Here is a 119618-nt window from a genome sequence, read left to right on the forward strand (position 1 = left end):
TTTCGAAAGCAATCGATTTGGAGAGACCAAGATCGAAAGTTTCACCGTAAACTTTTAAACCCCAATCAACAATATAGGGAAAAGGAACAAACCGTAAGGTTTCTTCTCCATCGGTAATTAGGTTTGTGAGATCCCACCATAATCGATTTCTTATCGTCATATATTCCTTACAATAGCGTTCCCCTGGATCCCAAATCCGGGATTGAAATCCCTTCTTCAATTTGGGGAAAAATAATTCACTTTGGTGAAGAAATCGAAACGTTTCATAACTGAAACGACGGAAGGCGATTAGAGAAAAAACCATCGGAATGAAGCCAACACAATTACTCCTGCGCCATTGCCGGATTCTGGTCGGATTAAAACTCTCACGGAAGGAGAGAAGAAGAGCGAGACTTTAAAATTGGAACTTCGAAATCATCTGCTCTGGTTTTATTCAATAATAAAAAACTTAATTACAAACAAACAGAAGGAAAGCAAGAGTACGGCCGACGCCGGAACCGACGCCGGCCGGTGGATATGTCAAGGGAAAGGAAACGGTTACTTCTAGTTTCGTCTTTTGAGTCGCCTTTGGCGAGAAAAAAAACTATATTAGAGAACTCTCTAAGGGCATGTGAATTGAGGCAACAAAAGCAAACAGAGTTAGGGGGTGTTATTCAACAAAGGTTTTTAATGGATTTAAAATATTAATAGATTTCAGAGTCCAATGGTTTTAGAAATGCATTGAACGTGGATTTGAAAAACATTACTGATAGTTTTGAAAGTCATTTACTAGTAGAATTTTTTATTTTAAGTTTTGAAGGTAAATAAAAAAAATATAACTTATCCATAAAACCCTTGATTTCTTCTTCTTCTCTGTCCCTGACTCTCGCTTCTCCTCAACTAACGCCGTCGCCGCCAAACCTCGACGGCTCCTAAACCCTCCTCCTCCTCCTGCTGATTTCCCGGTAAAGGATGATAAATTTAAGTAAAACTGTTTAGAAACGGGACTAAACACATGTGTCCTCGTGAAATCAAGCTTTGATGGAGATGGGTTGATTGAATAGCAAAACGGAGTTGAACCCATCTCGAACTTAAACTGCATAAATCATTATTCCTGAAAAAAATAACGAAAATTTCAGAGTCAAAATAATAACGACGACGATGATGGTGATGACGACGATGATGATCATGATGACGAATCACCAGATGTTATCGATCGGGAGAGATTACCTATTAGAAGTGTGAGAGAGATGAAATACTTAAAAATTGTTAGGATTGTGTTTGTTCATGTTTTGGATGTAAAATACTTTAAAATCCAAAGTGAAACAAAATCCATTGGAAATAGAATTGATTTAAAATCATCCAACAAATGTTAAATCCAATAACAGCAGATTTTATTGTATTTTTTTAAATACCTAATTGAATAACACTAGATTTATTCTTTTTTCTATCACAAACAGTTTCAATATTTACATAAGAAATTTAGAGAGGCTTAGAACATATTTCAAGAAAATAGATGCATACCAAAAGTCAAAAGGGCATTAGTAGTAAATCAAAGCACCACTTCTTCCTCTTGGCGTAAACCATGAATGTATGAGCATATGGTTTAGGTATTATAATTTTGTCAATAGTTTGAAGAGTTGTAGCAGTGATAGATATATTGGTTAATATCATAGAGAAATTCATCTAAGTTTGTGCTTAAAGAAATAAATATTTACTAGGAGTTACCCCGTGCTTTAAGCACGGATCAATATTTTTTAAAAAGTTTATAATATAATAATAAAAGTTATTGTTATATATTTCTTAAAAAGTTATTTTGTTTGAGATAATATTTATTTTTAATTGTTCTGTAAATCTATTAGTCTATTTGAATACTAAATATTTAGGAATATAATAGTATTTTATTTTTGACGTATATTACAGTTTTATATTGTTTATTTGTTATATTTGCATCATTATTTTGTGAAATATAAAGTAATAATTTTAATATTATAATTGTGAGCAAAAAAAAAAATTATTAATTTATCATCTATATAAATTTAGTTTTACCAACCCGCCAATGTGGAAATTAAAACATACATTTTTTTATAGATTGATTAATATATCTTCGTTTTTATAAATTCAAATCACAACATATGCAAAAAAAAATCTGTACTTTATTAATCATAAGTATTATATGAAAATTCCAAAAATTTGTAAATAAAATAAAATAAAGATGATAGGAGAATCATAATTTGAAATCTTAACAAAATTTTCGAAATTTAGTTATTAAAAATAATTATATTGTATATTTGGATATAAAATCTTAGTTTTTAAAATTCTGATTGGTTTATATATATATATATTTTTTAAAATATTTAGTAATTTCGTCCATAATTTATTAGAGAGAGAAAATATATTTTTCTAGATTTTTTATATTTGATCTGTGAGTGTTTTTTTATTTTTAATTAATTATATTTATTTAAATTACTTAATTAAGCTTAATCAAAATTTTCTAATGCCAATTGAATGTAATTTTTTAAGATAGTTGAATAAAACTGTATAATGTTGGTTTAGAAAAATACAGAGACAAAGAGGAAGATAGTTGAATAAATTCATGACTGTTGGTTTTATATTCTAATATTTAGAAGTTGTTAAAAAGAAAACTGAATGAAATTTTTATTAAAATCCAAATTAGAGTTATATTCAAAAAATTGAAGAGCTAACATAAAAGGAAGATGTTTATCTTAATTATATCTATTAAAGAGTTAGCCAAGTTACAATTCTTGATAAAATAAATTCTTAGTGTTTCATAGTATTTAATTGAGAAGCTTAAGTATGAATATATCTAAATAGATAAGCTTTTTTAAAATGAATGTAAAATTTATTCAACTAAAAAACTCTTTGTTACAAAATATGCATCTTTAGATCAAGCTATATTTTCTTTTGAAGTTTTAGACAAGAATTGTAGGATGAATAAATTTCTTAAAACAAAATTATTCATGCATGTATCCAATAATTCAATTACAAAATGGAAAATATATGTGAAGTATTAAAACAATCAACATCAAATAATATTTTTCAAAATTTCATAATTATAAAAAAAATATAAACTCTACATAAAAAATAAATTAGTAGCACCGGTCCCACCGGAATTCGACTCTACTAAGTTGCGTTACCCCGTATTGTAGAGATTGGCTATGAATCAGGCCTTGTCGATTCAATGATAAAAAAAAAAAAAAAAAAAAATTAGTAGCAAAATTGTTTAAAAATATGATAAGCCATAAACCTACGTATAGCACGGATATTCATCTAGTTATAGAGCAATATTAAGAAGTTAAATACATGTAAGATCCAATCAGTTTTAAGTTTTTTATACGTGAGTACGTGACTGGATGTTTTGTTTGTAGTGTGAGTCCTTCGTATTTTTGTTATATAGTTTATAGTTTTGACATGAGCAGATTTTAAATTATTTTGTACCTGACAAAGTGTAAAATTATTTAACCGGCGCTGATAAAACAAAAGAAAAAACAAATTTGACTTATATCAAATGTAAACGTGGTGTCCATTAGAACTTTGTTTCTTAAAAGTCCTACTTTGCATAAGAAAATCTCTCATATAGACAAGATTACACATATTAGAATATTAATATAATAATATACAACACATGTTAGTAAATAAAATATCATATTCTGAAGAGTTCAGCGATTCTTTTTTGGTGGAAATAAATACAATATGTAAACCAAGTTTATATGAGATGACCATATTCGAATTCTCAATCCTTACATTGAATACACGAGAAACAATTTTACCAGAATCCTATAATTTCAACGAGAGAACTGACATAGAGATTACTCTTTACAAAAGCTCCCACAATTATACCAAACATCACCTCATTTCGTTACTGCGTGACCAACTACCATTAGCGACCGAGTAACAAAAAAGGTAGACTAGAATATTTGATTCCGTTTCCTCTGATGTCGCTCGACACCTACTTCCAAAATCTCTTTTTGGTTCACGGTTTACGGGCGTTATAATAATTTGTTTAAATGACAAGAATATATACTATGTAGTGACTACTAGTGTGATATAGTTTTTTGAACTAATTTAAGAAGTGTTTGACCCATGTTATAAAGTTATATACAATATTTTAGAGAGAAACAACTCTATCGACCTACTTTTGCTAACAAAATTTTATCTACATATTTTCTCTTTTCCAATTTACTTAATACTTTTTTATTCATATTGGCCAGACCAAGTACCTTAACCCTGCTTTCATGTACTGACAATGGCAGACCCATATAGAAGTTAGGAGGATCAACTCACCGGGTTTAAATGTTGAAATAAGGCTTTTTGCATATAAAATGCTGAAGTTCCAGCTGGGAAGTTGGTATTTCCTTAATATTTTAAAACCCCAAACTCAAGGTTAATCTTTCCACACTACACCAATAGTCTTTTTTTTATATCTATTATATTTAACTAGCTTTAAAAATAATAATTGACCCGGGTAATGGGTCCACCATTGATACTGATCGTATCAACAACAACGGTGAATGGTTGGTTGGTACGCTCCAGACCGGACTATTTGGACCAGTATGTTATTTTTCTACTATTCACACTCTTGTTTGATATACTGCATACCAACTGCAGACCAAATCAAGACCAATAAAACACATGTTAGTATGGAGTGAACAGTAACTCTATAATAAAATAGAACTATCTATCTTCATTTTTTGGTCTGCTTAAAAAGTTCTCCATACTTCATAATGTAGTTTAGTATACCAAATTATTAGTATTCATTGTTTAGTATGGAGTGTATGGACTAACTTTTCAAAGTCAACAATGAAAAAGCGACATAAAATTTTAAAAGAATTGCACTGTCCATCTGTCCTATAGAGAATCACACAAACTATTCTAATGACCATGGAAACCTATGGCAACCAAATTATATGAAAACTTTTTTTTAAGATTGCCATCTTATTATATAAAGTTGGGTTTTGAAAAGGTGTTTATAAGTTTTGGACGCCACTTTCTCCTTTTTGGTGGATTGTCGATTTGGTGTGAAGGAGAAGGAGAAAGAGATCAACAAAGCTTTGTGATAGAGATAAGGAGAAGGAGTAGAATTGTTACGGTTTGGAAGGAAACGGTTTCGATGTATCAAAACGTACTCAAAGGTAACGAAATTTGGTAGAGTTATTTCCAAGCCTTTCATCGTCATTATTTTACAGAAATGGATTTGGATTTAAATTCGATGAGTTATTGGCAGTTTCGTGAGACACGTTTTTTCAGACGCGAGTTAGGACTATCGGGTATTGTAACTGAGATCGTGGTCTCGTCTGATTTCCGATCGGCACGAGATTTTGTGGAAAGCTTTGTGACATCTAGGGGTAGTTTTTCACCGGAGGGATTTGATAGTTAACGGTTGGTTTTTATTTTACGGTTTCGTCTTTAAGATTTTCTGATATTTCTGTCCAGTTTTGCTATAAAGTCGTTTTTGGTTGTGTGGCTTGTTGTAGAGCGTTGCTGGGCTGTTGCAGATGTTAGGAGAGTCTCAACTAGTTGTATTTGTTGTTATAATCAGTTTGATAAGGTGAGTGTGTGACCATGAGCTTATCTGAGCGATTGGATTGTATGACTTATTTTGTGTGATGAATGTGTTATTGGATATTCTGTTCAACGGCTGGTTGGTTATGTTTTGTTTTTGGTTGTACTCTTGATTTGATTGTCTGTATAGCTCGTAGAAGGGAGGATCTCCTCATGAGGAGGAGGATGATCTAGGGTCTCAATTGTTGTGTTGTGGTTATGCTAGTTAGGTTTATATGTTTCCGCTGTGCATGTTGATGGTTGGTTTATATTAATTGGAATTGTAGATGTTGGTTTATTGTTTGGGTTGTAATTAAATATTATGAGATATTTAATTATATTATTATTATTAAAAAAATAGGTCAGATTGTTTCAGTTTCAGGTCAAACCGATCAAAATTTTTGGGTAATTGCTTTTTAAAGAACTAAATATTATTATTATTAAAAAAAGGGGCATTCTCAAAAATACCCCTTTTTCCATACCCCTTTTTAAAAATACCCCTTCATGTTGACCATTTTAAAAACTACCCCTCTTTATATACAAAATGACCAAATTACCTTTTTTGAGTGACAGCAAGAATGTACAGTCATCAAAATCGAAAATATTTTCCCGTCAAAAAAGTTTCCCGCCAAAATTTTTTTTTTCCCGCCAAAAATCGAAAATTTTTCCCGAAAAAAAATAATTTTTCCCGCCAAAAAAAAAATTTCCCGCCCAAATCGAAAATTTTTCCCGCCAAAAATATAAAATTTATACCTTTTAAAAACATTGTAAACGTTTTTAAAAGTTTAAAAACGTTTACAAGGTTTTTAAACACATTGTAAACGCTTTTAAAAACCTTGTAAATGCTTTTAAAAAGCTTGTAAATGCTTTTAAAAAGCTTGTAAATGCTTTTAAAAGGTTTTTAAACACATTGTAAACGCTTTTAAAAACCTTGTAAATGCTTTTAAAAAGCTTGTAAATGCTTTTAAAAAGCTTGTAAATGCTTTTAAAAAGCTTGTAAATGCTTTTAAAAAGCTTGTAAATGCTTTTAAAAATCTTATAAAAACTTTTACAAGGTTTTTAAAAACATTGTAAAAGCGTTTACAAGATGTTTAAAAACCTTTTAAAAATCTTTTTAAAAACTATTTGAGAACCTTTTAAAAACCTTTTAAAACCTTTTAAAAATCTTGTAAAAGCGTTTACAAGTTGTTTAAAAAACCTTTTAAAACTCTTTAAAATATCTTGTAAAAGCCTTTACAAGGTGTTTATAAGGCCTTTATAAGGTAGAAATCTTATAAAGCCTTTTAAAAACCTTGTAAATTTTTTTTTGCGGGAAAATTTTTTGTCGAAATTTTTTATCAAAATTTTTTTGACAAAAAAATTTTTGGCGGGAAATTTTTTTCGAAAATTTTTTGGCGGGAAAATATGTCGGAAATTTTTTGGCGGAAAAATTTTGTTTTTCTTTTTATTGAATAAAATAATTTTCATCTAAGGGTAAAATGGTCATTAAAAATTAAAAGAGGGCAAAAATAAAAATGGCCAGAAAAGAGGGTATTTTTGAAAAGGGGTATATCAAAAGGGGTAGTATTAGTATACATTATTTAATGTTTATTATATTTTATAAATTTATAAAATTCAACAAAAGTATGAAATTGAATTTAAATATTCAAATTTTGACCCGTTACTCAGTAAAATTTTTAATTCAATAGATATTATTTTTAAAGAATAATATTACTAAAACTTAAATATTTTATAGATTGAATCATTTATATTTGTTTTTTAAAATTCAACTTATGGTATATCCAGAAATAAAACTTTTTTTTAATTATAAAAATAATCTGATAATTTATTTGTTTCACAAAATAGACTCATATATAAAAAGGAGAGGTGAAGCATAATGATAATTAACAAATTAATATGTTAAGTTAGATATCAAATAATTTTATTTGATGAATAATTTAATAAAGAAAATTAATATGATAAGTTATAAGATATCAAAGAATTATTTTCTTTAAGATTTTTGGAAATAACGTACTGTAGTAATAAAATCTTCGGAAATGAAATTAAGGTTGCACCCACTATTTAACTTGTAACCAATTAATATATCAATTAATCTATAACTTATTTGTAATCAACTTATTAAAATTATATAGTCTACAAAAAAATGTTGTGTACTTCCGTTTTATTATAAGGGGATTATACAAAAAAAAAAAAGTTTTTCATCAAAGATAAATCGGTTTTCACCAATACCATGAATATAATTGAGAATTCGAAATTTAAACAAAATGACTGATTTAATCAGAACTAAAAGAAATTTGGTTAATTTTGGTTTTGACAGTAATAACTAATTAACCAAAAATCCAATCAATTCGAACTAAATTTATTTTCGGTATATTTGGCATCTTTCTAATTTTGTTTCGGTTAACTAATAATCGAACTAACCGATTCAAACTAACCCGTAAAATCAAAGTAGCAGTCTCCTAGTTATGAAAACCATTATCTAAAGAAAATGTTAAACTACTAAGACCATGTCCAGTGTATATCTCTATTTTTTTCTCTAAAATAGAGTAACTCAAAAATAGAACATTGTTTTCCTTCAATCCTATTATTTTCTTTATTTTAGAGTAAAATATAGAGTAGTGTTGGAGTAAATGTTAATCTATAATAGAGATTTAACTCTAAAACTAGGATTTCACCCGCGGTACACCGCGAAACTAAGTTATAAATTATTGTATTTTAAATAATATTTTTAATTTATTTAGTTTTCAAATTTTCAATTAATTAACTTTTTTTCTAATTAATTTAGAATTTTTTTAAGAATTTTTTTCATCTTACATTTTATAAAGTTTATAACCTAATTACATTAAATTTGTTATTAGATAGAATATAAAATTCTAGATTTGTTTTGTTCTCTATAATTAAACAGAGGTATATGCCTATATAATATGTTAGTGTATATTTTTATGTGTATTTTTTTTTTGGAATATTAAAAATGTGTTATAGTATGTGTAATATTTTGTAGTTTATATACTAAATAATTTATAAGTTAATTTTTAAAACTATGATTACAAATCTATAGTATATATGAGATAAACTAATAGTTTTAGTGTTGGGTCTATATTCCAAACCCGCCATGCTAGGCGGGTCAGATAACATATTCAAAGATTTTTAATCCACAAAAACTCATCATATGAAACCCGTGAAAGTAAAAATTATTTTTAAATATGTAATACAAAATAAAAATAAATCTGTTAGCAAACAATATCTTTTATATTTTATTATTATTTTTTAAATAAGATATCAAATTAAATGGTAAATATGTTTGTTACTTTTAAAAATCATATTGTTAGTTTTTTTGAATGATATATTTTATATTTGATTTTGAACATTTATTTTAGGGGGAAATCAATGCGTTGAGATCAGAAATCTCGGCCACGGATCTTCCTCTAAGATCGAAAATCAATTCGTTTTTTGGTTAGACCGATTGTTTAGGAAATTTGTGTATGGAAAAAATATTGTTTTGTAAAATTGGAAACTTAATATTAATTAATACTAATGTTAAAGAGAGTGGTTCCAATTATTTTGGAAATTTATTTAGGATGAGAAATCTTGTTTTCAAAAATAGAAACTTAATATTAATTAACTAAATGAAAAACAAATTAATAATTAATGCCAATGGCAATCTTGTAAATAGGTGGTAATTTTAAGATTTATTTGCTAAATGTACTTGAAAAATGTATATATAGATAGAGTAGGGTTGGAGATGTTCTAAATGCATCGATAAACGCAAGATAATAGTTTGAAAAAAAAAAAACGTAAGATAATAATAATAATAATAAAAAAAAAAAGGAACCAAAAGTGTTCAGTCTAAAGAAAGTGATGGTGGAGAGTTCTAAGAAAACGCTGTGGAAATTGATAACACTGTTGGCCGAGATTGTGGATCTGCTTGTAAGCACGATAAAGCCACTTCCACCATCTTCACGAGCTTCTCTCTAACCTCTGCCTCTGGTTCCGGTAATCGTTCATCGAAAATGCTTCTTAGCGACAGAGTTTTTCTCGGAAGCGAAGACAAAGTCGAGACCAAATCTCCCGGATGTTTCCCCTTTACCACTTCCAGCGTCAGAACTCCGAAGCTATACAGATCGCATTTCTCCGTCGCTTTCATCGTGTAAGCCAATTCTGTTGAGAAGTTTTCCAGAAACAATTATGTCAATTTCAAATTCGAAATTAGGGATTTTAATTTCATTGATTTTAGATTTACCTGGAGCGACGTAGCCGTAGGTTCCGGCAACGGCGGACCAATTGGAGGAATCCATTTTGAGAAGCTTCGCTGTGCCGAAATCGGAGATCTTAGCTTCGTAATCATTATCGAGAAGGATGTTGCCGCTGCTAATATCACGGTGGACGATCGGAATTGAGCTGTCGTGGTGCATATACGATAACGCGTACGCCACACCTTTCATGATGTTGATCCTTTTGGTCCAGTTGAGCTGCTTCGCCTCTTCGTCGTCAGCTAAAATTTTGTTTAAACTTCCCTTTTCCATGTACTCGTAGATCAGAAAAGTGTGGCGGCGGTGGGAGCAGAAGCCGAAGAGCTTCACCACGTTGCGGTGACGGATCTCTGTTAATGCTCTTACCTCGTTTAGGAACTCTTGTTTCACCACCGGCTTTGACATCTCTTCGTCCATCGTCTGGTGTAGCTTTTTAACGGCTACGATTGCACCTGGGAGGTTTGCTTTGTAGACTTTGCCGTATCCTCCGATTCCGATCAGGTATCTTGGATCAAATTCGTGTGTGGATTGGATGATATCTTGGTATTTGATTTTGCCATCATAGCAAAAGATGGACAAAGTCTCTCCAGTTTCATCATCTGAGTTGTTGTTTCCATTTTTCTGTTTTCGTTTCCGAAGGTAGTAGGTAAATATCCCTGCGCATATAGAGAGAATGACGAGTGCTCCTAGGATCCAAAACACAAGGAAGCCATTCTTCCCTCGGGAAGTAATAGGGCATGATTTCAACCTTTGTGTAGGAATATTACTGCATAAGCCTCTGTTTCCCTCCAATGAATCTGCTGTTGCGTTTCGAAATGATGGATTGTCTGGAAGTGGACCCTCGAGTTGATTGTTTGATATATCGATGTATGTCAGCGCTTTCATGACCTTGAAACTTGTTGGAATGATACCTGAAAGATTGTTGTGTGAGAGGTCGAGCTTGTCGAGGCTCTGCAAGTAGCTGAGTTATGATGGGATTTCTCCGTCGAGCTGGTTAAAGCTGAGATCAAGATAAGTTAACTGAACAAGCTTTGTTAATCTGGGAATGTGTCCATCAAATTTGTTTCTGCTCAGGTTCATGTGATGGAGGTTAGTAAAGGAGTCAAAGGTTTGTGAGATCTGAGAGTTGAATCTATTCGAAGATAAGTCCAGAGACTCGAGCTTGGTTAAGAAACTTAAACCTGCAGGAACTCTCCCAGATAACTGATTCCCATTAAGTAGCAGCTTCGACAAACCTGTGAGATTTCCAATTCCTTCTTGAAGCTCACCAGCGAGGTTGTTGGTAGACAGATCCAGCTCAACTAGTTGTGTCATGTTCCAAATCTCTGGTGGGATAACACCTGTGATGTTGTTGTTTGACATGATCAAGGCACTTAGCTTTCGACTCTTCCCCCAGTTGCCTGAAATCTCTCCATGGAATTTGTTATGGCTGAGATCAATGAAATCAAGATGTGGGTAAACCCCAAAAGCTTCAGAAATATCTCCAATGAATTTGTTCCCTATGAATCTTGCTCTGATCAAGCTCTTGCAATCTCTCAAGTTTTTCGGGATAGGACCTTCGAAGTGATTATCATCTAATGAGAGTTTCTGAAGCTTCCCACCTTTGCAAATGTTTTCAGGCAAGAAACCAGTGAAGTTGTTTTTGGCGAGTTGCAAGTTAGTTATAAATTCCATGTTGCCTAGTTCCGGGGGTATGACACCAGTTAGATAATTTTGATGAAGAGAAAGACCCGTCAAGTTCTTGAGATTTCCTAATGAAGAAGGAATTGAACCAGTAAAGGTTATTTGTAGAAAGGTCAAGGTTATTTAGGCTGGTCATGTCACCGATCTCAGGGGGGATTTTGCCGGAAAGTTGATTGTCAAACATGTTAAGAAGGATTAATTTCTTCAACTCTCTGAAACTGGAAGGGATTTGGCCAGAGAAGCTGTTTTCAGTAAGGTCTAACTCAACAAGATTGGGTAAGTTTCCAATCTCAGAAGGAAGTGGACCCGAGAAAGAGTTGATATAAAGGTACAGCTTTACCAAGTAGGTTAGGTTTCCAATGGAAGAGGGTATTCGTCCAGACAGGTTGTTTGTATTAAGCTCTAACTCAACAAGGTTGGGTAAGTTTCCAATCTCAGAAGGAAGTGGACCCGAGAAAGAATTGGTATAGAGGTACAAGTTTACCAAGTTGGTGAGATTTCCAATGGAAGAGGGTATTGGTCCAGACAGGTTGTTTGTATTAAGCTCTAACTCAACAAGGTTGGGTAAGTTTCCAATCTCGGAAGGAAGTGGACTCGAAAAAGAATTGCTATCGAGGTACAAGTTTATCAAGTTGGTGAGATTTCCAATGGAAGAGGGTATTGGTCCAGATAGGGAATTGATAGACAAGGCGATATCTTGAACTGAGGTTAAGAGACCGATCTCAAATGGAATCGATCCGTTTAACTTGTTTTTATCAAGATAGAGGGTTTTGAGGTTTCGCAAATTGCCAAGCTCAAGTGGGATTTTTCCGGTTAAGTAGTATGTGGAGAGGTCAAAGTAGATGAGTTTAGAGATGTTTCCGAATTGAGGAGGAATGGTTCCAGAGAAACGGTTAATGCTAAGATCAATGTAAGCAAGGTTTGGGAGTAATTTGCAAGTCATTGTGTTTTGGAAGATACTAATGAATTTGGTCCAGAAGAGACTCGTGACTGATGATAAAACTTGAGTGATGCTCATTAACTCGTCACTGGCATATGTTTCCCAGAAGAAAAGAAAGGTCTAAGGTAGTCGTGTTCGAAAGTTTTTTTCTTTCTGAAGTAAACGGTTTCATATAGTCTTCCTTTTTTGGAACAATCTGCAGTTTTTATAACGGATTTTATTAGCTCAAACTGTGTAGTTTTTTTTAATTATTATGGATGGAATGATAATGGTGTGTAGATATATTATCCAATAAAGTAATAAAATTTAAATTTATGAACAATCCGAATTATTAAATTTTTAATATAAATTATGCATTAAAATAGTGTTATTAAATAAGATATGTGTACATCCTGCTTTAATTTCTTTATCTTTGCGACTTTGTAACTTTCTTTCTTTGGCTATTTTACCAGATGACAAAAAAAAAAGATATGTGTACATCCTGCTTTAATTTCTTTTAGTTTTGGTGTTATTCGTTTAATTTGAAAATATTTCATATTAAACTCTAGTGATATTCAAAATTGATTTTTATTTTTTGAAAAATTTACTTCTAACTTCTGTGCCTCACATATTCCTAACGGAAAAAAAATTATTATAAATTTTATTGGGGTAAAAGATGTTTATTGGAAAGACATTTGAAAATTAGAATTTTTGTCCATTTGACCAAAATATAAATTTGTTCAATGTAGTGACGCTTTTTGTAGGAACACAGATCCATACAGATTTTAGGCTTTAGCTATCCAAAAGTTACGTATATTTAGAAATCCAACAAAAATAAAATAAAACGTATAGTAATTGTTTGATACGGGTTACTTCAAATTTATGTGTTATTTACACATAGAAATTATCTCTTACTATAACATGTCTTGTTTTTCAAGTATTTTTACTGTGAAACAAACACAACACTATACTCCACATTACTTAATTTAGATGGAAAGAATTAAGTACTCATCGAACCAATTATACTGATTCATTTTTTTTTGCTAAAATCCAATATTCATTTTTTTATTAAACTACTAGCAATTGACCCGCACTACGTGCGAAAGTTAGATGAAGGTGTATTTTGGATTTTTTGTATATATTATTTTTTAGTTATGTAAATTCATCTTTATGTCTGTTTTTGTATTTGATTCGGGTGCTTATGTTGTTTGTAACCTTTTTTTTTTTTTGACAGTAAGTACAATTTAGTGTGTTTTTTACTTTTCAAAATTTGAGATCATCTTCTGTGCTTTTTAAATGTTTTTTTAAATAATAATTATGAGAAGTTAACATTGTGTACTTAAAGTTGTTGTTTTGTTGTAGTTATTAGTTGTGAATTGTGATTAATGTATTATTATTTGTCATTTTATCATTATCTAATATTTGGCCCGTGCTTAGCGCAGGAATTTGATTAGGGTGTGATATGTGTTTTTTTGGTGGATATTTATAAAGTGTTTTGTTATTCTCTCTTTATATTTTGGTTGCTATATTTTTTTTGTGGTTTTGTTTTTCTTTTAAATGGTCATTTTGGCTTTCTTGCTTGTTTTTCTTGCATTAAGTACAATTTACTGTGTAGTTTTACATTTTTATTTTATATTAGTTATGTTTATTTTAAAATTTGGTTTTGTTTTTCAGTTATTTAAATTGCATATTTGTAGATTATGATGTATAAGTTAATTTCTGAATGTAATTGTTTTTTTGCATTGTTTTTTTTTTCCTGTTATCCGTTTGTCTTTTTTGTGATTGTGTTACAAAGTTGGTAAGTTAGTAATATTTTTTAAGGTTTTTAGGTTTTTAATTAACTTACATTCGAGTGTTTATATATATATATATATATTCTTATATATATATATATATATATATATATATATATTCTTATATTGATTGGGCCCAAATATCCGTTTAAGCCTTTAAATGTAGTGGTGTTTTGGGTCTAGATTGAATTTTATTGATTTGAGGATGTATTTATCCTTTTGTGAAATAGCCCATGTCTTGTAGTTGTGTTTATTCATCTTTGCCGTATACCGGTTGTTGGATGGAATGGTGTGTATCAATATTTCAATCTAAAAGATAGTAGTAGGCTTGTAGATCTTATTTTGATGAGCGTTCTTCTTTTTAAAGCATTCATTGTATCAATATAGAAAACTTTAATTTTTTTGGCGCCTTTGGGAAGGTTTTGTTTTGGCTTTGCATCAGTGGTGGATAATTGGTGCTCCTTGGTTAGTTCATTGACCGTCTGTATTAATTGGTTAGTTGTATTTAAGATTGTTTTGTTTATTGCTTATTTTTTATGTAAATTTGGTTTTTCTTTTTATTTTGGGGCTCGTTGGTTTGGTTTGTTTGTTATTTATCAGTGTTTTCAGTTTTAAATGCTTTTTTTTGGATTAAGTATAATCTATTGAATAGTTTGGTTTTAAATTTCTCTGAGATTGGGTTTGTTTACAAAAATCGGTTGTGTCTATGTTTAGTCTTATTTGAACATTTTTGTTTGTATAGTATAAGTTGATGTGTGGCTGTAGACGTTAATGCTGCATATTTTAATATTTTTCATATGTTTTTCGGATTGTTTATTGCATTATCCGATGCGTTGTTGTAATCTGTCGTAAGTTTATTTTGGTTTGACATTTAATTAATTGTTGGAGGATTGTTTGTGAATGGTTTAGTGATTGTGTTATTTGGATATGGTTTTAAATGCAATTTCTAACGGTTGGGATAAGGGTTGGATTTATATATATATATCTTAATTGTTTATTTTATTTTAGAAATTTTCTAATTGATTTGTTAAATATATATCATTTCAGTACATAATATAGTTGTTACTATAACAATCAATGAAAACATGGGCACTACACAATGTTATAGAGACCATGATATTCTAATGATTTCGTTGGAGCAATGTTTGTTATAATTATACATAGTAAGTGAGTGAGGGAGTGAGAGTTGGTGTATTTATAATTTATAGGTGGGTGTCCGCGCGGATTGCTGTTCTCGTTTGTGTCGTTTCTGGTTTTTTTGTTTCATATTTTTTTTTTTAACTTTTGTTTATGGAATGCTTTGTGTAGATCTTTAAATTATGTTTGTTTAGCAAGAAGCGCCTCAACAAATGTTTCATAAACTGCAATTGATGTTTGAGGAGTAGTAGAATACCAATTCCTTCTTCTCGACAACTGCAAGAACAACAATAACAAACACCTTCTTTTCAGCCGCAACAGTTCCACCTGGAGCTGTTGGAACAACAACAACTACTACTAAATCAACAACTTGTACAATAACTGAATTTGATTTAAATGGAACATAAGTTATAAAATAGTAATTAGTCAAATCAATTAATTTTATTGTGAATTTGGTTCATAATAATCTGTATAAAACTTTAGAAGTAACTAATAAGAGAATTGTGAAAATACTGTTTTACATTTCTAAAATCATTTATTTATTTCTTTTTCCATAAGTTTTACAATTTGGTAAAGTGAAACTGTAATTATATTAACTTAATCTAACCAGAAGTTTATTTTAAGAATTCTAGTTTGGCTGCTAAAAAACCCATAATTTTTTTCCCAAGTGAAAAGTATTTAAATGGAAGTTAATAAAACACTATGCTGTATAATTTTGTTGAATTATCTAATCTACATTTACAAAGTACATTTTGTTTTCTAACCATTGAATTATACTTATTTACAAAATTAATTCCTTAAAAATTGCACAAAAGACAAAAAACAATTTCCTAATATATCTCTACCAATTTTTGGTTAAAATTTCCTAAAACAATTTATATATTTAGAAATTTATCACACTTAATAACATATTTTAAATTTATATATATATACATATAGATACAATATATTTATAATTTCCTTTAAAACTCTAATATTTGATAATAACTATACTGTTTGGTATGTAGAATTTTTATTTATTTGGGGCTATTAATTCAATTTAAAAATGTAATTATTTTCTTATTGCAGGCTAAATCTAATTAAATAAATTATTTATAATACAATTTAAGCTGTGGTATACCATCTTGTAACTTTTACGGATCTAATTATTTTACGGGTTATATATAAAAATCTTCTAAATTACGGGATAAATTTAACCTCACTTTATTGTTATAGATTGAATATAAGTATTTATTTTGAATTAGGTTTATTTTGAATTAGGTACTGTTGTGCGTGTCATACACCGTTAATTATCTTATTAATTTATTTTAAAAGTTATTTGGACTCAAAAATTTGTTTGGACAACACATTTGAAGGAGTTTGATCCATTTTCTAGCTTACGACCTTGTTATTTTTATACTTATTTTAAAAAGTAAGTTCGTAATAAACTGTTAATAGAACAAACATTGATATTGGAATTCATATAACTGGAGGTTATACATGATTTTGAGAAATAAAACAACTGAAAATAAAATAGATTTGATAACAATGAGATGGTTATATATTATCTGTTTTCTTTCTTAGATCATGTAAACGAACTTGACCATAAGCTTGTAGTGGTAGCACTTCTCGCATGTGTTGTCAATATCATTTAAGTTACACATGTATGGGGCATCATGGCCCAGACTCTTAAGTATTCTTCTTTCCTCATGTTCCCGATCCCATGGAGTCCAGTGTTGATGTTTTTCCAGCAAGCATCAGTATCAATTTAAGTTATTATTCAACGCTTTAAGGGCGTGATCAATTTGCTCCAAAACAAACCAAGAAAGGTCTCACCTTTTTCACCAATACACAAAAAATCCATTAATACATTCCAAAAGCAAACATGTAAACAATAAATTAGTGCTTCGAAAGAAGAAGGAGATGGCATTATCGTTTTAAAAAAAACAAAGAAAAGAAGAAGCAGAACTCAATATTTTAAAACAACACCATGTATCAGATCGGAACTTAACATTTCCGGTTAAAACTAAAGAATCGAATCAAAACTAAACAATGCATGACCCATCTCTAAGCTTATCTCTGTAACTACCACAAATCCAGCTGATAACATAAACCCACAAAAGGAGCCGCTAAAAAACAACGACTCGAGCAGTTGTCAAGCAACGGAGCTGACAAAGTTCAATGGATGAACATGATGATAACTTCAAAACAAATAACACAAAAACCCTTTCAAAGATCCAAAGCCAAACCAATGAAATCGAAATATATGGTTTTAGAGAATTAGAGAACATACCCAGATAAACTGATGAGTAGAGGAAGGAATTGCAGATGGGAAGTGGCGAAGAAGAGATCAACCATCAACAAAAAGAATAAAACTTTATCAGTAACCTAACAGAAATAGTCTTTCTCTTGTCTATTCACTAATCTATAATAGCTTATCATGAGAGCAGTTACTACATATCTATACAAATAAAGCTTTTGTATAAAGACCAGGAAGCTCTGTTGTAAATAATCAGCTTTGACAATTACCTCTTTCATGGTAGATAACTCAGACTGCAAATGCAGAATATAACTCAACGCTTCAGGTGACAAGTCTCGAAACACCTGAGGACTCAGTCTCTCTAATTCTTCAACAAATTCCCTAAATCCTCACCCACTCCCTTCTTAGAACCAAATCTAACATCGTCTTCGAAAGACTGATCCTCCTCCTTTCTAGGATCAACCGGTAAATAAAAATTCTGCCTCAGTGATACACGATACTCCGCATTCCACAACGTATACCTAATAAAACCACAAAGAAACCAAAATCCCTAAATCCACAGTGTTCCAGAAATTAACAAAATTGTCATCAGACAGAGAGAGAGATAGATTCAAAATATATACTCGGTGATGATGGGAGAGATAAGGAGATGATAGAGAGGCTGCTCGGAGATGGTAACGAAAATGGAAAATTGATCGGAAGGAAGGAGTCCAAGCATAGAAGAAAAATCGTCTGTTTCATGGAATCCTTAGCTGAATCGGATAAGCCTTAACAGACATATCAAGCAGCTGGATCCGATTCACCAAATTCGCAATCACAGTGAAACCACAATCCAACTTAGACCGGCGAGTAGATACAAACGATTCATTGGAGGAAACTCCACCACCGCTGAGACAGCTAATCACAACGGAGGAGGAAGACAACACCACACGATTCGGAGCATAAGGTAACAACCGGCAAGGAAGACGACGGTGGTGGTTGGTGAAGGATTAGCTTCATCTCTATATAAGACTTCGACTTACCTCAATTGAAGTAATGAGTAGTGGGCTAAGCATTAGATGAGAGAGCTTTGAACAACACAAATTTCCGTTTAACACAGACCCGTTACAATGGAAATTGAAGAGAGGGCAGGCTAAGGGTGTCGAGGAGTGCGAAATAATATTTATTTCATTTCTAACCATTGCAACTCGAGAATGTGAAACGCGAGGAAGATAGAATGAAGCAGGAAACGAATGTCTGAGAGTCGCATATACGAAGACGGCGAGTAGGAGATACGGTTGTTGTTAGGGCATCTAACAAATTTGGGTTTGATCTGGGCTTTCAAGTGTTCTAACAAATTTGGATTTGATCTGGGCTTTTAAGTGTTAATGGGTAAGTGTTATTAACTGTTTAATGGGTAAGTTTTTAAGAATAAGCCCTAAAAATTAAATCAGAGGTTGCTGACGTGGCAGCACCAGAAGTGAGTAAAATGTAACTTTATATATATATAGATTTTATAGAGACCAAAAATCTTAACGGAGAATGTCATAAAAATCGTAACGGATAAATATGATAGGAGGCAGTTGATGGTTAAGAATTAGGATATGAAATAAGAAAACAACTATATAAGTTTTAATCAAGCTTAGTAACTAGTTACTGACTGATCTGTGAGTTTGAGAATCAAAGCAACCAATCAAGATGTCGTGTGAACGTTAGCATTGTCAGTATCAACATGATCATACCCAATCAAAAAGTTGAATACTGACTGATCTGAACAAAAAAATATCAAATCATTGCAAAAACAAAAGATTGGTCTAGATCCAACAAAGAAACGAGATCACTGGGGACTGATCCGATCCATGAAAGAACAAGCTCGATCTACAACATCAGCACCATAATGAAAACAGATGATCATATAATAAAACACTAACGACACAACATCAATAATAAAACACAAGGAAACCATTCTTCCCTAGGAAACCATTCTTCCCTTGGGAAGTGATAGGGCACGATTTATAAGCCTCTGTTTCCCTCCAATGAATTTGCGGTTGCGTTTCGAAACGCTAGATTGTTTGGAAGCAGACCCTCGAGTTGATTGTTTGATATATCGATGTATGTCAGCGGTTTCATGACCTGAAAACTTGGAATGATACTTGAGAGATTGTTGTGTGAGAGGTCGAGCTTGTTGAGGCTCTGCAAGTAGCTGAGTTGTGATGGGATTTCCCCATCGAGCTGGTTGTAGCTGAGATCAAGATAAGTTAACTGAGTCAACTTTTTTAGTATGCGGATGCGTCCATCAAATTTGTTTATGCTTAGGGTCAACTGATGGAGGTTAGTAAAAGAGTCAAAGGTTTGTGGGATCTGAGAATTGAACATCTTTGAAGATAAGTCTAGAGACTTGAGCTTGGTCAAGAAATTTAAAAATGTAGGAACTCTTCGAGATAACTGATTCCCATTAAGTAGTAGCTTTGACAAACTTGTGAGATTTTGAATTGCTTCTGGAAGCTCACCAGTGAGGTTGTTGGTAGACAGATCCAACTCAACTAGTTGTGTCATGTTCCAAGTCTCTGGTGGGATAACACCTATGATGTTGTTGTTTGACATGATCAAGGCACCTAGCTTTCGACTCTTCTCCTAGCTTATATCAATGAAATTAAGATCTGGATAAACCCCAAAAGCTCTTGCAATCTCTCAAGTTTTTCGGGATAGGACCTTCGAAGTGATTATCATCTAATGAGAGTTTCTGAAGCTTCCCACCTTTGCAAATGTTTTCAGGCAAGAAACCAGTGAAGTTGTTTTTGGCGAGTTGCAAGTTAGTTAGCTCTGAAGAGTTTGCTACTCCCAATGGAATCTGACCAGAGAGCTGACTATGGTTTAGTGTTGGTGGTTTAGTATCGGTTTAAGTCATAAACCAATAAATCTAACGTTTGTGTGTTCTGAAGTTTTGAACTTTTATATTAGGGGATACTGTACTAGAACTTCTGATTTGTGTGGACAAAGATCGAGGTTTGAATTCTGTGGAGTTGTGGTGCTATATGAAATTTCCTATGGGATACAAATCGTTTTTCCTTGGATTTAACAAAAAAAATAAACTTATAGTAATTGTTTGATACGTCTTACAATTCTCCCTACTTCGAAATTATGTTTTTTTTACACATAGTATATAAGAAACTATCTCTTATAACATTTCTTGTTTCTCAAGTATTTTTTTTTCTGTGAAACAAACACAAAAATATAAAACATTACTTAATTTAGACGGAAAGAATTAAGTACTCATCGAACCGATTATACTGATTCAATGTTTTGCTATGATCCAGTATTCATTTTTCGATTCAACTATTTTGTAGAGAACAAAAATCTAAACAGAGAATGTCACAAAAATCGAAACGGATAAATATGATAGGAATCAGTTGATGGTTAATAATTAAGATATGAAATAATAAAACAACTATTTAAGTTTTAATCAAGCTTCGAGTTTGTTTGCATGAGTATTCTTGTTTCGATTCAAATATTTTATATTCACTTTGAGGAGAACTAAAAATCTAAACGAAGAATATGACTTTTATTTATGATATATGAGAAGTACACAATAACATATTAAAGGAAAACAGTTTTGATGGCTAATAAATAGGAGATATATGACGAAAACAACTATATATATATAAGTTCTTATTTATAAGCATGTTGTTCAGTCCATTTTCGGGCTGTCTGATCAAATTTGAATCTATCATTCTTAAACTGCTTCCCAATCTCAGGTACAAGAGGATCATCTGGGTTTGGGGCCGCCAATAGTGAAGTTATGGATAGGAGCACCTGTTGTATATATATTAACAAAATTAATACTTAATGATGAAAGACAATGAAACATAATGAGAAAGCACAAAGTGAACAATATAAAAACAAAATATTTGAGTAGAGTTTTTGAACCTTTTCAACGGTGACAGAAGGAGTCCACTTGTCTTTAAGAATGTCAAGACAAATCGATCCATTGGAATTGATATTTGGATGGTAAATCCGTGTTTCGAAAGTAAACTATATAAGAAAAAAAAAAAAAAAATATTTACTTTTGTAGTTAAAAAACGAAAGTTAATCTCTATCAAAATACAATATATTTATAAATATATAACCTACCTTGGGTGGTTTAAAAGGATAGTCATTAGGAAACTCAATGCGGATCTGAAAAATGCCACCAACTGTAATATCCGCGGACCGGATTTTGTGATTTTGAAAGGAGTGTCGATCGACACCCTAGTGGCATCGATCGACACCACTAATTTCTGGGTTCGGCCGGTTTGATTAATTGCCGAATTGGTTCGGTTTGGTTCAATTAAATCCCTAAATCGTGTTATAAGCGTCTAAGGACGAGTTTAAGGGTTTTTGGGGAGTTATTTGGTCGCCGCTTAGTGAAAGAAAGAGAGAAAAGAGAGAGAAACGTTTTTGTGACTTTCTGGGCTTGTTCTTGGAGTTTTTGGAGAGATCTGAGGCTGTAGGAGGGTTAGTTGTTGCTGGAAACGAAGGGGGAGCATCTGGAGGTGTTGTTTTCCACGTTTCTCAATCCAATATTCCTGTTCTTGAGGTGAGTGCTTGACCATGGTTGATCTAAGCATGAGATCTCTCTTGTTTGTGTGTTTTCTTGCTGTTTGTGTTGTTTTGTTGCTTGGGTTCGTTGCTTTTGTGATTCCCAGTGATTTCTGAGGTAATTGGGTGAGTTTGGAACAGATTCGGGATGGTTTGGAATCGGGATTCGTCGTTTGTGTTCGCGCAGTTCGCGTCTGCAGATATGGCATCGATCGACATCATTCGAGCATCGGTCGACACTGTTGGTGACAGCATCGGTCGACACCCTTGTGGCATTGGTCGACACCTTTTGGTTCAGCATCGGTCGACACTTTCTGGTGGCATCGGTCGACACTAGTCTCAACCGAGACTTGTTTTCCTGGTTTGATGTATTGCTTGTGTTTTGTTTGCTTGCATAACTTGAGGGTCTCATATGCTTGTGTGTATAACCTAGTAGATGGGAGGACGGCCTCACTAAGTATTTATGATAATACTTACGCATCTCAATTGTTGTTTGTGATGTGCAGGTAAAGGAAAAGTGTGATCGTGGAATCAAAGGCGACGAAGAGGAGGATGTTCTAGAGGCTTGATTGATTGTGGTCTAGCTGTTGTTAGGTTGCTAGATTAAGTCATTGGAACATTGTAGGATGTTAGCTTTTGGTTATTTCCTTGTTTTGGATTTTGGTGTTATTGGTTATTGGATTATTTATGTTGGAATTTTAATGGATTAATAGAATTGTTTTATTTGGTTATCCGCGGTTATTGATTGTTGTTAGGATGTTAGTGGGTATGGGACCACTAGTAAATTAAGGTGTAAAAAAAAAAAAAATGGGAAGGGTTGTTTCATTTTGGTATCAGAGCCCTTACGGTTCTAGGTCTAGGGTTCATTGCGCTTTTGCTGTTGATGTTTAGGATTCCATGCTATGATTGATTGTGTGAGTCGGTCAATTGAGTGTGGCATGAAGTCCTAGAACATCCTCTTCGAGCCTGTTTTGTGATTCCACGGTAAGTTGTGTTTTTGTGTATTGGATCTATTGTTTGCTTAGCCTTCTGTTCTTGGATGATACAGATGGTTAGGGGTGAGGGTGCTGTTGGTCGCGGTCGTGGTCGTGGGCGTGGTCGTGGTCGGGGTCGGGGTTCCAGCGGGTGTGGGGGTTGCAGCGGGAGGTGCTCCAGGCAGGGAGGATGTCTTGATGGACTTGCTAGCTCAGGTTTTGCAGCGACTTCCAGCAGTTGTGCCGCCAATGGTTGGTGGGCAGGATCCAGTAGTGCCGCCAGTGGTTGGTGGGCAGGATCCGGTAGTGCCGCCAGTGGGTGGTGGGCAGGTTCCAGCGGTGCAGCCTGTGGCGGGTTTGCAGGCAGGTGTACAGCCGGGGGCCGAGGTAGTGGATGCTCAGTATGTGCGGATGATGGAGCAGCTGCGGCATGTGGGAGCAGGGTATTTCTCAGGAAGTACCGATCCGAGTGTAGCGGATGAGTGGAGAGAGTGGATGGAGGATATTTTCCTTTCGCTTAGGTGTCCCGACCGGTACAGGGTGGATCTGGCAGTGTTTTACTTGTCAGGAGATGCTCGTGTGTGGTGGAGGTCGGTGACAGCACGGAGAGTGCAGCGGGGTATGTCTTGGGGAGATTTTGTGGGGGAGTTTAACTCCAAGTATTTTCCTCAGGAGGCTCTTGATCGTATGGAGGCACGGTTCTTGGGTTTGACTCAGGGGGACCGTACAGTGCGGGAGCTGGATGCAGAGTTCAGTCGGCTTGTGGGGTATGCAGGCAGGGCATGGGAGCCAGAGGCGGCTCAGGTGCGGAGGTTTTTGTTGGCTCTGCGGGATGATTTGAGGACTCGGTGCAGAGTGAGGAGCTATGCTACGAGAGCAGAGTTGGTTGAGGTTGCAGCTGGGATAGAGGATGACTTGAGGTCACAGGTGGTTGTGGTCAGTTCTTCGGTGCAGCCACAGCTGTCTCAGCCGCTTTCTGTTCCTAGCTAGGGCGGCAAGCCTGCGCAGGGGCAGAAGAGGAAGTTTGATGTTATGCAGAGATCGAGGCACGGGGGTGCGAAATGCTTTGGGTGTGGTAGCAGGGACCACAAGGTGACTAGCTGTCCACAGAGAGTTGAGCAGCAGGCAGTGACAGAGCAGCGGGCGGTGACGGAGCCGCGGACAGATACTTAGGTGTGTTACTACTGCAGAGAGACGGGGCATATCAAGCCTCGTTGTCCCAAGTTGCAGCAGAGGGCAGTAGCAGTGTTGCAGGCTAGAGCTCAGCCAGGGGTGCAGCAGGGTGTGCAGAACGGTGTGCAGCCGGTGGGTTGGATTGAGCCGACGACTCAGGTGTACTCGACTCAGTAGCCCGGTGGCACTAGTGCAGGAGCGATCACAGGTATAACTTTTGAGATTCGAACTTAGTCAATTCAATAGTTCAGATTATATTTGTTTTTGTTTGTGGTCAAGTGTTAGGTTCTCAACACATGAGGTTTGTGTAGGGACCTTGTTGGTGGGCGGGTTTAAGTCCCATGTTATGTTTGATTCTGGAGCTTCTCTTAGCTTCATTACTCCGGAGTGTGCCGGGAGTGCGGGGATCAGAGGGGATTTTGGAGAGCATTCAGGAGTTGTCAGAGTTACTGGAGGCAAGTTCCTGAGGGTTATTGGACGAGCTGGAGGAGTTGATATTCAGATCGCAGGAGAGTCGTGGCCAGCGGATTTGCTTATCAGTCCAGTGGAGTTGTATGACGTTATTCTTGGTATGGATTGGTTGCATCGGCATAAGGTGCATTTGGATTGCTATCGGGGTAGAGTGGAGTTTGAGCGTCCAGGAGGGAAGTTGGTTTTTCAGGGTATTAGACCGACTTTGGGGAGTCTCGTGATCTCAGCCGTTCAGGCAGGGAAGATGATCGAGAAGGGCCGTGAGGCCTATCTGGTTACTATATCTATGCCATAGTCAGTGGGGAAGTCTATGGTTAGCGGTATTCCGGTTGTGGAGGACTTTGAGGATGTGTTCCAGTCATTGCAGGGATTACCACCATCTCGGTCGGATCCTTTTACTATTGAGCTGGAACCGGGGACGATGCCGTTATCCAAGGCTCCTTACAGGATGGCTCCAGCAGAGATGGCAGAGCTGAAGAAGCAGCTGGAGGATTTGTTGGGCAAGGGTTTTATCCGTCCTAGTTGTTTACCGTGGGGAGCTCCGGTGTTGTTTGTTAAGAAGAAGGATGGGAGTTTTCGGTTGTGTATTAACTATCGGGGTTTGAACCGAGTTACTGTGAAGAACAAGTACCCTCTCCCGAGGATTGATGAGTTGTTGGATCAGTTGAGGGGTGCTACTTGGTTCTCCAAGATCGACTTGGCTTCAGGTTATCATCAGATTCCTATACATGAGGCAGATGTGAGGAAGACAGCCTTCAGGACGAGATATGGGCACTATGAGTTTGTGGTGATGCCGTTTGGGTTGACAAATGCGCCAGCTGCGTTTATGAGATTGATGAACAGCGTGTTCCAGGAGTTTCTGGACGTGTCAGTCATCATTTTCATCGACGACATCCTGGTATATTCTAAGAGTCCTGAGGAGCATGCAATACATTTGAGAGCAGTGTTGGAGAAGCTGCGGGAGCAGAAGTTGTTTGCTAAGCTGAGTAAGTGCAGTTTCTGGCAGCGTGAGATGGGGTTCTTGGGTCATATTGTTTCAGCTGAGGGAGTTTCAGTGGATCCAGAGAAGATTCAGTCCATCAGGGAGTGGCCGAGGCCGCAGAGTGCCACTGAGATTCGGAGTTTCCTGGGGTTAACAGGTTACTACAGGAGGTTTGTTCGGGGTTTCGCGAGTATGGCTCAGCCGATGACTAAGCTTACAGGGAAGGATGTCCCATTTGTGTGGTCACCAGAGTGTGAGGCAAGTTTTGCAAGTCTCAAGCAGATGTTGACTACCACGCCGGTGTTAGCACTGCCTGAGCAGGACGAGCCTTATGTTGTGTATACAGATGCTTCTAGAGTGGGGTTGGGTTGTGTACTTATGCAGCAGGGGAAGGTTATAGCTTATGCTTCGCGGCAGTTGCGGAAGCATGAAGCTAATTATCCTACTCATGATTTGGAGATGGCAGCAGTGATCTTTGCTCTTAAGATTTGGAGATCCTATCTGTATGGTGGGAAGGTACAGGTATTTACAGATCACAAGAGTCTGAAGTACATTTTTACTCAGCCTGAGCTGAATTTGAGGCAGAGGCGTTGGATGGAGTTAGTAGCGGATTATGATTTGGACATAGCTTACCATCCTGGTAAAGCTAATCTGGTTGCAGATGCCTTGAGTCGGAAGCGGGTGGCTTCGGCTCAAGAGCAGGATATGGAGGTGTTGGTAGGTGAGATTAGTGCATTGAGTTTGTGTGCTATCTTACAGGAACCTTTGGGTTTGGAGGCAGCTGATAGAGCGGATTTGTTGAGTAGAGTGAGGTTAGCTCAGGAGAGCGATGAGGGACTGGTGAATGCCTCTAAGGCTGCGGGTGCAGAGTATCAGGTTTCTGCTAATGGTACTATCCTTGTGCATGGTCGGATCTGTGTGCCCAAGGGTGAGGATTTGAGGCAGGAGATACTGAGAGAGGCTCATTCGAGCAAGTTTTATATTCATCCAGGAGCGACCAAGATGTACCGTGACCTCAAGCGGTATTATCACTGGGTCGGGATGAAGAAGGACGTAGCTGACTGGGTGGCGAAGTGTGATACTTGCCAGCTGGTGAAGGCGGAGCATCAGGTTCCTGGTGGTTTATTACAGAGTTTACCCATTCCAGAGTGGAAGTGGGATTTGATCACGATGGACTTCGTGGTAGGTTTGCCTGTGTCGAGGACGTTTGATGCTATTTGGGTCATTGTGGACCGTTTGACTAAGTCTGCGCATTTTCTGGCTATCAAGAAAACTGATGGAGCAGCGGTTTTGGCCAAGAAGTACGTGAGGGAGATAGTCAGATTGCACGGTGTGCCTGCTAGTATTGTGTCTGATAGAGATTCCAAGTGCACCTCGGTGTTCTGGAAGGCATTTCAGGCGGAGATGGGCACGAAGGTGCATATGAGTACAGCCTATCATCCTCAGACTGACGGTCAGTCAGAGAGGACGATCCAGATTTTGGAGGATTTATTGAGGATGTGTGTGCTGGATTGGGGTGGTCATTGGGCAGATCACTTGAGCTTGGTGGAGTTTGCTTATAACAACAGCTACCAGGCTAGTATTGGGATGGCTCCTTATGAGGCCCTGTATGGGAGGCCGTGTCGTACCCCATTATGTTGGACTCAGGTGGGGGAGAGGAGCATATTTGGTGCAGATTTTGTTCAGGAGACCTCGGAGAAGATTCGGGTTTTGAGGCTGAACATGAAGGAGGCTCAGGATCGGCAGAAGAGCTATGCTGATAAGAGGAGAAAGGATCTTGAGTTTCAGGTTGGTGATAGAGTGTACCTCAAGATGGCCATGTTGCGGGGTCCGAACAGGTCATTGACATAGACTAAGTTGAGTCCGAGGTACATGGGTCCGTTCAGAGTGGTTGAGCGGGTGGGACCAGTGGCATACCGGTTGGAGTTGCCTGAGGTTATGCGTGCGTTCCACAAGGTATTTCATGTGTCGATGCTTAGGAAGTGTCTTCACGAGGGTGATCAGTTGTTGGCTAAGATTCCTGAGGATCTTCAGCCTAACATGACTTTAGAGGCGAGACCAGTGAGGGTGCTCGAGAGGAGAGTCAAGGAACTTCGGAAGAAGAAGATTCCTTTGATGAGAGTCCTGTGGGACTGTGACGGAGTAGAGGAGCAGACTTGGGAGCCCGAGGCGAGGATGAAGGCAAGGTTTAAGAAGTGGTTTGAGAAGCAGACCGCGACTTGAGCTTGTCTAGCCGGGTCTGAGTTGTAGTCCGTGGCTGGAGCGGGTACGGAGTATTCCAGCCCATCTCTCTTGATATTTGGTCGCTTAGGGGTGGTTGGTTGTGCGAGTAAGTACCAAGATGAGGTGGTGCTCGGGATGCGGGTTGATGGCTCTGGTTGTTGTATTTTTGCTTTTTCTGATATAATTTCGTTGAGATTGTAACGATTATGACATTTTTTTGAGATTAATAAGATGAGTATTTTTTTTATGTTTTGACTGTTGTTGTCATGGGAAAAGAGAAATAGCTCGGGTTTCTATTTTTGGAAAGTTTCCATAAATAGAAAGTTTCCACAAAAGGAAGGTTTCCATAAATAGAAAGTTTCTAAAAAGGGAAAGTTTTGTGGAAATGTTGAGGTAGATCTAGCCGGGAGATACTCGTTGGCATCAGTGTTTGTTTTGCTCAAGGCCGTGCGGGCCCAACTCACGTGATACCGATAGCTCGATGGACTTTGTGGCCAGAGAGTGGGAGTGGTATGTTGCTTCGGATGATGATCCGAGAGCGCGCTTGAGGGTGACGACCCAAGAGCGGGATATGTGAGGCTCCCTGGATACCGTAGCTGTGAGCCGAGGCTCGGCAGTGAGCCGGTATGTCTCGAGGGTTGCGACCCGAGAGCGGGGGGAGTGTGTGTGAGTGACTTCCTGAATGCCGTAGCTTAAGGCGGTTGGCCTGATAGCGAGCCGGCATGATTCGTTGGTTGCGACCACGGACGGGGGAAGCACTGAGTTGTGAGCAAATAGTGGTTATGATGCGAGTATATTGGCTAGAGGGAGACCTCGAGGGTCAGTCGGAGGTGTGCGGGCTGTTGCGACAGTGGCACGGGAAACCTTGGCTGATGGTGTTTAGTCCGGTCTGGGGACGTGCGGGCCGTACTGACGGTGGCACGGAGGTCCTTGGCAGTTGGACGGTATTGCGGGATTCGGGGACGAATCCATATTGGTGGGGGAGAATTGTAACATCCACGAACCGGATTTTGTGATTTTGAAAGGAGTGTCGATCGACACCCTAGTGGCATCGATCGACACCACTAATTTCTGGGTTCGGCCGGTTTGATTAATTGCCGAATTGGTTCGGTTTGGTTTAATTAAATCCCTAAATCGTGTTATAAGCGTCTAAGGACGAGTTTAAGGGTTTTTGGGGAGTTATTTGGTCGCCGCTTAGTGAAAGAAAGAGAGAAAAGAGAGAGAAACGCTTTTTGTGACTTTCTGGGCTTGTTCTTGGAGTTTTTGGAGAGATCTGAGGCTGTAGGAGGGTTAGTTGTTGCTGGAAACGAAGGGGGAGCTTCTGGAGCTGTTGTTTTCCACGTTTCTCAATCCAATCTTCATGTTCTTGAGGTGAGTGCTTGACCATGGTTGATCTAAGCATGAGATCTCTCTTGTTTGTGTGTTTTCTTGCTGTTTGTGTTGTTTTGTTGCTTGGGTTCGTTGCTTTTGTGATTCCCAGTGATTTCTGAGGTAATTGGGTGAGTTTGGAACGGATTCGGGATGGTTTGGAATCGGGATTCGTCGTTCGTGTTCGCGCTGTTCACGTCTGCAGATATGGCATCGATCGACATCATTCGAGCATCGGTCGACACTGTTGGTGACAGCATCGGTCGACACCCTTGTGGCATCGGTCGACACCTTTTGGTTCAGCATCGGTCGACACTTTCTGGTGGCATCGGTCGACACTAGTCTCAACCGAGACTTGTTTTCCTGGTTTGATGTATTGCTTGTGTTTTGTTTGCTTGCATAACTTGAGGGTCTCATATGCTTGTGTGTATAACCTAGTAGATGGGAGGACGGTCTCACTAAGTATTTATGATAATACTTACGCATCTCAATTGTTGTTTGTGTTGTGCAGGTAAAGGAAAAGTGTGATCGTGGAATCAAAGGCGATGAAGAGGAGGATGTTCTAGAGGCTTGATTGATTGTGGTCTAGCTGTTGTTAGGTTGCTAGATTAAGTCATTGGAACATTGTAGGATGTTAGCTTTTGGTTATTTCCTTGTTTTGGATTTTGGTGTTATTGGTTATTGGATTATTTATGTTGGAATTTTAATGGATTAATGGAATTGTTTTATTTGGTTATCCGCGGTTATTGATTGTTGTTAGGATGTTAGTGGGTATGGGACCACTAGTAAATTAAGGTATAAAAAAAAAAAACGGGAAGGGTTGTTTCACCAACATAGAAAGTACCTTCGGGTCCGTAAATCGTTGTCTTCCATTTGAATACATTTGTTTCTTCTGTACCTTTTGTTTCTTTTGTACCTTTTGTTTCTTCTAAACCTATATTGATACATATCACCAACAAACAATATTATTATAGTTGACACCTAGAAAAATTCTAATAGTTTACGTATAAGTGTGGTTGTGATTACAAACATGTTATTTACATTAAGAAATGTGAATACAATTTATTTATATAATGTAGGGAGAGAAAACAAAAACTACTAACCAATACTGTACAAAGAGTCTCGGGATTTCATGGCCTTGAGTTCCATCTGAATTCGCTTTGTTGCTCTATCCTTCACCGACATTTTTTTTCAATTACTCACCAAATTATATATATACCTTTGCATAAAATGAAATAAGTTGTTACTATGATGGTGTTATAAACTGTGAAGTAGAAATTATTAAAATAGATCAAAATGAATCGCTTACTAGGAAGATGTTAGTATGAATTATGTTGTAATAAAATGAAAGGGTATCGGGCTATATATATATATTGTTACAAAAAATCAGTTGACATAATCAATGTCTACATAATTATATAAGCACTAATAATTATATAACTAGGAGATACCCCGTGCTTTAAGCACGGGTCAACATTTTTTAAAAAATTTCTAATATAATAATAAAATTTATTGTTACATATTTTTAAAAATATTTTTTTTGAGATAATATTTATTTTTAATCGTTCTGTAAATCTATTAGTCTATTTTTTTATTAACTTATATTACAGTTTTATATTGTTTGTTTCTTGTATTTGATTCATTATTTTGTGAAATATAAAGTAGTAATTTTAATATTATAATTGTGAGCAAATAAAAATTATTAATTTATCATCTATATAAATTTAGTTTTACCATCCCGCCAATGTATAAATTAAAACATACATTTTTCATAGATTAATTAATATATTTTCGTTTTTTAAAAATTCAAATCACAACAAATGCAGAAAAAATTCTGTACTTTATTAATCATAAATATTATATAAAAATTCCAAACAATTTGTAAATAAAATAAAATAAAGATGATAGGAGAATCATATTTTGAAATTTTAACAAAATTTTCGAAATTTAGTTATTAAAAACAAATTATATTGTATATTTGGATATAAAATCTTAGTTTTTAAAATTCTGATTTGTTTATTTATTTTTTTAAAAAAATATTTAGTAATTTCGTCCATAATTTATTAGAGAGAGAAAATATATTTTTCTAGATTTTTTTATATTTTATCTGTGAGTGTTTTTAAAAAAAAAAATTAATTATATTTATTTAATTAATTAATTAAGCTTAATTAAAAATTTCTAATGACAATTGAATGTAGTTTTATATTTGTACTTCCCAATTAATATAGTAGGATATCTTCTTATAGTATCTCTGCTTTTATGTATTGTCTACATGCATGATAAGAACAAATCTTGCCTATATAAACAGAATTTATAACCACTGATGGTATATGATTAATTGCTTTGATTATTATTTTGGAAATTTAAATTAATCTATGTATTAGTTCAAAAAATAAAAGCCAGCGTGCAAAATTTATCAAATTTCATTAGCAAACTCGCTAACAATAAAAAGAATTACTTTATTTTAAAAAGGGGGAAATTCTTCAAAAATAACAAATTATTTAATACTAGTATTCTACCCGTATTACGTACGGGGATTCAGTATTTGTATTAAAATTCATATGTGCGATATTACATATACGGTGCAAGATCTCTTTTACTGTTTGTGCAATATATTAAACTAAATAAACGAAAGAAAGTTCATGAAAGATGTGATATGATTATAGTTTAAAAAGCTCTGGAAAGAAAATCACAAAAATCCGAATATATAAGTTTTCAAGACATGAACGGTTGACCACACATAACTTATGTTGAGCTTTTTGTTGTGTTGAGAAGACTTGAGCATGTCATGTTAACATTCTTGAGAGGCTTTTCCTTTGGCGTAAGATCCATGTCGTATCACCTGACTCACAACACGACCATGAAATTTCAGTTTATTTATGTGCTCTTCTTGCAACTTTCTTTAATGCTTCTTCATTTAGCTTTCTTGTTTTTCTAATTTGCCTTCTTTCTAATGCTTAACTTTTGTACCGTATCGGTTGTTCATAAAAAGAAAAACTTCTGTACTGTATCTCATTGTCAAACCTGCTTTATAAAAATCCATGTTTTATATGTTCTGAAAGAAAGATAAAGAAAAGGCTATAGACAAAAAAAGCCATCAAGGTAATCAAGACTTCAACTTTGTTGCTCAAATCAGGTGTCATGAGACTCCAGAACCTACAACTTTTTTTGTAACATAAGAATATACATCTTCAGCGTGATTCTCCCATAAAGTACACTCCATGATAGTATCACTGCAAGAGACATCAAATAATTTATGGAAAATGAACAAAGCGATCTGTTGTAAAGTTTATAAAGAGAGACATGAAGAAGTGTGAAACTCTCCAGCAACTTCACTAACCTTAGATCTCTTAGCTGAATATCCAACAGCTTTGACTTCTGTCAGGAACAATCTTTTTCAGTAATCTGACTCATACCAACAGTTTCTCCAATAATATATGGGAAAAAAATGGAAATAGAAGCAAACTATAACATAATGAAAATCAGAATGCTTAAATAAATAAACATAAAGGGTAAACTTTACTGAGAAAGATTGAGCTCCACTTGAAAACAATAATCTATTTGGTAATCTATTTAAGAGTAAAGTGACATGTACAATAGGAAAAAAAAACATACCGAAAATACGTCATCCACAATAGATTGAGTTGAATTCTCTGAGAAAGGATAACAGTTGAAGTGAGATATACCTGGGATCTGATCATACGGCTTCACCTATGTCGTAAACATGAAATTTTTGTAAGGATGTACAGTTCCCCTGTAGTCACCAAGATTATCACGAACTTCAAAATTCATAATATCACAAAACCTTCCTTCCAGCAATTCCTTTTTGAATTTTCTAACTATAGTGTTTTTCACTTATGCTTGAATTCGATCCCCTTGTCCAGAAAAAAAAATCTTATGAAAATTTTTATTGGTTATTCGATTGTGTTTTGAAAAGACTATAATGTAATATGAAATTCATATAACTAAGCACACTAAACTTTGCGTCCACGAGAATTGTTTCAATACCCAGAATAACTCCAGGTTTATATTTTGGATAAAAATTTCATGTCCTGGCTAGAACTCTAATCTTCCATTCTCTTTTTAAAGAATTTAGATGAGAGAGATGAGTAAAATCGAGAGGCATGTTGCAGTTGAAACAATAGAAATTAGAATTAATATGCATTGAAGAAAAAGTAATGGATATGAACAAAAGATAAAGAACTTACCTCTGTGAAAATTGTTGTTGTTTTTTTTTTTTTTTTTCAACGAAACTATATTAAAATTAAAAGAGAACTCCATTATTGGTTGCCCAAACAGGAGGATACGAGTTTACAAAGGTAGAAACTGAAGGTAGGGTTCGTGAAGATCGAGCGAGGCAATCGGCCCTGACATTGTCATCGCGAGGAATCCTGGAGAGGGAGAAGGAGGGAAAGGAACTTCGAAGCAATGAGAAATCCTCCAGCAGATTAGAGAAAGCCGGCCAGTCTTCCGGTGCCTGCACCATCGCCGTTAGCTCCACACTATCCGTCTCAAAAACCTGACAATCGACTCCAGCCACCAGTAAAGACTCCATAGCCCAGATCAATGGAATTTAGCTTTGTGAAGTTGAAAGAGGTTTTCGAACAGATCTGGTGGGGCATTGGTAATTGATCAAAAGTCAATTAAAACCTAATGTGCACTCAACCACGATCTAGTGGTGTCGTCGTAACACTTCAGGATCAAATCCATAGAGACCAAATAATGAACTATGAAATAGTAAATATCAAATATAGCTAAGGCAAAAGAGGAAGTTTGTGTTTCAAGTAACTACTAAAATCAGAAAGTAAATAAACTGCTGTTAAATCAATTTAGAAATATTGGGCGCAAGGAATCAATTAGGGGTTACAACCACAAATTTAGATGATTAGATTGGGAGAGCATTACACACCCTTCTAGAACTCGAATCGCAATTGTAAAACTAACCTACTTCTGCAGCGTTAGCTATCTATGCAAGAATTAACTAGACCCTAAAATTCCGTTTGAATCTAGCAAATCAGGCAAGCAATAAATTTTAAGTTTGATTTGTTCACAAGGTGCCTCAACTTCAACTTCCGTTGGCTAAGGTCCACCTTGCTCACTTAAGTTCTTTTCAAGCAATTCAACAACACTTTTAGTGCCACGATGAATTTAACCTAAGATCTTAACACTACAAGAAAACACGGATTTTCCGACTACGATCGGCAACTATATCCGTAATCGTTAAATTTAGCGACCAATTACCCACTAATTTGTGACTGTTTTATGACTATTCTTACATAGTCACTTTTTAGTCGCTAATTTGTGACTAAATAATTTTGTCGCTATTTTAGTCGCTAAATGGCGACTATTTTGCGACATTTTCGGCGGGTCGCAAAACATTGTCGCAAAATAGTCGCTAATTTAGCGACTAAAAGGTAGTTGCTTGTGTAGTCGTAAATTTGGCGACTATTTTGCAACATTTTCGGCGGGTTGCAAAATTTAGTCGCAAAATAGTCGCTAAAAGTTGGTTTAAAACACGTTTTTAGCATTCGGAGTAGGTGTACCTATATTTGGTGACTACGTAATATAGTCACTTTTTAGTCGCTAAATATGTCTATATAAACTGAGCTCACCAATCGTTTTTCTCACTCACAGAAACACAACACTACAAGAAAATAGTGTCATAGCTACGCTTAAATTTACTGCAATAACTTCATATTTTGTTGCAAATTTGAAAATGCAATAAAATTGAGACACATTTTCTGTTGTTGCTATATGAGCGTTGCAAATTGGTATTTGTTGCACATATATTGCAAAATTTGCAATAAATAGACTCCTTGCTATATTGTCGTATTAATGCAACATTATTTTTGTCGTAAATTTGTCGTATAATTGTGATGTACGTTTGCAACTTCCATTTGTTACAAATTATTGGCACAGAAAAAATATAGCAAATATTATTACAAATTTGCGACGAAGTAATATATTGCTATATGTGTTGTATTAATGTAACAATATTTATGCAGCAAATTAGTGGTATAATTACGACGGTCTAATGCAATTATATATTGTCGTAAATAAATGCTACGGAAAATATAAAGCAAAAAATGTTACAAATTTGTAGTAATTATTTTTAAATATATGGTCGTCGCATATATTTTATGATGATGCTCACAACTAAAAATATTGTAAATATTGCCACTTTAATTTTTATTTCGTTGCATTATTACAATAATATATGATCATAAATCTCATTGCCTAATTCCACTTAATTTTGCAACATTAATATGAATCACTGTATTTTTCTATATTTTTGTTCGACATATGATTTGTTAAATTATAATTATTTATTTAAACTTTCTTCTATCCCTTAAATATATATTATGATAGGGAAAAAAACAGTGAAAGAAATGACTAACTTTATTAAGTAATAAAATATTAAAATATTTCAAAATGCAAAAATAAAAAATAATAGAAAAAACCAACCATAAATAAAAACTAAGTTCAGAATAAAAACCTAAAAATCATAACTAAAAAGCATAACTGAAACAAGTAAATGAAACTTAGTTGTTCATTTGTTCACAACATTAGAGGATTGACGGGAAAACAACATGTCAAACATTTTCTCTAATCCTTCAAGCTTAATGAGGCTCTCTCTTACTTCTGCATTCTTTTTATAAAGCTCTTCCAACTTTTGTTTGATAGCCTCATCATTTTCCACATCCTTATACAAAAAATATAATAGATCAATGGAGAAGTGTGTTTACTTTGGAGAAGAAGCGGTGATTGCTAATGTGTTGTGTTTTGGTAAACTACGTCCTTAACTATATATAAGCAGAGAATAAAATAAAATCTTTGATACTGAATAATAGTGGATTTATCCAAATCTTTCAAGTATTATTGAAAATATAATAGGTGACAAACGGGAAGAGGCTGGAAATACTTAAAACTAATAAATTTGTTTCATTGAACGTAAAATATGGGAGTTGGGTAATATCCAAATTATTTAGATGTGTTGAAAAATGAAAAACTCATTAATTCTTGCTAAAATTCTAGCTAATTTTTTATTAGAGTTTGATAAGAAAAACTCATCTTTGTGAAGATATGAGAGAAGGAAGCCACGTTCCTAGTCCTATACTTAACAGATAATTATCAAACTCTTTTGTTATATCTGTTTTAATATATTGTTATTTACTTAGATAATGATGATCATGCTTAAAGTCACGTATATATATTTTTTCTTTTTAGAAAACTCAATTCCAGAATCTGACCACTTGAACCGAATTTACTGTACCAATACCATATATTTTATATTAAAAATGAGCAAATAATATACAAATTATATATAACCCAACTAAACCAAAAAAACATATACCAGACGTTAATAAATTTACAAAATATTATACATATATATATAGATTTCAACTAGTAATTGAGTAAATAAGATAATATATATTAAGATAAATTTATAGAAAAATATGTTGCAAAAAGGTTATAAATTGTTGTAAATACAGTAACAAATATGTCACATATTTTGTCACATATTTTGTCACATATTTTTACTAAATTTTTCTTGCAAAATAACCACAACCCATAACCGTTGAATATTTCTTGCAAAATTTGCAAGACATTTTTGTATGTCGTAATAATGTTGTTATTTTGTAACAAAAAAATGCAACGGACAATTTTGTCACTATTTTGCAACAATTTTGTAATAAAATTGTTACGTGTATTCATCATTGCAAAAATGTAGCAAAAAATGTTACAAAATCTTAATGAATATGATCATTGCAAAAATATCGTGGCAATAGCAGTATTTTCTTGTAGTGACAAAGCAACACAATAAAAAAAATCGAGATCATAGAGATTTATAATAATGTCAGGAAGTTACAATTATAGTAATTTCCGAGAGTGGATGTACAAGAGGATCGATGAGGTGACGGGAAATTTTACAGAAGAGTTCAGAGCCGGGATGGAACAGTTCATGCAATTTGCAAATAGCCAGTCTTTTGCACAAGAAAACGGGGGTAAGTTTTTTTGCCCTCGTAGTAGGTGCAAAAACGGGAAGCGTTTTCTAGGGACTAGAATTTGGAATCATCTTTTTAGTTATGGGTTTATGCCAGATTATTATGTTTGGTATAAGCATGGCGAAGAAATTAATATGGATATAGGAACGAGTACTGTTGATCCGACATTTATTAGTGGGAGTGAGGAAGTGGGTAATGTAGTAGAAGATAGATATGTGGATTTGGTGAATGATGCATTTCCTTCTAATGTGGGTTATGATAATAACTATCAATGGGATAGGGGTTATCAGAGTGTAGAAGAACCAGTACTTAACCATTCAAAAAAATTCTATGACTTGTTAGAAAGTGCAAATAATCCAATATATGATGGTTGTCGTGAAGGTCAGTCACAATTATCTTTAGCTGCTAGAGTTATGCAAAATAAGGCAGATTATAATATGAGTGAAAAGTTAGTGGATTCAGTATGTGAAATGTTGAGTGATTATTTACCAGAGGGAAACCAGGCTACGGGGTCTCATTACGAGACAGAGAAATTAATGCGCAATTTAGGACTCCCATATCATACAATTGATGTTTGTATAAACAATTGTATGTTATTCTGGAAAGATGCCAAAAAGGAAGAAAAATGTTTGTTTTGTGATGCACCAAGATGGAAGCCTAAGAATGACCGACGCAGAACCAAAGTACCATGTAGTCGTATGTGGTACTTACCTATTGGTGATAGACTGAAGAGAATGTATCAGAGTCATAAGACTGCAGCAGCAATGCGATGGCATGCCGAGCTTCAAGCAAAGGTGGGAGAAATGAGTCATCCGTCTGATGCAGCGGAGTGGAAGTATTTTCAAGAACAAAATCCTCAATTTGCTGAAGAACCACGTAACGTGTATTTGGGATTGTGTACTGATGGGTTCAATCCATTTGGGATGTCTCGTCACCATTCATTATGGCCAGTGATATTGACGCCATATAATCTACCCCCTGATATGTGCATGGATGCTGAGTACTTGTTTCTTACAATTCTGAATTCTGGTCCAAACCATCCGCGAGCTAGTCTTGATGTCTTTCTCCAACCTCTTATTGATGAGTTAAAAGAGTTGTGGTCTACCGGAGTCGATGCATATGATGTGTTCTTGGGCCAAAATTTCAACCTAAAAGACTGCAGCAGCAATGCGATGGCATGCCGAGCTTCAAGCAAAGGTGGGAGAAATGATTCATCCGTCTGATGCAGCGGAGTGGAAGTGTTTTCAAGAACAAAATCCTCAATTTGCTGAAGAACCACGTAACGTGTATTTGGGATTGTGTACTGATGGGTTCAATCCATTTGGGATGTCTCGTCACCATTCATTATGGCCAGTGATATTGACGCCATATAATCTACCCCCTGATATGTGCATGGATGCTGAGTACTTGTTTCTTACAATTCTGAATTCTGGTCCAAACCATCCGCGAGCTAGTCTTGATGTCTTTCTCCAACCTCTTATTGATGAGTTAAAAGAGTTGTGGTCTACCGGAGTCGATGCATATGATGTGTTCTTGGGCCAAAATTTCAACCTAAAAGACTGCAGCAGCAATGCGATGGCATGCCGAGCTTCAAGCAAAGGTGGGAGAAATGAGTCATCCGTCTGATGCAGCGGAGTGGAAGTGTTTTCAAGAACAAAATCCTCAATTTGCTGAAGAACCACGTAACGTGTATTTGGGATTGTGTACTGATGGGTTCAATCCATTTGGGATGTCTCGTCACCATTCATTATGGCCAGTGATATTGACGCCATATAATCTACCCCCTGATATGTGCATGGATGCTGAGTACTTGTTTCTTACAATTCTGAATTCTGGTCCAAACCATCCGCGAGCTAGTCTTGATGTCTTTCTCCAACCTCTTATTGATGAGTTAAAAGAGTTGTGGTCTACCGGAGTCGATGCATATGATGTGTTCTTGGGCCAAAATTTCAACCTAAAAGCAGTGCTGATGTGGACGATAAGCGACTTTCCTGCGTATAGCATGTTATCTGGATGGACAACACATGGTAAATTGTCTTGTCCAGTTTGCATGGATGATATAAAGTCTTTTTATCTACCGAATGGAAGGAAGACATGTTGGTTTGATTGTCATCGGAGATTTCTTCCTCTTGATCATCCTCTGAGGAGGAATAAAAAAGACTTCTTGAAGGGAAAAGATGCTACAAGAGAGTATCCACCAGAGTCCTTGACCGGTGAGCAAGTTTATTCTGAGCGGTTGAATTGTGTAAATCCTCCAAGAACCAAGGACGTCGGTGGAAATGGTCATGAAAGGAAGATGCATAAATATGGAAAGGACCATAACTGGCACAAGGAAATCATTTTATGGTCGCTACCATACTGGAAGGACCTTAATCTCCGAGATAATATTGATGTGATGCATACAGAGAAGAATTTTTTGGACAACATCATGTACACTCTTATGCGTGTGAAAGGTAAATCAAAAGATTCTGTCATGTCAAGGTTGGATATAGCAAAGTTCTGTTCTCGGCCACACTTATATCTTGATAGTAGGGGTAAAGCACATTTTCCGCGCTATACATTGACAGACGACGGCAGAACAAGCTTATTGGAATGTGTGAAATACTCGATAAAATTCTCAGATGGCTATTCAGCAGACTTAGCTAGCTGTGTTGATATGGAAAATGGAAAGTTTTCAGGCATGAAGAGCCATGACTGCCATGTTTTCATGGAGCGGTTACTTCCATTTATCTTTGCAGAACTCCTTGATCGTAATGTCCACCTTGCGTTGTCAGGTATATTAATTAATTATTTAAAGTTCTATATATATATATGAAGTGAGTAATTGTGATGAAGTTAGAATAAATATAATATTGTAGGGGTTAGAGCATTTATCCGGGACTTATGCTCAAGAACTTTGCAAACAAGTCGACTTCAAATTCTAAAACAGAACAGTGTTTTAACCCTCTGCAACTTGGAAAAGATATTTCCACCATCCTTTTTTGATGTGATGGAGCACCTGCCTATACATTTTCCCTACGAAGCTGAATTGGGAGGTCCTGTCCAATATAGGTGGATGTATCCTTTTGAAAGGTTTTTCAAAAAATTGAAAGGAAAAGCAAAGAACAAAAGATATGCGGCTGGATCAATTGTTGAATCATATATCAATGACGAGATTGCTTATTTCTCTGAACACTACTTTGCTGCGAACATACGAACAAAATCAAGGTGAGCAATTAAGAGTAAATATTTTTAATGTGATATTTAATTTAATAGTCATAATAATTACTTTTTAATTATTTGGTCAGATTAACAAGATTTGATGAAGGTGAAGCGTTTGAATATCATGTCCCTGGAGTACCTTCTATATTTACTCAAGTTGGCGTCCAAGTGGAGAAATGAATGAAATATGGCTTTCACGTGATGACTATCATTGCGCACACGCATATGTTTTACGGATTTGTGACTATTTTCAGCCAATTGAGAGGTATATAATTAGTTACATATCACAAATTAGTTACATTTTTAGATATCTTATTCCACTATATTTTCTCATAAACATTGGTGATCTTATCTTTCTATATAGTATGTTCGAGGATTATATTTCGGCAAAATATCCAGGACTTACCGAGAAAGAACTCTCCGCGAAAAGAGCTGACGAATATCATTCTTGGGTTAAAGAATATGTATGTTAAACCACTTTTCGTGATATATATATTGTACTTATTGTTATTATTTAACATAACAAGACAATATATATATGCAGGTTAGTTATTGGAACGCCTCAAATCCATTTCCTACTTGGGTTCAAGAGATTGTGCATAGACCTTTGAACAAGGCTAAAACATGGCCAATGTATTTTACAAGAGGTTATTTGTTTCATACAGAGAACCACGGTGCTGGACGAAAGACATGTAATTATGGGGTCTCTGTTAAAGGTGATAATTATGCGGATGCAACTGACGCTGCAGATTTTTATGAAACAATAACTGATATCATAGAACTTGAGTATGAGGGGATGCTTGGGTTGAAGATCACACTATTTAAGTGCAAGTGGTATGACCCTGTAATTGGTAGAGGCACTCAGAGAAGTAATGTTGGCGTTGTAGACGTTCTTTCAACCAGAAAGTACAATAAAAACGAACCATTTATTCTAGGTATGTATTTAAACGAATAATTATTTATTATCATTATCACATTTATATATAATATGTGTAACTTTTACATGTTGATTGCAAAACAGCATCTCAAGCCTCACAGGTTTGTTATATTCCGTACCCATACGTAAAGAAACCGAAGCATTTATGGCTCAATGTTCTAAAAGTGAATCCGAGGGGAATCATTGATGGAGAACCGAGTCTTTTGCAAACAGAAAATGATGATGCTGTATTGATGACCACAATTGAAGATGTCATAGTAGACAATTTGGAAAGGAGAGAACCAATTAACATTGACTACGATGTTGCAGACGCGGAACCTGAAGATGAATTTATGTGTAATTTATCGTCTTCGGAAGATGATGAAGAAGACGACAAAGAACCCTGAAGTCAATTTTGGTACGCTTTAAGATATATAAAATAAATTATGTATTTTAATAAAATCTAATGGTTTTATTTACTTTTTAATAAACATTTGGAAGACATTGTTAATTTCTTTAAGATTATTGTTTTATACAATCAATATAACATTTTATGTGTTTAAAAAAAAAAAAAAATTATATAACATTGGGGTTACTCAAACCCAGGTCTGATGATTACAATCAGAGTACATTAATCATCTGAACCAATTTCTCTTTTGTGTATATTGACAAAACGTATCGGTTATATTGTGTAACACTCCTCTTACATTTTGGGCAAAAGAAATTTGGGCCAAAATATTTCGATCCGATCCATTAACAAAACACACGATCCATTAAGAAAACAAAACCTAAACCTAAACCTAAACACTCGATCTCTCCTTCTTCCTCACTTCCGCATCTCCTTCGCTTCCATTAACCCTAATCTATTCGATCTCTCCTTCTTCCTCGATCTATACCCTAACCTAAAGCTAAAACACTCGATCTCTCCTTCTTCCTCACTTCCGCATCTCATTCGCTTTCATAACCCTAATCAATTCGATCTCTCCTTCTTCCTCAATCTAAACCCTAACCTAAAGCTAAAACACTCGATCTCTCCTTCTTCCCATTTCCACATCTCCTTCTTCCATTAACCCTAAATCAATCTTCTACACTCTTCTACAATCAATCCTCATCTCACTTCCTCATCTCAATCTCACTTCCTCAGCTCATGTCGAATCCTGCGGAAAAGAAAACAAAAAGGAGAAAGGTTGCACCCAACCTTTCTCAGAGAGTTTCCGCATCTAACCCATCCGCAGTCGTTAATCTCACCAACCCTCAGAGAGCCGTACCATCTAACCCATCCGCAGCCGTTCATCTCACCAACTCTCAGAGAGCCAGACCGTCTAACCCATCTGCAGCCGTTAATCAAACCAACCCGCTACCACCGCAGTACAATTTCACCCCGACTGCTCGAATTCCTCCGCCGTTCACGCCATTGGAGGAAGAACGATTTATACCCCAACAAGTACGACCAACACATTTCCAGAACTTCCCACCGCCATAGACCCTTTTCCAGAGCTCCGGCAATCGAGATCCGTCTGAAGTTCAGAACTATCCACCGGAGGATCATATGCTGTCATCAACGCAACACTCCCATGGAAGTCAACCATCTTCGCAAGGCAACAACTACGAGCCTCAACTCCAGGATGACATGATGCAATCTCTAACCGCCCTCCTCACGATGCCTGGCCGTGAGACGTTTACGACAGTTCTATCTCCTAAACCACTGAAGAACACGACTTGGTATGTTTCGCTTCCTGTTAATTGTGTGGAATTTGATGGTTTGTTTGAAACAAAATTTGTGTTCCACTTGGTATTTGATGGTTTGTGAATTGTGTGGAATATGATGGTTTGATTAAAACACGACTTGTTTGTTTGATTCAGACTTTCTATTTGACTCGTTTAATCAAGACAAACCTCTAGTTCTCATAGTGTAGTTTGTTGGTTTGATGGTTTGATTAAAACACGACTTGTTTGTCCGATACTAAATATGTTTTGGTATGTTTTGCTTTCTAATATGACAATTAGCATTCGATTATCTGAGTTAGTTTGTTTGATACTTGGTATGTTTTGCTTTCTAATATGACAAACAATTAGCATTCGATTATATGATTTAGTTAAGAACTTTGATTGTCTAACTGATCAAACTAACTACAATTTGTTTACATGTGTGTGTGGAGGTTTGATCGGGACAAAAAAGGCAAACTTGTTCATAAGATTACCAAGATTTTTACAAACAAATTCGATGGTCCATATTATACTTGGTCTTGTGTGCCTCCCGATAGAAAAGAGAGATACTTCATGGAGTTTGCGGTAAGAATAGTACAATGTAACATGTTTTATACTTTTGTTTATTGCTTGTTTTCACTGACGTAAGTCCTTCTCTCTTTGTTACGTAGGAAACTCACACCTGGGATCCACTGATAACAGGGACCGTTCAAGAACATTTCAACACCATTTGTAACTGCCGTATGAAGGGCATGGTTAGTGATGCAAGGACGGCTCGAATAAAACCTTCATAGATTGAAGGTGACCTCTGGAAAGTGATGGTTGCTAATTGGGATACTGAAGAACAACAGCAAAGGAGTTCCACCTATTTCAAGTGTCGTATGTCTGACCGTAATGGTCTCGGTCCTCACATCCACTTATCAGGCCCTAAGTCATATAGGGCAATCCAAGATGATCTGGTACTAAATCAATTCTATTTTGTTAGTTTCATTTATCAACATTTCTATTTTATCTAGTACTAACAATTCTTTAATTCTAACATTGCAGGAAGAGGAGTTGGGAAGAGAGGTCAGTATGGGTGAAGTTTTTTTCAAAACACATACAAAGCCGGATGGTTCTTATGTTGATGGCAAGGCAGAGAAAATCCATCAAGCTTATCAGCAGAAGTTGCAAGAGAAGATGGCTGAGCTCGAGGCAGATTCAACTCTTTCAGATGGTACTTCACACCGTCGGGAGCTCACCACCGATGAATGTACTGCCATCTTTCTTGAGGTAAAGTAGCATTTCTACTCGATCATGCATTTGTTTTGCTCTTTACCTCTTTACTTACTGTTTTTCTTTTTCTAAAAATAGTGCACTGAGAGGGATTCACGTGGAACTCCTTATGGTGTTGGAAACCTCAAAGATACTCTTGGCAAGGGCAAGGGCAATCAACCATCAAAAACGAAAGCCTTTCTCACACTGCAAGAGCAACTGAAGGAAGCCCAACGCCAGATTGAAGTTCAGGCTGAATTCCAGGCGACTCTCACCGCTGAAGCTGCTGCTCGAGAAAAAAGGACTGCTCTCCTTGTGGCTGAGCAAAAGCAAGAGTGGACGATGATGGCAAAGTTTATGCGCCACACTAATCCAGCCTACATGGAGTTTATAGCCTCTCAATCAGCTGAGGAGGACAATCTTCCATCATCAACTCCATGACTGCTCTCCTTGCATTTTTTTTCTCAACTCATGAACTAAGTTCTTGTATTCAGTTTGTATGTGTTATAAACTTTTCATTTTTTTGATCTCTATTTTGAACTTGTGTATGTTTGTATGGTTTGATCTCTATTTTGAACTTGTGTATGTTAAGGTTTTAATACAATTATGATTATGTTTTTGGAAGGTGTATTCATTAGATTTTTCATTTACTAATTCAGTATTAAAATCAGGATTAAAATCAGGATTACAAAACAATAAAAACCAGTAAATTTATTATTTTCTAAAACAAAGTAGTCGCTATATAGTCGTCATTTAGTCTGCAAATTGTCGTTAAATAGAGGGTAAATAGTCACAAAATAAAACGACTAATTTCAGACTAAAGTATTGCAAGTTTTATTCATTGAAATACGTCGTAACTTTGTCGCAGATTAGTTGCTAAATTTAGCGACTAATAAATGACTAATGCTAATATAATCGTTAAACTGTCGGCAAATTGTCGCAATATTTAGTTACTATGTTACGACAACGCAACGACAAATTAACGACAACGCTATATCGTCGTTAAATAGTCGTTATTTAGCGACTATTTAACGACTATACGAATTAGTGACAAATTTTTACCTACAATAGTAATTAGTCGCTAAATGGTCGTATATGTTCATTTAATGACTATTTAGCGACTATAAACACAGTTGCCGTTGGCCTGTTTTCTTGTAGTGTAATCTAGGTGATCAATCTAGCTTAAGCATTAAGAACAACAATAGATGAAGAAAAAAATAGATCAACCCCCAAATCTAACAACCTATGTTTAGAGAATCATAAACCCCTTTTGAAACCCGAAGCCCAATAGCAAAACTACTCAGACATAGAAGTAAAAGAACAGTAAATCAAGGATGAAGAAAACATAATTGAATTGCAAAATAAAGAAAATAGGGTTTAGAAAATCTTCTCCAAAGTGTCAATAAGGATTAGAGATCTTCTCCCCCCGCTCTCAATACAAAATAGTCTCAGAAAATAAAGCTTATGTCTCTGGAGGCTGAGCCTCTAACTTAAATATCAAAATAAAACCCTAAAAGTCGGTTTAAAACAAAAAAAAAAAAGGAAAAGTTGCTTCGGGTACGAGACTGGTCGATCCCGAATGAGGATCAGTCGATCCTGGATGCTTTTTCTGTATTTGCTCCATCTGCTTGCTAGTCCGATCAATATTCACCAAATTGGCTCGAGATGCTTGTTTTCATCCCCAAAACACTCAGTTTCCTTTCAAGGTAGTCTAGAACCTGTACAGACTCACAAAAGACTAAAAAGACTCTAAAAGCAAACTTTGACTCAATAAAAGACTCAAAACAAACCTTTAATATATGGTTAAAACCTATAAAATACAGACACATCAGTAATATAAAATAAAAGAGGTTTTCAGGTGGTTTTTGCGTTTAGAGAAAGTTGAAAAACATTTATATAGAAGATGTGAATTGTTGTAACCACCATGAACCTGGATCTGTTAGTGGGAGTGAAATTAGAAATGATTTTCAGTTGTGTTTGTCAGTTGTGCTTCTCGTGAAACAGAGCAGAGGAAGAGGAAAAGGTGAACGATACAAAAAAAGTAGACAAACGTGTTTTAAAGCTTCGGTTAGGGTTATTCAAAGTATGTTTGATGGGTTTCTTTGTGTGGGCTTCATATATCTTTTATTTTAGCCAAAATTCCAATATGCCGAAAACCATTGTAAGTTTTCTTTTTGTACATATACAGAATTAATTATCCCACTATCGTTCGAGTTTTTCTGAATAGAAAGTTGGTTTTTTAATAAAATATATTTAAAAATATATGATGTGGCATAATATTACTGGACAAGTGATTTGTGCTTTATAGGATAAATGATTTACCAAAAAAATTTGAACTTTTCTTGTTGTCAAAAAAATAAGTGAAACATTTTTTAGCTGACATAAAAACATGAACTATTATTTTTTTCCAATTTTTTATCATCTTCGTTACGACCGTCAACGGTGTTGTGACTGGGTTACTATATTTGGAAAAAAATTCCAAAAAAATCTATTATATTATTGAATTTTCCCACAAAAATACATGATTATTTTTTCGTTGCCAGAAAACTAGACAGATCAAATAACAGTGAAATCAAATCCTCGTACATAGAAGCCTTGTTTAAAAATTCAGAAATTAACGAGAATTAACTGTGACAAGTATTAAATTTATTATTATATTAATAATAAAAGAAAATAAATGTTACTATTACATATATGTATAGTTATATCCATATTAATAGAAAATATCAAATAAAATAGAAAATATAATACAGTTTTCAAAATAGTTATTGAAACAATCCGATCCATTTTTTATATAATATATAATTAAGCATCCTATACTACTTAAATAAACCAACAACATCAACATCACTAATCACCCATAATACCAATAACAATCACAGCGGAATAATAAAATCATACTAATCTCAAATATATATCATCAATACAATATCATTTCTAACAATTTTATCCAACAACCTAGCATGTTTCTATACCAGGTTCCAACAACATATAAACATAACCACAAGACAATAACTGAGACCTTAAATAATTCTCCTCCTCCTCGCCATGATTTCAGTCACATATAAGCACACCACAAACAACAATTGAGATGCGTGAGTATTATCACAAATACTCAGTAAGGTGATCCTTCCATCTACTAGGCTATACACAAGCAAAAAGACAAACACAAACAATACACAAAACAAGCAAATCAGACAATTCTGAATACATCCGTGACTCTGCGACCTTGCGTTGACATACGCACAACTTGCATCGATCGACGCACTCCTTGCGTCGATCGATGCAACCTCCAAATCTCTAGCTGTGTCGACCGATGCACTCTTTGCATTGACCGATGCAATGTCCATCGTCTCCATCAAATCTCTAACTGTTTGATAAACGTATAGTAATTGTTTGAAATCCAACAAAAAAATAAACGTATTGTAATTGTTTGATACGTCTTACAATTCTAGGTTCTAAAAGTTCTCCCTACTTCAAAATTATGTTTTATTTACACATAGTATATAAGAAAATATCTCTGATAACATTTCTTGTTTCTCAAGTATTTTTTCGGTGAAACAAACCTAAAAATTAGACGGAAAGAATTAAGTACTCATCGAACCGATTATACTGATTCGATTCAACTATTTTGTAGAGAACAAAAACCTAAAAGGAGAATGTCACAAAAATCGAAACGGATAAATATTATAGGAATCAGTTGATGGTCAATAATTAAGATATGAAATAAGAAAACAACTATTTAAGTTTTAATCAAGCTTCGAGTTTGTTTGCATGAGTATTAAGGTTTCGATTCAAATATTTTATATTCACTTTGAGGAGAACGAAAAATCTAAACGAAGAATGTGACTTTTATTTATAATATATGAGAAGTACACAATAATATATCAAAGGAAACAGTTTTGATGGCTAATAAATAGGAGATATATGACGAAAACAACTATATATATATAAGTTCTTATTTATAAGCATGTTGTTCAGTCCATTTTCGGGCTGTCTGATCAAATTTGAATCTATCATTCTTAAACTGCTTCCCAATCTCAGGTACAAGAGGATCATCTGGGTTTGGGGCCGCCAATAGTGAAGTTATGGATAGGAGCACCTGTTGTATATATATTAACAAAATTAATACTTAATGATGAAAGACAATGAAACATAATGAGAAAGCACAAAGTGAACAATATAAAAACAAAATATTTGAGTAGAGTTTTTGAACCTTTTCAACGGTGAGAGAAGGAGTCCACTTGTCTTTAAGAATGTCAAGACAAATCGATCCATTGGAATTGATATTTGGATGGTAAATCCGTGTTTCGAAAGTAAACTATATAAGAAAGAAAAAACGTAAAACATATTTACTTTTGTAGTTAAAAAACGAAAGTTAATCTCTATCAAAATACAATATTTTTATAAATATATAACCTACCTTGGGTGGTTTAAAAGGATAGTCATTAGGAAACTCAATGCGGATCTGAAAGATGCCACCAACATAGGGAGTACCTTCGGGTCCGTAAATCGTTGTCTTCCATTTGAATACATTTGTTTCTTCTGTACCTTTTGTTTCTTTTGTACCTTTTGTTTCTTCTAAACCTATATTGATACATATCACCAACAAACAATATTATTATAGTTGACACCTAGAAAAATTCTAATAGTTTACGTATAAGTGTGATTGTGATTACAAACATGTTATTTACATTAAGAAATGTGAATACAATTTATTTATATAATGTAAAGAGAGAAAACAAAAACTACTAACCAATACTGTACAAAGAGTCTTTGGATTTCATGGCCTTGAGTTCCATCAGAATTCGCTGTGTTGCTCTAGCCTTCACCGACATTTTTTACAATTACTCACCAAACTATTTATATATATACCTTTGCATAAAATGAAATAAGTTGTCAGTATGATGGTGTTATAAACTGTGAAGACTGTGAAGTAGAAATTATTAAAATAGATAAAAATGAATCGCTTACTAGGAAGATGTTAGTATGAATTGTGTTGTAATGGTATCGGGCTATATATATTGTTACAAAAAATTGACATAATCAATGTCTACATAATTATATAGTCACTAATAATTATATAATATCTTTTTATAGTATCTCTGCTTTTATGTATTGTCTACATGCATGATAAAAACAAATCTTGCCTATATAAACAGAATTTATAACCATTGATGGTATATGATTAATTGCTTTGATTATTATTTAGGAATTTAAATCAATCTATGTATTAGTTCAAATAATAAAAGCCAGCGTGCAAAATTTATCAGATTTCATTAGCAAACTGGCTAACAAAAAAAAATACTTTATTTAAAAAAGGGGGAAATTCCTCAAAAATACACAAATTACTAGATAATAACCCGCGCTGGTAGCGCGGAATTTTTTTTTTATTTTGTTATTTGTTAATATTATGTTTATGTTGTATCATTCATTTACATGTTATATAATATAGTACTATATAGTGAATTTTGATTCATATTAAACTACTAATAGGTAGCCTGGAAACTACTACCGATACCGTATTAGACCCGTTTTTCGGTTTGTATCCGTCCCGAAAAAGGTATCCGCAGCTTTAGGGTCGAGTGAAGGGTATAATAATTATATTATCCATGAATAATGATCGAGTATCGGATATTAATTTAATTTTTGATCTTCCCGTTACCCGTATCATTACCCGTTTTATTACCCTACTCATAAATACACGTTAATATTTTGTAGAATAATGTTACCAGCATGAGGAAATATTTATGTAAATTTGGATTTGTTTGTTACAAAATAATAGTAGAAAATTTATTAATCCTATACATTTTATAAAATCATATATTTAATTTACTTAAAGTCATACTCTGATTTCGACCCTTAGTTGGTACTACTATTTTGGTTTGGTGCAATATCAAATTCATTAATTATATATTCGGTAAAGCCAAAAAAATCTAACAAAACATGTATTGACCCGTGATTTGGTATTATAAATTGATGTGATCATGTTTAGAGATCTTAATATACCAAATTTACAAATTGAAGTTACTGGTATAACATGTTGTATATTAATTTTATAGGTGAAAATTACAATTAGGTTATGTATATTATCAATATTATACACTTAGTATTATTTATATAGTGAATATTGTGTATAAACAATTAAGTTTTAGCCAATTAAATAGTTTGTTATTATTTCCAAAGATTTATGAAACAATAAATTGAGTTTTATTATTTTGTAAACAAATCTAAAATTTTCTTTTGTTAGTTATTAGAATAATTAAAATATAATAGCATTTTCGTAATATATCACATCCGAACTGGTTAAATTTTTAACAACATAGCTTAAATAAGTATATAGATATATTTTAAAAATATAAAAAATGTTGTATCCTAATTTTAATATATATATATATATTATTATTAAATGATGGGGGAAAAGCAAAAATGCCCCTTTTTTCTTTCCACTTTTTAAAAATGCCCTTGGGAAGGGTCCATTTTTAAGGGTACCCCTTTTTTTGGTGAAAAAGACTTTTTTACCCTTAATGAAGGAAACCTAATTTTCTCTCCACTTCGCCGTGCTTCTCTCCTTCCTCAACCGACGATCTTCTCTCCTTTGTTCATCGGCGATTCTTCGCGGCGATTCTCGATCCTTCTTCGCGGCGATTCTGCGCTTTTGTCTCTCGTACACGTAATTCCCGACATTGATTCTGGTTCTATCGCAGGCAGGTTCATTCTTTCTTTGTTTCTTTCTGGGTTTATCAATTTGGACTATCGCTTTTTTAAATTTAGGGCTTTTAGATTTTTTTGATATCAATTTGGAATATGTAAACTCTTTTAAATTTGGATTTATGTTCTTTTAAAACAGTTTTTAATAGCCCCTTCAGTTTCTTTGATATCGATCCAGATTCAGATCTGATGCATTCCAGATCGATAATTGTGTTTGATATGGATTTGAAATTAGTAAAGACTTGTAAATTTGGATTTTTGTTATCTCTTAGATTTTAGAAAGTCCCTGTTAAACTATTTGATATCAATTTTTAGATCGGCCGTAGTTGAATTATGTTGATAAAGTGTGTTGATAAGATGACTTCAGATCGATAACATGTGATGTTGATTTTTAAAAACCCTTTTAAAACTCTTGTTAATCCGTTGAAAAGTCTAATTAAGTGTGTTTCTTTAACAGATGGCATCAAGTGATTTTGAACCCCTTGCACTACCAGAACCAACATATGGTATGGGTTTAGAACCAATTTTTGGAGCAAACATATGTCAACATTTGGACTTAAGCCTAGTTGCCAAAGTTAAACATGCATTAGGAAAAGCATCTTTCACGAAACTTCAATCTTCCTTCCTTGGGCACATCATCGAACTTTCGGCCAGAGACATCAGATTTTCTGGGAAAATATTCCACTACTTGATGCTGAGAAGGCCGAAGACAAGAGGGAGAAACTTATGGTTTACAGTGGACATGCAACCTCTTCGGTTCTCCTTGAGAGAGTTCTTCCTTACAACAGGTAATTATAAAGTGTTTGCAATGGTTTTAAAACCCTTTTAAAAACCCTTTTAAAACCCTTTTAAAACCTTTTAAAACCCCTTTAAACTTTAAAATTGTTAAAAGCCCGTTAAAACCCTTTTAAAACTCTTTTAAAACTCTTTTAAACTCTTTTAAAACACTTTTAAAACTCTATTGTAAAAGGGTTCTTCCCGTTTTAAAAGTTTTAAAAGTTTTAAAATCTTTTTAAAACCTTTTAAACTATTGTAAAAGGGTTTTAAAAGGATTTTAAAACCTTTTTAAAACCTTTTAAAACTATTGTAAAAGGGGTTTTCCCGTTTTAGAGTTTTTATAACCCTTTTAAAACTCTTTTAAAAGGGATTTAAAAGGGTTTTAGAAACAGTTTATATTAGGCAAGTTTGAACAAACTAACATCATTGTTTTATTAAACATAGGGATTCAATGCGAACCTATTCATAGAGAACCAAGCAAAGATCCAATTAGTGAACCATATTCTTGGGCGGTGAGAGGAGATTACACTTTAACTCAACTTCAATATCGACTATTTAATGAACCGGAAGAGGGTGAAGAACCTTTGGATGACAAGGAAAAGGAATGCCTCGCTGCAGTGGTATTAACAGAAGGTATTTTGATGACACCATATTCATTAGAGAAGATACCTCTGTCTAGGCTTAAGCATGCATCGGATTTCGAGATTTATACAGCCCAACCATGGGGCAAGGAAGCGTATAACATTCTCGCCACATGCATTCAGAAATTCGATAAAGATTCTTGGTCAAAAGGTCAGTATAGTGTCAAGGGATTTTCCATGGCATTATATATATGGTCCTTGAGTGCTGTTCCAATTTTTGGTGATACATTTGCGAGAAGATGTAATTTTTCCAGAACATTTTATCCACTGATTCTCAACTGGCAATCAAGTCGATATACAAAGTTTGATGATATTGTTGAAGCTATTAAGAAAGCAACTTGTGTAAGTTTTGAATTCTATTAAAAGTGTAGTTTTGATTATTCATTGGTTATCTATATTGGATGAGTTTTGTTTTGATGGATTTTGATTATTTTTGTAGGTTGAAGTCAAAACAATAATTGGAGATCCACAAGAATATAAGCATTTGGTTGATAAAGATGACAATGATTTTGAAGAAGTTATTGGCTTGGTTATGAAAGGCTATAGGTTGAAGAAAGAAGAATGGTCTTCAAGATTAGTTGATATTTACTATGCTTTGGGAGAGTTGGGTGACAAAATGGGGGAAAAATTGCCAGTCTTTGGTAAACAAGAGAAAATGGAGAAAAATTTGTCAGATTCAGAAAAACTTGACATAATCCTCTTTATGTTAGATGACTTCAACAAAAGACTAGAAGCCATTGAAGAAGCTGTCAAAACCACATCAGGGGAAGATAAGGATAAAGGAGTAAGATTACAAGATCGCACCTTTTCGCATATATTGGACACTAAACTCTTTAAACTGAGGTTCTTTTTTTTTTCTTTTCCCTTTGCAGTCTCACGAAGATGAAGATGGACAGAATAGAAATGAAGAGGTTATAAATGAAGAGGTCAGTATCTATTTTAAAAGTTTTTCTGTTTAAAAAGTGTTTTTAACGGATTTACAGCATAACACTGATTAAAGGGCAACCATAGTGACTTAAACCTTTTAAAACCCTTTTGAAACAGAATGTAAAACCTTAAAAATGATGTTGTTATATGTTCTTTTGTTTTGTGGCAGGCTGGCAAACAAAATGTTGATGGAGATATTGCTAGAGAAGATTTCGTAGAAAGCCAGTCTGCAGATTCTGTCCGTCCGTCAAACACACAAGATGGGAGCTACGCTGCAGATGATGAAAACACTCAAAAAACTGGTGGTGATGATGGTAATTACTTTGAAAAAACACCAAAGGTACATATATCTAGTATTTTTATAAGTTCTCAAATATCCTTTTAAAAGCCTGTTGTAAACCACAATTGTTATCATCTTTGAAGGATAAATCTCCTTCTCCACGCCCTTCTACACCAAAATTTGATCTTCTTTCTGAAGAAGATGAGGTTAGTGAAAAAGATAAAAGCATGGATAAAGAGAAGGGAGCAAGCAGTAAGAAGAGAGTTTTGAGAGAGAGAAAACAGGTAAATCATCTAAAATCGTTGGAGGGTTTTGCTTGGTGTTTGATTACGAAGCAGTGAAGGAGACTGAAGATGGTGAAATCAGAAGAAATTTAGGGTTTTTGCAGTGAGAGAGAAGAGAGAGAGAGATGAAGAAGAGTAAGAGGAAGGGGAAGGGGAAGAGAGAGAGAGTGTGGCGACTTGCTTTTTACAAGAGTTTATATATATGGTTTTAAATCGTTGTAGGGTTTTACAAGAGTATATATGGTTTTCAACATGTTTTAAAAGGTTTTAGAAGTTGTTTTAAAAGGTTTTACAAGTTGTTTTAAAGATATATATATATGGTTTTTAATCGGTGTAGGGTTTTACAAGAGTATATATGGTTTTTAACATGTTTTAAAAGATTTTACAAGTTGTTTGTAAATGATTTTAAAACAGTACGACTTGCTATTTTAAAAGGCATTACAAGTTGTTTATAATGATTTAAAACTGTAAAATCTGAAAAAAAATTCTGAGAAAATGGAGTTTACAACACCACAGACTGAAAATATTTTATTAAAAAGAACAAATTCAAGTTGAATTAAAGAGAGAGAGAGAGTTAGATAGCTGCAACACAACTAGATTTGTTGTGTCCACACTGACCGCACCTACTGCATTTGTATTGTTTTGAATTTGTCTTAGCCTTTCCATACTCCCATGAACTAGCTATTCTCTTTTTCTTTCGCCTGCCACTAGGTATACGAGTACAAGGTGGCCGAATAGAAGTACTAACACTCTCTGGAATCTCCCAATACTCCATAACACCTACTGGGTGAATGCTCTCTGAATATGCTAAACGCCATCTGTAAAATAAAAAAGAGGAAGATAAGACTAATATAACTTTGATAAACCTTTGAAAAACCTTGTAAAACCTTGTAAAACCTTTTTTAAACTGTTTATAAACCTTTTAAATAACTTGTAAAACCTTTAAAAATCTTTTAAAACATTGTAAAAACCTGTCGGATCCGTTACTTTAGCAACCTTTTAAAGACCTTATTAAAAAAGAGAGTTATAACCTTTCAGTGGAATGATAATCATCAACAAACATGTTTTCATTGAGATTGACATGTTTGGCAACAGCAATTCCATGTGCACAAGGGAATTTGTCAATATCAAACATACAGCATGTGCATTTCCTTGTGTCCAAATTCACCATATATGTCTTTAAAGTTGCTTTAACCTCGAAGATATTTTCATTTACTTGACTAACTTCAAGCCAGCGGGTAGTATTATTATAAGATTCATTCATCTTATTCCCAACTTTTGTAGTAACAGCATATGGATGTCGACAGCTCTCCTCACGTCGTTCATTAAACCACCTAGTCAAAATAGACCTGATTGTATCAAACAGGCAGACAATTGGATACTCACGAGTCTCTTTTAACCTGGAGTTAATGGACTCGGCACAATTAGATGTCATAATGTTGTACCGGTTTGAAGGAGAATATGCATGTGACCATTTCCTAATATCAGCTTGCCAAAGATATTCTCCAAGATCCGGATCACCATTGGAAATATGAGTGAACAAATAATCAAAATCATACTGAGTGTAAGCTCTTGAAGCATCATTAACAACTGGAAGAAGAGAAGCCGAAGCTCTAAATCGTGTTTCCAGGTTCTTTTGCAAGTGGAAAGTGCAGATCCCGTGATGAGCATGTACATAATTTACTGATAGCGCAGTTGCAATTGAAGAAGCCCGATCAGACACAAAAACTAGATCCTCTTCATCAGGAATAATAGTCTTCAAACACCGCAAAAACCAATCCCATGATGCATCATTCTCAGAATCAACAACAGCAAAAGCAATAGGATACAACTGAAAATTACCATCCTGAGCTGATGCAGCAAGCAAAGTCCCTTTATATTTTGATTTCAAATGGGCGCCATCAATAGAAATAACTTTTCTCATCAACTTAAAACCTCTAATTGATGCACCAAAAGCCAGAAAACCATATCTAAACTTATTATCAGAATCAGCTTTGATGTAAGTGATAGTACCTGGATTCTTCTTTTCTATCATGTGAAACCAACTCGGTAAAACCTCATAACTATCAGCAGGTATACCCCTAGCAAGTTCTGATGCATGTTCTTGAGCTCTCCATGCTTTTGAGTACGAGACACCAACTCCATGGTCATTCCTAAAAATTTCCATGAGCTGTTTGGGTCTGAGAGGAAGCTTTCCTCCTGCAAAATGGTTACTAACCAAACCAGCCAAAGTCCTTGCAGATGCTTGGCGATGACTAACATTCCTTAAAGCAGAGTCACAACTGTGCTGACTAATATACTTTCGAACAACAAAGCTATCTGATGCTTTAGCCTTAGTTGCACGTAGCCTCCAACTACATTTTTCATCAATACATTTAAGAACATACCTCTTGTTGTCTGACTTAAAAGTATGAAACTCAAAACTATGCTTGACTGCATACATCCGCATCTGACTTCTCATTTCTGTTTTGTCTTTGAATAACTTTCCACAAAACAGTGAATCAACATCGATTAGACCAGTTGAGTGTGAAGAACCAGATGGATACCCAACAGAGGTTGTCATGTTACAAGGAACACCCTCGACATATGGATTTGGTATTGGTTGATCCTGAAAGTACAAATCAATGGTTATTTAAAAGGTTTTACAAGTTATTTAAAAGGTTTTACAAGTTATTTAAAAGGTTTTACAAGTTATTTAAAAGGTTTTACAAGTTATTTCAAAAGATTTAATAAGGTTTACAACCGTTTTCAAAAGGTTTTTTAAAGTGATTAAATGTAAGTTACCTGAGTATGAGTAGAAGTAAAATCATCAGAATTGCCAGAATATTGACTTGAAGAAGCAACAGGAGAACAATAAAAACGAGGAACACCCTCGACATATGGATTTGGTATTGGTTGACCCTGAAAGTACAAATCAATGGTTTTTAAAAGGTTTTACAAGTTATTTAAAAGGTTTTACAAGTTATTTCAAAGGATTTAATAAGGTTTACAACCGTTTTCAAAAGGTTTTTTAAAGTGTTTAAATGTAAGTTACCTGAGAATGAGTAGCAGTAAAATCAACAGAAGTGCCAGTATGTTGACTTGAAGAAGCAGCAGGAGGATCACTCTCGACATATGGATTTGGTATTGGTTGACCCTGAAAGTACAAATCAATGGTTTTTTAAAAGATTTTACAAGTGATTTCAGAGGATTTAATAAGGTTTACAACTGTTTTCAAAAGTTTTTAAAACGGGTTGAAAAGGCAGTAAATTACCTGAGTATGAGTATAAACATCAATAACATTCCCAACTAACAAATTTGAGCTTGTTTGATCCTGAAAGGATTTGTAAAGTATTTAAAACGTTTTACAAGTGTTTTCAAAGATTTTTATAAGGTTTTGTAAGCAATAAATAATTTAAAATTCTAAAGTAGAAAGTTACCTGAGTAACAGCAGTAACATTCTCAATAAAAGGAGTAGAGCTAGGTTGACCCTGATAAAGAAACATTCCTCAAATCAGTTACTTTTCTAAAACAATATTAGAAAGAACAAGAAATGAGTTTACTAAAACTACCTGCTCTACAATCTCACAAAAATCCTCAACAGTAACACATAGATGAAGAACTCCTCCACTTTGTGCATATTTGAGTTTAAAAGCTTCAAGCTGCCTATCATTTCTAATAAAGATAGGAATACTACCTATAGTAGAAGACTTAGCAGGCAATGAATAACTAAGCTTTAAACATTGTGCCTGAATATCAATGTCAAAATCTTCTAATAGAATTTTTACCAACTCACTAAATCTAGTATTCTCATCAATGTTAATCAAAGAAGCTCCCCTTTCATTATCCATCTCAAATTCCCAATGAATGTTGTTGTTCAACTTCCACAAACCACATACTGAATACAATTCAATCATTTGTACATCCAAACAAATCCTGAGAAAACAAACCAATACAACTACATTAAAAGAAGAGAGATCCGAACAACTATATCAAAGAATAACAGTAGATGTCCAAAGATCTAATAAAGGACATTATTATCACGAACAGATCTAAAAGAGCAAGTGTTAAGACCTAAAAAAATTCTGACATCTAATTTGAAATCGAAACAACAATCTAATAGCTAACACAAAATTGAAATTGAAATCAAAACAAAAATACAGAAACAAGCTTACACGATGGGAGAAAAAGACTTTATTATCACAAACAGATCTAAAAGAGCAAGTGATTAAGACCTAAAAAAATTCAATTTATAACGGCGGAGGAGAGATTTGCTTTATAAGACCTAAAAATTCAATTGCTCAATACGATGGGAGAAGAAGAGACGAAGACGAAGACGATGGGAGAAACAATGATAACGGCGGAGGAGAGATCCGACCGGAGAAGGAGAGAAGAAGAGACGAAGACGAAGACGAAGTAGGTCGACGGCGAAGGTATAATTATAAAACAAGGACAAAAATGTCTTTAAAAAATAATGGAAGGGTATAATTAAAAATGATCATGAAAGGGGGTATTATTAAAAAGGGGTATCAAAGAAAGGGCATTAGTAACAAATTCTCTTAAATGATTTAGATATGTAAATATTTAATCGAGAATTCATCTCTAGTGTCCCTATACCAGAAATTCATCTCTGCATTACCCCCACTTAATCTCACTACCCCTTTTTTTAACGAAAGGACGAAACTACCCTTCTAACAATTTTTAAAGAATAGTTGTACCATATATCTCCTAGTTGCACCTTGCATAGTTGTACCAGTTGCACCATAATAGTTGTACCAGTTGCACCCTAGTTGTACCAGTTGTACTGCGCATAGTGGGATTCGAACCCTGGGCGCGCGCGCGTGCGCATGGAGCTCACAACCACTAAGCTACTGTGATTTTCGTTGAACAATTACTTATTTAATTATATTTAACCTAAAACAATCTTCATTAATGGTAATATTGTCCTTTTACCATTGAGGGAGTTTTGAGAATTTGTTTTGATAGAAAGGGTGTTATGAGATTTTAGCTCTATTTAATCTTAGTTTTATAAATAAATTTAAGTTTTACAGTTTTCTAAATAGTTTGTTATTGTTTCCTAAGATTTCTAAAACAATAAATAGAATCTGTTTAATTATTTTATTACATAATTTTGAAATAATTTTATTATTATTTTATAAAATAATTTCGAAATTATTTTATTAATGATTTCTTGTAATCTAATAAATTAATAATTACTATTTTTTGGATAATCATTTTCAGGTTACAAATAATTAATATTAAGATTCTGTTATTATATTTTGTATTAAAATATAGTGGCATTTTGTGTAATATTTTACATGAGTAAGGTTATTTGTTTAAAGGGTTGCTTAAATAAGTATATAGATTTAATATTTACCAGAAAAATATGAACTTTTTTCTTCGCTATAAAAATAAGTGAAATATTTTTTAGCTGACAAAAAAACATAAACTATTACTTTTTTCCAATTTTCTATCGTCATCGGCCGTCAACGGCATTGTGACTGGGTTACTATATTTGGAAAGAAATTCCAAAAAAATCTATATTATTTAATTTTGCCACAAAAATACAGGATTATTTTTTTCGTTGCCAGAAAACTAGATAGATCAAATAACAGTGAAATCAAATCCTCGTACATAGAAGCCTTGTTTAAAAATTCAGAAATTTAACAAGGATTAACTGTGACAAGTTTTAAAGTTATTTTATTATATTAATAATAAAAATAAAAAATGTTACTATTAAATATATGTATAGTTATATCCATATTAATAGAAAATATCAAATAAAATAAAAAATATAATACAGTTTTCAAAATGGCTATTGAAACAACCCGACCCGTTTTTTTTATAATATATAATTAAGCATCACTTGCTACTTAATTAAACCAACAATATCAACATCACTAACCACCCATAATACCAATAACAAGCACAAACAGAATAATAAAATCATACTAATCTCCAATATATATCGTCAATATAATATCAATCCTAACAATTTTATCCAACAACCTAGCATGCTTCTATACAAGGTTCCAACAAAATATACACATAACCTCAACACAATAACCGAGACCCTAGATCATCCTCCTCCTTATCGCCATGATTCCACGTCACATACCTGCACACCACAAACAACAATTGAGATGCAAGAGTATTATCACAAATACTCAATGAGGCGATCCTCCCATCTACTAGGCTATACACACAAGAAAAAAGACAAACACAAACAATACACAAAACAAGCAAACCGGACAATTCTGAACACATCCGTGACTCTGCAATATTGCGCTGACATACACACCACTTACATCGACTGACGCAAGGAGTGCATCGGTCGAAGCAACCTCCAAATCCCTAGTTGTGTCGACCGATGCAATGTTCATCGTCTCCATCAAATCCGTAACTACATCGACCTATGCAATGTCCATCATCTCCATCAAATCTCTAACTGCATTGATCAATGCAGTTGCGCAAAGCATCGCCGAAACGATCTCCAAACACACAAAAACACACATCCAATCGCTTAAATAAGCCATGGTCCCGCACTCACCTTGATTTAGAAAGAAAAGGACGAAGAACAGCAAAATCCAAGCCTTCTAGAAGCCTCCAAACGTCACTCCACGTTCAGATCTCCCTTCCCGCAGACATATCCCTCTAGAAACAGGCACACAAGACTCACAAAATGATTTTACAGAAATCTATCTTTCTCTCAACTTCCAGAAACGATAAAAGGCTAAAACCCACACTAACTCGTCGAGTTTCCCATTTATACACAGCCCCTAGGGCTTCCAACCCAGAACACAGCCAAATTGAGTGTTTCACTTAGTCGTACCGCATAAACCGAACCTTGCTTTGATCGATGCACTCCCTAAATCGGGAATCCGGTTCACGGGCGTTACAATTCTCTCCCACCAACAAGGATTCATCCTCAAATCCCGCAGTACCGTCCATCTACCAAAGGCTTCTGTGAAACCGCCACCACGGCCCGCACGTCACCCAAGGTTCCTGGTGCAACTGTTGCAACCGTTCCCACCACCACGTGAGCCAGCGGTCCACATAACCTGACCCCACAAATCAGCACAACCCAAAAACAAAGATCACTCCTGACCTTCGAGATCTACATCTAGTCACTATGCTCATATCCACGTCCTAGACATTGTTTGCCCCTCACTCATACATACTCATGTTGCAACCTTCGAACTGCACTGCCTGCACTCTTAGACCGTCATCCTCGAGCCATACGGTCTCACTCTTGGATCGTCGGCCTCGAGGTTTCGGTACCAAGGGAACTAATCATCCCCTCCAAGGAACTAATCATCCTCTAGGAGAACTAATCATCTCCTCTACCGCTCTCAGGGTTGCAACCCCTCAAGCCCGCGGTGCACCAGGAGAACTAATCATCCCCTCCGAAGAACTAATCATCTCCTCAGGAGAGATAATCATCTCCTCCAGAGAACTACTCATCTCCCCAGGAGAACTAATCATCTCCTCATGAGCAAACAAGTCATAACGCCTACAAGCATCTCTCGACTGGAACTAACTCTCATGGTTTGCGTAAACATCGCAATGTCCTACTAACCATCATATTCCCTCACTGGAATATCACCACCACCATGACCACTCTTCAGGCCAACTCTAGAAAATCCCCGCCACTTGGGTGTTTACATATGCTCTTACCGAAATAGATAAGTTATAATTATTCATAAAACTTTCCATTTCCAAAACCGCATAATCATTTAAACCATTACACATAAAGATTCCATAAGAACTAATCATCTTATTAAGTCTTCAAATGCAACAATCGTTTACAAATCCAAAATAAAATACTTCAAAACCAACAAAAACAAGAAAGAATCTAAACTTCAGGATGAGTGCTTGGCCCTTCCTTCGGCAGCTTTTCTGCCACCGTTATCTGCTGAAACTTTGGACACTGAGGCCGGATATGCCCCACCTCTCTGCAGTAGAAACACACTCAAATGTTTCCTTTCATCCCACTCCTCTTGGGACAGGTTACCAACCTATGATCCATGCTCCCACACTCGTAGAATCCCTGACCACCTTGGTTTGTCACTTGTGTGTCCTCTCGCTTCCTCTTATGTCCTTGCACCGGCTTGTTTCCCTTGCTCGGAATGCTCTGCTCTAGCGTCTCCTATGTCTGAACGGTTGGACTAACCACCCCGACCTGCTCCCTCAGTTCATCCTCGATTTCAGCTGCGGTCTCCACCAGCTCCGCCCTCGTGGCGTAACTCCTATAATGGACCTTCAAGTCGTCACGAAGCACCCTCATGAACCTTCTGACCTTAGACTCCTCAGACTCCATCGCTCGGCCCCCATACACCAGAACGAGTCCCCTACGCCAACTGCAAGATTGTACCTCCATCAAGTCTAGCGCCTCTCGAGGAAAATACTTGCGGTTGAACTCCTCCATGAAGTCAACCAGAGTCATCTCACTCCGCGCCCTCGTGGCCGCCACAAACCTCCACCACAAGTGAGCATCACCTACCAGGTTGCAAACCCCTATGTCCACCCATTACTCCTGAGGACATCTGGGAGACTGAAAGTTGCTTTCACTCTTGTCCTCCACACATCTGTAGCTGTAGGGTCGATACCACCCGGGAAACGCTCAGTATTGATCATGCCCATCTCCCTAAGTATGGTGACGTACTGGGAATGGACTCCTTCTCCTGCAGCCACCGGCTGCTGCACCTCCACCGCCACATGTAGCACTTCCGGAGCCTACGCCTGTACAACTCCCGGCAACCGCTCCAACAGCTGCCCCAACAAGCCCGCTAGGTCAATACCTCCACAAGGGGCTGTACCTACTGGAACTTCCGCACATGTAAGTCCAGTACCACTATCCAACACGGCACCGACACCACCAACACCGGTTCCACCGACGCCTACGGCCCCATTGGTACCACCACCGGCCACACTCATGGACCCATCCTGGAATGCCTGCGACTCGCTGAAGCCGTCCACCGTCACACTCTGATCCACGGTATCACTAGCAACTGGGTCTCTGCCTCTATCACGACAACGACTACGTCCGTGTCCACGACCAGCAACTGCTCTAACTCTAACTATTTTCTCTACCAGGAGAGAAGGCTAAGCACACAATTGAAACCACATACTCAAACACACAACTTACCGTGGAATCTCAATGAAGGCTCGGAGAGGATGATACTAGGACTTCATACCAAATGCAAATTGACTAACCACTAATAATAAATTTCATCACACAGCATCATGCATCAACCAATTAAATTTCTAAACCACTCTAAACCATCCATTAACCTGCCCAAGAATCGTAAGGGCTCTGATACCAAACTGAAACAACCCAACCGATTTTTTTATATAATATATAATTAAGTATCTCATACTATTTAATTAAACCAAAACCATCAACGTCACTAACCACCCATAATAACAATAACATGCACATCGGAATACATAAAATCATACTCATCTCCAATATATATCGTCAATACAATATCATTCATAATCATTCTATCCAACAACCTAGCATGCGTCTATACAAGGTTCCAACAACGTATAAACATAACCACAACACAATAACCGAGACCCAAAAACGTAAACCGTTTCAAAAAAAAAAAAAAGACAGTTCGGAACCGAACTCATATTCCACTTTAAAAAATTTATCGATATCCTGGTGTGAAATTAAACTTTGGGTTCGGCTTATCCCTTGACTAAGAGTTAATACGTTGTGACGCAGGTTGATCATCACAATCTAGAGTGTTATTTCACAATCCGACCTTCGAACTACAACAAAGGAGGTAAGCCGAGCCCAATATCTCACCCTTCGCAAAAGCGCGCATTGCTCGGGAAAAAATTACTTAATTATGGAGTCTTCTCCACATTGTTTTACATAGTATTACTTGATGTAAACCGGGAGACGTCCTGCTACTTGTAAAGTTCTGAATAGAAATAAAAACTGACACTTCAATTCATGCAACAGTTTTATCTAGTCTGCCTAAGTTAATTTAAACTTGGGCATGCCCAACAGCAACCTCCTGCACATTCATCTTGTGTTGGTTTGGCATAGGCCACAATAGTTGCAGCCCGGCTATCTCCCATTCCTCGGGACGGATCTCTAATGCCCTGGCTTTCTGTTGAGCTTCATCGAGACAACATTTGATCTTCCTTTTCTTTACCTTTAGCGCAGCGACTTTCACTTCCAGTTCCGCTAGGCAATTATCAATTTTTTGCTTCTTCAAATGAAAGTATTGGAGATCGCGGCATTGTTCTTAATGCATAATTCTGATCTGAAAATACAATAGTGTTAAAATGCGAACAAGCATATAAATCTGAAAAGAGTACACATATATCTACCTGATTGACGAATGCGTGAGCTTCGACAATTTCGGAGTCATCTGTATGCTCGCTCACATTGAAGGGTTTCACATCTCTAGGTGTGAAGTCGCCACTAGAGATTATTCCTGGTTCGTTACTTCTAGGAATTGAATTCGCCTCAAAGAATCAATCACCTCAGTATGCATATATGCAATCCTCTGCAGATTGGACTTTTCTTCCTCAAGAACCTTCCCGCGGGAATCCAGGTCAGAAATCCCCTGCTCAAACTGAGCGATGGCTTCATCCTTCTTAACTATAGCACCCTCCAACTCGTAAATCTTCGACTCTTTGAGTTCGTCCGTGATACGGAGCCGGTCGAAGCATTCTTTCATCCTCTGAAAGTGAAATTTGAAGGTCGATAGCGATTAAAGTCACCTATCGTACATCAAAGCCATGGAGTTAGCACGGGCGGAGGTCTACATGTTCAGAAAGGACATGTTCAGACAAATCATAGCTGAAGCGAGGATTGGGCGAAATAAAGATATTGCTTTTCGAACTCAAACTCGCTCGGCTCAGGAAGAATCACTGAGGAGATCTTCAGATTTTGGAAAAGTTCACCAGTGGCTGCCCGATTCATGACAAGAAGAACTTCCCCAAAGTAGTCAAAAACGAACTGGTCAGTTCGGTTGTAAAACGACCCAACCCATTTTTTTATAATAAAAAAAAAATAATAATAATAAATAAACTACAACTAGTGGTTCCATATCCACTAGCCACCTAACCACAATCACAACCAACAGCAGAATAACAAATACCAATATCCAATAAATATCCAATAGCTATCACATAAACAATATCCAAAATTCAACCAACAGAAAACATAGAACCAGCAACCTAGCAATGTTTCTAATGACCCAAATCTAACAACCTAGCAATGCTAGACAACAACCAATCGAGTTCCTAGAACATCCTCCTCTTCATTGCCTTGATTTCACGATCACACTTTGCATTTACCTGCACCACAAACACAAATTGGAATGCATGAATTTTTTATAAACACTCAGTAAGGCAATCTTCCCATCTATTGGGCTATACACACAAGAAATAGAGACATCTCGAACCATCAACCAACAATCAAGAATCAACAATAACAAACCAGGACTCTGCATCGACCGACACCAGTTGGGGTTGCATCGACCGACACATGATATGCATCGACCGATGCAAGGTTCACTTGCATCGACCAATACTCCCATTGCATTAACTGACGCATGCTCGACATAGCACGCAAACTTAGGTTTTACGCGCCGTCCTCGCACTTGCATCGACCGATGCACATGCCGAGCATTGTTTTCCCCGAAGCTTCTTGCAGGATCTTCGTTCCTACAACCACAAAAACTTAATCCCAAGCCACAAGAAAGCTTTCAGACGTCCCAAATAACAATCTACAAGTCTAACAACACATAACAAGCAAATCAGAGAGATCTCCAGCTTAGATAAGCCATGGTCATGCACTTACCTTTCCCAAGACGATTCTGAACCTCAAACAAGCAAGAAAACACTTCCAGGAAGCTCCTACAACGATCTCAGCTACAGATCTCTACAGGAACAGCCTCAAACTCCCAAGATTTCACCAAGAACACTTAGAACTCTTTTTCTCTCTTCCTTTCTCTCAAAAACGGCTAAACTTGCCTAATGAGACAAAAACTCGAGTTAAGGGTTTTCCTAACCCAAAATGCATCGTTTAACTTAAACTCATCCGCAGAAAACCAACCTTGCATCGACCGATGCAACCCCTAAACTGGGATTTTGGTTCGCGGATGTTACAATTCTCCCCCACCAACATAGATTCGTCCTCGAATCTTGAACAACCATCAGCTAAGGACTCCCGTGCAACCGTCTCCACGGCCTGCACTCCTCCGACCAATCTACGAAAGGTCACCTCTAGGTGATAGACTCACGCTCAAGGCATTATTTGCTCTCGACTTTTGGACTTTCCTTTACTTATAGGTCTCAACCTTGAGTTTTTGTTGGCTTCATCAGGCCTAAGCGTGCATGCCATAATGTATAAGGAAGTCTAATATTTGTCTCTCGGGTTGCCACCCTACAGCGCGCCCCCGGATCGTCATCCGAAGTCGATATACCAACCATACTCCCAAGCCAAAAAGTCTTGGAATATGGCAGTACTAGGAGAATCAAAGTCCCCCAAGAGTCGCAAGCAAACAATTCTGAACACGTCTGAGTCCTATCCCTATCCAGGTTTCCTTCCCATGGCTCACGTAAAACATCACAATGTCCTACAAACCACATATCCCCTCACTGGAATACCTCATGACCACGCATGGATCACATACATGCCACAAGGGCCGCCACGAAGGTCAAAAAAATGTCCTAAACAGAACCGCCACCAAGGCGAAACAAATGTCCTAAACAGGACCGCCACCAAAGCCAAACAAATGTCCTAAACAGGACCGCCACCAAGGCCACTCGTCCCGAAGGACCGTCACAAAGACCACTTGTCCTAAAGGACCGTCACGAAGACCACTCGTTCCGAAGGACCGCCTAAACATGCAACATTGACTAAACAGCCCGCCACAAAAGCCACACAATTGGCTCAAAAGTCCGCCACTAAGGCCACACAAGCCCATCCAAGGCTCACAACCACTAAAAATGGACAAATTCTAACTCATATAAAACTTTCCATTTTTAGAACTTTCCACTTAGAAACTTCTATTTCAGGAAAATTTCTCTCAAAACCACCGCCTCGCAGAAATTTTGTACCCCTAACCCCACCTCATCTTGTTACTTAGTCGCACAACCAACCAGCCCTAAGCGACCAAGTAAACAAGAGAGATGGGCTGGAATACTCCATTCCCGCTCCAGCCACGAATTACAGATGGGACGAGGCTAGACAAGCTCAAGTCGCGGCTTGCTTCTCAAACCACTTCTTAAATCTTGCCTTCATCCTCGCCTCAGGCTCCCAAGTTTGCTCCTCAACACCGTCACAGTCCCAAAGGACTCTCATCAAAGGAATCTTCTTCTTCCGAAGTTCCTTGATCCTCCTCCTGAGAACCCTCACTGGTCTCGCCTCCAAAGTCATGTTAGGCTGAAGATCTTCATGAATCTTAGCCAACAACTAATCATCCTCACGGAGACACTTCTGCAACATAGAAATATAGAAAACCTTATGGAACGCACGCATAACCTCAGGCAACTCCAGCCTATATGTTACCGGTCCCACCCGCTCAACCACTCTGAACGGACCCATAAACCTCAGACTCAACTTAGTCTTTGTCAATGACCTATTCGGACCCTGCAACATGGCCATCTTGAGGTACACTCTGTCTCCTACCTGAAACTCAAGTTCTCTCCTCCTCTCATCAGCATAACTCCTCTGCCGATCCTAAGCTTCTTTCATGTTCAGCTTAAGCACCCAAATCTTCTCTGAGGTCTCCTGAACAAAATCCACCCCGAACATGCTCCTTTCCCTCACTTGAGTCCAGCATAACGGTGTACGGCATGGTCTCCCATACAAAGCCTCATAAAGAGCCATCTTAATACTCGCTTGATAATTGTTGTTGTAAGCAAACTCTACTAGGTTCAGGTGATCTACCCAATGGCCACCCCAATCCAACACACACATCCTCAACAAATCCTCCAGCGTCTAGATCGTCCTCTCTGACTGTCCATCGGTTTGGGGATGATAAGTTGTACTCATATGCACCTTAGTGCCCATCTCTGCCTGAAATGCCTTCCAGAACACTGAAGTGAACTTAGAATCCCTGTCAGACACAATGCTAGCTGGCACCCCATGCAGTTTGACTATCTCCCTCACATACTTCTTAGCAAAGATTGCTGCTCCATCAGTCTTTTTAATGGCCAGAAAATATGCTGACTTAGTCTACCGGTCCACAATGACCCAAATAGCATCAAAAGTCCGAGACACTAGCAATCCTACCACAAAATCCATCGTGATCATATCCCTCTTCTACTCAGGAATGGGTAGACTCTTCAGTAACCCGCCTGGAACCTGATGCTCTGCCTTCACTAGCTGACACACATCGTACTTTGCGACCCAACTAGCTATATCCTTCTTCATCCCGACCCAGTGATAGTACCTCTTGAGATCACGGTACATCTTAGTCGCTACTGGATGAATAGAAAACTTGCTCGCATGACCCTCTCTTAGGATCTCCTGCCTCAACTCCTCATCCTTGGGCACACAAACCCGACCGTGCACCAAGATAGTTCCATTATCTGAGACCTGATACTCTGAATCAACATCCTTTGAGGCATTCACCAGCCCCAAATCCATCTCCTGAGCCAACCGCACCCTACTCAGAAGATCTGCTCTATCAACCGCCTCCAAACCCAATGGTTCCTGAGAAACAGCACACAACCTCAAAGCACTGATCTCTCCTACTAGAGACTCCATCTCTTGCTCCTGAGCCGAAGCTACCCTCTTCCAACTCAGAGCATCTGCAACCGTGTTAGCCTTACCGGGGTGATAAGCTATTTCCAAATCATAATCTGCCACAAGCTCCATCCACCGTCTCTGTCTCAAATTCAGCTCAGGCTGAGTGAATACATACTTTAGGCTCTTATGATCTGTAAACACCTGTACCTTTACAACATAAAGATAAGATCTCCAAATCTTCGGGGCAAAAACTACAGCAGCCATCTCCAAATCATGAGTAGGATAGTTTCCCTCATGCGTCCGCAACTACCGCGAAGCGTAGGCAATCACCTTCCCATGCTGCATCAACACACACCCCAAACCAACTCTAGATGCATGATTGCATCAGTATAAACCACATAGGGTTCTCCCTGCTCAGGCAAAGTCAATACTGGTGTAGTAGTCAACATCTCCTCAAGGCTTGCAAAGCCCTCCTCACACTCCTGTGATCAAACAAAAGGAACATCCTTCACAGTCAACTTAGTCATAGGGCGTGCCCTACTTGCAAAACTCTGTACAAACCTCCTGTAGTAACCTACCAAACCAAGGAAACTCCTGATCTCTGTGGCATTCTGCGGTCTAGGCCAATCCCTGATAGCCTGAATCTTCTCCGGATCTACAGAAACCCCCTCTGCAGAAACAATGTGACCCAGAAAACACATCTCACCCTGCCAAAAACTGCACTTGCTCAACTTAGCAAACAACTTCTGCTCCCGCAGCTTCTCCAGAACTGCCCTCAAATGCACTGCATGCTCCTCAGGACTCTTAGAATAAACCAGGATATCATCGATAAAAATGATGACTGACACGTCCAGGAACTCCTGAAACGCGCTGTTCATCAATCTCATTAACGCTGTTGTCGCGTTAGTCAACCCGAAAGGCATCAGCACAAACTCATAATGCCCATACCTCGTCCTGAAAGCCGTCTTCCTCACATCTGCCTCATCTACAGTATCTGATGATAACCCAACGCCAGATCTACCTTGGAGAACCAAGTAGCACCCCTCAACTGATCCAAAAACTCATCGATCATAGGGAGAGGGTACTTGTTCTTCATAGTGACCCGGTTCAAACCCCATTAATGTATACACAAGCGGAGACTTCCGTCCTTCTTCTTAACAAACAACACTAGCGCTCTCCACGATAAAGTGATAGGTCGAAAGAATCCCCTGCTCAACAAATCCTCTGGTTACTTCCTCAGCTCTACTAAACTAATAATCAAGTATGCCAACATCACCTCGCCGCCACCTGAATATCACCAATAAAAAATCCTTGAGAACTGATCATCTCATCTGTGACCATTCTTCAGGTCATCTATTAAACATTTCACCTCTCCGGCATTTCACATCCCGTTTCCAAAAATAGACAAGTCCCAACTATTCATAGAACTTTCTATTTATGGAAACTTTCCTTTTTTGGAACTTTCTATTCTTCCTTTTCAATGAAACTTTCCATAATTAGAATCACATAATTTCTTAACCTATTCCACATCAAGATTTCATAAGAACTAATCATCTTATTAACTCTTCTCCAACAACATTGTCAGTAAATCCGCAATACGGTCATCTCAGTCTGAGCAAAACCTGTCACCACACTCACAGCACCCGCTAGATCTCCAGCAACACCAGTAAGCACATCGACCACACAACTAAAATCCAAGATTAAACCACCATCAACTCTCAAGGTCTACATTCCGTTGTTATGTTTATAAGCACGTCCTAGGCATAGCTTGCTCCAAACTCCTCCACCCATAGGTCGCAACCTTTGGGCCATACCGATCTCACTCTTAGACCAGCGTCTTCGAGTTATACCATCTCACACTTGGACCACAATCCTCAAGATCTCGGTAGCAGGAGAACTACTCATCACCTCAGGGAAACATCATCCCCTCTACCACTCTCGGAGCCCCCAGCCCCTCTAGCTATCGGTATTCAGGGAAACCACCATCCCCTCAATAGCAACAATCCTTAAAGACTATAAACATCTTCCGACCAAAAGTATTTCCTGTGGTCCGAGTATAACATTGCAATGTTACACCTGCCCACTCAACTTCTAATATCCAACTGGATTACCCACCAAACAGAGAAATATATGCTCCAACTATATATGTCCACATATCCGCCTCTCTAGGCTCGCACCGGTCATCTACAACTGCTCGATCCTCCTAATATAAGATGGAAAGTCCTCAACATCCCCAGCCCTCGGCTGCACCCCGCCACATGCGGCACAACTGGAGCCTCCACTGGTACCCCTCTCGGTAACCGCTCCAAGAGCACGCCAACAGATCCACCAAGCGATCATCTCGACCCTGGGCTCAACCTGCTGCAACCCCACACCTGGGTTCCCAGCACCCTCGGCATTCTCACCGGCTAACCCTCTCTGGTCCCTCCTGATACGCTTACGACCCTCTGACGTACCTCCTCATGGAACTCTGTTTCTCAAGTCACTCTTATAACATTTTTTGTTTCTCAAGTATTTTTTCGGTGAAACAAACATAAAAATTAGACGGAAAGAATTATGTACTCATCAAACCGATTATACTGATTCGATTCAACTATTTTGTAGAGAACAAAAACCTAAAAGGAGAATGTCACAAAAATCGAAACGGATAAATATTATAGGAATCAGTTGATGGTCAATAATTAAGATATGAAATAAGAAAACAACTATTTAAGTTTTAATCAAGCTTCGAGTTTTCTTGCATGAGTATTAAGGTTTCGATTCAAATATTTATATTCACTTTGAGGAGAACGAAAAATCTAAACGAAGAATGTGACTTTTATTTATAATATATGATAAGTACACAATAATATATCAAAGGAAACAGTTTTGATGGCTAATAAATAGGAGATATATGACGAAAACAACTATATATATATATAAGTTCTTATTTATAAGCATGTTGTTCAGTCCATTTTCGGGCTGTCTGATCAAATTTGAATCTATCATTCTTAAACTGCTTCCCAATCTCAGGTACAAGAGGATCATCTGGGTTTGGGGCCGCCAATAGTGAAGTTATGGATAGGAGCACCTGTTGTATATATATTAACAAAATTAATACTCAATGATGAAAGACAATGAAACATAATGAGAAAGCACAAAGTGAACAATATAAAAACAAAATATTTGAGTAGAGTTTTTGAACCTTTTCAACGGTGAGAGAAGGAGTCCACTTGTCTTTAAGAATGTCAAGACAAATCGATCCATTGGAATTGATATTTGGATGGTAAATCCGTGTTTCGAAAGTAAACTATATAAGAAAGAAAAAACGTAAAACATATTTACTTTTGTAGTTAAAAAACGAAAGTTAATCTCTATCAAAATACAATATTTTTATAAATATATAACCTACCTTGGGTGGTTTAAAAGGATAGTCATTAGGAAACTCAATGCGGATCTGAAAGATGCCACCAACATAGGGAGTACCTTCGGGTCCGTAAATCGTTGTCTTCCATTTGAATACATTTGTTTCTTCTGTACCTTTTGTTTCTTTTGTACCTTTTGTTTCTTCTAAACCTATATTGATACATATCACCAACAAACAATATTATTATAGTTGACACCTAGAAAAATTCTAATAGTTTACGTATAAGTGTGATTGTGACTACAAACATGTTATTTACATTAAGAAATGTGAATACAATTTATTTATATAATGTAAAGAGAGAAAACAAAAACTACTAACCAATACTGTACAAAGAGTCTTTGGATTTCATGGCCTTGAGTTCCATCAGAATTCGCTGTGTTGCTCTAGCCTTCACCGACATTTTTTACAATTACTCACCAAACTATTTATATATATACCTTTGCATAAAATGAAATAAGTTGTCAGTATGATGGTGTTATAAACTGTGAAGACTGTGAAGTAGAAATTAAAATAGATAAAAATGAATCGCTTACTAGGAAGATGTTAGTATGAATTGTGTTGTAATGGTATCGGGCTATATATATTGTTACAAAAAATGGACATAATCAATGTCTACATAATTATATAGTCACTAATAATTATATAATATCTTTTTATAGTATCTCTGCTTTTATGTATTGTCTACATGCATGATAAAAACAAATCTTGCCTATATAAACAGAATTTATAACCATTGATGGTATATGATTAATTGCTTTGATTATTATTTAGGAATTTAAATCAATCTATGTATTAGTTCAAAAAATAAAAGCCAGCGTGCAAAATTTATCAGATTTCATTAGCAAACTGGCTAACAAAAAAAAAAAATACTTTATTTAAAAAAGGGGGAAATTCCTCAAAAATACACAAATTACTAGATAATAACCCGCGCTGGTAGCGCGAGAAATGTTTTTTTATTTTGTTATTTGTTAATATTATGTTTATGTTGTATCATTCATTTACATGTTATATAATATAGTACTATATAGTGAATTTTGATTCATATTAAACTACTAATAGGTAGCCTGGAAACTACTACCGATACCGTATTAGGCCTGTTTTTCGGTTTGTATCCGTCCCGAAAAAGGTACCCGCAGCTTTAGGGTCGAGTGAAGGGTATAATAATTATATTATCCATGAATAATGATCGAGTATCGGATATTAATTTAATTTTTGATCTTCTCGTTACCCGTCTCATTACCCGTTTTATTACCCTACTCATAAATACACGTTAATATTGTGTAGAATAATGTTACCAGCGTGAGGAAATATTTATGTAAATTTGGATTTGTTTGTTACAACATAATAGTAGAAAATTTATTAATCCTATACATTTTATAAAATCATATATTTAATTTACTTAAGGTCATACTCTGATTTCGACCCTTAGTTGGTACTACTATTTTGGTTTGGTGCAATATCAAATTCGTTAATTATACATTCGGTAAAGCCAAAAAAATCTAACAAAACATGTATTGACCCGTGATTTGGTATTATAAATTGATGTGATCGTGTTTAGAGATCTTAATATACCAAATTTACAAATTGAAGTTACTGGTATAACATGTTGTATATTAATTTTATAGGTGAAAATTACAATTAGGTTATGTATATTATCAATATTATACACTTAGTATTATTTATATAGTGAATATTGTGTATAAACAATTAAGTTTTAGCCAATTAAATAGTTTGTTATTATTTCCTAAGATTTATGAAACAATAAATAGAGTTTTATTATTTTGTAAACAAATCTAAAATTTTCTTTTGTTAGTTATTAGAATAATTAAAATATAATAGCATTTTCGTAATATGTCACATCTGAACTGGTTAAATTTTTAACAACATAGCTTAAATAAGTATATAGATATATTTTAAAAATATAAAAAATGTTGTATCCTAATTTTAATATATATTTATTATTATTAAATGATTTAGATATGTAAATATTTAATCTTAGTTTTATAAATAAATTTAAGTTTTATAGTTTTCTAAATAGTTTGTTATTATTTCCTAAGATTTCTAAAACAATAAATAGAATCTGTTTAATTATTTTATTACATAATTTCGAAATAATTTTATTATTATTTTATAAAATAATTTCAAAATAATTTTATTAATGATTTCTTGTAATCTAATAAATTAATAATTACTATTTTTTGGATAATCATTTTCAGGTTATAAATAATTAATATTAAGATTCTGTTATTATATTTTGTATTAAAATATAGTGGCATTTTGTGTAATATTTTACATGGAGTAAGGTTATTTGTTTAAAGGGTTTCTTAAATAAGTATATAGATTTAATATTTACCAGAAAAATATGAACTTTTTTCTTCACCATAAAAATAAGTGAAATATTTTTTACCTGACGAAAAAACATGAACTATTAATTTTTTTCCAATTTTCTATCATCATCGGCCGTCAACGGCATTGTGACTGAGTTACTATATTTGGAAAGAAATTCCAAAAAAATCTATATTATTTAATTTTGCCACAAAAATACAGGATTATTTTTTTCGTTGCAGAAAACTAGATAGATCAAATAACAGTGAAATCAAATCCTCGTACATAGAAGCCTTGTTTAAAAATTCAGAAATTTAACAAGGATTAACTGTGACAAGTTTTAAAGTTATTTTATTATATTAATAATAAAAATAAAAAATGTTACTATTAAATATATGTATAGTTATATCCATATTAATAGAAAATATCAAATAAAATAAAAAATATAATACAGTTTTCAAAATGGCTATTGAAACAATCCGACCCGTTTTTTTATAATATATAATTAAGCATCACTTGCTACTTAATTAAACCAACAATATCAACATCACTAACCACCCAAAATACCAATAACAAGCACAAACAGAATAATAAAATCATACTAATCTCCAATATATATCGTCAATATAATATCAATCCTAACAATTTTATCCAACAACCTAGCATGCTTCTATACAAGGTTCCAACAACATATAAACATAACCTCAACACAATAACCGAGACCCTAGATCATCCTCCTCATCGCCATGATTCCACGTCACATACCTGCACACCACAAACAACAATGGAGATGCAAGAGTATTATCACAAATACTCAATGAGGCGATCCTCCCATCTACTAGGCTATACACACAAGAAAAAAGACAAACACAAACAATACACAAAACAAGCAAACCGGACAATTCTGAACACATCTGTGACTCTGCAATATTGCGTTGACATACACACCACTTACATCGACTGACGCAAGGAGTGCATCGGTCGAAGCAACCTCCAAATCCCTAGTTGTGTCGACCGATGCAATGTCCATCGTCTCCATCAAATCCCTAACTACATCGACCTATGCAATGTCCATCATCTCCATCAAATCTCTAACTGCATTGATCGATGCAGTCGCGCGAAGCATCGCCGAAACGATCTCCAAACACACAAAAACACACATCCAATTGCTTAAATAAGCAATGGTCCCGCACTCACCTTGATTTAGAAAGAAAAGGACGAAGAACAGCAAAATCCAAGCCTTCTAGAAGCCTCCAAACGTCACTCCACGTTCAGATCTCCCTTCCTGCAGACATATCCCTCCAGAAACAGGCACACAAGACTCACAAAATGATTTTACAGAAATCTCTCTTTCTCTCAACTTCCAGAAACGATAAAAGGCTAAAACCCACACTAACTCGTCGAGTTTCCCATTTATACACAGCCCCTAGGGCTTCCAACCCAGAACACAGCCAAATTGAGTGTTTCACTTAGTCGTACCGCACAAACCGAACCTTGCTTCGATCGATGCACTCCCTAAATCGAGAATCCGGTTCACGGGTGTTACAATTCTCTCCCACCAACAAGGATTCATCCTCGAATCCCGCAGTACCGTCCATCTACCAAAGGCTTCTGTGAAACCGCCACCACGGCCCGCATGTCACCCAAGGTTCCTGGTGCAACTGTTGCAACAGTTCCCACCACCACGTGAGCCAGCAGTCCACATAACCTGACCCCACAGATCAGCACAACCCAAAACCAAAGATCACTCCCGACCTTCGAGATCTACATCTAGTCACTATGCTCATATCCACGTCCTAGACATTGTTTGCCCCTCACTCATACATACTCATGTCGCAACCTTCGAACTGCACTGCCTGCACTCTTAGACCGTCATCCTCGAGCCATACAGTCTCACTCTTGGATCGTCAGCCTCGAGATTTCGGTACCAAGGGAACTAATCATCCCCTCCAAGGAATTAATCATCCTCTAGGAGAACTAATCATCTCCTATACCGCTCTCAGGGTTGCAACCCCTCAAGCCCGCTGTGCACCAGGAGAACTAATCATCCCCTCCGAAGAACTATTCATCTCCTCAGGAGAGATAATCATCTCCTCCAGAGAACTACTCATCTCCCCAGGAGAACTAATCATCTCCTCATGAGCAAACAAGTCATAACGCCTACAAACATCTCTCGACTGGAACTAACTCTCATGGTTTGCGTAAACATCGCAATGTCCTACTAACCACCATATTCCCTCACTGGAATATCACCACCACCATGACCACTCTTCAGGCCAACTATAGAAAATCCCCGCCACTTGGGTGTTTACATATGCTCTTACCGAAATAGACAAGTTATAATTATTCATAAAACTTTCCATTTCCAGAACCGCATAATCATTTAAACCATTACACATAAAGATTCCATAAGAACTAATCATCTTATTAAGTCTTCAAATGCAACAATCGTTTACAAATCCAAAATAAAATACTTCAAAACCAACAAAAACAAGAAAGAATCTAAACTTCAGGATGAGTGCTTAGCCCTTCCTTCGTCTGCTTTTCTGCCACCGTTATCTGTTGAAACTTTGGACACTGAGGCCGGATATGCCCCACCTCTCTGCAGTAGAAGCACACTCAAATGTTTCCTTTCATCCCACTCCTCATGGGACAAGTCACCAACCTATGATCCATGCTCCCACACCCGTAGAATCCCTGACCACCTTGGTTTGTCACTGGTGTGTCCTCTCGCATCCTCTTATGTCCTTGCACCAGCTTGTTTCCCTTGCTCGGAATGCTCTGCTCTAGCGTCTCCTATGTCTGAACGGTTGGACTAACCACCCCGACCTGCTCCCTCAGTTCATCCTCGATTTCAGCTGCGGTCTCCACCAGCTCCGCCCTCGTGGCGTAACTCCTACAATGGACCTTCAAGTCGTCACGAAGCACCCTCATGAACTTTCTGACCTTAGACTCCTCAGACTCCATCGCTCGGCCCCCATACACCAGAACGAGTCCCCTACGCCAACTGCAAGACTGCACCTCCATCAAGTCTAGCGCCTCTCGAGGAAAATACTTGCGGTTGAACTCCTCCATGAAGTCAACTAGAGTCATCTCACTCCGCGCCCTCGTGGCCGCCACAAACCTCCACCACAAGTGAGCATCGCCTACTAGGTTGCAAACCCTATGTCCACCCATTACTCCTGAGGACATCTGAAAGACTGGAAGTTGCTTTCACTCTTGTCCTCCACACATCTGTAGCTGTAGGGTCGATACCACCCGGGAAACGCTCAGTATTGATCATTCCCATCTCCCTAAGTATGGTGACGTACTGGGAATGGACTCCTTCTCCTGCAGCCACCGGCTGCTGCACCTCCACCGCCACAGGTAGCACTTCCGGAGCCTACGCCTGTACAACTCCCGGCAACCGCTCCAACAGCTGCCCCAACAAGCCCGCTAGGTCAATACCTCCACAAGGGGCTGTACCTACTGGAACTTCCGCAAATGTAAGTCTAGTACCACTGGCCAACCCGGCACCGACACCACCAACACCAGTTCCACCGACGCCTACGGCCCCATTGGTACCACCACCGGCCACACTCATGGACCCATCCTGGAATGCCTGCGACTCGCTGAAGCCGTCCACCGTCACACTCTGATCCACGGTATCACTAGCAACTGGGTCTCTGCCTCTATCACAACAACGACTACGTCCGTGTCCATGACCAGCAACTGCTCTAACTCTAACTATTTGCTCTACCACGAGAGAAGGCTAAGCACACAATTGAAACCACATACTCAAACACACAACTTACCGTGGAATCTCATTGAAGGCTCGGAGAGGATGATACTAGGACTCCATACCAAATGCAAATTGACTAACCACTAATAATAAATTTCATCACACAGCATCATGCATCAACCAATTAAATTTCTAAACCACTCTAAACCATCCATTAACCTGCCCAAGAATCGTAAGGGCTCTGATACCAAACTGAAACAACCCAACCGATTTTTTTATATAATATATAATTAAGTATCTCATACTACTTAATTAAACCAAAACCATCAACGTCACTAACCACCCATAATAACAATAAAATGCACATCGGAATACATAAAATCATACTCATCTCCAATATATATCGTCAATACAATATCATTCATAATCATTCTATCCAACAACCTAGCATGCGTCTATACAAGGTTCCAACAACGTATAAACATAACCACAACACAATAACCGAGACCCAAAAACGTAAACCGTTTAAAAAAAAAAAGACAGTTCGGAACCGAACTCATATTCCACTTTAAAAAATTTATCGATATCCTGGTGCGAAATTAAACTCTGGGTTCGGCTTATCCCTTGACTAAGAGTTAATGCGTTGTGACGCAGGTTGATCATCACAATCTAGAGTGTTATTTCACAATCCGACCTTCGAACTACAACAAAGGAGGTAAGCCGAGCCCAATATCTCACCCTTCGCAAAAGCGCGCATTGCTCAGGAAAAAATTACTTAATTATGGAGTCTTCTCCACATTGTTTTACATAGTATTACTTGGTGTAAACCGGGAGACGTCCTGCTACTTGTAAAGTTCTGAATAGAAATAAAAACTGACACTTCAATTCATGCAACAGTTTTATCTAGTCTGCCTAAGTTAATTTAAACTTGGGCATGCCCAACGGCAACCTCCTGCACATTCATCTTGTGTCGGTTTGGCATAGGCCACAATAGTTGCAGCCCGACTCTCTCCCATTCCTCGGGACGGTTCTCTAATGCCCTGGCTTTCTGTTGAGCTTCATCGAGACAACATTTGATCTTCCTTTTCTTTACCTTTAGCGCAGCGACTTTCACTTCCAGTTCCGCTAGGCAATTATCAATTCTTTGCTTCTTCAAATGAAAGTATTGGAGATCGCGGCATTGTTCTTAATGCATAATTCCGATCTGAAAATACAATAGTGTTAAAATGCGAACAAGCATATAAATCTGAAAAGAGTACACATATATCTACCTGATTGACGAATGCGTGAGCTTTGACAATTTCGGAGTCATCTGTATGCTCGCTCACATTGAAGGGTTTCACATCTCTAGGTGTGAAGTCGCCACTAGAGATTATTCCTGGTTCGTTACTTCTAGGAATTGAATTCGCCTCAAAGAAACAATCACCTCAGTATGCATATAGGCAATCCTCTGCAGATTGGACTTTTCTTCCTCAAGAACTTTCCCGCGGGAATCCAGGTCGGAAATCCCCTGCTCAAACTGAGCGATGGCTTCATCCTTCTTAACTATAGCACCCTCAAACTCGTAAATCTTCGACTCTTTGAGTTCGTCCGTGATACGGAGCCGGTCGAAGCATTCTTTCATCCTCTGAAAGTGAAATTTGAAGGTCGATAGCGATTAAAGTCACCTATCGTACATCAAAGCCATGGAGTTAGCACGGGCGGAGGTCTACATGTTCAGAAAGGACATGTTCAGACAAATCATAGTTGAAGCAAGGATTGGGCGAAATAAAGATATTGCTTTTCGAACTCAAACTCGCTCGGCTCAGGAAGAATAACTGAGGAGATCTTCAGATTTTGGCAAAGTTCACCAGTGGCTGCCCGATTCATGAAAAGAAGAACTTCCCCAAAGTAGTCAAAAACGAACTGGTCAGTTCGGTTGTAAAACGACCCAACCCATTTTTTTTTAATAAAAAATAATAATAATAATAAATAAACTACAACTAGTGGTTCCATATCCACTAGCCACCTAACCACAATCACAACCAACAGCAGAATAACAAATACCAATATCCAATAAATATCCAATAGCTATCACATAAACAATATCCAAAATTCAACCAACAGAAAACATAGAACCAGCAACCTAGCAATGTTTCTAATGACCCAACTCTAACAACCTAGCAATGCTAGACAACAACCAATCGAGTTCCTAGAACATCCTCCTCTTCATTGCCTCGATTTCACGATCACACTTTGCTTTTACCTGCACCACAAACACAAATTGGAATGCATGAATATTTTATAAACACTCAGTAAGGTAATCCTCCCATCTACTGGGCTATACACACAAGAAATAAAGACATCTCTAACCATCAACCAACAATCAAGAATCAACAATAACAAACCATGACTCTGCATCGACCGACACCAGTTGGGGTTGCATCGACCGACACATGATATGCATCGACCGATGCAAGATTCACTTGCATCGACCAATACTCCCATTGCATTAACTGACGCATGCTCGACATAGCACGCAAACCTAGGTTTTACGCGCCGTCCTCGCACTTGCATCGACCGATGCACATGCCGAGCATTGTTTTCCCCGAAGCTTCTTGCAGGATCTTCGTTCCTACAACCATAAAAACTTAATCCCAAGCCACAAGAAAGCTTCCAAACGTCCCAAATAACAATCTACAAGCCTAACAACACATAACAAGCAAATCAGAGAGATCTCCAGCTTAGATAAGCCATGGTCATGCACTTACCTTTGCCAAGACGATTCTGAACCTCAAACAAGCAAGAAAACACTTCCAGGAAGCTCCTATAACGATCTCAGCTACAGATCTCTACAGGAACAGCCTCAAACTCCCAAGATTTCACCAGGAACACTTAGAACTCTTTTTCTCTCTTCCTTTCTCTCAAAAACGGCTAAACATGCCTAATGAGACAAAAACTCGAGTTAAGGGTTTTCCTAACCCAAAATGCATCGTTTAACTTAAACTCATCCGCAGAAAACCAACCTTGCATCAACCGATGCACATAGTGCATCGACCGATGCAACCCCTAAACTGGGATTTTGGTTCGCGGATGTTACAATTCTCCCCCACCAACATAGATTCGTCCTCGAATCTTGAACAACCATCAGCCAAGGACTCCCGTGCAACCGTCTCCACGGCTTGCACTCCTTTGACCAATCTACGAAAGGTCACCTCTAGGTGATAGACTCACGCTCAAGGCATTATTTGCTCTCAACTTTTGGACTTTCCTTTACTTATAGGTCTCAACCTTGAGTTTTTATTGGCTTCATCAGGCCTAAGCGTGCATGCCATAATGTATAAGGAAGTCCAATATTTGTCTCTCGGGTTGCCACCCTACAGCGCGCCCCCGGATCGTCATCCGAAGTCGATATACCAACCATACTCCCAAGCCAAAAAGTCTTGGAATATGGCAGTACTAGGAGAATCAAAGTCCCCCAAGAGTCGCAAGCAAACAATTCTGAACACGTCTGAGTCCTATCCCTATCCAGGTTTCCTTCCCATGGCTCACGTAAAACATCACAATGTCCTACAAACCACATATCCCCTCACTAGAATACCTCATGACCACGCATGGATCACATACATGCCACAAGGGCCGCCACGAAGGTCAAAAAATGTCCTAAATAGGACCACCACCAAGGCGAAACAAATGTCCTAAACAGGACTGCCACCAAAGCCAAACAAATGTCCTAAACAGGACCGCCACCAAGGCCACTCGTCCCGAAGGACCGTCACAAAGACCACTTGTCCTAAAGGACCGTCACAAAGACCACTCGTCCTGAAGGACCGCCTAAACATGCAACATTGACTAAACAGCCTGCCACAAAAGCCACACAATTAGCTAAACAGCCCGCCACAAAGGCCACACAATTAGCTAAACAGCCCGCCACAAAGGTCACACAATGTCTCAAAAGACCGCCACACACGGCACAATGACTCAAAAGTCCGCCACTAAGGCCACACAAGCCCATCCAAGGCTCACAACCACTAAAAATGGACAAATTCTAACTCATATAAAACTTTCCATTTTTAGAACTTTCCACTTAGAAACTTCTATTTCAGGAAAATTTCTCTCAAAACCACCGCCTCGCAGAAATTTTGTACCCCTAACCCCACCTCATCTTGTTACTTAGTCGCACAACCAACCACCCCTAAGCGACCAAGTAAACAAGAGAGATGGGCTGGAATACTTCATTCCCGCTCCAGCCACGGATTACAGATGGGACGAGGCTAGACAAGCTCAAGTCGCGGCTTGCTTCTCATACGACTTCTTAAATCTTGCCTTCATCCTCGCCTCAGGCTCCCAAGTTTGCTCCTCAACACCGTCACAGTCCCAAAGGACTCTCATCAAAGGAATCTTCTTCTTCCGAAGTTCCTTGATCCTCCTCCTGAGAACCCTCACTGGTCTCGCCTCCAAAGTCATGTTAGGCTGAAGATCTTCATGAATCTTAGCCAACAACTAATCATCCTCACGGAGACACTTCTGCAACATAGAAATATAGAAAACCTTATGGAACGCACGCATAACCTCAAGCAACTCCAGCCTATATGTTACCGGTCCCACCCGCTCAACCACTCTGAACGGACCCATAAACCTCAGACTCAACTTAGTCTCTGTCAATGACCTATTCGGACCCTGCAACATGGCCATCTTGAGGTACACTCTGTCTCCTACCTGAAACTCAAGTTCTCTCCTCCTCTCATCAGCATAACTCCTCTGCCGATCCTAAGCTTCTTTCATGTTCAGCTTAAGCACCCGAATCTTCTATGAGGTCTCCTGAACAAAATCCACCCCGAACATGCTCCTTTCCCTCACTTGAGTCCAGCATAACGGTGTACGGCATGGTCTCCCATACAAAGCCTCATAAAGAGCCATCTTAATACTCACTTGATAATTGTTGTTGTAAGCAAACTCTACTAGGTTCAGGTGATCTACCCAATGGCCACCCCAATCCAACACACACATCCTCAGCAAATCCTCCAGCGTTTAGATCGTCCTCTCTGACTGTCGATCGGTTTGGGGATGATAAGTTGTACTCATATGCACCTTAGTGCCCATCTCTGCCTGAAATGCCTTCCAGAACACTGAAGTGAACTTAGAATCCCTGTCAGACACAATGCTCGCTGGCACCCCATGCAGTTTGACTATCTCCCTCACATACTTCTTAGCAAAGACTGCTGCTCCATCAATCTTTTTAATGGCCAGAAAATGTGCTGACTTAGTCAACCGGTCCACAATGACCCAAATAGCATCAAAAGTCTGAGACACTAGCAATCCTACCACAAAATCCATCGTGATCGTATCCCACTTCTACTCAGGAATGGGTAGACTCTTCAGTAACCCGCCTGGAACCTGATGCTCTGCCTTCACTAGCTGACACACATCGTACCTTGCGACCCAACTAGCTATATCCTTCTTCATCCCGACCCAGTGATAGTACCTCTTGAGATCACGGTACATCTTAGTCGCTACTGGATGAATAGAAAACTTGCTCGCATGAGCCTCTCTTAGGATCTCCTGCCTCAACTCCTCATCCTTGGGCACACAAACCCGACCGTGCACCAAGATAGTTCCATTATCTGAGACCTGATACTCTGAATAAACATCCTTTGAGGCATTCACCAGCCCCAAATCCATCTCCTGAGCCAACCGCACCCTACTCAGAAGATCTGCTCTATCAACCGCCTCCAAACCCAATGGTTCCTGAGAAACAACACACAACCTCAACGCACTGATCTCTCCTACCAGAGACTCCATCTCTTTCTCCTGAGTCGAAGCTACCCTCTTCCGACTCAGAGCATCTGCAACCGTGTTAGCCTTACCTGGGTGATAAGCTATTTCCAAATCATAATCTGCCACAAGCTCCATCCACCGTCTCTGTCTCAAATTCAGCTCAGGCTGAGTGAATATATACTTTAGGCTCTTATGATCTGTAAACACCTGTACCTTTGCAACATAAAGATAAGATCTCCAAATCTTCGGGGCAAAAACTACAGCAGCCATCTCCAAATCATGAGTAGGATAGTTTCTCTCATGCGTCCGCAACTACCGCGAAGCTTAGGCAATCACCTTCCCATGCTGCATCAACACACACCCCAAACCAACTCTAGATGCATCCCCTGTTTTAGAAATCGCTAGGCGCTAGTGGGGCGGTTGGGGTGGGCCTAGCGCCTAGCGAGAAAATCAGAGATTAAACAAGGATTAATCGGGGACGAGTTTTAGGGTTAGTTTATTAAATTAATAATAAAATAAAAATATATAGTACTAAATATATGTATAATTCTATTTATGTGAAAAGAAAAATATCAAATAATATATAAAACTATAAGATGGTCTTTAAAATTACGTAAACACATGAAAACGTTATTTTTTAAAACATTTTTATGATTTTAATTAAAAGTTTATACATTAGTTATTGTAAAACATCATAAACTCTTAATTTAAATGTCTAAATAACAAAAAAAATATATATTTGATTTGTATTTGGCTCCAAAAATCATTGGTATATACAAAATTAAGCGGGAAGTAATCGGATTAGACGGTATAATCAGATAATTGATGCTAGGCGGGGATTAGTTATTAATCGAGGTGGAGAGGGTGGGCCTAGCGATTTTACGGGGCGTAATCGGTGCTAGGCGGGGATTTTTAAAACAGGGGATGCATCAGTATAAACCACATAGGGTTCTCCCTGCTTAGGCAAAGCCAATACTGGTGTAGTAGTCAACATCTCCTCAATGCTTGCAAAGCCCTCCTCACACTCATGTGACCAAACAAAAGGAACATCCTTCCCTGTCAACTTAGTCATAGGGCGTGCCCTACTTGCAAAACTCTGTACAAACCTCCTGTAGTAACCTGCCAAACCAAGGAAACTCCTGATCTCTGTGGCATTCTGCGGTCTAGGCCAATCCCTGATAGCCTGAATCTTCTCCGGATCTACAGAAACTCCCTCTGCAGAAACAATGTGACCCAGAAAACACATCTCACCCTGCCAAAAACTGCACTTGCTCAACTTAGCAAACAACTTCTGCTCCCGCAGCTTCTCCAGAACTGCCCTCAAATGCACTGCATGCTCCTCAGGACTCTTAGAATAAACCAGGATATCGTCGATAAAAATGATGACTGACACGTTCAGGAACTCCTGAAACACGTTGTTCATCAATCTCATTAACGCTGCTGTCGCGTTAGCCAACCCGAAAGGCATCAGCACAAACTCACAATGCCCATACCTCGTCCTGAAAGCCGTCTTCCTCACATCTGCCTCATCTACAGTATCTGATGATAACCCAACGCCAGATCTACCTTGGAGAACCAAGTAGCACCCCTCAACTGATCCAAAAACTCATCGATCATAGGGAGAGGGTACTTGTTCTTCATAGTGACCCGGTTAAAACCCCATTAATCTATACAAAAGCGGAGACTTCCGTCCTTCTTCTTAACAAACAACACTGGCGCTCTCCACGATAAAGTGATGGGTCGAAAGAATCCCCTTCTCAACAAATCCTCTGGTTACTTCCTCAGCTCTACTAAACTAATAATCAAGTATGCCAACATCACCTCGCCGCCACCTGAATATCACCAATAAAAAATCCTTGAGAACTGATCATCTCATCTGTGACCATTCTTCAGGTCATCTATTAAACATTTCACCTCTCCGGCATTTCACATCCCCTTTCCAAAAATAGACAAGTCCCAACTATTCATAGAACTTTCTATTTATGGAAACTTTCCTTTTTTGGATCTTTTTATTCTTCCTTTTCAATGACACTTTCCATAATTACAATCACATAATTTCTTAACCTATTCCACATCAAGATTTCATAAGAACTAATCATCTTACTAACTCTTCTCCAACAACATTGTCAGTAAATCCGCAATACGGTCATCTCGGTCTCAGCAAAACCTGTCACCACACTCACAGCACCCGCTAGATCTCCAGCAACACCAGTAAGCACAACGACCACACAACTAAAATCCAAGATTAAACCACCATCAACTCTCAAGGTCTACATTCCGTCGTTATGTTTATATGCACGTCCTAGCCATAGCTTGCTCGAAACTCCTCCACCCTTAGGTCGCAACCTTTGGGCCATACCGATCTCACTCTCAGACCAGCGTCTTCGAGTTATACCATCTCACTCTTGGACCACAATCCTCAAGATCTCGGTAGCGGGAGAACTACTCATCACCTCAGGGAAACATCATCCCCTCTACCACTCTCGGAGCCCCCAGCCCCTCTAGCTATCGGTATTCAGGGAAACCACCATCCCCTCAATAGCAACAATCCTTAAAGACTATAAACATCTTCCGACCAAAAGTATTTCCTGTGGTCCGAGTATAACATTGCAATGTTACACCTGGCCACTCAACTTCTAATATCCAACTGGATTACCCACCAAACAGAGAAATATATGCTCCAACTACATATGTCCACATATCCGCCTCTCTAGGCTCGCACCGGTCATCTACAACTGCTCGATCCTCCTAACATAAGATGGAAAGTCCTCAACATCCCCAGCCCTCGGCTGCATCCCGCCACATGCGGCACAACTGGAGCCTCCACTGGTACCCCTCTCGGTAACCGCTCCAAGAGCACGCCAACAGATCCACCAAGCGATCATCTCGAACCTGGGCTCCACCTGCTGTAACCCCACACCTGGGTTCCCAGCACCCTCGGCATTCTCACCGGGTAACCCTCTCTGGTCCCTCCTGATACGCTTGCGACCCTCTGACGTACGTCCTCGTGGAACTCTGGACCAAACACTCGCTGGCCTCGCGACCCGCCCGAACATGACCACAACCACGTCCCCGTCCACGACCAACAACTCAAACACCTTTAACCAGTGCACTTCCAAGAACAGAGGCTAACAAGCAATCTTAATATAACATAAAAACATAAACTGATCACCGTGGAATCACACAGTAGGCTCGAAGAGGATGTTCTAGAACTCCATGCCACACACAATTGACTAACTCACATATTCAACCAAGGCATGCAAATCCCAAACATCTACATCACAAAGCCTAGTGAACCCAAACCTAGAACCGTAAGGGCTCTGATACCAAACAGAAACGACCTCACCCATTTAAAAAAAAAATAATAATAATAAATAATAATAATAATAATAATAATAATAATAATAATAATAATAATAATAATAATAATAATAATAATAATAATAATAATAATAATAATAATAATAATAATAATAATAATAATAATAATAATAATAATAATAATAATAATAATAATAATAATAATAATAATAATAATAATAATAATAATAATAATAATAATAATAATAATAATAATAATAATAATAATAATAATAAATAAACTACAACTAGTGATCCCATACCCACTAGCCACCTAACCACAATCACAACCAACAGCAGAATAACAAATACCAATATCCAATAAATATCCATTAGCTATCACATAAACAATATCCAAAATTCAACCAACAGAAAACATAGATCCAGCAACCTAGCAATATTTCTAATGATCCAACTCTAGCAACTTGCAATGCCAGACAACAACCAATCGAGTCCCTAGAACATCCTCCTCTTCATTGCCTTGATTCCACGATCACACATTGCCTTTACCTGCACCACAAACACAAATTGCAATGCATGAGTATTTTATAAACACTCAGTAAGGCAATCATCCCATCTACTGGGCTATACACACAAGCAATAGAGACATCTCTAACCATAGACGAACAATCAAGAATCAATAATAACAAACCAGGACTCTGCATCGACCGACACCAGTTGGGGTTGCATCGACGGACACATGATATGCATCGACCGATGCAAGGTTCACTTGCATTAACCGATACTCCCATTGCATTGACTGATGCATGCTCGACATAGCACGAAAACCCTAGGTTTTACGCGCCGTCCTCGCACTTGCATCGACCGACGCACAAAGTGCATCGGCCGATGCACATGCCGAGCATTGTTTTCCCCGAAGCTTTTCGCCGGATCTTCGTTCCTACAACCATAAAAACTTGATCCCAAGCCACAAGAAAGCTTCCTATCATCCCAAATAACAATCTACAAGCCTAACAACACACAACAAGCACATCAGAGAGATCTCAAGCTTAGATAAGCCATGGTCATGCACTTACCTTTGCTAAGACGATTCTGAACCTCAAACAAGCAAGAAAATACTTTCAGGAAGCTCCTACAACGATCTCAGCTACAGATCTCTACAGGAACAACCACAAACTCCCAAGATTTCACCAAGAACACTTAGAACTCTTTTTCTCTCTTCATTAATTAAAAAACGGCTAAACTCGCCTAATGAGACAAAAACTCAAGTTAAGGGTTTTCCTAACCCAAAGCGCAGCGTTTAACTTAAACTCGTCCGCAGAAAACCAACCTTGCATCGACCGATGCAACCCCTAAACCGAGATTTCGGTTCGCGGATGTTACAGGTTGTCCTTCCTTACAACTCGAAACTGATATGGGGACTCAAATCCAGCTTCTTCAGCCGAGCATTTACGACTTGCTTTGGTTTGAGAGTCTTTGCCGGAACCATCGCTTATACCTTTGCCCTTATCTTTCTTCCTCTTCCTTCTCTCTTTTTTCTCCTTTTTCTTTTCCTGATCTATCCGACGGGGTGCAGATTGTTCTGCAACCACTGTGGCGGCCAGGGCCGGTCCTTGAATTTTGGTGGTCTAAAGCATATTTTCTATGTAAAATCTAATAAATTTTTTTTTTTTCAATAAACACTAAAATATAATTAAAAAAAAAATAAAAGTTATTGAATACTTTAACAATGTAAAGAAAAATCTAGAAAACAACTTTTCTAACTATTATTTTTAAATACAATTATTATTTTTAATTCATAACCTTCAATTTGATAATATTCCAAAACAGTTAATAATATAATATTATTTCAATTTGTACTAAGGTGAAGTGACCTTAGTACAGTGGGAGGAGGTAAGTCCATTTGTAGAAGGCACCATCACACCCGGGATCGAGTCCCGGCTCCTACGAATGTAGGAATTTGGCTAGTGGACCGGCCAGTTGTGGCCTAATGGTTGACAAAAAAAAAATAATGATTAAAGTTAAGGAGGAGAAAAAACAAAAACTTGCCCAGTTACCCAATATAGTATTATTATAATAATATAATGATTTGATGTTTTTGTGTAAAATTTTTTAGTTTTAGTTTTATTTGAAGAAGTTGAATATTTATCTATCTAGTAGAATCTAATATTTGGAGATTTTATTGTTAAAAACAGAAATTAAACAAAATTAATTAAAATCTTTATGGCAACTCTTAGTCTCTTACCAAAAAAAAAAGGAAAATAAAAACGTAATCTTTTTTTTTCCATCCAATAGCTTTATTAAGTTCCGAAAATAAGATCATTGTTTACAGCAGTAGACAAAAAAGATGGACAAGATGAATACAACATATATGGATTACTATTAACTGTCGCCGGTTTTGCTAAAAGATTTGCGCATACATTATGCTCTCGGCGGTTAAAAGTAAATTTGATGGAGTCAAAAACAGAGCACCATTGCCTCATCATCTTGAGATAGTGTTGAAATCTCAGAGTACTTGCATTACCTGTAATGAATTGAACTACGTTATGATTATCACCAATGAACTCCACATTTCGAAATCCCAGTGTCCACGCTGATTGGATTGCCCATAATAGTGTTGTGCATTCAGCTTCCTCTACTGTAGCGCGTCCTGGAAATTTACTCATTCCTCCTTCTAAAAAGATTCCTGAGGAATTCCGGATTATCCAACCTATACCAGAGGCCCGATCTCCTTCATGATGAGAGGCATCATAGTTGCATTTTACCCACCAATAGTCAGGTGGCTTCCATTTTTGGCATCGTGGTTGGATTTGTTGCCTTGTATGAGCCAGTTGAGCTGAAGCAGTTTTATTATTCAACCATTCCTCTGAGTCAAGCTTCGCGTTTCCTACTGTAACCTCTTGATCAGTTGATTTCTTGTTAAATACTAAGGCATTTCGGCTTTTCCAGATGTGCCACATTAACCAAAAAGGAAGGATTTGGTTAATCTTTGGGATATTGGCGTCTCCATGGAGGTGGAGCAGATACTGAAGTTTATGTTCCAGCGATAGATTTTTGTTACCAATAACATGCGTTGGTATACCTGCTGCCCGCCAAATTGGAATGACATGAGGACATGAAAACAGGATATGCTCACTTGTTTCCTGTTCAATACAGCACCAAGAGCAAAAAGGATTGACTAATATATTCCTTCTTCTTAAGTTATCTGCTACACCCAGTGCTTTGGAAGCTATACGCCATAGGAAGTGCTTGAGTTTTGGTGGTATATCCATTTTCCATATTCCTTTAGCCATCTCAGGGTTAGTAGCTGAAACGACCGACCTTTTTAATAATATAATAAACAAACTACAACTAGTGGTCCCATATCCACTAGCCACCTAACCACAATCACAACCAACAGCGGAATAAGCAATACCAATCAATATCCAAATAATAATCCAATAATAACCAATAATCATAACATCAACATAATCAATATCCAAAACAACAGGAATCATAGAACCAGCAACCTAGCAATGTTCTAATGACCCAACTCTAGCAACCTAGCAATGCCAGACAACACAAAACCGAGTCCCTAGAACATCCTCCTCTTCATTGCCTTGATTCCACGATCACACTTTGCCTTTACCTGCACCACAAACACATATTGCAATGCATGAGTATTTTATAAACACTCAGTAAGGCAATCCTCCCATCTACTGGGCTATACACACAAGCAATAGAGACATCTCTAACCATCAAACAACATTCAACAATCAACAATAACAAACCAGGACTCTGCATCGACCGATACCAACATGCATCGACCGACACCAGGTGGAGGTTGCGTCGACCGACGCAAGATCTGCGTCGACCGATGCAAGGTTAACTTGCATCGACCGATGCAAGATATGCATTGACCGACGCATGCTTGACATAACACGAAAACCCTAGATTTTACGCACCGTCCTCGCATCTGCATCGACCGACGCATAAAGTGTATCGACCGATGCAATGCCAAGCATCGTTTTCCTCCGAAGCTTCTCGCCGGATCTTTGTTCCTGCAACCACGAAACTCGATCCCAAGCCACAAGAAAGCTTCCCAACGTCTCAAATAACAATCTAACCAGCCTAACAACACATAACAAGCAAATCAGAGAGATCTCTAGCTTAGATAAGCCATGGTTATGCACTTACCTTTGCCACAGGAGAAACTAAACCTTAAACAATCAAGAACACGCTCCCAGGAAGCTCCTACAACGATCCCAGCTACAGATCTCTACAGGAACGCCCCAAATCTCCAACAAATCACCAAGAACTCTCAAAAATATTTTCTCTCTTTTTCTTCTCTCCAAAAACGGCCACACCACGAAAATGAGACCAAAAGCATCGACCCTAAGGGTTTTCTTTTCTCTTTTGACCAAAACGCAGCGTTTGACTTAAGTCAAAACGCAGAGAATTACCCTTGCATCGACCGATGCACCTCTTGCATCGACCGATGCAATCCTCTAAACCGGGTTTTTGGTTCACGGATGTTACAGTAGCCAACGGAGCTTTTGGTGTGTTGTCGTCCGTTGCCAGAGATAACGCTTGCCAGTATCCTGATTTAACATTGTACTGTCCATCTTTTGTGCCACACCAGAGATGGTCATCTTCTGTTGGGGTATGAGGTAGATAAATTTTATGTATCAAGTGATGATCCCTAGGATCAACAATCCTCTGTAAAGCACTATCATCCCACTGTGACAAGGATTCATGAATTAAGAGCCTAACACTCTTTTCCATATCATTCTCATTAACCAATCTAGGCAGTCTAGGAGGTATTCTTGGAAGCCAAGGATCAACTCCCAACTTAGTGTTCTTCCCATCTCCTATTTGAAACTGGACACCGGTAACCAACAGATCACGTCCAAACCACAGGGAATTCCAATCATAAGATGGTTTGTGTCCCTTTGTTGCGGAGAGAAAATTACCATCTTTGAAATATCTTGCTTTTAGTAGATGGTAGATCAAACTATCTGGTCTCTTCATGATTGTCCAAACATGGTTAGCAAGAAGTGCTTGGTTAAAAATTTTGAAGTCACGGAAGCCAAGTCCACCTGTGTCTTTTGAGGTAGTTAGTTTTTTCCAGGCTATCCATGAGAGCTTTCGCTTATGTCGTGTAGAACCCCACCAAAAATTTGCTATTAATCTGTCTAGTTCTGAGCACAGTTCAGCTGGAAGCTGGAAAAAATTCATCGAGTAGACCGGCATAGAATATGCCACAGCCTTAATTAGAACCTCTTTACCCGCTGGAGATCGAAATTTATTTTGCCAGCCATCAGTCCGGTTCTGGACCTGAGTGTGTATATATTGCAGCATTTGTTTCTTCTTCCTTCCAAATTGCTCTGGTAATCCCAGGTATTTTCCACCTCCACCAATATTTGGTATATGCAATATTTGTTTAATCCTTTCCCTTGTATGATGGTAGACTCTGCTTCCAAATGTGATCGAGGACTTATCAAAGTTGATTATCTGCCCAGAAGCTTTCCCATATTCGTCAAAAATTTTGAGCAGATTGACACTGTTGCGGTGATCCGCCTTAATGAAGAATAAGGAGTCATCAGCAAATAACAAATGAGAAACTCGTGATCCTCCATTGCTTATTTGGATTCCTTGGATTTTTCATGTTCGTGTAGCCTGTGTCATTAATGAGCTTAGTACATCAGCACATAGGATGAACAATAATGGAGATAACGGGTCTCCTTGGCGTAATCCTCGACTTGGCTTAAAAGAACCATAGGGGCTTCCATTAATCAAAACAGAGAATGAAACAGAGCATACACATGCCATTATCCATTTAACCCACTAGTGAGCAAAACCTTTTTTAATCAACACTTCTTCGAGAAATCTCCATTCGATCTGATCATATGCCTTACTGATATCTGTTTTCACTGCCATGTAGGAGTTGGCACAACGTTTACGGATATTCAACGAGTGGAGCACTTCATGAGCGATCATAACATTATCAGTGATATATCGTCCCGGGATAAAAGCTGCTTGGCTCTCGGAGACTACACCAGATAAGACATTCCTTAATCTCTTATTTAAGATTTTAGATATAATCTTATAGGTAACATTGCATAGACTAATTGGGCGGAAGTCTTTCATCGTTCATGGCTCCAAAATCATTGGTATGAGGCATAGGTTGGTGTGATTCCAATCTACCTGCATATCGCCAGTGAGAAAAAACTGTTGAACCTCATGAATGATTGTCGGGCCTACAATGTTCCAATAGTGTTGGTAAAATGTAGCATTGAAGCCGTCAGGCCCGGGAGCTCTGGTTCCACCAATAGAAAATAATGTCGTTTTTATTTCCTCCGATGTGATCTCTGCTACTAAGACTGCATTCATCTCTTCTGTGACAACAGGCTGAATATTACGCAGGGAAGTGGAGATATCATTATCATTACTACATGAAAACAGTTCACTGAAGTAGTCTATGGCTTCTGCAGCTATATCCTTATTCCCAAAGATCAAGGTACCATGTGAGTCTTGGATTGAAGTTAAGCGATTGCGTGCAATTCTATTTTTTGTTGCTGCATGGAAGAATCGGGTATTGTGATCCCCATGATTCAACCATAAGTTCCTACTCTTCAAATGCCAAAAATTTTCTTCATCTCTATATGCATTAGCTCACGAACGACGTAGCTCATGGATTTGATCAAGGGAGACAGAGCAGTCAGTATGTGCAGCATCAATCTCTTTAACCAACTCTTTGATTCTAGTAGCCGAGTTTGTACCATTATTCCTTTTCCAGGCGGATAAATCTCTTCTGCAGTGCTTGATTTTCTCATATAACGAAAGCTGTTGAGTATCTATACCATTCCAACTCTGTTCAACCAAACTTTCAATATCAGAGTTTGTACACAGTCGTGTATCAAACTGAAAAGGTTTGATACCTGTCTCAGTTGTTCGTCGTACTTTAATGATTGCTGGACGATGATAAGATTCTACCATTTCAAGGTAGACAACTTCAGAACCTGGATAAGTAGCTTTCCACTGGTCATTTGCCATGACTCGGTCAAGCCGACACTGTATTGTATGCGTCCGTCTCTTCCCCGCCCAAGTCATGTTATTGCCTTGGAACGGAAGATCAGAAACTTTACACATATTAACCATGTTCCTAAAGTCTGCTAAGCTCCAATTCTCTCTTACTCTTCCTCCTTGTTTCTCATTCTTGTGTAAGATTTCATTAAAATCACCACACATTAACCATGGACCTTGCCTATTAACAGCAATTCGTTGTAATCTTTCCCAGAGAATATGTCTTTGTTTACGAATTGGATGACCATAAACACAAGAGAAGTAAAAGGAAACTTCTTTATTATTGAGTTTGCAATCGATGATTCTCTCATCAACATCATAAAAGCATACAGATACTGTCTTTTTCCAAAGTAAAGCTAGACCACCCCAGTACCCAACGGAGATACACACTTTACATAATCATAATCTAACTGAGCAGCCACATCACGGATAACATCATCGGGATTCTTCGTTTCAACTAGAAAGAGTATGTTCGGGGAATAAGTTGCCTTCATCCCTTTTAGGCGTTGAACTACCAAGGACCCTTTCAAGCCTCGGCAGTTCCAAAAGGATGTATTCATGGCGGCTCTTGTGGCTTATGGCCCACCGTACCTTCACCGTTGGTATTTGGGTTGGTCGGAGTCTCTCTCCCTGTTGCCTGCTCAGTTGCTTCCATTGGAATAAGAAACCAATTACGAACCTCTAGAACTTCAGACTGGCGGATGTTTCGCTTCGTATAGCATTGTTGAGTATCCTCCATGGCACGAGTCTGGCGCATATCACAGTAAAGCAGAGGAAATTCAGTACTTTCAGTCGAGGTCGAGGCCTCTGTTTTCCTCTTCTTTGAAGCAGTGGGGTTACTCTCTGTTGCAGTTGACGTCGGTCCTATTTGGCGAATCGGTTCCGGTGCCTCAGGATATTGTTTGTTATCACCTTCTGGGTTGTAGTCGGGATCATCATCATCCTCCTCTGGTGGGGGTGGAGGAAGGTTATTGCCAGAAGGACAGTCGGAGACATCATGGGTCATCATACGACACACAGAGCAAAAGTTACGAAGTTTTTCGTAACGGAGTTTCAGAATACAGGTCCTATCACCAAACTGGAATTGACGTTGGAAACGGAGTGGAGTCTCGATGTTCCACAGTAGATGGACCCGAACATAATCCACCATAACTGCTCTGTCACCACCAAAGTCTATTTCCAAGAAGTGGCCGAATGATTCCCCAATGAACGTGACCATTCGGAGAGTAAGGAAGTGGACTGGAATTCCGCGAATCTGGACCCAAAATGGAATTGTTTTGAGATCATTATCAGTGTGCACCGGGTTCAATACTTGGGTCACACACATCCAATCATTAAAGGACCAAGGTCCTCGCCTTACAATCGCCGTCATCGATTCTGCCGATTGGAATAAGAACTGAACTTTCTTATTCTCAAGGATTCGTCCCGTAACATCGTCAGCAACGCCCCAGAGTCTGGGCAAAGTGGTAAGCAAAGCACGGAGATTTTGCTTACGAAGATTGAGCGGCTTCACGATTAGACTAAAGCGAGTCTCTTGGATCGCTTCTTCACACAAGTCAACATGGAGGCTGAATTTTGCATCCTCGATTCCTAGATCAGTCTCTTGCATTTGTCGTCGGATCTTGTCCGCCATAATCAAAATGAACAAAGGAAAAGGATTATTTTCACTCTGATCAACCTGATGGGTACAGAGAACATCACAGGGTTTATATAGATTTCGGGGAAGGACAGTTATGTTAGGTATAACCGTTTTACCGTTATCTATCCCTGAAAAAACGGCCGATAACCGGCAACAACCGCTCACAGAAGAGAAGGGGTACGACGAAAATATGAAGCGATGCGAACAAGAAAATCGCCTCTCTCTCATTTTTTTTTGTTCTGTATGTATTATAAAAACGTAATCAAACGGAAAAAATAAAACAATAAAAGGGGAAAAACGTAATTAAAAAACTGCAGGGTAGAAGGGTCGAACCAAAGACATGTATCTTAATTGCAAGACAAATTGACAGCTGACCTACATAATCTTTTACAGATGTAGTCCTAAAAAACTTCCTATATTGTGTGGCCTAAAGCAAATGCTTTTGGCTGCTTTATGGGTGGGCCGGGCCTGGTGGCGGCCTTCCCTGGATTGGCAGATGGCGGATTGACCGCATCCTGGTCATCATCAAGAGTCTCAATTTCGACAAACTCTCCCCTGATCTAGTCAACTTCAGGTTTGGTCCTGACCTTGGTCACGGGATTTGGATTCTTAGTCTGAAGCTGACTGGCATCAATGACGGAGGGTCCAGTAGTCCTTGACGATTGCCCCAACGTGCTTGCAAAACTTGGAAAGTTGGTCCTAGCCTTGCTCATGGCATCCTCAACTTGTATACGAGTTATAAATGCCCACCTGCGATTGGATCATGCAAATAATTCATCTTTAACTCGACATTATCCAGATGCCAATCTCGTCACTGATAGGGGTAGAGCTGCAAAAAAGAAAGGTTAAATCAGGTCAGAAAATACATGTCTGACCTGAAGCAAACAAAGAAATGGATTTCTACCGGGTGAATCATTCCACACTCTCCGCTTCCCACTCACTGGATATTCAAATGAATAGTGATCAACGTGGACATGGAAATAATGTGCAGCCCATTCTTTAAAATTGCTGACTCTCTGGCCAGACAGGAAGTTGTGAACCGGTTTCATGTTAACCAACCAGGTCCCATTAACCTTGGACGATTTGAAATTCGTCAACTGTTCAAAGCATTGGACCCCGACTTGAACTTCAACCTCAACAGAAATAGTGAGAGCCGCAACAAAATTACAGGTGCTGCCAAGTGTAAGTTGGCAGATTGCCACCTGACGTCTATGAGCATATAATGTTAGTAGACGTGTAAGCAGGAACCAGAGGCGACATCGCTTAAGATAGTAACAGAAAGGCAAATGTACCCTCTCGGCGGATTCCAAGGGCGTTGATCGTCCCGAGGAATTACGATAGAAACACCATAACTACCTAGACCACAAGAATTCAGCATTGAGTTGACCGATGTGGCATTGCTTAAAGTCTTATCGCCACAATTCCCACCTCGATGGTCACACAATGGGGAAATATCCTCTATCATTACCCCCGGAAGCGCGAATTGAGACTCTTCATCGCGCGGATCACCGGAAGAGGGTGTATGCCGAGGTAACGTTGGGACAACGGACGGGGTTAATTATGGAAACTCGGAAGAAGCCACAACATTCTCATCACCATCACGATTCAGCTCGTCCGAACTATGGATCTGAGGAAATTGAGCATCGCTGTCCGACCTGGAGGATCTGGCGACCTGACCTGTGTTGCCCAATCTAGGAACTTTGCATCTTGAATTTCGGCCTAATTAACCGCTTTCAGTACCAAAGGAGGAAGCATGAGTTGATGAACTGGCCATTACAAATCGCCGGAGAGTGTGGACGAATAGGTCGAAAACAACTCGCCCGGAAAAACCAAGAAAAAAGGCGATAAAATAAATTAACAGAGAGGAGAGAGAACAGAGCAAATACCTTTTTTGTTCGGCGGAAAGTGAAAAATCAAGATGGAAGTCGAGTATTTATAAAGGCAGAATGGGTGGCAACCCTAGGGAAAATAATCATAACCTACTCGATGTTTAAGCTTCCGATCTGGTTGAAGCGACGTGCGAGACATGTGTCGGTTTTATATTAGGCATCGTAACGGTGCGAAGATCCAATTAAATAAATATGGTTTTCTTAGAGTTTAGGTCAAATATTATCCTTCCTATAGTTTGAACATTCGAATATACCGAACTGGGGGGGGACTAATTGTTGGTGCGGAATATGGCACTCCCGACATACCAACCTGAACCAAAGGCCAACCGACAATTTAAACCGGAGGTTCAAGACGGGCCTGTGAATGGAGGCCCGATGAGGTTGACAAGCCCAACAAGGTCGAGCGGCCGACTTCCGAGATCGCCTCTTCGAGACCGACTTAACATCAGAAGAAGAAACTTTCCTAATTTCAGTCTAAAGTATTAGGAAAGTAGACTTATTTTGTAATCTAAGCTATGGTATAAATAGAGGGGTACCCCCTCTATTTATTGGTGCGGAATATGGCACTCCCGACATACCAACCTGAACCAAAGGCCAACCGACAATTTAAACCGGAGGTTCAAGACGGGCCTGTGAATGGAGGCCCGATGAGGTTGACAAGCCCAACAAGGTCGAGCGGCCGACTTCCGAGATCGCCTCTTCGAGACCGACTTAACATCAGAAGAAGAAACTTTCCTAATTTCAGTCTAAAGTATTAGGAAAGTAGACTTATCTTGTCAAGTGCTTTGGTTAAGATATCAGCCTTTTGTTCAGCTCCAGGAACGTGCAATACTTCGACCTGACCGTTGTCGACACACTCACGAATGAAATGGTACCGTCGGTGAATGTGCTTGCTGCGACCATGGAAAACTGGGTTCCTCGTGAGTGCTATAGCCGACTTATTATCAACCCGTATCATCACTTTCTCACAAACTTTTCCAACAATTTCAGCAAAGAGTTCCTGAAGCCAAATGGCTTGTTTAGCAGCCTCTATCGCTGCCATAAACTCAGCCTCACATGAAGATAAAGCTACTACTTTTTGTTTACGAGAACACCATGTAATTGGACATCCATTGAAGTAAAAAACATGACCAGCTGTGCTTCTTCAGTCGTCAATATCCACACTATGACTACTGTCGCTATAGCCTATCAAACCCGATTGTTCCTCTTGCCTAAAACAGAGCCCATGATCAAGTGTTCCTCGAAGATACCGCAGAACATGCTTCAGAGCAGCACCATGCGACTCTCTAGGCTCTTGAAGATACTGGCTCAAAACACCAACAGAGTATGAAAGATCGGGCCTGGTATGAAGTAGGTACCTTAAACAGCCAATTTGTTTCCGATAGAGCCTTTCATCAATATACAGTGGGTCTTGTGACTTAGAGAGCTCTAGACCAGGTTCCATTGGAACGAGAACAGAGTTACAATCACACATCCCTGCTTCCTCCAAAATCTTCTTTGCATACTTTTCTTGTCTTAACTCTATCCCATCTTTTCCTTGATGAACTTCAATGCCGAGATAATATGTGAGTTTGCCCAAGTCGCTCATTTCAAATTTTCCAGCCATCTCTCTCTTAAACTCAAGTATTAACTCAAGACTAGAACCAGTGACAAGCAAGTCATCTACATAGACTGCTACAATGAGAAGACTTTCTTTACCTTGCTTTCTGTAAAGAGATGGTTCTTTAGTGCATCTTACAAAGTTCAAATCACCAAGAATGCGGTTTAACTTCAAGTTCTATGCTCGAGGGGCTTGCTTAAGTCCGTAGAGTACCTTATGTAACTTGTAGACCTTCTCTTCATTGTCCTTAACAACAAAACCTTCTGGCTGAGCAACATACACATCTTCGATCAAATCTCCATGAAGAAATGCAGTCTTCACGTCTAAATGGTGTATCTCCCAAGCACTTGAAGCAGCCAAAGCAATAATGAAGCGTATTGTTTCAATTCGAGCAACTGGTGCAAAAGCCTCGTCAAAGTCTATTCCATGTCTCTGCACATATCATTTGGCAACAAGCCTCGCCTTGTGTTTATTTATGCTGTTATCTGCATTTCGTTTCAGTTTAAACACCCATTTCAAACCGATTGGCTTCACTCCGAAAGGTAAATCAACTAAGCTCCAAGTGTTGTTCTTTGTTATCGACCTGATCTCTTCCTCGCAAGCATCTCTCCAAACCTTGAACTCGCTTGCTTCTCTGAAATTTCTTGGTTCTTCATTAGCTGCCAATAGCAGATTCTCTCCTTCTATATCAGCCAATAAGACATAGTCACTCAGGTAGCTAGGTCGTTTGACTTGTCTTCCGGACTGTCTTAAAACGAGTTCTTGAGGCTGTGATTGCGGCTGTGTGATAGAGCTCTGCTGCACAGATTGAGGCTGTTCCTCTGCAGGTTCAGTTTCAGACTCATCCGTAACTTCTTCTTCCTCAGAGATATCATTATTTCCTTCATCACCTTTGTTTTCCTCTGTTTCTTCCGTAACAACCACTTCTTTAACTCCATTGTTACCAAACTTCCCAAAGCTAATTGAAAAGGTTCCTGATTCTTCAGAATTTTCCACATGATCACTCCATCTCCAGCTCTTATCTTCATCAAAAACAACGTCTCTACTAACAGTGACCTTTCGGTTGGTCGGATCAAGTAAACGATACGCCTTTGAGCCAGGTTCTGTCCCAAGGTACACAAGCTTTCTCGACCTATCGTCAAGCTTTTTCAGATGCGGAGTTTTGACTTTAGCATAGGCTACACAACCGAACACCCTCAAATGTCCCACATTCGGCTTCTTTTTCTTGAAACATTCATATGGTGTCTGAAAATCCAAGCTTCTCGTTCCTACGCGATTGATGACATAGGTTGCATGCCTCACTGCTTCTCCCCACAGGTAATTTGGCATGTTCATATGCTTCAAGAGACTTCTAGTCATCTCCAACAGTGTCCTATTACGTCGCTCAACAACACCGTTTTGCTGCGGTGTATATGGTGCCGTAAAATGCCTATTGATGCCTTCTTGTTTGCAGAAAGTGAGAAATTCGTGAGAAATGAATTCTCCCCCCCTGTCGGTTTTAAACGTCTTGATCAATAGGTTAGACTCCTGTTCTACCAAAGCTTTAAACGCCTTAAACTTCTCGAATGCTTCACTTTTCTCCTTTAAGAGAATGGTCCACATATACCTTGAGTAATCATCGATTAAAACAAAGATATACTTCTTGTGTGCAGGCGTAGATGGTGAGATTGGACCACATAGATCCCCGTGAATTAGTTCTAGTGCTTGTGATGCTCGATAGGATGTTGCTTTTGGAAAGGTTTGCCTTGTTTGTTTACCAAGCAAGCAAGACGCGCAAGTCTCCTTCTCCTTTGGTACACTCGATATCCCAGTCACTAACTGTTTTACCACCATAGTTTTGATAGTTTCGAGACTCACATGTCCCAAGCGAGAGTGCCACAGATTAGAATCACTTGAAGCCAAAAGCTGCAGACACCGTGTACTATCAACTTCCAATTTGACTTTGTACAACCTGTTTCTCAAACGATTGGCTCTTACTATCAGATTTCCTTCATGATCGTGCAAGGTGAGATGACCATCTTTCATCCTAATATCGCAGCCTGCTTCAGTAGCTTGACCCAAGCTAATAATATTGCTCCTGAGATTTGGTATATAGTAGACATATGTTAACAGCTTACGTCCTCCTCCTTTGGTAATAAACAGAATCGAACCCTTCCCTTTGATAGCAATGGTTGTATCATCACCAAATCGAACTCTTCCTGTCACCATTGGATTGATGTTGCAGAACAAAGCATAGTTTCCTGTCATATGGTTACACCATTGTCTAAATACCAAGTCTCATTTGAGCAGTCTTCAAGCTCTTTTGGTTGTATCTTCTTCTCATTAAGATACACTACTGCATGCATCATTAGAGATTCAGCCTCATGAGTGTTATCTTCTTCCTTCTCCAAAGTCTCTTGTGCTTTGATTAATTTCAGTAAACGATCAGGACAGGTCGATGCATAATGTCCGATCTTGTCACACCTGTAGCAAGTGATTTTTGATTTGTCCCTTTGTTGAAAACCCGAACGTCCTCTGCCTCTGCCTCTTCCACGGTATGAGCCTCTACCACCACCTCTGCCACGATCATAACCGAAATCATAGGACTGAGATTTTGAGTTGGCATACATAAGCTTGTTTTGGTCATCTTGTGTCTCTTCTTCATCATGAATTCGTTCCTCATAGGTCTTTAATCTGCCAACAATATCTTCAAAAGTTGTTGTTTTTAGATCAAGGACCTGCTCAAGTGCTGCGATGATATGAATAAACTTCTTTCGCGGCAAGCTTTTCAGAAACTTCTTCACAACCTTCGTTTCTTCAATGTTTTCTCCTAGCGAAGCTGCTTTTGTGGAGATCTCTGAAAGCTTACCAACAAAATTGTCAACAGTATCGGTTTCCTTCATCTTCAGCCTGTCAAATTCAGCCATGAGAGTCTGCAACTTCGCTTCTTTAACACGATCAGCACCTAGATTCCTTGCTTTGATGGAATCCCATACACCTTTAGCGGTAGCTTGCTCACCAACTTGTAAGATCATCGACTCAGGGATGGATTGGAAGAGTAGAGCTCTGGCAAGGTCGTTCTTTTCTGGTTCCGTAGTTCCAGGATCAATTGCTTCCCATACTTTGTGAACATGCAACGCAACATCCATCCTCATTGCCCATACCGTATAATTGATTGGTGTTAGCATAGGACACTGGATGGATGATGGTGTGTTCTCCTTCACCTTCATGCTTGCAGCGGTTATCTCACTCATGATTCAAATATATTAAACCTAGATGCTCTGATACCAAATCTAGTTTTAGCAAGAAAGATTTTAAGAACAAGATTGCCTTATAAGAATAACTCTCTTATTCACTTAAAGAAAATAACTCAAAACTTTAAGTTCTCTCACAATCTCTCAATATCAATCTCTAAAACTCATAAGGCTTACCACACCCTGGTAGCTCTATATATATAAAATCTCAAAGAAACTTTTCCAAAACCAATTAGGAAATATAACTTATTTAGATAACTCCTATACTCAAATATGTATATTTGAATATCTCTCAAATATACTTAGCTTGGACTTTAAGCTACTTCTTATTCTTCAACCTTATCCCAACAATCGTTGTGGAGGAACAGGTTACCATGTCACGTCTTGTCCTAGGATTCGCCAGTTATCTCATCATGATTACCCTGTAGTCATACGTCCATCTAAACGCCACGCTCAAACTGCTAGGATCAATGCATTGGATGCACCACCAACATTTAGTGGAAACAAGGACTCTATCTCGGGTAAAGTAGGTTTGCTTTTAGAATAAGAAGAAAACCAACAAAGATGAGGAATATGACTTATCAGCCGATTCCAAAATGAGTTGGCTATTCTTCTTTAGTTTTATATTTACGTTAAATCGTTTATCATACAGTAGGTGTTTGTGGACGGATAAAGATTATCGATGGCCCTGTCCGTTTCCGGGCGACTACAAAAAAACACTTTTATCTCTGGTGTTGCTAAAGTTAAAAAAAACCAGAGACAAAAATGTAAGACGTTGATTCCATATCGACACATAACTCATAAAATATATTCTAGATGAATAGATGAGCGATGCTGATGTTTCGTTACACTAACTTAGAATTTGTGATCTAAGAATGGCAAAAAGCGGTACACGTTGATCATAAAGGGATCTCAACAGAAATGAAATAATCTGGTTCTTACAAAATTACATAGAGAAGAAGATCAGAAAACTTTTAACATTCAAGAAGCAGACAGATCCTATACTTTCACAACAGAATTAAACCGCAACATTGGGCGCCGCTGGATACCCTTCATACCCTGTGATCCCTGTGATTCTAATCCTTGTATTTGGCTGCAAAATCAAGTCAGAAAATGACAATGTAAATGTCGTTCTCTGAAGCTTTTTCGGATTGTAACACTACATAGTTCGATTTTCAAAGAAGATGACTTTCAGCAAAATAGTAAGCAGATTTATTAACAATGTACCTGCCGGTGACCAATATTTCTTCGGTACTTCTTCTTAGGCTTGTACTTGAAGACAACCACCTTATCATCCAGACCCTGCAACAACAAAAGACATTCCAGTTATTCCAGTTTAGAGGCAACAATACCCCACCAATTAGAAATTGAAGGAAGCATTTCTATTGATTTACCTGATTTTCCACTACGGCATGTACAGTGGCATTGGTCACAACTGGTTTGCCGATGTAAGTGTGTGTCTTTGTGCCAACAAGCAACACTTTATTAAGAACAATCTGCAGAAAAGAAACCAAAAGAGCAAGATAGAAACATAGACAAAAGAAAAGATAGAACTTCTACACAAGCCACACAGTTTACTCAATCTTCCATGGTTGCACCATCATTTCACAGACATATCAGTTCATTTCATTTCATTTCATTTCACAGAAATTTGACAAGGAAAAACCCATTGACTAAAAGGAATGTGCATATTACCTGATCATCGACATTTGCATCTTTCAGCCTCTGAGTGTAAAGATATCTCCCTGGAAACACTATGTATTGGCGTCCACCAACCTATCCAACCAAAGAGAACAACACTAAATTCAGTAAGATATAGCAAATGAGAGAAGCAAAATTCATAATAACAAATAGGTAAACTCTAAATCTTGAGAGTGATATCCCACAAGAACACAGTCTCTCATCATAATCAAACTCTAAATTAACCTAAATGAACTCATAAAAAACAACCAAAACTACTTGCATTATTCAGTCTCTCACTAAGGAGGATTCATTCATTCATTAGGCCACAAAACACAGTCTCTAAATATCAAATCTCTAAAACAGATTCAAAGCAAACTCATCAAAATCAACCAAAACTAGTTGGCAAAATTCCAAAATCTAAAACCGAAATTGAGAATTTGAACTTCCGTTTGATTTATAGAAGCTAACCATAACAACGGCGAAAATCTCTTCTCGTTTAGGTTTATCCTCAGTAACCTCCGAAACATCGGAAACGACCACAGCTTCGATATCGGTAGTCTCAGGTTCTGCTTCGACGACTGATTCAGCGAATTTAAGAGCGACGGGGGATGCGGTTCGAGACGTCGACGCAGTGGAAGGAGCGAGAAAGCCAGACACAGGTTTTGCCAAATTTAGCGAGGGTTTAGAGAGAGAACACATGATAGTGCTCGAACGGCGTGAGTTGTTGACATTGCAATGAGAAGCGAAAGCTGAGCATAGAGAGAGCGTGGCTGAAGAAGACGCCATTGTTTTGGCAGAGCTCTTAGCTCAGAACTTTGAAGCTCGACGGAGAATAAATCCGCAGTGTTATCCTATCCACTTAACTTTGAACCAACCTATCAACCTATACCCCTGTTGTCCCAAAATTGGTTCACTTTTCTAGGCTTGCAATTTCGGTTTAGGTTGCTTCAGATTTTGGGTTATCCGGTTTTGTTCGCTTTTCTTTACCAAAATTTACCTACGCCCTGATTGGTACAAGACTTTTAAGACTTTTAAAAATATTAAAGCTTTGAAAACCATTTATTTGTCAATCAAACTTTTTTGACTTTAATTTCCTAGTCACTTATTTTTTTTTCTTCCTTGTTTTCTCAAAATTTTAAAAGCATCAAAACAGACTTTAAAATTAAAAAAATATAAAACTTTATTTTTTTCTCCCCCGTTATACTTAAAAGCTCTCCAAAAGTTTATATATAAATTTTACATAAATTATTTTTACACATTAATTATTCTTACTTTTTTTTCCTTCTTTTAAAATCCATTTTAATAATAATTATTTTTATTTTCATTATCATCATTTCAATATATTTTAATAATAAAAGTAACAGCTTCAGCTTTAAAAGTATTTGTTACCAATCAAATTTTAACAGTTAAAGTTTCTACAGCTAAAACATCTACACCCAAATTCTCTACAGCTAAAATTTTAAAGTTAAAGTCTTTACAGCCATAATTAACCGCCGTTACCAATCGGGGCCTTAATTATACTAACTTTGAATCTTGGTTAACCCGGTTCTTCAGTTCGGTTTCACAAAATTTGGATTTATAATAAAATTCGGTTTTGAGTTGATGTAATCCGGATTTAATTCGGTTCTGTTTCTTTTCTTTGGAATTGAAGAAAGTTTACATGAAGCAAAATTATCCATTACTTGGAAAAAATTTAGGCAGTTGCTCATCTACAAGAATAACAAGGAGGAAAGCAGCAATAAAGAAACCAGAAACTTTTTTTCTGTATAGTCTTTAGTTTCAAAATATATGTGAAAGAAATAAGAAAAAACTGAAATTGAGGATCGGTGATGGGGTTAGTCATCAGATTTTTGACCATCGACTCCAAAAGCATCAGCTATGTTGAAGTTCAAGTTTTTCATCATGGTTCTGCTTCTCCCAACTCCATCTCCTTTCCTCATCATTGCCGTAAACTCCGAGAAATCGATCTTCCCGTCCTACCAAATTCAAAAGCACGGTTATAGTACAGTGTTACATCAAAGGAGGAGGAAAACAAATAGAAGAAGAAGAGAGGTTATACATTGTCGAGATCAATTTCCTTGATCATGTCATCCAGAGGTGTATCACATAGACCAAACTCTGTACAAGCTGACTGAAGCTCATCAATCGTGATATAACCGCTTCCGTCTTTGTCAAAGTATGAAAATGCAGCCACCAGATTCTCCTCTCTCTCCATCTTGTTCATGTGTAACGTTGCTGCTAGGAATTCTCCGTAGTCTATTGTACCGCTGTTGTCGATATCAGCCTGTGACAACAACACACACAGAGGATGTTTAAACTAAAAAACCAAATTTTTTAAAAAGAGAAAGAGAGTCTAGTTGGTTTTGGTGTTATTTATGATACCGCGTCCATAAGAGACTTGATTTCTGATTCCATCAGTTCAGATCCGACTCTTTTCAAACCCGCTTTAAGCTCTTCAAATGTAATCGTTCCACTGTTGTCTGTGTCTATCATCTTGAATAATTCCTTCAGACCTCCGATCTCTTCCTCTGAAAGTCTCTCAGCAATTACCTGTTGGGAAAAAAATCACTTGTGTTCAGAGAAATCAGCAAATGGATTGGACATAACGAAAAGGCATATGTGTAGTACTCAAATGTATACCCGTAAGGCCATTTTCTTAATCTTATTCATTTGAGAGAACTGCTTTAGTCGCGATAAGACTGCTGGATCAAGAGGCTTGTCTGGTGCTGCTTGTTCATCGACAATCCATGGGTGACCTATAACATTCAGAGAAAACTCACTACTCACTACTTACCACAAAACAATTAAGAGCAGTTGATTCCAAACAACAACCAAAAATAAACATACACAAGGCTTCATGGGCAGAAATGCGTTTCTTGGGGCTCCTTTCAAGCATTTTGTAGATCAAATCTTTAGCGGCTTCTGAGATACTAGGCCACGGGTCAGATTTGAAATCTAACTTCCCTTGCAATATCTGTCTGAAGATTCCAGACTCGGTTTCTGCAAGCCCCAAAAGAAAAGAATGCATCATTAAATGTTCAGAAAAAAAAATCAAAACTTGCAAGAAGAAAAGGCTGTACATTCTAGTAGACTAACCTGCCCAGAAGGGAGGAACACCACTGAGTAAGATGTAGAGGATAACACCGGCACTCCACACATCTATTTCAGGTCCATAACATTTCTTTAGGACCTCTGGCGCAACATAGTACGGGCTTCCAACTACGTCATATAAATATTGTCCTGAAGAGTAAACAAAAACCAATTAGACAATGAATCGGCTTTGGCCATACCAATTAACGCATGAAGTTTCAGAGACATAATGAAGAACATCTTTACAAAGCAAAGTTCCCTCTAACCAAGAAACAATCCTCAAGCAGCAAAATGTAAATTCAACCAAAAATCTTATCATGATTTTCAATTCATATAAAACACAAGAAACCTGCTTCTATCAGGAAACCCAACAAACGAAAGATTTGATCAAATGCAAGATAATTTTCCAATCCACACATTCAGAGACTCCTCAATGAAGAATAAAACTATACCAAGCAAGTTCCCTAACTCTACATCTTATAGACATTGTCCTGAAGACTAAACAAAAAAAAATTAGGCAATGAAGCAGCAGCATTGGCCATACACATCGGGTTTCCAAAGAATCACGCCAGACAAAAATGCAGATTGATTTCAATGAACACATAAAAGTTCCAGAGAGTCAATGAAGAACATCTATACAAAAAGCAAAGGTACCCTAAACAAAGAAACAACGGGGTCAAGCAGCAAACTAAAACAAATCATCATCAAATAAACACATACGAAAACCAGTTTCTATCAAGAAACGAAACAAAACATGAAAGAGAAAAATCGAACCTGGCTTGTAGAAGACAGACAACCCAAAATCTGTAGCCTTAAGCTTAGCATCTTCTTTAGGGCTATCGAACAAGAAATTCTCAGGTTTGAGATCTCTATGCATAACACCAAGAGAATGACAAGCCTCAACAACACCAAGAATCGTCTTAATAAGCTTGACGGCCTCACGCTCACTAAAATGGCCTTTAGAAACAATCCGATCAAAAAGCTCACCGCCTTCACAAACCTCCATAACGATATGAACAAAAACGGAATCCTCATAAGTGCCCTTGATCCGAACAACATTGGGGTGCTCGGAGAGATGATGCATGATCTGAATCTCGCGCCACACATCCTCGTAATCCTCGCGGCATACGAGCTTCCGTTTGGGAATCGATTTGCAGGCGTAATTAGCGGAGGTTGATTTCTCCGTGCAGAGGTAGGTTGTTCCGAATTGGCCTTGGCCTAGCTTTTTGCCGAGGAGGTAGTGGTCTCTCAATCGAGGTGTTTGATATGGAAGAACAGTGTTTGAAGGACGTCTAGGGTTTGGTTTCGACTCCATCACTTTTTCTTTTCCTTTTTTTTGTTTTTTTTTTCGATCTCGATTTCAAGATTTGTTGTGAGGAGGAAGAAGAAGAAGAAGAAGAAGATGATAACGGACTTTTTCTTTGTTTCCTAAGAAGCAAATCGCTCCCTCTTCTCCATTTTTTGACTCTCTCTTTATATCATTTTAATCATATTTTGTTTTTCTTAATTTTTTTATATGACATTTAGTTACATTGTTATAAACTTATAATTACAGATTTCATCAAAGCAAGCTCATTTTTTTTAATATTTCTAATTCATTTTTTTGGATTAAATTTATGTTAAATTCTAAGTTTAGAAACATTAAACCAATTGTATTTATAAAGCTGTATAATCATTATTGTCTATAGACATTTTTTTAATGTGGAATGTAGGATAAGTAGATATATTGGAAGACACATGTGTTCATTGTTTTGCTCATGTAAATACATGCTCTGTTTTTTCATATTAAGTGTTTATCTAGACTTAAAATTTTGTTTCAAAATAAGTGTGTTTTGTATTTTCAATGTAGATGATTGGTAAATTTTTCAATTTTATCCTTATTAATTTATATATATTGACCAATACAAAAAATTGTAAGATGAAATAATTAAGAATAAAATTTAAAAAATTTAATAATTTTTTAATATGGATGAGAAAATCTTAAACAATTATATTGAAATAGAGAGAATATGAGTTAAATAAGTTAAATATATATTTTTTTTTGCAAAACTAGCGGTCCCGTCAAATTGTAAATAAAATAGTTTTTGTTTTTTTTGGAATGTGTTTTATATACTTTTCTTTTTTTGCTATTTGATTAAAAAACATGATAAATTAATATTTTCTTATTTGATTATAGATTATATTTTCATAATTTAGCTGTTTAGTGCATCTAAATTTGCTTTATAATTAAAATGATTTTTTGTATAAAACTTGTTCTATTCTATTCCCTCCGTTTGAAAATATAGAAGATTTTAACTAAAAGCACGCGTATTAAGATGTCTCTACTAATAAAAAATTTAATTAATATTAAACAAGACTTCATAATATAAATATTTATAAAATATTAAACTAATTTAAAAGTTGTATAAAAAACTTGAAAACTCTTATATTATGAAAAAAATATATTTTTAAAATATTTTATATTATGAAACGGATGAAGTATGATTTTATATCTAATTCAATTTATGGCGATCCAACGTAGAGGAATAGTGTTAAAAAATAAACTAGATAACAACCCGCACCATGTGCGGGATAAATCTATGCAGATAAAATTAGTGTTATGAGTAAAATTATTTTCGAGGATCCAAAATTTGTTTGTGTAAAAACAAAATATATAACCCATGAGAATATGTTTAGATCAAACTACTATGTATGAACTTAATATATAATCCACTCTTTCTTCAATCTATGCAAGAATTTTTATTTTGTTTATTTTATTTTGTGTAAAAATATGTTTCACCTGTGGAATATTATATCAATGGTATTAAATAAGTCAATTGCCCATAGTAATGATTATTGTGATAATTTTATTTTGGAAAATTTAAATATGTGAATAGTTTTCAGTTTTTTTAATAGGTGAATACATTTGGGTTTTAAAATGTTTTAGATCTAATAACGTTATAATAATTATATATGTTATAAAAATGATTAAAAATATTTTAAAATTGAAATGTTTGATTTTTTTAATTAATTGAAAAGGAATATTTCTTAATCATTCAATAACAATTATGTGTAAATATCCATAAAAATGAGGGCAATAAATTCATTGGTGTTTCGAGCTCTCTAACAACGACACATCAGCATTTTTTTGAGAATGCTTCTCTATTAATATATAGGGGATAGAACGACCAAAAGAGGGTAATATTATTAACATAATATTCTTAGAATCAAAACATGAAAATAAAAGAAATTAAACTAGTAGCCATTTAGATTGGCATAATCTCGTTTGACAAATGTTATTATTTTGATTGATTGGTGTAGGTAGATGTGGGTCGTACTTACAAAGACGAAGACTGACTAGTGGATAATGGACAACACGTTTACATGACTTGGACCCACTTTATCTGCACGTCTCTCATTCTAATTTTGCAATTCATTATGGGGAGACTTGTGTGATTCTTTTGTACCCACTTGTATTATTTTGTCTCTATCTAATTTTATTATCTCCAACGCCAACTAGTATAACGACTATACCATGCATACATTTAAGAAGAAACAATAGCATTATAAAAATTTAGGAACACGTTTTCATATCGTGAGAGGATTATACTACTAGGAAGGTTCCATTTTGATACTATGCTATTGCTACGTATTGAGAGGATTATATACGTTGTCTCCGTCTACTTTTCATCTTTGAAATCAAGTCCCATGTATTCGTTATTCTTTGTTTTGTCGCATAAAACTTAGAGGGGTATTGGTTTAGGATTTAGAGATAATTTTAATGACTTTCTGTTTTTTTAAATCTTGCTGACTTTTAAAATCATAGCAAATTAGAAAGTAAAAAATGAAGGATTCTAAGAGATTGTTTAGGAAGTTTTTTTAAAATCTTGCTGATTTGTTTTTCCTAATCTTGTAAAATTTTTCAAACTTTCTCAAAAAATATTGCACAATATTCTCTTTATTCATCAACGCTTTTGTCAAAAAAGAGAAAAAAAAACAGAGAGAGAAGCTCGTAGGAAGACATGCTGAAAGGACTGACCCTTTTTTTTAATAATAAATATATAAATATAATATAATAAATAAACTACAACTAGTGGTCTCATATCCACTAGCCACCTAATCAAAATCACAACCAACAGCAGAATAACAATACCAATAAATATCCAATAATAACTAATATCATAACCAATAATTATAACATCAGCAATATCCAATAATCAAATAACAGGAAACATAGAACCAACAACCTAGCAAGGTTCTAATGACCCAACTCTAGCAACCTAGCAATGACAGACAAAATCAAACCGAGTCTCTAGAACATCCTCCTCTTCATTGCCTTGATTCCACGATCACACTTTGCCTTTACCTGCACCACAAACACATATTGCAATGCATGAGTATTTTATAAACACTCAGTAAGGCAATCCTCCCATCTACTGGGCTATACACACAAGCAATAGAGTCATCTCTAACCATCAAACAACAGTCAACAAACAACAAACGACAAACCAGGACTCTGCATCGACCGACACCAATATGCATCGACTGACACCACCTGGGGATGCATCGACCGACACAGAAGCTGCATCGACCGATGCAAGTGTAACTTGCATCGACCGACACCCAATCTGCATCGACCGACGCATGCTAGACATAACATGAAAACCCTAGAGTTTTACGCGCCGTCCTCTCACTTGCATCGACCGATGCAAGATATGCGTCGACCGACGCAATGTCGAGCATCGTGTTTTCCCAAAGCTTCTCGCCGGATCTTCGTTCCTACAACCACAAAACTCGATCCCAAGCCACAAGAAAGCTTCCTAACGTCCATAGCAACGAGCTAACAAGTCTAACATCACACAACAAGCAGATTAAAGAGTTCTCTAGCTTAGATAAGCCATGGTCCTGCACTTACCTTTGCCAAGACGAATCTGAACCTAAACACAAGAAGAAAACGCCTCTAGGAAGCTCCTACAACGTTCTAAGCCTCAGATCTCACCAAGAAATGCCACAAATCACCCAAAATCTCCAAAACTTCTCAAGCACTTTTTTTCTCTTTCGTTCTCTCTCGAAAAGGCCACACACCACGAATGAGACAAAAATCGTGTTAAGGGTTTTTCTTCACCCAAAACGCAGCGTTTAACTTAAGTCAAAACGCAGAGAATCACTCTTGCATCGACCGATGCACCACTTGCATCGACCGATGCACCACTTGCATCGACCGATGCACCACTTGCATCGACCGACGCAACTCCCAAATCGGGATTTTGGTTCACGGATGTTACACATGCCAAATCTCTTGACTCTTGTTTGTCAAATCTGTTTTTGTATGATAAACTTTTACAGAGAGAGATAGAACAGCTAAAATCTCTTCTCAAGTCCAGAAAATTACATCCTATGTCAGGAGAATCTCAAGTTACCCCTATTCAAAAGAATAACAAAAAGTCATGGACTCTATGATTCACAATCTCTCTATTTGATGAAAGAATTTTCATGACTTTTGTTATGAAGGAAATGATATAAAGTTCTAAACCAATAACATAAAATTTAAATTCATTAACAATCCAAGAGTTTTTTGTTTTAATTGAATAACATAAAACTTTTAATGACTTTATTTATAAAACTCTTAATCCAATAACACTAGATTTATCAAGATTTTAGATAACTTTTTATAAATCCACAACCAATAACACCAAATTTTTAAAGAGTTTTAAAAAGTCTTGATTGAATAACAACATATTTTACATTACTTTTAAAGTCATTAAAATTCTACTTAACTCTCAAACCAATAACCCCCCCCCCCCCCCTTAGACCATCTCCAATGGTTTTCCCTATTTTTACCTCTAAAATAGAGGAATTCTATAATAGAGGTGACTTTTACTCCAATGGATACCTCTATTTTTTCGTCTAAAAAGAATATTCCGTAGAGATTCCTTTTTTATTTTATTATTAATATTTTTTACTTATAAAAGTTACAAACTAACCCATTTATTTTAGTATTTGTGAAACTTTCATAAAATTATAATATTATTTCAATTTTTAACATTCATAATTATTATTTAAATATCACATTTATTAAAAGAAATACATTGCATCATATAAAATAATAAAAGTGTTAAAAATTTAAGGACCATTAAATATATAATTTATTTATTTTGATCATAAATATAAAAGTGTTAAAATTCAAGGACCATTTTATAAATAAAAAAGTTCAACTCTATTATAGAGGAAAAAATAGAGTTCCTCTATATATAGAGGAAAAAATAGAGATCTCTATTATAGAGGTAGAAATAGAGATGGATTGGAGTAGATTTTACTCTAAAATAGAGTTAAAAAGCAAATATACAGGTGGGTTGGAAATGCCCTTAGTGTTTTGTATATTTTGTTATTATAATTTGCTTGTTTGGTCAAGTACTCTAGTCTATTTCATATTCGAACAACCAGTGAGTTTTCTAACAATTCTACCACATTAAAAAAACATTTTTTATTAACTCTACCATATTTAATAACTGTTTTCTAGAACTACCATAAGCATAATTTTAAAAAACTAAAATAACCATCCTCTTCTTCATTCCTTTAATCTTTAAATGATTTTTTTTTTTAATTTTACTTTTTTGTCAAGTCTTCTCTATAGAAAGTAAAGTTTGTTTCAGAACACGAAATTATGAAGTATAACTCACTTTATTAGCTTAAGAAAACATTTTCAAAAACTAAAATTCTCAATCTCTCTTTCTCACAAAACCTACTAAGTTATGTCACACCTCAACATATAACCTTATATATAACTATGTTAATGCCAATCCTAATCTTAATAGGAATCACTCATATTTAGATATCTCCTAAATACACTTTGATCCTTATCTCTTCGTAAACACAATTTGGTTAGGACTAGGACTAACTCCCATCTCAAGCTTACTCCAACAATCTCCTCCTTAAGCTTGAAACTCATTTTTGCCAAATCTTGAACTCCCATAAGATCTCTCATTTCTCTGAACTTAGTTTTGTCTAACGCCTTGGTAAGTATGTCCGCTCTCTGCTCATTTCCCGCGACATGCTCAACCTCAATCTGACCACTCTCAACACGTTCTCTTATGAAGTGAAAGCGCCTATGTATGTGCTTGCTTCTTCCATGGAAAACAAGGTTCTTAGTAAGAGTTGTTCCCGACTGATTGTCAATCCAAATGGTAACTTTCTCCTCAGCAGCTCTAGTTATTTCGACCAACAAGTCCTACAGCCAAACTGCTTCTTTTGTAGCCTTGGTCCCAGCCATGAATTCTGCTTCACAAGAGGATAAAGTTACAACATCTTCATTTTTCGAGCACCATATGATTGGACTCCCACCAAGATAGAATATGTGCCCTGAAGTACGTTTTTCATCATCAGGATCTAGGTTATGGCTGCTATCACTATAGCCTATTAGTCTTGGTACCTTCATTCATCCATAAGACAGTCCTAGATTAATGGTTCCTCTTAAGTGTTAGCAAGCAATGTTTCATTGCTACTCTATGTGATTCTCTTGGACTCAGCATATATCGGCTTAATATCCCCCCACAATAAGAAAGATATGGTCTAGTGTATAGCAAATACCGTAGACACCCTACATTCTTTTTATACGTTGTTACATCAATCTCTTTTTCATCCTCATCTCTTGAAAACTTCAACTTTCTTTCCATTGGTATGAGAACCGAGTTGCAGTTTGACATCCCTGTTTCTTTTAAAATCTTGTGAGCATATCGAGCTTGACTTAGTGTTATTCCATCTTGATGTTGACATAATTCCATTCTGAGATAATAGGTCAATCTCCCAAGATCACTCATCTCAAATTTAGAAGCCATCTTGTAACGCCCCGACCGCCACATCTTAATGGGCCCCATGTCTAATCCCAGTCCATGGGCTCACCTTCCTTAATGGGTCTCACGTCCTCTCACTAGGCCTGTGAGCCCATCTCTATCCGACGGTCGGTTTGCTACATCTGGGAGATTATAAAGACTTGTTACCGTCCCTACAAATCACTACATGATCTTTCCCTATGTTTTGTCTTCACTCGCACAGTTCCGACAATCACTTTCCGAAAGGTCACCCATCCTGAGACTACTCCAGATCAAGCACGCTTAACTCTGGAGTTCTCTCAGGCCTCTTAACCGAAAAGATAAGTGCACTTTTGTAACGCCCGTGTCCCAAAAATTAGTATATAAATGATTGTGTTTATGACAGGAATTGGAGTGAAAAAAGCGGTTAATTTCACTTGGGTTATTAAGTTGGTCAATTAAACCAAAGAATAGTTTAATTAATTATTGGTTTAGTTATTATGTGTTAATTTAATTAAACCAGAAGCTTAAGTGTTGTGATGGCGATTTGATTTGTGTGGGTGGTCACGTATATTGATGGTGGTCTATTGCGGTTAGACTGTTTGGTTTGGGAAGTGTGTTATTAAACCAAGGTTAATTATATATGCAAGGGTGTTTTTTATTTACGGGGGACCAGTCACGTTAGGAAAAGAGAGGAGAAAACCCTAAATGAGGAGCAGTCACGCGGTAGGTGGTGGTGGCCTCCATCGTGAGCCATGAGAGGGTTTGGTGGTGATGGGAGAGAGAGGGAGATAAGTTTGGGTGAGAACGAAAGGGAGAGGCGAGCTGGGTTGTGGGGAGAGACATCCTAACCCGTTAATGAGGAAGGGATTGTCGTCGTTGATGCTGATATCGTGGCATTGATATATTGTTCTGTTGTCGGGGTTTAGCTATCGTTATTGTTATTGTGGTCGTTGCTGTGATGAATCACCACCATTGGTTAGTCTGCCACTGTGTGTTACCGGAGTAGGCAGCCATTGTCGCCGGAGAAGCCGTAGCCATTGTCGAGATCGTTAACGGTGTGAGGAAATAACCACGGTGAGTTGAATAAGCTGGTCGATTCATCACGAGGGTCCGCCGAGAAAGGTAAACGGCGAAATTTTATCGTGTCTGTTTTGGTTGTGTTGTTTGATTATTGAACCAAAGACCATAACCAGACTAGACCGAGAATCTTAAGTAGTGTAATTAAAGTACAGAACCAAACTTAATTGTGGTGAAGGTGCGTTGACTTGTATTGGCGTCACGTGAGTATGTGAGTTGTTGACGTACGTGTGGTGTGGTGTTAGTTTCTTTGGCTGGTTAGGATTAATGTTGAACCGAACCATAGTCACATGAATTAATTTGTGTGTTAGCGTATTATTACGGTTTGTGGTAGTTAATATTAATTTATTGATTTTTGTTTGATTTAATTATTAAGCTAAATATAAATAATTTAAGTGGAGGGATGACAAATCAATTTAAATGGAGCCTTTAGTTTGGGTTAATTTAATGGATTAAATCATGGTTATTGTTTTGTATTTTTTTTTGGATTAATATTGGTCCGGTAATCTATTTTGTTACGGTTGGAGTGTCGAGCGACACTAAGTGGGGATCAACTTGTTACCGGCAAGAGTTGTTGGGAAGACTTGATTGGGTGTTGGAAACACGAGAATGGAACCATAGTTGGGGTTAATGGACTGCGGAATGACCAGTGTGGGTCAAAGCGGATTGGTTGTGAGGCGAAATCCGTGGTTAGATGGAATAAAGTATTTTAGCCCACCTCTCTTGTTACTCGGTCGCTAGGGGTGGTTGGTTGTGCGACTCAGTAACTAAATGAGGTGGTGCTTGGTAATACGTTAATAAGCAAAGCTTGCTTCAAATGTAAAGTCAAGTGGCTTGTTCGATCAGACGTTGAAGGAGTATGATGCAGGGTGATTGGAGTCTACGAATGTGTGGTTGTTGTATTTGTGGAAGTGTTTGTAAGGAGCGATTCCTACGCCGAATTATGGGGTTCTGTAGGATTGTTTCCCGTGTGTCATGTGCGAGGACTGGGAATCCGGGTGCGGTCGTTTCAACTTTGGTGACATAGGTGGCCAAATCAATTCTTTAAAACCTCTCTGCATGTCCCTGAAACCGGGGTGTCACACATCTCCTCCTTAAATTTGTTGATGAAAACTAAATTTGTTCATGTGACAAACAAATCATCAACATAAACTCCTATGATGAGAAGATCATTACTATCATTCTTCCGATAGTGTAACGCCCCGACTGCCACCTCTTAGTGGGCCCCATGTCCAATCCCAGTCCATGGCCCATTTTTCTTAATGGGCCACACGTCCTCTCACTAGGCCCGTGTGCCCATCAATATCCGATGGCCAGTTTGCTATGTCCGGGAGGCTTTAAAGACTTGTTTATCGTCCCTACAAATAACCACATGATATTTCCCTGTGCTTTATACTCACTAGCACAGTTCCGACAGTCACTTCCCGGAAGGTCAACCGTGGAGTTCTCTCAGGACCTTTGACCGAAAAGATAAGTGCACTTTCGTGACATAGGTGGCTAAATCAATTCTTTTAAATATCTCCGCAAGTCTCTAAAACTAGGGTGTCACAATTCACCTCCACTAACAGATCGCAACGTCCTCGTTGCGTAACAAGACCGTCACCCCCAACGGTGTGAGCCCACTCGACTCCACACTCATCTGGGTTCGGCTATGATACCACTTGTAACACCCCGACCGCCACCTCTTAGTGGGTCCCATGTCTAATCCCAGTCCATGGGTCCACTTTCCTTAATAGGCCTCACGTCCTCTCACTAGGCCCGTGAGCCCATCAATATCCGACGGCCAGTTTGCTACGTCCGGAAGGGTTTAAAGACTTGTTTACCGTCCCTACAAATCACCACATGATCTTTCCTTGTGCTTTGTCCTCACTCGCACACTTCCGACAGTCACTTCCCGGGAGGTCACCCATCCGGAGACTACTCCAGCATAAGCACGCATAACTGTGGAGTTCTCTCAGAACCTTTGACCGAAAAGATAAGTGCACTTTGGTGACATAGGTGACCAAATCAATTCTTTTAAACCTCTTCACAAGTCTCTGAAACTGGGGTGTCACAGATAGACTGAGGATTCCTTTGAACATTTTACAAACTGTAGCTCCTACAGAATGTGCTTTAGCTTATTATTCCATGCTCTAGGCACCTGTCTTAAACCATATAATGCTTTGTTGAGCTTGTAGACCTTCCCTTCACTACCTTTTTTTTCCAAATCCTTCAGGTTGACTAACATAAATAGTCTCCTTGATCTCTCCATGAAACAAGGCTGTTTTGACATCAAGATGATGAATCTCCCAACCATGTGAAGCCATAAGATCAATAAAGAGTCTTATAGTTTCAATCCTAGCAACTGAACCAAAAATTTCCTCAAAGTCAACATCGTACTTTTGCACATATCCTTTTGCCGCAAGTCGAGCTTTATACTTGTTGGTACTTCCATCTGAATTTCTCTTTAACTTAAACGCCCATTTTAAACCAATTGGTTTTGTTCCTATGGGAAAAGTCAAAAAGATCTCAGGTTATAAGCTTCTCTATAGAACCTATTTCATCTTCACATACCAATTCCAACACAAACTAACCACCAAAAGTCCAAATTCAGTTCATAGATAAATTACCAGAAACTCAACCAAAAAAATATCATAAAATTATCCAATATAAAATCTACCAATAAAACAAAAACAATAAACCGACAAAAACAACCAAAACGAAACCCTTCTTCATCATTTTTTCCTTCTCATGATTCCACGGTCATCTCTTTTTTTATATATAAATGTAAAACAAATGCGTAAGTATTATCACATATACTTAGTGAGGCGATTCTCTCATCACAATTACTAAACAGAAGAACACTAATTAGAGTATTCATGATCGACTGTCTAATTTTTTTGTTATGACCAACAATTTGATGATGAATTACCTATAAATAGAAATAGTTGGAATGACAAAGGTATTTATAAAAAAGTTTTGGCATATCAAACAAATGATTATAAGAGTGTTGTATTTTACTATATCATTAACTCGATGAGAATGTATTTTTCTTGAGCAAAATTATCTGAGAAATATTTGATAAAATATTTAAATACTTTGTTTCTCAAGGTGAAACCTTATCAGGTCTTGGAAATGGTGAAAACTCATCTCAAACATAGTTAATTAGTAGTAAGTTATTTATTACATTCAAAATATACTTTGAAATAATGTAATAAACATGTGAAAAGAATATTACTTGTAGGCTTCGCCATTCTATATTCTTACAACGAGGTTATATCAATAATCGTTCTAGAATGACGAATCTTACAAGTAAAATTCT

The 119618-nt window shown here is 37.4% G+C and overlaps 8 protein-coding genes, 1 long non-coding RNA gene and 4 pseudogenes across 10 annotated transcripts; 1 reads left to right on the forward strand and 12 right to left on the reverse strand.

The window, feature by feature from the left end:
* Positions 1 to 9377: 9377 nt before the first annotated feature.
* Positions 9378 to 12390, reverse strand: LOC147924397 (putative leucine-rich repeat receptor-like protein kinase At1g35710). The gene is made up of 2 exons (XM_087497355.1): positions 9782 to 12390; positions 9378 to 9699 (listed from the first exon to the last, which is right to left on the reverse strand). Exons 1-2 carry the CDS (start codon positions 10674 to 10676, stop codon positions 9413 to 9415), a joined length of 1182 nt encoding a protein of 393 aa, XP_087353481.1. The 5' UTR covers positions 10677 to 12390; the 3' UTR covers positions 9378 to 9412.
* On the reverse strand, positions 11449 to 12730 carry LOC147924398 (uncharacterized). The gene has a single exon (XM_087497356.1). It carries the CDS (start codon positions 12490 to 12492, stop codon positions 11449 to 11451), a length of 1044 nt encoding a protein of 347 aa, XP_087353482.1. The 5' UTR covers positions 12493 to 12730.
* A 4023-nt stretch (positions 12731 to 16753) lies between these two features.
* LOC147924399 (uncharacterized) lies at positions 16754 to 17825 on the reverse strand. Its single transcript, XR_015585647.1, has 2 exons — positions 17596 to 17825; positions 16754 to 17138 (listed from the first exon to the last, which is right to left on the reverse strand). It is a non-coding gene; the product is annotated as an uncharacterized LOC147924399 (long non-coding RNA).
* Positions 17826 to 17831: 6 nt separating this feature from the next.
* LOC147924400 (uncharacterized) lies at positions 17832 to 18828 on the reverse strand (annotated as a pseudogene). Its single transcript, XR_015585646.1, has 2 exons — positions 18186 to 18828; positions 17832 to 18083 (listed from the first exon to the last, which is right to left on the reverse strand). The product of XR_015585646.1 is annotated as an uncharacterized LOC147924400 (transcript).
* A 13621-nt stretch (positions 18829 to 32449) lies between these two features.
* Positions 32450 to 33146, reverse strand: LOC147924401 (uncharacterized; annotated as a pseudogene).
* A 4019-nt stretch (positions 33147 to 37165) lies between these two features.
* On the forward strand, positions 37166 to 41840 carry LOC147924402 (uncharacterized; annotated as a pseudogene).
* Positions 41841 to 48227: 6387 nt separating this feature from the next.
* LOC104759729 (putative ubiquitin-conjugating enzyme E2 31) lies at positions 48228 to 49385 on the reverse strand. Its single transcript, XM_087494014.1, has 5 exons — positions 49369 to 49385; positions 49151 to 49269; positions 48818 to 48981; positions 48611 to 48715; positions 48228 to 48496 (listed from the first exon to the last, which is right to left on the reverse strand). Exons 2-5 carry the CDS (start codon positions 49230 to 49232, stop codon positions 48353 to 48355), a joined length of 495 nt encoding a protein of 164 aa, XP_087350140.1. The 5' UTR covers positions 49233 to 49269; positions 49369 to 49385; the 3' UTR covers positions 48228 to 48352.
* A 5203-nt stretch (positions 49386 to 54588) lies between these two features.
* On the reverse strand, positions 54589 to 56564 carry LOC147924403 (uncharacterized; annotated as a pseudogene).
* A 14958-nt stretch (positions 56565 to 71522) lies between these two features.
* LOC147924404 (putative ubiquitin-conjugating enzyme E2 31) lies at positions 71523 to 72677 on the reverse strand. Its single transcript, XM_087493993.1, has 5 exons — positions 72661 to 72677; positions 72446 to 72564; positions 72113 to 72276; positions 71906 to 72010; positions 71523 to 71791 (listed from the first exon to the last, which is right to left on the reverse strand). The coding sequence occupies exons 2-5, from the start codon at positions 72525 to 72527 to the stop codon at positions 71648 to 71650; spliced, it is 495 nt and encodes a 164-aa protein (XP_087350119.1). The 5' UTR covers positions 72528 to 72564; positions 72661 to 72677; the 3' UTR covers positions 71523 to 71647.
* Positions 72678 to 77745: 5068 nt separating this feature from the next.
* LOC147924405 (uncharacterized) lies at positions 77746 to 95949 on the reverse strand. Its single transcript, XM_087496756.1, has 10 exons — positions 94908 to 95949; positions 93914 to 94705; positions 93438 to 93808; positions 93144 to 93311; positions 91770 to 92810; positions 89795 to 90394; positions 79600 to 79800; positions 79102 to 79323; positions 77918 to 78203; positions 77746 to 77870 (listed from the first exon to the last, which is right to left on the reverse strand). The coding sequence occupies exons 1-10, from the start codon at positions 95947 to 95949 to the stop codon at positions 77746 to 77748; spliced, it is 4848 nt and encodes a 1615-aa protein (XP_087352882.1).
* A 5738-nt stretch (positions 95950 to 101687) lies between these two features.
* LOC147924406 (uncharacterized) lies at positions 101688 to 102350 on the reverse strand. The gene has a single exon (XM_087496757.1). It carries the CDS (start codon positions 102348 to 102350, stop codon positions 101688 to 101690), a length of 663 nt encoding a protein of 220 aa, XP_087352883.1.
* Positions 102351 to 103553: 1203 nt separating this feature from the next.
* On the reverse strand, positions 103554 to 105304 carry LOC104757868 (large ribosomal subunit protein bL21c). The gene is made up of 5 exons (XM_010480654.3): positions 104829 to 105304; positions 104373 to 104453; positions 104072 to 104173; positions 103905 to 103979; positions 103554 to 103770 (listed from the first exon to the last, which is right to left on the reverse strand). The coding sequence occupies exons 1-5, from the start codon at positions 105144 to 105146 to the stop codon at positions 103696 to 103698; spliced, it is 651 nt and encodes a 216-aa protein (XP_010478956.1). The 5' UTR covers positions 105147 to 105304; the 3' UTR covers positions 103554 to 103695.
* Positions 105305 to 106015: 711 nt separating this feature from the next.
* Positions 106016 to 108981, reverse strand: LOC104757867 (calcium-dependent protein kinase 11). The gene is made up of 7 exons (XM_010480653.3): positions 108225 to 108981; positions 107457 to 107600; positions 107208 to 107360; positions 107001 to 107116; positions 106743 to 106910; positions 106420 to 106644; positions 106016 to 106336 (listed from the first exon to the last, which is right to left on the reverse strand). The coding sequence occupies exons 1-7, from the start codon at positions 108763 to 108765 to the stop codon at positions 106196 to 106198; spliced, it is 1488 nt and encodes a 495-aa protein (XP_010478955.2). The 5' UTR covers positions 108766 to 108981; the 3' UTR covers positions 106016 to 106195.
* Between the last annotated feature and the right edge of the window lie 10637 nt (positions 108982 to 119618).

The sequence above is a fragment of the Camelina sativa genome, chromosome 17 (genome assembly GCF_030686135.1).
Source record: "Camelina sativa cultivar CO46 ecotype springtype chromosome 17, ASM3068613v1".
Classification (NCBI taxonomy): Eukaryota; Viridiplantae; Streptophyta; class Magnoliopsida; order Brassicales; family Brassicaceae; genus Camelina; species Camelina sativa.

Bases quoted from the DNA above. Each gene is read 5' to 3' on its own strand.
- LOC147924397 (XM_087497355.1), bottom strand. From the start codon at position 10,676: ATGAAAGCGCTGACATACATCGATATATCAAACAATCAACTCGAGGGT. The intron at 9,700-9,781 runs GTAAATCTAAAA...ACTTCTCAACAG, and splicing joins CTACGGCTACGTCGCTCCAG to AATTGGCTTACACGATGAAA.
- LOC147924398 (XM_087497356.1), bottom strand. From the start codon at position 12,492: ATGAGCATCACTCAAGTTTTATCATCAGTCACGAGTCTCTTCTGGACC.
- LOC104759729 (XM_087494014.1), bottom strand. From the start codon at position 49,232: ATGTCGGTGAAGGCTAGAGCAACACAGCGAATTCTGATGGAACTCAAG. The intron at 48,982-49,150 runs GTTAGTAGTTTT...GTATCAATATAG, and splicing joins AGACTCTTTGTACAGTATTG to GTTTAGAAGAAACAAAAGGT. The intron at 48,497-48,610 runs GTTCAAAAACTC...TATATACAACAG, and splicing joins CTTCTCTCACCGTTGAAAAG to GTGCTCCTATCCATAACTTC.
- LOC147924404 (XM_087493993.1), bottom strand. From the start codon at position 72,527: ATGTCGGTGAAGGCTAGAGCAACACAGCGAATTCTGATGGAACTCAAG. The intron at 72,277-72,445 runs GTTAGTAGTTTT...GTATCAATATAG, and splicing joins AGACTCTTTGTACAGTATTG to GTTTAGAAGAAACAAAAGGT. The intron at 71,792-71,905 runs GTTCAAAAACTC...TATATACAACAG, and splicing joins CTTCTCTCACCGTTGAAAAG to GTGCTCCTATCCATAACTTC.
- LOC147924405 (XM_087496756.1), bottom strand. From the start codon at position 95,949: ATGGCGGACAAGATCCGACGACAAATGCAAGAGACTGATCTAGGAATC. The intron at 93,312-93,437 runs GTAGATTGGAAT...ATCTTAAATAAG, and splicing joins TTCTCACTGGCGATATGCAG to AGATTAAGGAATGTCTTATC. The intron at 90,395-91,769 runs GTAACATCCGTG...TGTATTGAACAG, and splicing joins CAAAAGCTCCGTTGGCTACT to GAAACAAGTGAGCATATCCT.
- LOC147924406 (XM_087496757.1), bottom strand. From the start codon at position 102,350: ATGGCTGAATTTGACAGGCTGAAGATGAAGGAAACCGATACTGTTGAC.
- LOC104757868 (XM_010480654.3), bottom strand. From the start codon at position 105,146: ATGGCGTCTTCTTCAGCCACGCTCTCTCTATGCTCAGCTTTCGCTTCT. The intron at 104,454-104,828 runs GTTAGCTTCTAT...TTGGTTGGATAG, and splicing joins AGATTTTCGCCGTTGTTATG to GTTGGTGGACGCCAATACAT. The intron at 104,174-104,372 runs GTAATATGCACA...TCTTTTCTGCAG, and splicing joins ATGCAAATGTCGATGATCAG to ATTGTTCTTAATAAAGTGTT.
- LOC104757867 (XM_010480653.3), bottom strand. From the start codon at position 108,765: ATGGAGTCGAAACCAAACCCTAGACGTCCTTCAAACACTGTTCTTCCA. The intron at 106,645-106,742 runs GTATCATAAATA...TTGTTGTCACAG, and splicing joins TCAAGTCTCTTATGGACGCG to GCTGATATCGACAACAGCGG. The intron at 106,337-106,419 runs GTATAACCTCTC...TGAATTTGGTAG, and splicing joins AGGAAATTGATCTCGACAAT to GACGGGAAGATCGATTTCTC.